This window comes from Lonchura striata, chromosome 16, assembly GCF_046129695.1.
Source record: "Lonchura striata isolate bLonStr1 chromosome 16, bLonStr1.mat, whole genome shotgun sequence".
In the NCBI taxonomy this organism is placed as follows: Eukaryota; Metazoa; Chordata; class Aves; order Passeriformes; family Estrildidae; genus Lonchura; species Lonchura striata.
The window spans coordinates 11,129,472-11,273,650 of record NC_134618.1 but is presented as its reverse complement, the minus strand read 5'-3'; the positions used below and the strand labels follow the sequence as shown (position 1 = coordinate 11,273,650).

At 41.5% G+C, this 144,179-nt stretch overlaps 5 protein-coding genes across 9 annotated transcripts; 2 read left to right on the top strand and 3 right to left on the bottom strand.

The window, feature by feature from the left end:
• Positions 1–3,844: 3,844 nt before the first annotated feature.
• NPTX2 (neuronal pentraxin 2) lies at positions 3,845–13,829 on the bottom strand. The gene is made up of 5 exons (XM_021539741.2): positions 13,377–13,829; positions 11,803–12,019; positions 8,417–8,661; positions 6,719–6,898; positions 3,845–5,494 (listed from the first exon to the last, which is right to left on the bottom strand). Exons 1-5 carry the CDS (start codon positions 13,827–13,829, stop codon positions 5,267–5,269), a joined length of 1,323 nt encoding a protein of 440 aa, XP_021395416.1. The 3' UTR covers positions 3,845–5,266.
• A 47,781-nt stretch (positions 13,830–61,610) lies between these two features.
• Positions 61,611–97,368, top strand: BAIAP2L1 (BAR/IMD domain containing adaptor protein 2 like 1). The gene is made up of 14 exons (XM_021539742.2): positions 61,611–61,787; positions 69,938–70,013; positions 72,754–72,840; positions 87,861–87,922; positions 88,018–88,089; positions 88,423–88,560; positions 89,611–89,763; positions 90,215–90,382; positions 91,095–91,245; positions 92,328–92,535; positions 92,802–92,879; positions 93,215–93,380; positions 96,213–96,253; positions 96,772–97,368. The coding sequence occupies exons 1-14, from the start codon at positions 61,737–61,739 to the stop codon at positions 96,845–96,847; spliced, it is 1,527 nt and encodes a 508-aa protein (XP_021395417.1). The 5' UTR covers positions 61,611–61,736; the 3' UTR covers positions 96,848–97,368.
• A 1,110-nt stretch (positions 97,369–98,478) lies between these two features.
• On the bottom strand, positions 98,479–109,140 carry BRI3 (brain protein I3). The gene is made up of 3 exons (XM_021539743.2): positions 108,896–109,140; positions 107,315–107,432; positions 98,479–98,867 (listed from the first exon to the last, which is right to left on the bottom strand). Exons 1-3 carry the CDS (start codon positions 109,062–109,064, stop codon positions 98,735–98,737), a joined length of 420 nt encoding a protein of 139 aa, XP_021395418.1. The 5' UTR covers positions 109,065–109,140; the 3' UTR covers positions 98,479–98,734.
• A 3,945-nt stretch (positions 109,141–113,085) lies between these two features.
• On the top strand, positions 113,086–137,703 carry TECPR1 (tectonin beta-propeller repeat containing 1). 5 transcript variants are annotated; one of them, XM_077786878.1, is made up of 27 exons: positions 113,086–113,164; positions 113,775–113,901; positions 114,481–114,632; positions 115,934–116,166; positions 117,867–118,049; positions 118,531–118,653; positions 119,350–119,475; positions 120,975–121,149; positions 121,245–121,345; positions 122,707–122,808; positions 123,230–123,375; positions 124,205–124,713; positions 125,472–125,617; positions 126,550–126,705; positions 127,170–127,319; positions 127,955–128,112; positions 128,759–128,886; positions 128,994–129,096; positions 129,762–129,858; positions 130,231–130,310; positions 130,613–130,669; positions 132,133–132,307; positions 133,178–133,313; positions 133,616–133,708; positions 134,353–134,459; positions 134,928–135,047; positions 135,719–137,703. In XM_077786878.1, the coding sequence occupies exons 3-27, from the start codon at positions 114,500–114,502 to the stop codon at positions 135,914–135,916; spliced, it is 3,735 nt and encodes a 1,244-aa protein (XP_077643004.1). In that variant the 5' UTR covers positions 113,086–113,164; positions 113,775–113,901; positions 114,481–114,499; the 3' UTR covers positions 135,917–137,703. The 5 variants fall into 5 exon arrangements, with proteins under 5 accessions (XP_077643004.1, XP_021395421.2, XP_021395420.2 ...); XM_021539745.3 differs by having other exon boundaries at positions 113,093–113,164; positions 113,708–113,901; XM_077786877.1 differs by lacking the exon at positions 113,086–113,164 and having other exon boundaries at positions 113,355–113,901.
• Positions 137,704–139,700: 1,997 nt separating this feature from the next.
• Positions 139,701–140,768, bottom strand: BHLHA15 (basic helix-loop-helix family member a15). Its single transcript, XM_021539847.3, has one exon. The coding sequence runs from the start codon at positions 140,503–140,505 to the stop codon at positions 140,005–140,007; it is 501 nt and encodes a 166-aa protein (XP_021395522.2). The 5' UTR covers positions 140,506–140,768; the 3' UTR covers positions 139,701–140,004.
• Positions 140,769–144,179: the final 3,411 nt, after the last annotated feature.

The following is a 144,179-nucleotide window of genomic DNA, read 5'->3' as shown; positions in this document are numbered from 1 at the left end:
CCTCAGTGACCCAACCAGCCAGTGGTGGCCACTCCCTTGCAAAGCCTTGTAGGTGCCAGGGCTCCACTCGACCAGAGCCCCAACAGGCCCAAGGCTCATACTGACAGCTGTTGGCCAGATACATGAAATTATCCTTGATGCACAGAGGCATTTACCTACTGCAGTTATCCCTGGAGCTCCAAGTATCTGCAAGACCTTAGAAGCCTCAAAAAAGCTAATTAGTGCACTGCCATAAATAATTTGATCTCTTAGGAGGATGTGTACTCTCTACACAGTAAGTAACAGCTTTCTTTAATGAAAAAAACAAAAAGGATGATTTGCCCATGTATATCTCTATTTTATTACAGGTGTTTATCAACCATATATAATTTACCATAAAGAAAGCAGGAAAGCAAAATAAAGAAAAAAAAAAAAAAGAAAAAAAAAGAAAAAAAAAAAAAACAGCTCATTCCTGTGAGCTACACCATCCCTGGAAAGCAAATCTAAGTCTGTCCTGTTTTGTCAGACACAAATATCTCCTGCAGGGACATCTCACATAAATTAAAAGTCAGTGCAGATCCCTTCTCCCAGGCCCTTTTGTGGCTGCTGAGGAACAATAAAGCTGCACAGGACAATCTCTTCCCAGCTCTGCTCCAGGGACGAGGCAGCTGCCTGCTCTGTGCCCTCTGAAATGGGAGGAAAACCAATTGCTGCCTGACACAAGAAAAGCAGCCATTGTGGAACCAGAGCAGGACAGCACACCAGGATTCCCACTGCAAATCAACAGCCCACTCCAAGTACAATAAAAAATTTAAACAAAAGGAAAGTTATAAATCCCCTGCTTAGCTAGTGTTGTTACCCAGAAGTTTTAACATCCTGTTTTTAATAAATGAGGTTGCCCTTTAAAGAGGTTTCCTTTCATCTGGAGAGGTCAGCAGAGCAATCTCCAGTAGTGGAGATAAGCCTGGGTGATGAACTCTGTTACAGGAACATAAGGATTTAAAGTTACTCACAAGCTGGTTTAAGTGTTTTGAAAGACAAAACATAAAAAACTGTCTAGTACCTTAAAAACCACCAAAATCCTCCTAAGAAATAGCCATGGTTACTTTTCTCAGTACTTATTCTTAAAAAGCACTCCAGAACTGCAGCTGGGAACAGCTTGGTGACAAGAAAACCAGGGCAAGCCTCTTGCAAGCTCCTTTCAGCACAGAAGGGAAGCACAGCCAGTGCCACAGGGGCCCCAGCCAGCTCTGTCCCTGAGCCTCAGGACAGGCTGAGTGGCAGCGAGGGGACAAGTGGGTACCACAAAGTGGGTACCACAAAGGCTCAGCATCCTCCCCATGGCAGGAGCTGAACTGCCTGGAGACATGAGCTGGGAGCCAGAGCAGGTGAAACACCAAAGCATCCTTAATAAACAAAACTTCCTGTTGCTGGCATCAAGCCATCAAGGAGCTTCTGTATTTGAAGCTTTGCCAAAACATCAGCCCAGCCCTCCTGTGGAGAAAGAAATGGCCCCTTGAACTCCTCGTGCAAATTTATACTTTTCTAAGCGCAGCCTTTTAGAAACAGCTATAGCCAGGGGGGCAATTAATTCAATTCTTTCCAGAAGATTTTTAGCTCTGAAAAAACTCATGTATTATTTACAACTCACAGCCAACAATGAACATTCTCAAGGTCCAACTTTCTCTTTGTGAAGGAGAAAAAAGATCCAGAGACCTTTTGGCAAAAGATGTCTGGAAAAATCCCACATCACCTTCAACCCCCACCCCAATTCCCTGGCCACCAGGAGACACTTTTCATTTCTGGAGGGGTTGGGCAGTGCCTCTCTCCATCAGCAGGGCTCTGGCTCAGATTTCTAAGCAGCACCAAGGGATCATCAGAAGCCTCAGCCAGACCAGTGTCTCTGTTTGGGGTTTCTGCACTCCTAGCAGCATTCAGGATGATGCAATAGAAGAAGGCTGATCTTCCCTCCCAACCTGGGTAACTAAAATCAACTGGTTGAAGAATCCTTACACATAGTCAGGTGCCATTAGCAAAGAAGAAATAAATCTAACCTATAGTTACAGCAGCATTTTTTAGAACAACCATTACCCTGATTGAGAAATTGCCAGCTTTAAACACCTAATACAACACAGGGGCTTCACTACTGACCTGCTTTTCACCTTCGGGAAAGGCCTGAGGGAAATCAGGTCTCTGAAGCAAAACAGAATCAGCTTCTCCCTGGCAGTCCCAGGTATTCACTCACTGGGGAAATGTGTGCAAAATGGAGGTAGAGCTTTGCTGGTCTTCCTTGCATTTTTGAGACCTAAACCAGCATTTCAGCAAGCAAGTGCAGCCCAGGCAGGAGCAGGTCTCCCATGCACAGGGGATCCTCCTTCCCTCACCTACAGACACCTGTGTGTAACTGGAGCATTCAAGCAAACTCAGAACACATGAGATGACTACATTTTCTAGTGGCCAGGCACATAGGCAAACTACTTATCTTTAAAGAAATATAACTGGATTTAAACACACCAAATGTTCAACTTGTCAGCCAAGAGCCAATGCACAGAGAGGATGCTGCAGTACAGAGGCTGAAGAGCATTCCCAGCCCAGCAGGCACCTGCAGACCTGGCCAGTCACAGCCCCCAGCACCTTGGCTTGTTGGGATCACTGATATTGCTTTTAGGAGTCCCAGCTCTGCCTGGTTTTAAATAAAAACACATTTTCTAGAAATCTGCACTACTGCACATTCCAAGTGCTGCCACTCAGCTTTCCATAAGTTATTACTTCTGTGCATTCAGAGCAGTTTGGGAACTGAAGATTGTGCTGTCAGCTCCACACTCCATAAACAATACAGATGCTAGAATGTGGTAAAATTTATTCCTATTTTGCCATCTGCTTATATATTCATATAAAACATGTGACTCCCAGGATGTGGAGCAGCAGAACAACAGATAAAGGCACAAAAATTAACACATCTTCATAATGAAAAGATACTGTTGCACAAAAGAAAGAATAAAATGTATATGTGTATATATATTAAAAACAATGAAATATTTTTCAATGAAATCCATACCTTTGACTTTTCCTGAAGAATCAGTGTCTTGAAAAACCCCCAACAAACCAAAACCTTCCTCCAAAATCCCTACCATCTGAACTACTTAATGAGTAAAAACCAAACCAACCCAAGGAAGTACAGCCCCCATCGTTAACACCTTCCCGTGGAGGTGGGGCTTCTTACTCAGGTGCATATGGCTAAAGGCTGTGAGAGTGTTTAAATAACTCTGAATAAAGATTAGCATGGCCAAGAGATGTGTAAAGACCTCCCTCAACCACGTACTGAACTCAAACACTAGTGTTGGTGTTTTAAACACTGCTGGTGTCCAAAAAAGCAGACCCCACCACTCCCACGGGCTCCAGCAAAGTGTCCAAGACAGTTTCACTGTTGCACCTTTGAAATACAGAGTGAAATCTGTGTAACTCCAGGGCTTAGCTCCTGCAGCCTCTTTTATTTATCAGATTCTTTCAAAGGTGGATTGACTGGAGGGCTGATGCCTCTTGTAGGCACCAGCCCATGGGAGATGAGAATTTTGCAATTTTCCTCACCTCACAACAGACTATTTAGATATAGAGTTTTGTTGTTTGTTTTCTCCTTGGGGCAGGGAAAGCAGTGCTGTAGGTTGAGGGTGCAGTGTGTGTGTGTATATTTTAAAGCCAATCAACACTTGAGACATTTAGGGACTAAATTTGATGCATTTAGGGACTAAAGAAAATTTCTTACAAGACTGTACTTCTACCAGTCTAGAGAGACAGCAGGTGAACTCATAGAAGCTATGAAAGGCAATATTCAGTGTCTTGTGTGACTATAAAAGAATTAAGAGACTCATTTTACAGTGCATTTTAATTAAAAGTTCATTATAAGAATTTTCTTTTAAGAACAGCATACTACATATTCATGGAAATATGTAACTTTACCCTACAAATGGGACTGTCACCATATTATTCTTACAATTTAAACATATGAAAAATAAAATATGATATTTAGCTTTATAAATTCCCCCTCCCCCACCCCTTTAAATCCTTTTTTATTTTAAATAACAAAAGTATTAACTCTTTCCCAGTACAGTGCATTTGCTATCTGCGAGCCACAAACCAAGAAGTCACATCAACGCCAAGGAAACAGTAACGTTGTTTGCAAAATATTGAGAGAAAATGATAAAAAAATATAGTAGTCAGCCCAGTGCTTACAGAAAAGACAGTCAACAAGAATTGAAAAAGCAGCACATTTTCATATTACATAGGACCATTATAATAACATATAAACCAGTGCAGAAGACTTTTATGCTGGAAAAATAGATAGCAATTCTCAGCAAGCAGAAACTGAACTTTGGCACTTGCTCATAAAAAGGCCTTTCAAAGCAAAACAAAATGGAAATTCACTTAATCACAGCTTGTATATTTAAAAAAAATAAATAAAGACATTGACTGAAGCGAGAAAAACAATAGAGAAAAGTGTACAAGCCAGGTCACTATGAATTCAGTACATTCAGCCTACAGAAAATACAAGTACAATCTTTCATCCACCCACCTCTGCTGGGATCCTGGCTAGCAAAGGACAGGCTTTGGGACAGAACCTCACCTGAAGCACCTCTGCTTCAATGGAGCTGTGCTGATTAAACAGCCCTTTCTTCAAATTGAACTGGTACAATGTGTCTCAAATACATCACCTCTTTATCATAAAATAAGGATTTCTAATCTGCAAATTAAGAAGCAAAAGCCTTGCACTCAGACAGTGGCTGTTCTGCTCTACCCATAGTTGCACCATAACCACTGCAGTGTAAGGATTAAGTGATTTTTTTTTAAAAAAAGGGCTAAAAAAGAATGGCTTCATTTTGAATAGGAGACAGACTGGAAGGAAGGGTTCACATTTAGTCTGTTATTCCTGGTGCTGTCAGCACTGCACATTCTCAGGAACATGAGAGTGAAGTGTGCACACTGTTCTCCCTCCCTGCAGAAGAGCTGATGGTCTAAGCTCAGGCCCAACCAAAAGGGTTCTGCAGGCCAAAGCACATTTTTGGATCAGGCCATAAGAAAGCAAGGGTTGCTCTAGTCAAGCAGTGCTCCTTTCATAGGCAGGCTCAATACCCCAAACTAGCAGCTATCTTTGCACTGAGGCAGTTTACTCAATTTATTTTATTCTTTCAAGGAGTTAAGACTGGGGAAGGGCAAGGAGAAAAATAAGTGCTTCAGATTGCACAGAAGATTGTCCTACTAAAGGGGGCACTTGGATGGGAAGTGATCACAGCTACAAGTCAAGCAGACGCTCCTCACACGTCTCCACAGGCCATTTAGTAGCACCTCCAAACACATCCACATTGTTATCCACCCAGGGGATGATGTTGCCAGGCATGTTGATAGAGCAGTTGGCAATATTCATGATGTCTTCAGCTCTTAAAACCCTGTCCCATATATTGAACTGGCTCATCTCCCCAACGAAGGCTTGAGTTGCATCAAATCTTCCTCCTACTGTGTCCTTTAAGCACAAGAGAGTTAGGATTAGATGAGAAGGTTATTTTGACATTTTCTTGTTCAAATTTGAAGTCCCTCCCCATCCAGCCCCACTGCTAGAGAGGGGTGCAGAGTTCAGTCACAGAAGGGAACAAATTTCGAGTTTCTACAAGGGCTACATTGAACAAGGCATTCAGTGACAAGCTCCAACCTAAATTGTGTCAAAGCAGCTGAGGGCAAACGGTGACTGCAAAGCACCACAGAAAGGCTGTACATAACCAACCTTGCCCTCAAGCAGTAGAGCAGGAAGGCAGCTTTAAACTTGGAGGCTAATTTAAGAGCCACTGTGGAAGCTTAGCACAGGACAACTCCAGTAAGAATTGCACAGATGTGTAAGGTTACCCTGAAAGCTTTATGGCTATAGATTAAACCATAACTGCAGCCCTTGCCCAATTGTCTGCAGGGACTGTGAGATGTGATCTTTGGATCTAAATACCCAGGCTTTGCTGGTTGTAACAAATGAGGGATTCAAACTGTCACTGCATAAGCCTATAAGTATTTGCTTGCTCCACTGACTACCTAAGGACAGAAATCACTTGTTTTTGAATGAATCCAGTCCTTTTACTGACTTGGAACTGATAGTACAGGACAGAACCCAGCACAGTGCAGGCAGAGATAAAGGAAACCTGCCAGACACTCAGCAGTGAGTTGGAGCATCTGCTCTGCAGAGTGTATTAGGATATTGAACTTGCCATTCTGTCATTGATGTCATGGATAAGTATCAACTAAAATCAATATTAACACAAAATAATTTTTTATTGCTTCAACTGTGAACCTAATTTTTCATTGCTTCAGCTGAAGAAAGGCTATTTCCTGCTACTTGTTACAATATTTGCTTTTTTTAGTAAATGTATAATGTACGTAGAGAAATAATGTAAAGTCAGAAGCCAAACAAATCATGACTTATGAGATGTTAACTAGAATGGCAAGTTTCAAAATCCTCTGGGTTTTTTTTCCAATATTCTAAAATAACTTATTCTTAACCCCAATATGAATATTCTGAATATTTAATAGGTGAAACAAATATACCAGTGTGTGATTTCATGAAGTATTTGTTGCCTTGTTTCAATCTTTCTGATACATGTGTACAACAAGACCAAGTGTTTAAACAGAGAAATTCTCACAGCTCTTGTTTGTTTGGGGAGTTTTCATTTTGTTTAAACCCTGGAACACCCTGTCACTCACTCACCTGTTCCTGACCCAGAATCAAGACACCTCCAGGTTTAATTGGATGCCAAGGAGCAAGATTCTCCCCAGTGCCAAGTTTCTCTCCATCCTGAAAAGCTTCCCACATTCCATCTCTGGTTGTCCATGTTATGCAGATATGATGCCATTTTCCATCACTAATGAAGAGGGGGAGCTGAGCAACCTACAAAAAACAAAATATGCACGTGACAACCCAAATCTAGCCATTCAAGCCCAACATGTAACGAAGAATAGTATTTACTCTGTCCTCAAAAGCAAAGGCTTTATAGAGGCAAGAATTAATTCACATGCTACTTTGTAGGATTCCATACAATCATAAAATTATTTTGGTTGGAAAATCCCTCCAAGATCAGGAGTGCAATCATTAACCCAGCGCTGCCAAGGCCACATCTACACCTCTCATAGCTGGTGTAAATAAATAAATACCTGCAGGGATGAGGACTCCACCTCTGCCCTCTGCAGCCTGTTCCAGTGTTTCGCAACCCTCTCAGTGAAGAAATTTCTCCTCATATCCAATTAAAACTTCCCCTAGCATAACTTATAGCCATTTCCTCTTTTTCTCTTGCCTGTTACTTGGGAGAAGAGACCAACATCCATCCTGCACATTAATATGTGGCATTTGTTGTTTAAATCTCAGTGCTTAGTGAGATTCCATCCAGGCTCACATTAAGTTCCTCTTAAAATCTGGGGTTTGCCAGCACCATTTGCAGTAACAACTTTGGCAAATGGATCTGTCTGCAGGAGAACTTGTAGGAACTGTTCCCTAGACCTCACAATAAGGAAGAATTATGTTCTTTTAGGAGTTTGATCTGAAAACCTTCTCAGGTCAACATCAAGACACAAGTGCAGTGGGTTCTGGAACAGCTGTTTTGTGGAAGAAATAAAAGCCTCACAGAATACTGATATTACAGACATAATACTGAAGAGAAAAAGTTATTGCTAAAGATAAGCAGACTCACATTTGCTTCTCTTCCACAAACCATTAAAAATAATTGGTTATTGATCTGGGAGGATGACAGGACTGTTAGAAGTCCATAACCAGCCACAAGATGAACCACCTGAGTTGTGTAGCAAACACCTGATCTCTCAGAGAGCAGTGAGTTACCAGGAAACATAACTGAAGGTGGGGAGAAAGGATACTGCTTTAATGACAAGTTTCAATGTTTTCTTTAAGCTTGTCAGAAACCATCAATTGTATGAAGTAGCTGTATCTAAAGTCTGAAAAATTGTATTTAAACTGATGTTCAGTCACTAAGTATAACAGAACCAGACCATAATGTGGAGAGCCTTTTGCTCTCTGTCTTCAGCAAAATTCATTTAACATTTGTAACTTCTACAATTAGAAAGATAGAAATACTGCAACTGGCTTAGATCTCACGGGTCTTGCAATGCTGTGGCTTCAAATTTTGATTTTGTTTCAAAAAAAAAAAACAAAAAAAAACAAGCCACCAAGACCTGCTTGTAACTTCAGACAACACAAGCATGTGCACATCTAATGTCAAGCTGCTTGGTCTCAACACACAAATACCTACAATTTAACTTCTGTTTCAAGTGCTTTTATGGACTTGCAACCAGCAAGTGGACAACAGACAAGCAGACAGCACCACCTCAAAGGCTTCTCTCAGAGGGAAGGAAGGAGTCAGTGCAAAGGCACCACAGGGAAGAGCTCATCGAGTCTCACCTTATCATTAATTAGCAGTTCAATGGGATTATTCCCCCATTCTATGAGGACAATTTCATTGGCTTGCCCAGGAACAGCATAGGAGAACGGAGTGCCAATTCCAGGAGAAGCACTTGACCTCAACCACAAGCACACAGTGAAAGCATAGAGCTCTGGCAGGGTCTTCTTGATCTTCCCATACAGGTAGTTTGTGCGAAGAGGAAGGGAGACTTTGAACTCATCAGGTGACTTAAATGCACTGTTACCTAGAATCACATGGAGCAAAAAAACCCTTAACATTAAGCAAAACAATGCATTGATCATTCAGGCTAAGACACAATTGATATTGAAAACCTCTGGCTTTAATCACTTTAAAGAGGTACAGAAAAAAAAATATATTGAAGTAGTATTTACTGAATGTTGATTTTGCTGCACACAAAAATGCAAATAGATTTTATCCACATTGTGATAATTATTTAGTTTATTTCTGCTCATTTAAAGCAAAAGAATAGATGGCAGACAATCTCCTTCATTGCCTAGTTCGTGGCTGGAGGCCTCCCTATTACAAACAATTCACACTGATTTAAGACATTTACTGTCAGTAAAATGGATTCTCTGCTATGCTCGTTATTAAAGCATCACAGTGCATCACAGCCAGGATTTCCTTTCCTACCCCTGCTACACAAGCAGTATCTCTGTGTTAAGATCTTAGGCTAACACACATTAACACATTTTGAGCAGCAAATCTGAAATAAGACTACACTGACATAGTCCAGACAGCAGCTACGTTCAGTAGAACTGATTTCTGTCCCACCAACTGAACAGGACAAGATCTGAAAAGTTCAAAGTGATCTAAATTAAAAATGCAATATCATGCTATGAACTATGGGAAGATTAGACACTGAATTTACTAAAAAGCAGAAATTATTATTTCATTTTTTCTAAAAAAGTGATAAAAAAGCAGTGATATATTTTAGACGTGCTTACAAAATTGAGAACCCTTAAAACCAAAACTTTCTGAAGTTGCAATACTCTGTATCATATAGTTGAAGTAGATGCTCATAAGTAACTTTCTAGAAGTATTAAGAAATAAATCAAATTGAACCCCACAGTTTTGTAGTAGTGTCACCCTCAGCTTTTTAGCAGCCTGTTCTTCCAAGTCTCACTGATTTCCTTTGCTCACATTCCTGAAACAAATTCAACCCCCTTGCCAAACTTCACACTTCAGTCCAAATGAAAAGCTGTTGCCACAAAAGGTTGTCACAATTCTCATATGTATTTTTTAAACCATTGGCATTCTCTCAGCTCCCCTTCTTAGAAGCAACTGAAGTGTTTTGGCTGCATTTTTCACAGAACAAGGGGGTGGGAGAAGAAAAAGCTTCTCTTTGGCTTGAATTTGTCTTGAGGAACCTTAGAGACCTGAAATGTTCTAAATGGTAAGTAAATAAACACCAGGGTCTTAGGGTTAATACTGAACAACCTCCATTAGGCTGCTACAGCCAATCCCACACAATAAAAACATACCCCATTAAAAAAGCAATTATTTTTGGGCTAGATGGGCAAGAAATACTGTTATACCCTTTCAGAAATGGAGAAAATAAGTTTAGATGTAGTAAATTATCTGTTTGCACCTCCAGCAAAGCTAGGAATCACACTGAAGTCCAGGCACTATTATTTGTAGGATTATACCTCCTGCTTTTTCTACTGCATCATCTTCTGCTGTCAATGGAGATAATCACTGAAGGAATTTATAGAAAACTTTGGGAACCACTACAGGTGTACAAGTTTTAAACTCTTTTGAACCACTGGTAGCTAAAACAGCTGTCACAACTACAGATAAAATCCAAGGCTTACAGTGTTACCTCATAAAGTTATTTTTTTTATCTCTGTTTAGTCTCAGGACAATGAGGAGCTTATGACACTCTAGTTAGTTGTTGGGAAGAAGTGCTAAACAATACTGTATTTCAAATAAAAGCACAACAGAAATATTATTTTCAAATGAGACCAGATCAAATATTGTCTGTATTTAAAATACCAAAAAGTAAGTTCTTTCATCATTACTACCCTCACTTTGATTTGGCAGAGGAACCAGAACAGCTAAGCTGTACAGTAATAGAGAGCAAATTACAAAAGTAAAAGAAAGACTGTAATCTTGGTTCCTGTCCCAAATTCTTCACTTCCCCGGAGACTCAAGACAGCCCTCACTCCCCACACAAAAAATAAAGGTGGGAACAGGTTATTTTTAGCCTAACTGAATTACACATTCTTGTTCTCCCACCACTCTCTCCTCCTGATATGAGTCACATCTTTCAGAGACAAGGACTATCTATACTTGACTCATAAGACATTAACAGGCCACTAATTCTCCATAACTTTAGTTGCAGATTAGGCTTTATCTTGGCTCTCAGGAAATACTAAAAGACAGAGCCAGTAGAAAATCATCTTCCTCCTTCCCTTCTCCCCTCCTTCACTCTTTTTGAGGAAAGACTAGATACAGTATTACACACAAGTCCATTAGGCTGCATTTCTAAATTAATGTGATATATGCATGTTTGTACCGTTTGGAAGGCATGTCCATTAAGCTGCTTTTAAGCAGAGAGTTATTCACCTTGGAAAATCATTTAAGGATTGGGCAGTGATATTTACTGCAACTCCAGCTCTATACAGTCCACTCTGTACATGTATACAGTCAATACAGAAAGAGTTTTGTGCTCACAGACATTTGTAATCCAAATAAACAGACACTACTCAAGCAGAGAGATATCAGTAATAATTAAGCCAAGAATCAGAATAAATGACTAGGATTACAAGAGTATCCCCCAGTGGACCATGTGTAATCTACTGTAAATTCTGAAGGCTTTAAGCTTAGAATAGAGCATAATTCAAGTAGCTGCAGTTACCCAAAGTCATAACCAGTAACAAAAGGAAAGACCACCATCAATACTTCCAAAGCAGCAGGAAACAAAGCTGGTAAAAAATGCCATTCATTACAACAAAGGTAATTGTGCTAAATAAATTTAGCCCATATGACTCTCAGTCCAAATAAAGGCAGCTCTACTCAGATGTATGCTTGACATTATGTAGCTATTTACACCCCTGCCATACTTATTCCTATCTCCACTTGCCTCCTTATAGATCTTTCCATCCCACAAACACTAAGAGTTTCATCCTAGCCACCCACACACGCCAAATTAAGAGACAGGAAGCCAAAGCCAGGCAACTGCCTGTCAAGCAGGAAGCCTGAGATAAAAGAAAAAGGAGAATCCAAGTATTTGCACTGTCACCTACTGTTTAGTCCAGTACCTTAACGGCTTACCCTCAAGGCCCACATTTAGTCTACTGCTCTGGAAGGAAGGAGTAAACAAAATTAATCAGGACGGGGAAGCATTTAGATTCTGAGCAACTACCTTTCTCTAACTCAGACACTCTTTCTAGCAAAGCATTCAAGGCTGTCTCCGTCTTCTGCCGGTGGGCTGAGGTCTCGTTGTGAAGCAGAGACTTCTCGTCCTCCAGCTCGGCCACCTTGCTCAGGAGCTGGCGCTCCAGGTCCCCGAGGCGCCGCTGGAGCATCTCCCGCAGGTCACCGGGCAGCGCTGCGTACGACACGTTGGCTCGGAGCTGGTGCTGCAGGGCAAACAAGGGTAAAAACATTGCCACTCCTGAAACAGAAACTGTGAAATGCAGATATGCTCCCGCCTCAAAGCAGGAAAGTAAGATCATGGAGCTCTCCAGCTCTCTCTCTTAGCATTTGGCATGGTCAGTGCTTTTATCAGCACTGTAGCTAAACAGTGGTAACAAAAGGGCACTTTTGTTAGAGATTTCCAGCACTTAATATGAAAGAGTTTTCATACATTTAAGTTCAATAACATCAATGTAGGGAGCAGGTCGGATGTACTTCTATAAGTATGTATACATGTGGCATATCAGTCCATTTTTGCTTTACTTACTGTTAGTGACATGGCCAATGTAAGTAAACAGAAAAACTATCACTTCATTTTAGATTAAAAACCAAGCCACTCTGAAAGCAGTTTTACAAAGTAAGACACTGTTTAGAGCAATCTAAGTATTAACTAGTGAAAGTATTCTTATCCAAAAAGAATAAAAAACAAGAGGCACCTCACACTCTCAAATAATACTGCTATCTTTATAGATACTATAAAGACAACATTTCCACCTACCACGTTATTCTAGAAGAGTTTCTCTTCTACAATGCTAAAAAGAATGCTTCAGAGAGACAGCAATAGTAATACAAGGATAGAATGAATACTAACAGCTCATTCAAAACTGCACTCGCAAAGCAGCACTCACAGAACAGCCTTTTGGAAGTTACTCCCATCCTCACATCAGCACTGACTGGAGGACAGCAGTAGCACACACGTGAGGCTTTCAGGGTGTGAAAAGCAGAACAACATCAGCACAAATCCTGTGAGAATCCTCTCTACAAGCCATTTGCCTGAGCAGTACTCAAACCATGGGAACTGTCCAAAGCCTCATAGAAATCACTTATCGGTGGGCTTGGACCAAAGCCCCTTTCTGTTCAGAGGTACACAGAACCGGGTTCTTTTCATTCTGTGTCAGCCCTGAGTACATCATCTTAGCTGCACCATCTGCCCAACACAATCTCCTCATTGCCACTGGTCTGTTCAGCACCATATGCCGAGGTCTTACTGCCCAAGACGTCAGCTTTGTGCCTCAAACCGCATGAAGTCACATCCCCAGAAAGAGAGATTTACACATTATTAATACAGAAACTAAGCTGGTGACAAGCAGGAAAACCATAACCTCCCCCACGCAGTGGGAGAACACATTCAAGAGCAGCCCCTTAGGGTTTTTACCACTAAAGAGAGGAAATGAATAACCAAGAGACCACGACAAGCCAAACCGAGCCGCTCGCCCCGGGCTGGGCCAGTTTGGATCCATGTCCACAAGGATTTAGGAAGTGCCCGCTAGACGTGGAGCGGCTCCGCTGCCCGGCCCCTACCTCCAGGCTCTCCAGCCGGTCCTTCAGGGTCTGCATGGTGCGGCTCAGCTGGTCGATGACCTGCGCCGGGTCCCGCGGCAGGTCGCCCATCGTGTCCTTGCCCTTGCCCACCTCGTTCTTCCACGCCCCCGCGGCGGACTTGCCGTCGGCACCCTCGCAGCGGCTCAGCTTCCCGGTGAGCTCCCGGATGGCCTCCCGCTGGCTCCCGATGGTCTCCTTCTGCTGCAGGACGGTCTCCCGCAGCTGCAGCACCGTGGCTTTGAGCTCCTCCTCGGGGGGCAGCGCGCCGCCCTGCATGGGCACGGGGGGCAGCGGGCAGCCCGCGCCGGCGGCGTCCAGCGGCAGCGAGGTGCACACGAAGCGGCTGCCCGGCGGGCTCTCCTGCTCCCCGGCCGGCGACCCCCGCCCGCCCGCAGCTACGGCGAGCAGGAGCCCGGCGGCCACGAGCAGCATCCCGGCTGGCGAGCGGAGCGCCCGCTCGGCGGGGCGGCCGGGGCCGAGCCGCGGTGCCAGGAGCGGGTCCCGCCGCCCGTCCCGTCCGCGCTCCCCTCACGCCGGTCCCGCGCCCGCCGCCGGCCGCGGCTTTTATGGGCAGCGAGGGCGCGGGGGGCGGGGCCCGACTCGCGCCGCGCGCGCTGGTTGGCTGCGAGCTGTGCTGACGTCAGCCGGGCCGGGCCGGGCGCGCTCCGGGACCGGGACCCGCGGGGCCGCCCCGCTCCCCGCGCCCGGCCCGGCGCCCCCGGTGTGTGCCGCACCCCCGGTGTGTGCCGGGGTGTGTGCCGGCACCCCCGGTGTGTGCCGCACCCCCGGTGTGTGCCGCACCCCTTGTCCCGTGTCCTCGCAGCACGTGAAGAGCCCGGCTCCATCCCCCGCGATGGTCCCCGCTCCGCACTGCCAGTGTCTTTCTGGCATTGAGCGGGTGAGAACCGGCCCCAGCGCCTCGAGGTGATCCGAGCAGTGCACGGGGAGCAACGGGACTGTCCCTTCCCCTCGACACTGCTGCTAGCGCAGCCTGGCTACGGCCGGTTTGGACCGCAGATAATGCCGCCAGAAAAACGGGAACGGTTCAAGCTGTGCATCGGTATTCACATTAATTATGGAGGGGAAAGAGACAGGCACATCTTACTCATTAGAGTACCATAATTCTATTGTTGGACCATAAGACCATTGTGGTTTCAGCTATATTGTTTGTGGCATCCAGTATTTTAAGTGCTGGTCCTCTTATTTGAGTTACTTTAAATGTATCATCCGTGAAGGCTTTTATATTTTCCAAGAGACATACAAACACCAAACAGTTCTTACAAACTTCTTGTGGATATGCCATAAAAACTCTTACCTCCACTGGAAAAACTAAGAAACAATTTCCTTATGCATCAGCAGAGGCTGCTCTTAGGATTCCCAAATCTTTGAGTAGAATTTCAGATTTTTAGAAAGTTTGCATATGGAAATGAAAAACATTTTACCATAGGGTAAATAGCTCCTACTATGAAATACATAACGTTTTAAATAATAACGAACAACAATAAAGAATATGTAATTGAAAATAATTTTAGCCTTTTTTTTCAGTCAGTATGAGAATTGCTTTGTAACATAATGAATTAATAAGTTTCCAGAAGCGTGTACCACAGGGACAGTTAAATCTGATGGTTTCATAGAATCCAGTTTATTTGTTCAAGCCTTCTAGCAATGTCCTGTTTAAAGTCATACAAGTCAAAGGCAACTGCAGGCGCTGTTCAGCCAGATGGTTGAGACGCAGCTCCTATTGCTTATTCAAGGGGAGAGAACACCAGGGGCAGGCAGAGTTCAAAATGCAACCAGAAGCTCCGATTTCTGTCTGAGCTCCCTTTGTCTGGAAACCAGGTCTCAGGGGACTGTGCTGCTTCCTGGATGAATGAAAACGTACCCACTCGAGTGCAGAGGCTCTGACTAATGCCTGGGCAGACATTGAACTCCCATCAGAATCAACAGCATATCGTGTCTTCATCACCTGGCTGATTAAAATTCTGGGTGCTGCAGTGAGCAGCACCATGCAAGCACACCAGGAACATCTCACCTGTCAACACAGGATCTTTCCAGGCCACATAAGTCAAGGAAATATTAAAGCTTACACAGAATAAAGTACCAGAATTACTGCTCTACATGTAAGATTAATCAGTCCCATCTGTATTGTATTGCAGCTCATTTCTCCCAAATTCCATGTGAAGTGATATGAGAAAAGTAATGAAATAATTGTAAAATTTGGATTTAGCCTGTAGGAAAACAGCAATCAATTGCTTTTATACAGCTTGATTCTACCCTTTATAATATGAATTATGACGGCATCCTGGGCAAATAACCACACATTACTTCAACATAAACTTCAAACTCCTGATCTTGATTTTAAAACCCCCTTTACAATTCAGAGCTGATTCTAAACAGGTTTTGACTGAATGCATGACAGTGATAAAGGCTTTGCAACCTTTTAAATTCAAGCAATGTATAGCTTGAAGCTTTTGCTTAATTATAGATAGATTTTTGTCATGATCTCTTATTCAGACAAGCCGAAGAGTAACACAAGCAGCAGCAAGCAATAAACATCTGACTTTCAGAGTTCTGTAAGGTATATGATGGTGAATTGCTCATGACAACAAAAGTATTGTCCTTTATTACTCTACTGTTTCTTCTTGACAGGAGAGGTCAGTAAAACAGGAAAGAATCCCAACAAAGACACTCAGAACTGTCAGTTACTACACAATGGAGTATAAATGTGGAGGACACAGGGAAAGACAGGTATTGTCCATTGTGCTTCTTAATACCCTTAATATTTAGCTGTGGTGCTTCAGTACTTTCAGAATAAAAAGGAGGTGACTGCCCTGCCCTGCTCTGGTGCAGCCTCAGCTCCAATCCTGAGTGCATTTTTGGGCACCACAATATAAAAAAGACATTAAGCTAATAGAGAGTGTCCAAAGGAGGTCTGGAGGATGGGGAAGGTCTGCAGGAGAGGCTGTGTGAGGAGCAGCTGAGGACACTTGGTCTGTTCAGCCTGGAGAAGAGACTCAGGGGAGACCTCAGAGCGGTCCCCAACCCCTCCGGAGGGGCAGCTCCAATCTCTGCTCCCTGTGACCAGGGACAGGACCCAAGGGAATGGCTGGAGCTGGATCAGGGCAGGGGTAGGCTGGGGATTAGGAAAAAAATTTCACACAGAGGTGAAAAAGTCTGGAACAGACTCCCCAGGGCAACAGCCACAGCACCAGCCCAACAAAGCTCAAGAACCATTTGGACCCTGAGGGACAGGGTGGGATTTAGGGGATTGTAAGGGCCAGGAGCTGGATTTCAATCATCCCTGTGGATCCTTTCCTTTCTATGATTCTATGACTCTATGAACTCAAACAATATGAATTACCCCATTTTACCTTACTTGCAGATTCTAAGACCTAAATTTAACACAGGTAATAATTTATTGAAACACTTCTTGTGACTGTAGGCAGTGTTTTTTCATGTTGAAGGCCATATAAATCTTCATTTTGAGAGACTGGCATACAGCAGTACATTATCATAAATACTAAATCATTAAAATTCCAAGAAAGTCTATCATTTTTACATCAATACATCACATGTTAAAGCATAAGCTAGTTGAATACTTGATCACTCAAGATTTTTAAAATAAGGATGTTTTTTTTTTCCTTATGACCAAGTTGATCAGCTCATAGGCACCGTGATGATATTTCACTGTAGGATAAAAGTGGATTGGGTTAGAGGGGGAAGCACAGAGAGCACAGGCAACTTACAGTTGCATTTGAGAGGTTTTTGAAACTTCTGCCTCTGTGGCTGTCAGGCAGCCTAGTGTGTCAGCAGCCACAGAATGGATTTTTAATTTTTAATTTAACTTTGACAGTTTCTATTGCCTTCAAAAGAGCTTTATTCTCTTTGGAAGCAGCACTTGTATGCTAGCTGCTCTCTGTCTTTGATGCCTAACTGGAGTGTCTAACACCAGAACTTCGGTGTCTGTGTAAAATGCATTGGGATTCTCAATAATATAAAGGGTTTATGTTTAGGATGAAGGTCTGGAGTTCAGGGGATCTGACACAAATCTTTGTTCACATCTGTCTGGCCATTATCAGTAACACAACTTTGCAAAAACTTCTAAATAAATTAGGAGACTCTGTCTCATTTTTAAGGTGTAGCTTAAGCACATGAAAGGCAGTGTACAAGTGACTTTAGATGAAAGATTGGGATTTTTTTTTTTTTGATACTTCAGGTTTGTTCCACTCATTATTATCCAGATATTCAATAAAATATTGGCCTAAAATATCTGAAAGGTCTGATTTAAGATAGACCTACAGATACAGGGCTTAAGTCCTTTTTATAGGTGACTTAGAAATTCCGTTCTTACTGTAATGGGAGTTAAGCATTTAATTGGCTAAAGAAATTTTCAAAAGTGCCAGTTGTTCGACTTTGTCAGTAAGAAGGGATATTTGAAAAAAAAAAGTCTAATTTCTCTACATCTCCTTAGCATTTCTCAGATTATAAATTATAAATAAAAACCAGGCAAAATTTGTCTATTCCTATATATCTGTGCATCACAATGAGACTCGATGCTTATTATTTGTAACAAAGAAGTGTTTATATCAGGTAGGTTATATTAATTTATTTATTCCATTTTCTTCTAAGAAAATGCTGCTTGGGCTGCCATTTATATTTTCCAAAAGGTGAAAAAAATAAATATTTCATTTGTGTAATTTCCTGTCAAAATGTATCAATCCACTTCTTCCATGACAAGTTTAGCTACTTACTCTATTACCTATACTACTATTCACCAGCAATAAAGCCTAAAATTATTAAATTTTTTCAGTATTTTCTTAATATGTTGTCTGAAGTAATCAGATATTATCTGACCCTGTATTCATTCTTTAACATCAGTTTCTGACTGCATAAAAGTCCCCTGGCTACTGATTAGAGAGGTGCCACAAAACTGAACTCCAAGATTTTTAAGTATTTCCAAGAAACTTGGTATCTGGCAAATATTACTACCAGAAAATTTAAGAGGAAGAGAGGCAATTAACCAGTTTTAGGAAAAGATATGAAACTCTGGTTTGCCAGCAGAAACTAAAAGTCACAGCACCCAGGAATATTGCAGCATGAGGGTTTTTTTCAACACACTTTAGGAGTTCTTAATATTCCCATTTTACATAGCTTTTATGGATAAAATATAATATTAGAAGAAACCATCCATAATGAGACATTCTCCCTTTTTCTTTCCATATTCTAGGCTGGTCTATGAAAATCATAAATGAAAAATGTATTTCCTTTTAAGCCAATGGGATTTTTTCCCATTGATCTGAATAAATTCAGGATTTCTCTAGATCATTTAAATGATACATCACTTTTCTGAGAATCATTAATTTGCATGATCTTCCTCCTAGCAGAAGGACAACAAAGCTCACAGGAAAAACTAGCTTTGTCAGAAAGATTCACTGCAGGAACTTTCAAAGCACATCAGGTACTTAAAAGAGAGCTCACTGCCTCCAGCATTCCCACACGCTGCTGGTGGCTAAAGGACAGGACCAGGAGACTTTGTGGGAATGCACACAAGCTGCCTGTCACCCTGACACTGCTCACCAACCAGCCACTGCAGGACCTATTCCCCTCCTGTACTCTACAGACATTTAGCCCAAAATGTCAGGCTTAGAAATACATCTGAGAAGTGAAATAGGTTAGTTAAATGGAGGAAAAAACCCTGAGAGCTTCACCTTTATTACTTGATGATTATTAATGCACATCTCCCTGAAACTGTGTGAATTTTGTCCAACTCCAAGAGCAAGACAAACCACAGAATCTGGCTAAAATCTGCATATATACAAAATATACTGCAATATATCAAATGCTTTTATATGTTTAGATCTGGATTTTTTTTTTTTTCTCACATTTCTTTTCAAAATTCTAAGTCCACTTAGATCCAGGGTTTTGGAATACCTCATATGACACTTGTTTCTGTGGCACGTGAGAGGCATTTCCTCTCTGCAGACTCCATTAGCACCACTTCCCACATGGACTATTGCTCTCAGAGCAGGAGCTGAAACTATTAACTCCATTGCAGGTGTCTCAGTGCTCGGCACAGGAGCAGGAAAAAGTGCCTCCTGTTACATCTCCAAATACTGCAGCGTGGATAATTATTACACTCTATGTGTTGGAGGGTTTCTAGAGGCAATAAGCTTATGGCAGTCCCTTGAAATCTTTCCAGATCTGCAAACTTTAAATTCCAGTAGCAGGTGAATGGTTTCCCTGTGGCTGGCTGGGAAATTGTGTCCCTTGACCAATCACTGTGGTGTTAGAAATGTCTTTTTTCTTTCCATGACACAGTTACATAAAGCAAAAATATATGTTTGTACCAGTCATTCATATCTCTACATGTGTGTGCAAGATACTCATACAGATTCACAGATATATGTTACATTAACTGTATTTTTTAATACAGAAATATACCCTTAGACTTAGAGCTGGAATCCACAGAATAGAATAAAATGTACCCACCTTGTGACAAAGGAAAAGAATACACGAGAGAACAGAAATCCAGGACAAAAGGCAGAACATCTTTCTGTGCCTTTCCATTACAGAACATTACTATAGAAGTAGCCCAGCCTTTCATGTGGGTGAGCTCGTTTCTCAGTTCTGCCAGGAGCAGAGTGACAACCCTGAGTTCTCCCACCAGGGATTTCCCTTCTCCACTCCCTATTTCTGTATCTCGCTCTCTGACTGACAATTAGAAATGCTATTATGTCATGACCCATATGACACGTGAAATGTCAAAGCACCGGGTGTTCTGAGGTGATGTTAAGTCACCTCAGTAGGTTTCATTTCAAGTTCTAATGAGTGTGACAAAGTAATGATAACACGGAGTATATAATGATCCATAAAGTTCTGGTAGGCCAAGGGGGAAAAAAAAAGTCAGTGTCTGTGGAGGTAGTTTTTGCAAGAAACTAGAGTGTGCACAGATGGAAGACTGACACAGGAAGATTACAAAATAAAGGGTTATATAACTTTAGCTAAGGATGCTGCACCACGCTTCAGACTAAATACCTGGGGCCAGATTTGATAATGAATCTGGAAATTATTTCATCTACACCAGCAGTGAGATTGTGAAGTTTTTGGGCTTCAAGAGCAGCTCCACCATTGACCCCTGCATGGGCACTTCATCCCCTGGCTCAGGCAAGATTATTTGCACTGAGAGGTACTTGACTGTGAGAAGAGTTTACCAGCCCAAAAAATTGTAGGTTTTATTGTCAACAATGCATTTACCTGTCACTGTACTAACTCTATTTGGCAAGGCTGCAATCATATTTTATGTAGTTTTAATGCTTATAACAGATTTACCTTACCCCTCCTGCCACTTGCCCAGTTCAATTTTGATTTAGCCTGTTATCTTTTCATCATTTAAGGTGACAAGACCTTTGGGGAAGTGATTGGCCATTTTCTGTGTGTTTTACAGTACTCAACTAACTCCCCACTGACATTAAATACAAGTACTGAGTATTGTAATGATGTTATTCCTATCTATATTTCTATTATCTAATATCTAAGTTCACTGGTAATTTTACATTTTGTTGCTTTTCACAGTATCTTTTATGCAAGATGCTACCACAAAATGATGTCACAAACTAAATTTCTTTCTTTGCAGGCCAATGGGTATTCATTGGGAAGCATACACTGAAATAATACTGTAATAATGCAGTGTTAAAATTTTCAGTCCTTTGCATTTAAGTGCTTAGCAACATTTCAGGTATCATTAACTAAATGGCATTAAATTTATTCATTTGTGAAACAGAGCCCACTTCAATGTTTTCAATCTCTAAGGCATGTCAAAATCTTGCAGTTGCAATTTACATAAATTAAATTTTCAAATAAAATGGAAAATATTTTGCCTATAAAATCTTAATCTTTAGCCTGTGAAAAATATTGTGGACTATGAAAGAGCAGGTTCTACATCCTTGCTGTGCCTTAGCCAGTCTGAACAAAGGTCTAATGAGTCTCTGAACAGTGTGAAAAAAATCACTGGCTGTCTGACTAGCCGACTGTAGGGCAGGAAAAATCCTATTTGTCTAGGTTTGATTGAAACTTGAGTTAACTGTCAGTGCCCACACAGACCAGAAAAATAGGATTAAAGGCCAAAGAGATATTAACAGTGGAAATGTTGTACATCTGCTTTGACAGATGATTTTTGCACTTCACAGGTTTAACTAAAGATCATTTTTGCAGCAGTTCTTATGAAGCTAAAGCCCTTCTAAATGAAATTATTAAAAAGTACTGAGGATTAATGAAATCAAAGCTCTCATAAAGCTATCCGAAATGTTGGTGGTAATGATAGGCAAAGATAAAATAGAGCACTTACATTTCAAAATAATGAGTTGTCTGTACATCAACATCCAATCAGGTTGTACAATGCTAAGGGCCTTAGTCAGCTATTTTTTCCTAACTTTGAAAATCATTAATCATACACCAAAATAATTTTTATTTGTGACTATGGGAATACAGTAATATTTTATAGACTGTGAAAATTGTAAGGATAAAAGTGAGAGAATCACCTTAGCTTGTAACATAACTTCACCCAGATACCTTCCAAAACTTATGACTCAAAGTCATTCAGCACACAGGAGCTGATGTACAGTTCTTTTTTAGTCTGGACCAATGGCAAATAATACAGTACAGAGCCATTGAGCCACCACAGCCAAATAAGCCAAGGAATTTCTTTTCCGTTTTTTGATCTGATAACAGGCTTAGTGTCAGAGCTGCTCAAGGAAATGCTACAAATCCACAAGTGTAAGTTCAAATCCTGCTGCTGGGTATTGTGCCAAAGCCCAGGCTCAGTCAGAGCACTGGTAAAAGTGTAGGTGGCTGTTTGAGCTGGGAAGTCAAAGGCACCAGGCACAGCCTTGTGCCACAAGTTACAGGTGGGTCTGGCTTCATCTCCCATCACCCTGCTGTGGAGAGATGAGTGAGATTGTTAAAACCAGGAGATTTTAGAATCTCATCCCTGATGAATGAATAAATGAAAAATATCTTTTTTTCTGTAAAATAGTGTTGTTGTGTCATGTTTACACAAAACACTGTATGTGAATGAATGCCCCTGACAGGAATATTCTAAAAATAAAGGGAAAAGTAAAGGGAATATTTTTAAAACCTTGTCTGACTCAGTTGCCATTGTGCAAGCCCCACTCAGAATTGTGCTCTATGAAACACTGCTTTGGGCTCAGTCACCAGACCTGCTCTCCATTTGCCAAGCTACAAGGTACAGTCAATGGAACAGTGATGAAACCAATTGCTGGGGAAACTAAAGATCTTCTAATGGTTAAAAAACTAACTGTTGTTAGAAGTTGTAATATTTCTGTTAAGTTCAAGTGTGGACTAAGTTATCAGTAAGTGATTTTTTATTTTTTCCCTGATACAAGCTCTGAATGCCTGGGGTCTATACACATACAGTGAAACCAAATGAGAACAAGTGGAAGCACTGCTGTGGAGAAGGCAGAGTGCTCATGTGAATGAGGTTCATTACAAATCAGATTTACTCCACAGTTTCCCTCCAGTTTCAGTAAAACTTGCATGAAAATACCATTGCTGACAGCAGCCCTGGGACTCTTCAATAAAAGGATTGATCCTTGTAGTAAGTGGAACCTGGATACAAAAGGTGTGCTGAGCAGCAACCAGAGGGCTCCAGATTATGACAAGTAGATTATCCCAGTAAGAACCACTTAAAAAGCAACCACCATCAAGACCTTATATCTACAGCATAGGTCTCTGTGGCTTAGAAGGTTGGGCAGATTTCATAAGACACTTAGCTACATAGAGGAAATATTACAGATCAAAACTCAGAGTGTGTACCCTCACATCAACACTGCTCTCCTGAGGCATAATTTTCATTTCTGCAGGTGTTTATTTTCTATTTGTTCAAAAATCATGGATAGGGCCACATAGGATACTTAAGTTCAGAGGGACTGTGTAGAAATGGGAGGTGTATTTATCTCTGAGCTGTACTCATTCAAAGCCAGTGAACACTCAGGTGAGCACAGGCCCCTGAGTTAGCCTGTCACAGTCACCAGCTCCCGGGCAGAGCTGCCCCCTGAAGCCACCAGCAATCCTTGTGCCCAAGCTAAAATCATGGCTTATGTCTCTTGGTGAGAGCTCCTAACATGGTTTATTTACCTACTGCTGTTCATTCAGAAGCACTCCAGTCTTCGAAAAATGACTCAGTATATTATAAACATTTCTCAGCAGGCGTTTAATGAACCTAAACACACAACCTAAGGAAGGCAGGGTAGCTCCAAGCTCAGCTGGGCTAGAGAAAAGGTCCCTGATTTATCTGATGCTAGCCTGGAGTATCTGAAAGCTTTTCTTGAGAGAAGTTTAAAAATTCAAGCACTACTTAAAAATGAGAAAATTATTTTGGAATACTTCGCTTTGCAGAATACAAGCTGATGTACCCAAGGTGCATCACTGAGCTGTCAGAACGTTCCACACACACAGCAGGGCTGCCTCTCATTAATCCACTGGTGCCACTAATGCAGCTGCTGAGGGGGCTGCTCCTGGCACACACACTGCACCTTGCACCAGGCACAGTGATGTCTCTGAGATACCCACCACCATTTTAATAGGCTATCTTGGTATTTGAAGGCCATCATAAAGCATATTAAGGGGACATATATTTGCACATGAGCTTTCTGGAGAACAGTTCTCCGTGTTCAGCTGATATCCCTTTATATTTCCATTAATTTGTTAACTCTTCTACACACAAGTCTTACACAGAATTTATGCTCTACATGTGATTTTCTTCCTGACCATTCAGTGGTGTCCTGCACTATCAGTTATCTGTCCACTCTCCTCATCCCCACTGACTTACTCATTTTTAGAATTTCTCCCCATGTTTTTAGCGTTGCAAGTTTGAGACATCTAACTCAGTTCTTCAAAGATATGCTTCCTGTTTCTTGTTGATGGGACAAAATTTATAATACCAAATCTTCCATGTGGATGCTGTATCTTATGGAGACCATTGCTGTGCTAATAATGGTTATGCCATTATTTTTTTGGTGGACATTCCCACTTATAAAAGTGTAGGATATTTATGGAAAGGAAATGCACTAGGCAACAATGTGGGTAAAATAAGTTCAACTCAAGATTCGCTTTTGTTTAAAATCAATTTAGTTGCACATGATATTTCTGAAGCAGTAAAGTTTTTTTAGAGTGAAGTCACTACATTTAACTGTTCAAATCACATAAATTTTTAAATTATTTTTTCTTATTTAAGGTATATTTCAATAACCCAGACAGTCCTAGTAGGTCCCTGGTAAGAATTGCATCAATAACACCTCTGAGTGCTATGTCTGAATAAGCTGCAAGCATATCAAGACACTACTTTCTGTGGTTTTTTGTAATATATTATGCACACAGATGAAAGTGGCAAAGTTTTTAGCCTCATCAGTGAAGCCTCAGGGGGGCAGTTATGGTATAACTACATGGTCTCAACTAGATGGAATTCTTTGGCTAAAAGATGAAAAAATCCACAATTTATCCCAAGCATTATGTCTCAAGTCTATTGCTGCAGGGTTCGAGTGGATCCTGGAAACCATTTTCTGAAGCAGAAGTAAAGGGGCCACAAACAAGATTTATTAAGGAGTCCTTCTTTCAGTGTAAGATTACATTTTGCCAATTTCAATTAAAACTACTCCCTTAAGAAATCCACCTAAGGAGGGAGATTCAGGACATTAGATACTTGTTGCTCTCAAATATCAGATTTGCAAGTGAAGAAATTTAGTTTTTTGAAAAAAGAAGGAATGTATGCCATTGATGGTGAACATTTTATCACCTTCACTTGTATCAGGGTGAGAAATTCTCCTTTGTCACCAGCTTCATATCAGTTCTGAAGCTCAAAGTGAAAACAAGACAAACACACAAAATTCCATTATAAAAATATATCTGTCTTTGCATAAAACACTCCTGTGATTCCACACCATTTGCAGAATTTTGTTGGTTGAATTTAACTGTACATAGTATCTCTTGACATAAGAAAGCATTTGGATTTGCTGCTTTGGACTTCAGTAAACACAGCTCTGCTGACTTTTTTCATCAGTCAGTTCACTCACTTTGCTCTCTAAAATGAAAGGGTGGATTTATTTGGGTTGGTTTGGTCTGCAGAGCTAAGTAATCAGGTTCTTATACCCCTGTGAATAAAACTGAAGTTCTCTCTTGTCAATAAGAAGGTGATTAGGGCTTTGAGCATAGAGATAAGCTTATTACTGTTCCCAGTAATGGTTGCACAGTCTGCCCATGCACTTATAACACTTGATAGGTGTTCATCTAATCTGCTGCCAGGGACTGGGTCCAAACCCAGAGCAGATATTTTCCTATTATTTAAAACTTTAAGTACATATTAGTGATCTAATTACTATCTACTCAGTGGCACTGGGACATACTATTAGTTATGCAAAAGCTGTCTGTATAGAAGAAAATCCAGCAGCTTTCTTTCAAAAATATTTCATGAAATTAAATTGTTCAATTGCCAAGCATGGCTGACCTCCAAGGGTCAGTAAGGATCCTGTTTCTGCCTCTGGCTCTGTCCTACATGAATAATGTGTGCTTCCAGCTCTATCCTTGGTCTTTGGAGGGTTCCTCAGTAGTTTTCTTCCAGCAAACTTTCTTTGATAGCTTTCAAACCCATCAAATACGTACTTAATAAAAGTATTTTTCAGAATACCTGAGTGGAGATGGACAAAAGTAAACGTGTATGAAAACTCTCCCTGATGGCTCCTTTCTGTCACAGCCTGAAGAATACATACAATTAAAATTCCACACGGAGCTTCAGAGAGGTAATGACTGAGACTCATCAGACTGTATTTTAAAGTACCCAGAGGGTGAAGCAAATCCAAAGAGGAATAGGACAAAAAAAAATTGGGAATGAACATAAAACAGTTAATTAACATCAGATTTTGAATGGTGAAATGGTAGGAATTCAAAGAGCCACAAGTAACAGTTGCCTGGAGAAGAAGTGGTAATTTAGAGAGGAGAACTGGGAGGTGACTCAACTATACTTCTCTATTATTCGTTTTTCCTTCTCTCACTGCAGAAAATATGATAAAAACTATGACATCCAAATCACTGAAAAAAAAAAAGAATATTCATATAGCAGCAGCAGCAAAAAAAAAAAAAATTGTGTTGGACAGGGGAGCATATTCCCTAATCCACACCAATTTTCTCTGTTTGGGCTGTGCAGGACAGCCTGCTACATGCCCTGTACAGTCACTGTCTGACTTAACAATTTGTCTTAACATTCTCATTTTCCGGCTAAATTCCCACAACTAGAACCCTTCAGTCACTTGTATATTGTACTGACATAAATCATGATTTCCAACTCTTACTTTCCAGTTCCAAATATGCCTCTGAGATCCTCGTAGCATTTAAAAGCTGTTTTTTTCACTGTACACATTTTAGCATATTATGAAAGGAATAATTAGCATATCAAATACTAGAGATCAATTAGCTCCCAAAGCACCAGTCTAGACACAAGCTCCTGACACTTGTAATGAAATCAAAGCCAAGCTGGCCAAATGCTGCTGCTCCCTCAGCAGGGCTCCTCAGAGCAGCAGCAGCCAGTGTTCATTCATTACCCTCTGCAGCAGAGAGCAGAAGCTGATTATCATCTGCTCCCATTTACTGCAGTGGTTGAGCCAAACCCTAAATGAGTTCACGGATTTGGTGACTGTTTCTTGTCTGTGCCTATCGACTGCATGGTTTTGTTCCACAATTACCACTTGGTTCCAGTAATTCCTGCACTTACTCTTGAGGTTTCTTCAGGGAGCTGCCTGCTCTTCAGCCCTCCCGTCCTGGAAAACAGAAAACTGCTGTGGACAGCCAGGGACACGCTCCTCGTGCACAATAGAGTTCAGCTCCAAAAGCTCTGCTGTGTCAAAACTCTTTGAGGTTTTGAAGGATTCTGAAGAGGGTTTAACTCATGATGATGAAGCAGGACCAGAACACTGCACTGAACAAAGTAGAGATCAAATACATTTGCCCTCAAAAGGAGCATAAGAAATTGTGAGCTTCAATGCCTTGGAATGAACAGCCTGAGGCAATACATGTCCAGAGAGCAGCAAATACAGCAAAACAGCAGCTAAGTACCTCATTCTGCAGTCTAAGTATGACCAGTTCCTCATGAGATTTTCCTATACCTTAAAAAGAGAGAGGGAATTTCTTGTAAAGGAAATATGATCAAATCTCTGCTCTAAATTCACCATATCAGATGCCTTCCAACAGCTAAGATTCTCCATTCATCACTGAAGCTTTGACTTCTTTGAAAAACTTCTTGCACTTTTGCCCTAATCACACTTCCCATTATGCAGATGGCTCAAATACTCATTTACTTCCATGGGATAATAATCTTTAACGTGCCATTATCAAATTTCTATCTGCAGATACTATTTAATGCAGAGTCATATTATATGCTCATGCATTCAGGAAAGGAAGGCAACTGGCTGGAATTTCATCCATGTTAAAACAGAGACAATTCAGGAAAGAAATTGTAGACAGTGGTTTAGCAATAAATTTATTCACATTAAAAAAGGAAAACCATGCAAAAGCTAAAGACTTGTATGGCTTGGTTTCTTTGTGACTTCCCACAAAATATTCTCCAACACAGCTTTTCATTTGCACACACCCTTTCACTTCATCTAAAGAATAAACACCATTTCAGCAGAGAAACCTTTCACTGGTTTTATATGCTTTGCTTTGAACTCTATCTCAACAGGATGCTGACAGACAATAAAACCTATTTTCTAGTCCTCAACTGATTGTTACTTTTGAAAAGAGGAATCATACAAATTGACTACTTTGGGAAAATAATTCTGTTGTCAACCTTTCTTACAATGTGCAGTGCCCACAGTTTTATTCTGTTACACTGCAGACCCACCATGCCATGTATCTGAATGCTCTGCAAGTTCACTGTTAACAGTAGTTATTCCTGCTCAGAGCTATGCAAAGCAAATACACAACAGCAGCTGCCAAGAAAATCCAAGGTTAGCTCAATCTCTGCTCCTAAGATTTCACTTGGTGTTTTTTTCTGATAGGCATTACCTTTTCCACTATTAGAAAAGTCAGTGTCTGTCCCCTAAGGGATTGCTGGAACCTTATATGATTTTCAAAGGCATTATGAAGGATAGCTAATTTATACCTTTATCTTGTGTCTAAGATACACTTACATGAATCTTACACATTCAGGAAGCCAAACTGGAGGGGGTAAAGGAGTTCCTTCCTCCTGAAGGAATCTAAGTCAATGCCTTCAATTTTATGGTTAGAAATGGGGAAGAGAGTGGAGGGAAATTACACATTTTGATTTCACTTACTATGATAATTTGTGTGGATTTAATGTAATAATTATAATTCAGCTAAAACAAATTCACAAACATTATCCTAATAAGGAAACACATAAATATATTCATAATTCAGATATTAAACAAAATCATCTATTACTTGTCAAGAACTGAGAAACTCCTAAACATCTGCACTGAGCTTGTACAAAATACTACAGATTGCTAAGGATTCCCTGAATATTCATTTCATTTGTTTGTGTTTAATTTGCAGCATATGATGTTTTATGCTAGTAATTACATAAAATCAACACTTATGAACACAGATAAAGGCCTTCACAGAGCCTAGCAGAGAGCACAATACTGTGTAACAATGAAATCCATTTAAAAGCAAAAGAAAAAACACTGGCATCATTTCAGACACGTAAAGCACTCAGTACAGCTGGAAGAAGCATTTATTATTTATACCCTGGAGGCTTTTCATTCACATTTACCAACATGTTTACCATTTGGAATGAAGATAAATTAGCAAGGCAACAGCCAAAGACAATTTTTTTATCACAATAAATTTGAAATCCAGTAACATTCAGGTGAACCATTCACATCCTTCCTCCCAAGTGACTGACAGAGATGTGAGAGGTTTAGTGAGATATGCTTGGATCAAAGTGGTAGATGCTATGTCACATACAGTTTCTGGATTTGGATACATATCTGAGTTAATGCTAGAAATACATTTAAGCTTGCCAAGGCAGGTTGGTGTCATGAATAATGTATTGCATCCTACAACAGAGAACCCACCATAGAGACTTTTATAGCTATCCTTTTAATGGCTGGTCCAACATACAGAGCATGAATTTTTCACACAAAAACCTGTCTGGGGTTTTTGGGCTGTGGGTACATGACAAGTGACTGTTCAGGGCATCATCCTGAGCCAACAGTATGAAAAGTTAACAAACTTGCATGAAACCACACAGTCACTAAAATCTGACTGCATAATTTGTGTTATGTTATGCTTTTATCAGTCACAGCAGTAAAATACTTGCACTGCAATTATGGATGGACTCAGATGCACAGCAAAAAACATTTCAAGTCACTGCTGAGAACCATTCAACTCTCTGCCAGTGGAGAAAGCTGCTGAAAGCACTCTTCATCTCAACTAGCCAGCCTTCACTTATTTCACACTGCAAAAATGCAAATTGTCCTGTGACCCTTAAGACAATAGTGGAATACCCACACTTTTATAAAGGAAGGTTATACTATTTGGAACAATTTCTGTATATATATTTATCAGTATATACACAGTTGCCTCCCAACCAGTGATAAGCCTCTGCTTCCCAGGCACTTCACTTTTGCCCTTAAAGCTCCCTGAATGCTGAGAACTTCTCTGTGCATGGCTCCAATTTCCCCACTCTGAGCACACTTAAAATCTAGATTGCCGAGGGGTTTATTCTCAGGGTGCATTCAAGACATCCTGTGGCCAGAGTAACACAGAGTTGCTAAGGGTGTTTTCCCAAGATGAGTGTTCTTATGTTGATATGGGTATTTGAATAACAGCCTGGAGATCAGAAAACTCTTCCCAGTAGTGGGAAACCCAGATTCCATTTCCTCATTATCCTGGAAGGCTGCAAACCTCATCTCCCACCATCCCAGGGAAGCTCCCAGCCTGTGCCTGCTCTGGAGGGCAGACAGCTGCCTCCTTTCCTACACAGCAACTGCTCTGCAGCACAGAAAACACACAGGACTCACAGATCAAAGGGGAAAAGCAAACATAACACTATTACTCATACAAATTATGAAATACAAACGTAAAACTATTTTACCATTGGCTATTTATCATGCACAAACTATATGCCAGTTGGTATCCACTGAAGGAATAAAGCAACTATTTCACAGCTAATACCATTGCCAGAGCCAAAATTTGGTCCCTAATTCAGCTTATAATAAGGGATCAAATTCCTGTCGATAGAATCTCATGGTGTTGGAGCTTCTAACTTGACAACCATCTGCCTCCACAAAACCAAACTGCATACACAAAGCATGCTCAGTGGGTATGAGACAGTATCTGTTTACTGATTACTATTGAATATATTTTTAAAGAAGTAATTGTCCTGTCATTTTCTAGCTTTGATGTACTTCAGAAAAAAATTTCAACCTTCAGGCAGGGGAAAAAAAGAACACTTAATAAGGTATGGTTTACACAAATCTGATAAACACAATCCCAAAGCATCTCTTTAAAAAGTCAGAGCCTGTACTTTACAGATAACTATGCTTTTGGAAAAATATCAAATTACACTTAGGTCAAAAGCAAATCTACACTGGGCATCAGGGACTAACTTAGGAAAAAGAAAGGAAAAAAAAAGGAAATATGCATTATAAAGAGAGAACACTCAATGTCTGGCTTAATTTGTGCTCAGAAACAGTTACCCCTTTTATCCCTCCATCACACGAACAGTAGATGAAAAATTCTGCTGCCAAATATACTGTACTTATATACCATATACCCTACCTAATATGCTCTCAGAAGTGACCTGGAGCTCGCAGTGACCCAGGGCACACAGGTTTGCTCTGCAGGAAGCAGTGAGCTAGAGCAGAGCTGTAACTGGGAGAGGCAACCTGACAGCCCCAGCCTGCTGTAGCACAGCAAACCTGTGTGTGACAGCTCCCAGCAGAGCTGGGTGGGCCAGGGGTGCCTGGAATGCTCTCACTGGGGCACCTGCTCCTGTCCCTGCACATGGATTCCTTCCTCACGCCCTGCCTGTGGATGTACAACCACAAATTTCACTGAAATTCACTGGCGTGGGCTCCCTGGTCTCCAGCCCAGGGTGTGAGGACAAAGCACTGAATGTTCTAAACATGCTCGAGTATGAGACAAAGGTGTCACCTTTCTCTCATACACCTACACCACTTCTACATCAGGTGATGTAAGAGTTGTGACAGATGCTGGATGATTAATGCACATCAGTGTATGGGGGTCCTGAGGGGGAGGGAAGGAGACAGGGTCTGCTCAGCTGATGGGGGCTATTAGGAGTCAACCTTGAACCTCAGGAATAAATTATGAGTTGAAGTTTTCTAAAATGTAATCAGGGGAAGTAAGCACCCAGGTTAGGAGAGTCTACACAAGTTAAAGTATTGCTCACAATTGGAAATAACTGCATAAAAACAGGACAAAACAAGCCATAACACTGGCTTCTGTAAATAATGTTAAAACCAAGATTGGAGCTTAACAAAGCTGAAACAGTAAACAACAAATAAGAATTTAAACTCCTCTGATTTAAGTAATACCACTGCAAGTTCTTTATTCTTCATTATGCAAACTTCTTTCCGTTGATCTGACAATTATGATTAAATGCTTCTAAGTACTCCCCAAGCTGAAATTGAGGTCATTCACAAGATTATTTCCTACTATTCAAATGACTATAGCATTAAAATAATTCAAAGCAATGTAGTGAGGCTATGAACAAGGATATGTATTCACTGATGTTAAATCAAAATGTTAATGATAGATGCTGATCATAGGTTTTCAACAATCCAATTTTATTTTATCTTTGAGGAAAACACCATGCTTCCAAACTTACTAAAAATTGCTGTGGTACAAAATCAAAAGCTGTCCCCGTGCAGAGGAAGATCTCTTCAATATTAGACATGGAGCAGAGCTGTGAAAAGTATTCCTAAAACCTGCAACCCCTCTATGATACTTCTGACACTACTGCAAGTTACAACAAATCTTCTTGTCAGGGGACAAAAGGTTCAGGACTGGAATTGCTGCAGGATCATGGGCTGTCACTGAAATTTAAAGCTGCCTGCTGTGCTCTCTCAGGAGTGAGGAGCAGAGGTCACAGCTCAGCTGCTGAGGGTCCCACTGCAGCCATGCTCAACTCTGCCACAATAATACATGCCAAGCTCTTAGATCCATGTAGAATATCTCTCACAGTGAAGGAAAGGGGTTGATTTTCCAGCTTCAGGATTTTTTTATTCATCTGTAGGAAATAATAGGTGGCTGACACGTGTTGGGAGGTCTGTGCCTCTGCTTGTTTCACACTTCAGCTTCAACCACTGTTGGCAATCCAGAAGCACAAGTTTTTCATGCCAGGTTTCTTCCCCTTCTTCTCCAGATTTTGTTCTCATTGCCCACAAAAAGGCATCCTGACTGTTAAGATTATGGCAACACAAACTTCCAGCATCAGTATTAAAACTCTGTAAATCTACTAAAACTCAAAGCTATTCCCAAGAGAAGGCAGCAGCTCTGAGAGCCCAAGTGAATGGATGTGCTTTGCTGCAGGGAAGCCACAAGGTGCTCAGGGCATCTCCGAGGGAGCAACAAGTTCTGAGCCCTAAAGCAAACCCTCACCAATAATCCTTTGTGAGTCAAACTTACTGATGTCAAACCTAATTCAATTCTTCTTATTCCTGCAGAATGCCAACAGGAGACAGACTGTATCTTAGACAGGTCTCAAGATACCATTTTTTCATGTTTATTCAATTTCAGAAAAATTATATACTTCCCCTAAAACAAATTGTTTTGTCAATATTTCAAAAGAGTAAATAGTGTGAGTCATACTACTCTGAGTCATCCACCTGGATATTGATTTCAGGGAAAATCATACAGTATAAGATTAAAGATTATTAATTACTCTTGGAGGATTCATTCTCTTTTATAGTACTCAACAGCTTTTGGGAGAACATAAGTCTTGTCAGATCAAATACTCCCACTAACAGAGTGGCAGAAATTGTTAACAACATATTTCTGAGCACGTTTTAAGCTTTGAACCCAATACCACACAATTTGCTGATTCTAAGAGACAGGAATACCCAAAAGCTAGAGGGCAACATCAAACTGGAAAATACTTTCTTCACACTACATTTCTTAGTAAGTCATTATCAATTACTTGGGGTGAAAAGCTACCTAGAGAGTGATTCCCAGGCCATGACATGATGTATTCTTTTAATACAAATATACAATTAAAGCTGATAATGTTTCCAAAAGGGTAAGGATGGATACAATGGAAAAGAGTGAACAATAACTACAAAGTTTGCTTGGTAAACTGAACTCAAAGGGCTCTTCTAAACAGCCAAATACAAGGTGTGTGATGTCAAAATTAAACATTGCTATCTTTGACTAAGGGATGTAAAGAATTGTCAAGAGTAACTATCTCAATATGAGCTACCAATTCACAAGTTCAACCAATAACTGAAATTTATTATCTGTGTTTGCAGAGAAGTGTATTGGATGGTCATTATTCTAAATGTTACTGCTTGTAAAATCTATAAGTAACAAGTGCTGCAGAAATCATTTGTGTTGAGCTTCCCCCATGTAATCTTATAATAAATTACATCAATCATAATGTTGCTGGCTGCCTATATTGACAGATCTGTAAATTGGAGTTTGTTCTTTGATGTCCCTGCAATTCTAACTTTGATACCTGAAGCATATCAGGAAAAAAAAAAATCCATATTAGACAACTATGGACTTGTCAAATTTCTCACACTTGATTTAAAACAAAGCCTCAATGGGTTTGATCAATGATGTTCTACACTGATCCTGGACACAATTATTAACAACATCACTAGCATTTATATAAATAAACTTTCACTATGTCCCAAGTAAAATTACAAACCTGTAATAATTGAAACTTAGAGAAGCCAACCCAATGTCAGCTTGCTGCAGTTTATTTTATGCCTTCACAGAGCTCATACATCACTTCTTTGTAAACACTCTGCTGGCCTTGATGCAGTGCAGCTTCTCACAGTAGAAAAACAAAAGTGTTTTTAATTATCACAATGAGAGGCATAAGTAGGGAAAAACAATGCTATTCATTAAACCTTTCCTAATTGATTTTTTACACAGTCTTTTTTAACCCAGTAAAGCGCAACCTAAAAGCTAAGTAAAACTATTATTATTCAATTTAAAGTTTACCAAAGAAGAAAATGCTGCAGAATTTGTATCAAATTAAAGAAAGTATGTACAGCTATTTTCTGGCACATTTAGGGCATAAATAGAAAGAAACATGGATTAAAAGACCATGCTCTGCAATTTGCAACCTTAAAACAGAGATGGATTGAAGAATTAGGAAAAAAAAAAGCGCTTTCAAACCTTGAAGACTGTGGTATGGAAGCATCTTTGTGGTAATGTTCCCTATTATGGTAGACATTTGGAACAAAATGAGCCTGTTCTTTTTCCTGGAAACAGCATACAATGTGCAGTAAAAATGCTTAAAAAGCAGATCAGAGTACTCTCAGATTCCATTTTAGGAAAAAGATAAAGTAATTTGTTTGCCTCTAATGGCATCTCCACTTTTTCTAATTCTATTTACTGGGCTCTGCCAGAAATTATATACTCATAAACTGACTTATGAGGTGTAAGCATTTGTCTTTGCAGCAGTTCAGAAAACACAGCACTCCAGGTATCTTCAAAGCATTTCTTTTCCCTGTAACTGGATTATAATGGCTAATTTTGTTCAGAACTGATTCCCAAAATAGTGGCATTATCACTGTCATATGACAAAGATGGCACAGGGCACAGTGAAGGGAGAGGACACTCAGTGAGGCTCAGTGCACTCTGCAGAGCTTAGAAACATGAAAAATAATTGAGAAATTCTTCCTTGGACAGACCAAAATGTGTTTCCCAACTTCTGGAATCACTGAGGTTTTGCAGCATGTTTCACACACCCACCTCTGCTGAAGGATATTTAAGAAGCACTTCTCTAAGAAGTTCTAAAAATAAATAGCATAAAGTCTGAATTAATGGGAAAAGATTTTAAGGAAAGGGTAGTACAGTACACATCACATGGTATCAACAAGAAATGTTTAAATCCCATTGAATTCCAGAGAATACTGAAAGCATTTATTTCATTTGAGTAGTTCATTTGAACATATAAAAGGCAAATTAAAAGTATATAAGGGGTATCCTTAAATGGTTTCCTGGCAAAGGTAATTATCTTCAACTCCAAAATAAAACCTAAATTCCAGATTAGGTTTAATTATAGATTGAATGTGAAAGTTTAGCATCAAAGAAAAAAAAAAAAAAAAGAAAATGGATCTAATCCAATTGCTAAGCATTAAAATGAAATTAGACAGTAAGTAATCCAAAGATTCAAAAGACAAAATGTTCACAGGAACCATTTGTCTGAGGGAAGTCTCATGCAATGAGAAGTGATGTTTGGAAGCTGATAAATGAGAAGAGGATGAGGTTTTACTGGAACAAGTATACTGAACATGAACTCCTAGCAGCAACATTAAGGAACAGCATCCCATCACACACATTTTTGCCAAATCACCTGGGATCTCACGCAGCTTTGCAGAGTGACCCTTATGTTCACTGGGTAAACTGAAACACAGAAAATGAGGTGAAATGTCAAAGCACTCAAGATGACCAGGACCAGGAAGCAATCCCTTAATTCCACTGCCTTCCAACATTTCTTACAATGCAACAACAAAAGGCTCTAAGAGGCTTCTGATGTTCAGCCTCTCTGGACAGAGTTCACTAACACAATAAATTTTATTTTTAGAAGTAGGAACATCTGGTAATAGGCTTGACAATACAAAGTATCTCACAAAATTATTGTATTTTACTACATGCTGGGAACCAGTGTTAACATTGATACAAAAAAATTTATTCCCTCTTTACATATTACCTTCCCTTCTTGTATTTCCCCTTCGTCATTATCACAAGGTACCATATTCCAAAAAAGGATCAATTCCTAAACTAAAAACACTATCACAAAATATACCTAATATAAAGTACTGGCAACTGAATAAAAACTGAGTTTTGAAAGTCTACACTGAAATTATTAAGAAATAATTTTATTAATAAAAACAGTGACCCTAAGAATTTTTTTTTAAACGAAAATCCTGTAAATATGTTATGGTCAGTTGATTATTTCGACTGATAATGAAACTGTAACTCGTGAAAATACTAATCTAATTACCTAAAAGTGGGGGGGGGAGGGGGAAAGAAGAAGAAAAAACTGTGTGGCATTAATCTTATGCAGAGATTCTAAATTATACATTTTATTATCCTACAGAGATTTATACTCCCATTATCTCTTACACCCACATAAGACAAAGCAAGTGTAAATCTGTCTTTCTCCGTGCAGAGAATTTCTTAATGCTGTATTAGAGAGATAATTATTCTACCCCCACATCTCATAACATTGTTTTTTCAACAATCAGAAGCACTCTGAGTTAATATGAAGACAGATGTTTTGACTGAGAGCAACTATGGATGTGTGCTGAAGCTAAAAATTAAAACCCCACATAAATAAATATTGAAACATACATTAATCCCTATTCTAAGGGTGATCTTCCACCACCAAGGAAGATGCTTGGCAAGGATTATCTCTAAATATTTGCAGCAGCCAAAAGAATTACATTTCTGTACAACCTTCATGGGTTAATTTATTCAAATTGCAAAACACCCAATCCCTTCTTCTGTTAATTGTACATAGATTAGAGCTATCCCAACTGTGCCAATTCACACTCATATAAACAACAGAAATACAGGCTGAGTGCATCTAAACTGAGACACAGTTTTTAACAATACAAATGGTATGAGGAAAAAAATTACAAATATGTCAAATTTGTATTTGATATATTTTCCTATATCATCCCCCAGTATTACACACATAATCCATTCAGCTGTGATGGGATTCAGCCATTTGCACATGGTATCTACGTGCCCAAACTCTTAACAAATTTCAGCTGTCATGGTGTTCCCTGGAGAGCAAGGTGGTGTCTGGGTTAGATTCAGTCAACAATTTCAGGTCATTATAAACTGAACTCATGCTGTGACTTAAAGTTTTAACAGGTAAACCAGTTTAACCATTGAAAAATACTGTGAAGAGCTCCTAAAATTCTTAATTGGTATATATAGACCCATATAACCACAGGATGGTTTGGGCTGAAGAGGCACTGGAGATGGTATAGCTCCAAGCCCCCTCCATGAGCAGGGACCTTCCACTCAAAGGACACTCTTTGTTGTGTAAGACCTGTAAAGCTTGCACATTGCACAGGAACTGAGATGTATTTCATGGAGCTGGCCTGTCACATGGCTACACTTGCCATTTTGTAAATGAATATCACTGGGTTTGGTAGGAACTAATTTTGCCATGCAAGACAGCAGAGTTTAATGAATTGCAAACCCGTGTAGCTGAAGCAGCAGGAACACGCCCTCGAGAATACTCTCATCCTGGTGCTTGGGAAGGTTTGCATACAAAACTCCTCAAATGGAAACATAAATCTGGTTCCTCGAGCAAAAATTATAACTCACAGACTGAATTTTTAACTGAAGCTGAGAGGCACCCCTACAGCTGGGAGAAGAGGGGACACATTCCTTCCTCCATCCTCTCTCCCACAGCCGTCTCAGACCTGGTGCAGTGAAGGGCAGCTTCAGGGTTGCTCTACATTCTGCCAGCCTTTCTTCAGCTCACAGTCACCTGTGCCCAGCAAAACTCAAACCAACTGCTGCTCAGTAACTCTCTGAGCAAGCAATCCCTTGCTCTGGTTCTGTGCCTCCCCAGGACAGTCTTCCTCACAGAAATTCCCAAACCATCTGGTTAGTCCAGCTTTCAATTTGCTTTGATCCAACACAGTGGCTCAAAGTAGTAAGAAAACAAAAACTAGAAATGCCTCTAAAACATAGAAATAAATGCCTCTTGGTATTTGGAATGTATTGAAGCAGATCCTGATGCCAGTCTGGTTAATGTAAATCCAGAAGAGCTTTGCTGAGGACAGGGATGCAGGTCAGAGAACTTGATTTTGCTTCTCTGCCCAATAGTAAGCACAGCTGTTTTTAAAGTAAACAAATAAAATACCACCACTGTGCAAAAACCTTCATCTCCTATAAAATGTGTGTTGCTCTTCTGAAATCAACTGAGTTATAAAAAATTACATCAACTGCAGATTCCCCCCATGTGTGATGAAGAGAGTTCTGTTTGCTCCCCCGGGTCTCAGCTCAGGCTCTGTATGAATACAAACCAAGTTTTTTTTCCCCTAAATGAGTACAAACACATTTCTCCCAAGTCACATATCCTTAGCTTCTACACATTGCACATTGCCAAATGACTAAAACACCTTTAAAAAGTATTTAAATGTTTTCTTCAATAAAAAGCATCATGGTTTTCTTGCACAGTTAGAAAACTCACCCCATTTTATTGCTGTTTATTGCACCAACGTTAAAAATGAAATTTGCTATAGAGAACAGGTCTCAGGATAATACACAGCACTGAGTAAAATGGAAAGGAAACTCTGAGACAGAGCAAACAGCAGCCCCGAAAATGATAGGGTATCACAGATTTAGCCAGGAATTATAAGGAACAGGATACCAACAAAATTATGATGAAAAAATTACTAGTCTGCACACATGAAGCTGACTGTAATCTTGGAACCTAAGTTATTCTTACATCAATTTTATGGATTTAAATTTATATGAAAATACTTGGATTTCAGAAATAAAAAAAACAGTCAGATAGCCCCAACTAACAAGCAGAACGTGCTATATCAGAGCTCTGATGTTGAAAATCTGTTTTTCAAAGACAGCAAAGGTCACACCTGGATGTCAGTAAAAATCATGTTAATATTTTTTCATAGAAAAATACAGAATTAGTATTTTCAAAGTACATGCAATACTTAATTTGCCATTTTCAGGCAAGAGTATACATTTTAACAAGTCCAGATACTCTGTGTATATTATTGCATTGTCTTATTAAAAAAAGCTCCTAAGCAGACAAAGGCACCTATTCAATTTCAGATAATGCTCACATAATCTGTCTTGAAAACTGTTATTGACTTCTAAAGTTGAGCATGCACAAGTTAGAAAGCATCAAATTAGATCTGTTTGTGTTTATTCAATTTAGCAAATTCTTGTGTATAACTGGAACCCTGGGCTCTTACCTTGCCTGCTACATAATCTCTAATTTTAGTGCACAAGAGTCATTCCTCATGTTAGATTTGCTGCAGTTATATGCAGGGTATCCTTTTAATATAGAAAATGATTTATTCTTAAAGGCTTATTTCTGCTGCACAGAAGCCAGTACCAAAATGTCAGTCAAATCCTGTGGGATGATGATTAGTCATATTAAATCCTGCTTGAAATTCTACAGATCTTTGTGGCTTACTAATACTGCTTGCAAAAGCAGAGGGGTTGGTGTAGAGGGACAAGCTTCCCTCATTCCTAGGAAAGCCATCTGCAGCCCCTGGTGTGTGGCACTGCTCAGGTCTCAGTGGCACACCTGAAGAGCCTCAGCAGGCCTCCAGACTGAAACCAGCTCCAATAAAAGAGGTTACCAGCTCCACCAGATAGGTGAAAATCTTTTGTCTAAAGATTTTCAACCAACTCTACCCCGCAATGTGTCCATCAGAAAGCTTAGATACAAACTCAGGCTTTGTTAATGCCAGGCTAAGAGCAGCTTGGTCTTGAGGAGACAGGCTTGGTAAAGCTAAGATTTGTATGATGGCATTTCTAGGAACTGGCTAAAGAGTAGGATTCACAGAAATAAACTGAGCAGTTTCATGTCTAGTCAAGAAATAAAAGAAAAATAATTCCATTTTCCTCTTTTTCTCCCTTTTTTAATAACTTCTGACTAAGGACTTCATTTAATGTAAAGCTAAAGCTATTCCTCTAATGTTGCATTTGATGTAATTTCTGTTAATATACAGAGATTGTGAGATATATTACAGCAGGAGGATCTCTCTCTTTAAAAGCAAAATATTAGGAATTGTAATGTAGAAAAATGGGGTAAACTACCTTCATTTTTGTATACAAAAATACAGAGTAACACCATTTCAAAAGGAACATTGGAATTATAGTGGAATCAACTATTAGGCTTTTGATTATGAGTGCAATGCTGCTAGAAACAAATGATAAAAGTAGAAATTTCTAGCAGAGGTTTCCCAGAATACTTACCACATTCTACTTGGAAGCTGTAGTAGAGATGTTTGTTTTCTTGGGAAACAGGAACAGTTGGAAGCAAAGGAGGCAGTAGAGCACTTGAAGAGAGAACTGGCCCAGACCTCTGAATTGATTGCTTTTCCCTCCAGCAACACCATTTGCTTTCCAGGAGACCTTGGAAAAAAATTTCTTTTCTCTCTGTTTCAATCTTCTCACCTGCAGACAGGCACAATAACCCCTTTAAAGCCTTTCTAAAACTCACACACAGAAAGCATTGTAAGAATTATCCCTTCCCACCACTCAGTGTTCACAATGCAGTGGAGCCTGCAATATCTAAGCAATCTTTTCATGTACTTAATTCACATTTAAGTTTCTTAATGCGTTCCTGGGCTATAATCATGTCCTGTTTTGAAAGATGTATGACCACAATTCACATTGCTTTAATGATTAAGGAACATTAATATGGTTCTGTGAAACCACATGCAACATAACTCAGCCTCCCCTGGTACACCTGGATCCCTATATTGGATTGCAAAAAAGGCAATAAAACCCCATAAACAGCTGAAGCAGAATGGCAGTTATCAAATAAAACATCTACACAAATATTTAGATTCTATACTACAACGGCATTTTATTTCACCTCATCCACCATGCAATGATCAAAAATTCATCTTTTTAACTAGTCAGCAATATATTTTGCTGAAATTACCAGAATATACCAATAGATTTAAAAGTCTACATTAAAATGGCAAATTGCAGGAATAAAAAAATAAATAAAAAACAACAACAACAACAAAAAACCAGAAAGTACGAAGTCCAGTAATTTTCAAATGTGGATGTTTAAATAAATAAATAAATAATGGAGATGGAGACCATAGTGCTGCCAAGTTTTACTGGAGTCTCAGGCAGATTCAGAGAGGGAATGACTGCTAAGAAGTGGCTGTAGAAGCAAATTTTCTCGTACCTGTGTGACCTGCAGCCAGAAAACCCAGCTGGGATCCCCCTGAGTTGTCCATGCCAATGGAGCTGAGCATGTGAGAGCCATCCTGTGTAATATCCACTGCCATTTCCACAGAGTTTCTGATGATAAAAATCAATTTTTTTTTCATGTATGCATAAGTATTTTTTTGTTTGAAAACTAAGTCTACAATATTATTCAAAAGATATCTATTCTTATTATTGGTACCTCTTCCCTCCTTTAATTATTCTGAGACTGAAATGGATGCAGGAAGAAATACTCTCTAAAATACCCAAGATTTTAAAACAATTACGCAAGATGTCTTACATTGCACTGAAAACAAACTGAGATGAGACATTTACCCCCCCAAAACACCCACACATGAATAAGATACAAAAATTAATTTTAATCTGCCCAAGTTTTTTAAGCATCCAGTAGGCTATAGAAACAAAATCTTTTATGCAGTTATACATCTGCTGAGATGGATAAAAATTAAAAAAAAAAAGATTATACCATTTATCAGCACAGGTAGGTAAATATATTCCAGTCCTTAATTTTTTGGCAGCTATTACAAAATAATTATCAATTTGTGAGATTAGGAGAGAACAAAAAAGCAGATAATTGCTCAACATTCAGTTTTCAATGTTCTCTTTCAAGATATGTGCAACAGCATTTTCTGTTTTAAAACTAGAACTGCACTCTCATTACTCCTGGAGTAAATGAGACCTTAGCAACAAACTCATTCTGAACCTTGGGGAAGTCTTGAGTCTGCCTTGAGCCACGGCAGGTACTTCATTTGTTCTACATTTATCCAGAACTGCAGAGTCTAGATCATAATTTCAGTTCCATGATTATAAATTTCAATCCTGCAAACAGTTTCTTCATGGCAAGGCAGACACAGAAAACTTCACACTTGCTGCAATTGCTTAACACCCAGGAAACCAGTAACTCTGAAGGTTTGCAATTCAAAACCAAAAAGAACACTAGTTTTTGTAGAAATAGGGAGGAGATAAGGTCAGAAAGATTCTGTGAGGATTTGGAAGAGATTATGGGATCATTTGCTTAGGTGAACTGACATATTAAGCATCTTATATCAGGACTATTTATGCTGTGCTCTTTTTTGCTTCAGAATCCAAATACAGATGCTGTTTTCAATTTGTAAAGTCTAGGCAGAAAGCTGCAGACTGTTTTTGACACAGAACCATCACCCTCTAACCCATATTTCTTAATTTTCTGTTCCCAGCATGAAGCCCATTTCCTCCCCAGAATTTTGCATTTGGACTGGAGGCCAAATTCATGAGAGCTGTCGGCAGTTAAGTCATCTTGTTGCACTTGTTAAAAATACCTGTTCTCACAACCAGCAGCTGTCATTTTCACATAACACTTTTCACAATGTGAAGGTGCTCACAGAATCAGGCAACACTTCATTTTTAATAAGTACAGAATCAAGAGACACCTTAATTTCTTCTTTAAAAGGATGAAAAATCTAAAAAGCAATTTTACTCCCTTTTAAAACTGCATTCAAAGACTGTTACCAGCTGATTTATTTTATTCCTCCTACATTCGTCTGTTTGTCTTCATCATTTTGCTCCGAGGAAAAGCTGTTCTGTTTTAACTTGTGGGCTGTTCTTTTTTTCAGACTGACTCGCATTGTCACATCCAGTTCCTCTGTAAATCACCCCATAAGGCTCTCTGCACCTTTCCTGAGTTTTGCTTCTCCGGCTGTTATCTGTAAAGTCTGCACCAGAACAATGATTCCACTCATTTCAACTGCTGTGCCATATGTCAGTGATATGGTTCCAAAACGCTTTTTAAGCTTTCCATCCCAGATAAATACCCTCACACATGTTTATTCACAGCAGCAGCTGCTTCAAGAATCCGTGTTGTGTTGGGCACCTGGAAGGATCCAGCCTCAGGCAGGAGTGCCAGTGACACACATGCATTTCCTACTCTCTTGATGTGGAATCTGCTGTCACTTCTCCCACCCATCAGCAGGTGAGATCAGCAGTTTTCAAACATCCATTTCCAAATGCCCTCTCACCTTCTGCTATATGGGATTGCCTCCATGAGGGAGCATTTCTGGCCTTCCACTAGGCAAAAGGAAAAGCCCAAAGCAGAATTCAGGAGAGCCATTTTGCCTGGAAATGGAAGCAATTAAGTTGGATGGCAAAGCTCACAGCAGCCATTCAGTTATGAGAATATATTTTCAGTGAAACACTGAAATCAAGTTACAGAAAAATGTCTGATTTTTGGAGTTTTTACAACTACAGTGGCATGGCTGTGAAGATCACCATACTTAAAATGCAGCTTTTAATGTGTTCTTTCATTTGATTCAAGTCTGCTTTTCAAATTAGACAATGTTGTCTACATAGCCTTTTATCCCAAATATGTTGATGACTTTATGACCTCTAAGCTTTAAAAAAAAGCTGTTTTCTAATTGGGGTATAAGACAGTGTCAAGAATTAACAATTTAGATTCACTTTCTTGCTGTAACAGAAAAAGTATGCCATATTCAAGTTGTATGACTTCTTTTTGTTTTCAGACTGTGAAAAACAAGAAGTTTCTGCACTTACTGCATGGTACTGTACTGTAAGGCTTAATTAATTCAGGCCTTGTTTTCTCATTCCTTACAGAATCATTTCTACCACTAGTTCCATTAATTCTAGTAAAAATTCTCAGTAGGATATCTATTGCTCTTTCTGCATTGCTCTTTCATTAAGAAACAACAGTTTTTCCCCTTTCCCACCTGCCTTCAATGTCTTTTTCTAATTAAAAGTACATTAGCTCCTTGAGAGCAACAGAAATAAAACTACTTTCTCTATAAGTTGTATTTTTTTACCCGCCCTTCTTAAAGAGAAAAAGACCCAACTTACAAATAAACTAGTTGGAGCCCTGGCAGCAGAAACAGGAATTCTCACTTCTGCACTGTACTTACAAACATATACAAGTTATTTTGCTTTTTGCTTTAGCCTGAGGCTTCCAGTATGTAGAAACCTGCTATCTAAAATGAAACTTATACATTTAATAAGAATTCAAGGCTGTCTGAAGAGAATAGGGTCTTTTATTAACTACATAAGTCTGAAACTCAGTTAGACACTGTTCAGAGTTCTGTAAATATAAGTCTATATTTCACCATGGACATGTTCAGTGACTTAAAAGCAATATAAACAAGATAATTCCTAAAGGAGCACGGCATCCTTTTCTCAGTGCAGTCATATCCATCCCAGTTACTGGCTACTTTACTTTACTATACTTTATTTCTTACAGTGTTCTAGAGGAGGTTTTTGTGTTGGTTTTTTGCTTTTTTACAAGGAAAAAGTTTGCTAAGAATAAGCAGCATGTTAATAGCAAAGATATTGCTCATGTTTTTATCCAATATAAAAAATTCAATAACTGTATGAACAATGTTGGTACAACAGAGTGTTTTGGTTAGGAATTGAGGTACATTTCTCTGCTACCTAAGAAAATCAAACAAAAGAGACTGCAAAGGGAAAAATCCCTTTTCTGCCTACACAGCAGTGTTATAAAATCTCCAAAGAAGGATATCACGCACATGCCATATCTTGCATAGCAGCCCTAGCTTCATTTTAAAAAAAAGAAACAACACAGAAGAGAAACTTCTTAAGCCTGATGTTTCAGACAACTGTTGCCATGTGCAAATACTTTTTGGGTACAAAAGTTGAACTATTCTTACCTCTAAAAAACAAGGTTTTCCTAAGAACCTCAGAAAGACGCACTTTTTTTTTTTTTTCTAGACAATGAACTGGCAATATTTCCCTACAAAACAGCTCTGAATCGGTCTGAATCTGAAAAAAAAAAAAAAAGAAAGAAAAAAAAATAAAAGGCAATTCTTCGACCCACAGCCAGACAGTTAGTGTGAAGGATCAGGAGTGGAAGCAGCACATTGCAGAGATGAAGGTGCAGCCCCTGGCAGCAGCTCTGCACCAGCTCTGCTCCTTCTGCAGCCTCCTTGGAGCTCCATCCTCCCTGCCCAGCCCCACTGTGGGACTGCACAGCCAGAACAGGGCTCAGGGTAGGGCTCAGCCCAGCTGGACTAAGGCTGGGTCTATGTGCACAGAGCCAGGCCTAAATGCTAGAGCTGGCAAGGACAGGAACTGAACTGGCTTGAACAGCCCCAATATTATTTTCAACAAGAGCTCTGTGCAGCAAAGATAAAGAGACCACACAGTATGGAAAACATCTGTGGCCATGAGAGTCAACATGTTGAAGGACAAGGAGTAAAAACTACAAGAACAGACTTTCCTACTCAATGTGCGCAAATAACTGCGAAGCCCAGACTGCCCTGAAGAGTGATATCAAAGGATTCAATTAAAGATAGAAAGGATTTATTGCTTCCACAGTTTTACAACAGAGCTATCGAAGACAAAGTATAAGGACTGAAATTGTAAAACATTTTAATGCTTCTGAAAACAGATAGTGAGGAAACGGGGTTTTTTTCCCCAGATAGTATTAAAGCATGTAACACTGAGCAGTCTATATTAATCCTCTGAGCTGCAAAGCAAGTTGGGCTTGGATTATTTGGGAGTGAATGACAGATTTAGTTGTACTGGTGAAACAAAGTAAAAAAAGCAAAGGATTTAATCAAAATTATGTGAAAAGGCAACCAATGTCATTCAAGATGACATCAAAACCTTGCTTTAAAAACTGTTCCAAATTTTTTTAAATCTCCAAAGCTAACCAAAAATAGAGACTGAAATTACTCACTATAAGGCTCTGGAAACATAACCAAAATTAACTGCAGTGACTAAGCATACTTCTCTCGCCAGTAATGGAAAAAAAAAAAAGATACATCCTTTATCCATGATAATTTGACAGTAGTTGTTATTATTAACATGGAAATAAAGTGATCAATGTCCTCTCCTTAAAATACAGAACTTTTCATATTAACAGGTGACAAGGTGAGTGATCTTACTGGAGCTCAATTATAAACCAATTCTGAAAGGGAATACTTCACATGGAACTCGAGCTACAAGGACAACACGAGGACTACTGCAAAGTTACAGAGCACAAGTTCTCTTCAAGACTTCTACACAGTGGGCAGGGATTGATAAAACAATGGAGAAAGTGTCAGCAAAAAGAATTCAACATGTAATCAGCTCTTCTATAGATTAGCAGAGAATTCAGGAAAGGTTTATGGTCAAATCTGCAATTATTTAGTCATAAGTGGTTTTACTGCAGATTGCAGCCACAATGAGCAGCTTTCATCAGAATTTTCATTATTCAAACACACAGGTCTGTCTTGCAGGTGATACCCTGCTCTCACCATCTCAACCAGAGTTTCTAGTGCTTCCAGGAAAACAGCAGGTTAGAAAATGCTGATTTTCATCAGATTTTCTAGATTAGGTTTCAGTTTAGGGCTGTTATTTTTAAGCATTCAGAAAGATAAATTCAGCCATCATTTCATTATGGAAAGTGGAAAATTATGCTCACAGGATTACCATTTACTTGTAAGGGTATACCCTGCTCATGGAATGTCACATTTTAGATCTTGCACACCTTTATGGAAATAACCTCCCAAGTTTGATCCAATATAACTCAAACACCTGGTCTTCAGCAGAACTTAAAAAATGTGGGGAAAAAAGAGAAATTGTGGAAAAAAAAAATTACATTACTATCTAAACCTCTAGTTTTAAATCTACAAGCCAGATACCAGAGCCATGAATGGGATTTGTGTGCTTTTACCAAGCCACTGGGATCTGGCACAACCTCATGTACCTGGAACACTTTATAGAACCATTGCAATCAATGACCAAGAATTAAGAAGTGCAATGGAAGTGCCCATACCATTTTAAAATATCTATGCCTTTATCACACATTTTACTATAATCTTTACTTATATAATCAAAGTAGTGTTTTTCAAATATTCCAATATAATATCAAGAAATTTTCTTAAGGACTGATTTAGAACTGCATGGGCTGAAGTGATTTATACTTTAATTCCCATGCACTTATCTGAATTGAATTAATCTGACATCTTATTACCAAGTTCTATTACATTGTCCTAGAGGTCTTAGTAGTCATTTCTAAAATTGCCTAATTTATATAAATTTATGTCATTACTATGTATTGACACCCTGCTTTTCACCATTACTCTAGGCAGATAATATAATAATGTATCAGTCAGTGTACAAAGCCCCAAATAACTCCAATATTTGACTTCTTTCTAGTCCTTCTCAGTCACAGGCCTTGTTCTTTAAGTTCCCTATCAATTCATGAACATGCATGACTGCCCTGACTGTCCCCTTGCCTTAGTTGCTCCAATTTTTTTTAATAACTTTGAATGAGTTATTAATCCTTTCAAAGTGCCATCTCCTAAGCCCTGCTGGTTTTCTTCCAATAAGAATTAGAAAAAACAGCTCCATACATTCTTCCAAAAATGTTGGACTTTGATAATCCTGGTGGGCCCTCTCCAACTCAGGATATTCTCTGATTCTAGAAATAATTTTCATGGGTAGGAACACATTTCTGACCACAAAAACTGCTACTGGAAGCACCCCAAAGTTGAGGCCCTGGAAAGTTTTAAGATCAGGATTCCAGACAGTAGAATCTACACTACAGCTAAATTTACTCACCCTATAATAATTTCTGTACTATTACATTATATTCCTGAATAACTGAAATGTATTGACTGTCATTTTCTAATATTATCAAAATAAATGTTATATCTGGACTTCATACCATTCAAAGACTGGGGTTCCTCAAAGTCAGTGGTAGCTGTGACATTTGGCACATTCAGAGATGACTGGCAAACAAGGGCTGAAATTAAACTTATTTGCCTCTTCTTCTCTCTTGAAAATATTCAAGGTCAATGGCAACACTGGGATTTATTGTAAAGAAGACAGCTATCTGTGGAGAAATGTTCCCCTTGGAGATCTTAAAAGTTCATATTAAAGAAAATAACAATGAACATTATTTGAATATAAATTGAAAAATATATTTCAGTTCTGTTAAGTTAATCAGACCTAAATCTCCGTGGGAAACCTGCAACACTGTTCTCAATTTAAACACTTCCCAACAATTTACAGCTTCATTTTGCCAACTTTTCCCCAAACCACATTCCCATGAATTTACACAACCTAGAATGGTATTCAACAACAGCTGAGCAAAGCCTGTGAAGAAGAGGTTTAATATGCTGATGAGAAATAGTGCAGGAAAACGCAGTAGCAGCTCCTGAAAAAAGTCCTCCTTTTTATTTAGATGAAAGATACCTTAGCAATGCATCTCTACTTTTTACACTTTAGATCAACATTGGCAGATCAATTTTCTTCTTACATTTGCACAGCTATGACCAGGAATGTTAATTAGCTTTTGGATTCTCTGGCCCTTCATTAGCATCAAAGTGAGAAAAATATCAGGGAGGGGGACAGGCAGAATGATGCAAAAGCTACTTGCAAGATGAACCAAACCATAGTTTCTCGTACTTGGTGCAGAACTGCTAAATTGAGTTGGGCTGTAAAACTGGTGTAACAGAGATCCTGTTCAAAACCTCTGTTACATGGAAAGCAGGTAAAGTGGAAGTGTGAATCAACAATAGCAGAGCTTAAACTATTTCTTATTTTGCACTCTGGGGCAAAGCATGAAATCTGAGATGTTGGAGTAAGTGCCCAGGCATTGATGGGCTATGGGTGTGTGAGCTCCCAGCTGACATTACACAGAAACAGAGCCAGCACACACTCAGTTTTCTTACCAGGACCCAAAGGAAAGTTGATTCCAAAGGATGAGATTTGCATTAGATATATTTTCAGTTCATGGAATTAGCCAGCACTGAGCTGAAATGATGCAGTGAATGAAGTGGGCACCACCCAAACACACACACACCACTCTGCTGGAACAATTCTCCCTCCTCCCCTTCATGTGCCTCTCCTACACTGTCAGCATTCAATTCCCAGTACAATACACAGACATTTATATAACAGCTGTATCAAGGGAAAGGGATATAGCAGGAATCATGAAGATGGATGAGGATTAGGATCTGGCCCCTGAAGTGGATTTTGTGTTCAGAGGATTTTAATACAACCAGAATACACAAACACACATTTATATGGTTTGCAAAAAAAAAAAAAAAAAAAAGTTAATTTCAGCTGTATTTTCACTATGAATTTGTTGGGCTAAAATGCTTATTTCCATAGAGAAACAAGACAAAAAGGCAAACATTTCAAAAAAAATAAAACATGTTTAAAATCTGGGACTGATATCTCTATTCCCAGGCAAATGAAACTGTATGTGCAAAAGAAAACATCTGATGTAAATAGTCTAAATGTTGCAAAATATTACAGGTTTTTGTTTTCTTTTAAACAATATAGACAAGCCCACACATTTTGTTTCACTATAAGTGAAATTTAAGCTATTTTAGGACTAAAAAATATTTTCTTTTCCCCAAAAATTAAACAATCTTTCATGTTCAATGTCGATGAATTAGGCTTTCTAACACAAAGAAGAAGAAGAAGAAAAAAAGGTAATCAGAAAAAGAATTAACTGTTGCATCTCTCAGCAGTTTACACACAGCTGGAAGCTATTCGATGGCATTTTGAGCAGGATACTGGGAGCTTCATGTGCATCCATTCATTGCTGAGCGCCCCACGGAGCTGCTCTGGAATTGCATTCTCACACCAGTTCCTCCAGTGAAAGGCTGAACTCCACCACCGGCTCCATCACTGCTTGTATTTGGTTACTCTCCCTTTCTTTGCAATACCTGCATGTAGGATGAAATACCTGACACCCCCACCAGCAACTTCTCTTACAAGTCAGTCAACAGATTAAGTTTCTGTCTCATTTTAAAAACTCTGTGATAGCAAAGTATTTATAACTGCAACCCCAAAGTAATGACACTATTGCTCTGACCTCTGTTGATTACTTTTAATTTATATACAGGTTAGTCCTTTTTCACCTTCTGGTCTTGTTGAAGAATACAGCAACAAAACAACCTTGACAAAATTGGAATCAACTGGTAATTAATATTCCATTTAATGGAGATTAAAGCCATGGCACTCTAAGAGGATACTACACTTATTACATTAAACTATATATAACTGCATCAAATGGAATATTTAAGCATTTTAACTTGAGCATTTTATGCGTTAGTAATTCACTTAATTATTTTCTCCAGAGAACAAGTGGTATAATATCATGCTGATGCATGGGGAGTTATAGGAATAAATCTTCAGGCATCAGGATAAGATCAGATACCCCAGAGCCTCACTTAAATCAATAAAAGCAGGAGGAAGCAGTGGGAAGAATGCTGCTCCTGGCTTATTTCACAGTGCTGTCTCTACAGCAGGTACACCAATCATGCTGAAGACCTCGTTGCCTTAACTTAATGAAAATGTAACTCATACTTTCACACTTTCATAAAAGTTAAAAGCTACCTATATTACACCCTCATTTAAAATGTCTCTGCTAGACCTCTTGCTTCATGATCCTCATGTTCTAATGAATTTGAGCTGCCTAGGTCACATTACATTTCTACACGGTCACAGCAGTCTGAGAAAACAGGTGAGAATGAATCAGTAGAAAGACTGAGAGGGCATAAACAAGAAACTTCACTAACAATTCCCTGCAGATAAATAAATGAATGTGTCACTATTCTCCAACACATAACCTCACTAACTCAACTAAACCAGCCTCTGTCTAAAATATTTTCTGCTCTGTAGCCTATTTTTATAGCTCTTGATTTGATATGGGAAATATTATATCAGTAATCAATGACTGCAGAGAGAAATTGAGACAGGAAAGAGTCATAAAATGAGCAAGAAAGGCAAGGAGAAAGGGAACATTATGTTAGAGATCTGAAAATGGGAAACAGGACTTCTGCTACTTCATGTGTATGTGCTTTATTTTATACAGTATTTTCTCTTTATTGTATTGGCAAATAGTACTCATAGGTGGGGCAGGACAAATTGGAAATTCAAGAAATAGAATAAGAGACTGACACAAAATTGGCAATGAAGAAGGTCTGAATTTGACTTGTACCCGATTCCAGCTGTAGCTGCTGCTGCAGGTGGGTGGCAGCCAGGGAGTTCCATCTTCATGCCTCAAACTCCACCTCAGCTGTGCTGAAATCCAGATCACAATGAGTCAGAGCAGCACCAACATCAAACAGAATTCAAGCTGCAGCACTGCCCTAATTCATATGCTGCTACCCACTTTCTTGGTGGACTGTTGACAGCTGGGAGTAACTCAGAAGCAAAAACCAATTTCCAACTCTTGTTTTGCTCAGAAATTTCAACTGATTTGGCACTGGAGAAAAGTTGAAATCGAGCTGCTGTGGTGGTTCTGTTACCAAGGGATTCCTCCTGTGTAAGTGGGATTCCTACCTATCCACTCTCTGCCTTTTCAACTACTTTGTGCTGTTGAAAAAAGGATGTGGCTTTGGCCCACATTGTCTAGAACTAACAGAATAGAAGACACATTTATATTAATTCATTAATATGACCCAAACAGCACAAACTGTTTGCTGCAGTTAGCAAGATGAATATTTCTGAATATTTTGGGGAAAGTATCCAGCTGCTAGCTGGTGAATCACCATAACAAAATGCTCATTTCCTCTAAAGAGTTCTCCATCAATGTAAGTAATTCATGAGTTTAAATTCCCAGTTACACAGCCCACTTGACTTGGTCACTTTGATGTCATTCCTGACTTGGTGCTATGTAATTGCCATAGTTCTCTTGAAGTCATGGAAAGTTCCCAACAATGAAAGAAAATTGTAAGAAATTTACTGCCTTTCTGCACAACCTCCCCACCCCCCTTGCCTGCAGTTATTGCAAAAACTGATTTAATTTTTACTACTCATCAAGGTGTTCAGGATCTCCTTGTCCATTTGGTGCAGCTCTGCCTATCTTTCACCTTTCTGTTTCCCATGAGTGCAGATTTTGGTCCTTGACTGTCAAGGATGTTTTCATTCTTTTTATAGGCATTATTCCACTATGAATGCAGAGTCACTCATAATAGACCCAAGATTTCAGCCTTCCCCTCAGCAGTGCTGGCAATGCTGTTATGGTGACACTGTCACAGCTCTTATCTCACCTGTGTAATTTGCAAATCCTTTTTTGCCTGAAGTGCCACTCATGGGTATAAACAGACCTAAACTGTTTACACTGCCCACAGCTCTCACAGACTGCTCAAAGACCCACAGGCTTATATAAAAAAACTTGGGGAAAAAGGTTGTAGACATTCTCCCTTTACATTTCTCCCATCCTGCTGAAGTACTACTTGTATTGATATTTTCATCAGCAGTATTAATTCTACACACCATCTCAGCCCTTAGTAATTTCTGGAAAAAATCAGCATAACAGGGTGATACTTGAAGTGTTATTTGAAGAGTTAGCCATGGAATTAAGAATTAAAATGCACCAGAGGGACAGGATTTCTTAGAGAAAGACCTATCCCCAGCCCCTTACAGTTGGACTTTGAAGGATGCAGAAATTGTAGGAGAGAGATGAACCATCTGTTCTGTCAGCTGGGGGAGGAAGGGGACTTAGGATACTGATCTAGAATAAACTCACAGTACAACATTACATCTTTTCTGGATATTCCAAAAAAGGAGACAATCATAATTGTCTTTTTATTTACTTCATTACTATGTATGGTAATACTTTTAGTTCAGCCTTGTGCCTTGGTCTGTAAATAATCAATACAGAACACCCAAAAGTAGACCCAGGTAATTCTAATGACTTTTCACATTTAAAAATATAAAACCAGTGTCAGATCCTTGATCTTCTGAAAATTTCAGAGCTAAACTAATATCTGAATTTTGCAGCTTAGACCCTCCTCTCTATTGTAAAGAGGGAAATTGAGAGGTTTTTCATTACTGATATTTTTATTTATTTTTAGCTGCTAAGTAGGGTTACAAGAGTAACAAATGTGGGTAGAGATATGAAATTTTATGTAATCTTTAGCTGCAAGTGTATTTCATGATAATAACAAAAAAAATTCTACACAGCACAACCAACTGACTGATGAAGAGCAGGTAATAAAAACGTGGCATGTACAACAACAAGCTCTCAGTATTTTAGCAGTCAAAGAAGGAGGAAGTATCATCAAATTGTTTCACAAATTCTATCAGCGTAAGAGTTTTCTGAGTAACTGCTTTCTCTCTAAAAATTCACATTACTTGAAGCTTAACAAAAAATCAAGAGCATAAAAAAGAAAGCTGGGCTTTTCTAATGTAAATCAAAAGCTCCCATCAATTCTAGTTCTACCACAACTTTGTCCTAAATTAAAGACATGAATCTCATGGTCAAAAGAATGTCCACTACATCCCTTTTCTTCTGGTTTGGACCAGCAGTAACATATAGGCTTTCTATATGAACAAGACCTTCAAACTTTAACATATTTAGAACACATTTAGAAACGCTGAAATTAATTAAATTCTTGATATCTAATTCAGTGAATTCTAGGGTGGACCAGCAGTAATACACAGCACAAAAGCAACTTATCTCCTCTATCCAGAAACTGGATTCTCTGGTTCCAGAGCAGTTAGTTTCAAGATATCCCCAGGAAGAGCTGAACCTATAGCTCTTATGTGAAAAGGGCAGAAGACACAGTAAAAAGCTTTTTTCTCAGAAGCCAAACAACTGAGCAGCTCCAATGTCTGTATTGAATCACAACCCAAACAATTCTTACCTAGTAAATTACCTGTAACTCTAGTAATTCACTGGCTCAATAACATGGAAGGATTTTGCCCTAGAAGCCTCTGGAAGTCAGTGCCCATGGCACTGTTGTCAGAAGTCAAGCGCCTCCTTCTCCTCACAGGTCAGGTAAGGGTGACAGACGAGCTCCTGAGGTCACTCCTGGATGGAGATCCCAGGGCTCTCCATCCCCTACATAACCCCTGCCACTTCCAATGCAGGATCCCCTTTGCTGCCACCTTATCTTTCACCAGAAAGTGGAGCTGCACCCGAGGAAAGCTCATTGCAAGGACCCACCTTAAAGGCCAGGAGTCCATGCACCCCGAGCCCTCCGCTGTAACCCTGCCCACCCAGGGCATGCACTGCTACCTGCACTCCCATCCCTGCAAATGCTACTCAGGCAAGCTGTTTTGAACCAAAAAACGTGAAATAAAGCAATGGTTAAGGGTTTACAGCCCACGGGTGGCTCCCAGCAGCGACCCAAACCAAGGGCTGGCAGCATAGATGCAGCCAGAAAGTCCCAGAGCAAACCCACCCAGAACCAGGTGGATTTGAGCCATCCCACACCTCTTTGCCCTGAGGCTACGGACCACTCCTTGTGATACAGCCCATATATTTGATTTTCAAAAGAGAAAGCTGAGCAGAAATGAGGAATGGCAAGCCAAACTTTCAGGAAATTGATAGGAACTGAACTGACTTCAACAAAGCCAGTTAATCAGAAGCTGAGAACCACTCTTAATCACTCTAGTTTCCCTAAACATGCTATTTTCCCAATCTCAATGGGACTGGAAGTAAGGTATTTTGATGCTAGAGCTATCAGACAACCTGTGATTAATCAATCATCCTTTTCATCCAAACCTCCAAGACTGCCTTTGGCCAATCTAATCTAATCACCATCTTCCCATCTTTGCAGAACAGTCACAGCCCCCAACCACCTCCTTCCTCAGGAGCTTCTGCAAACCATGGGGGGACCCCAAGCAGGGACAGTGACTGTGAGCAGCTGTTTTGGGTCTGCTGAGGAGACACCCCAGAACACAGCCAGGATTACAAATATCCACCACAGGCTGCTCCCAAGATCTGCACTGTTCAGCATCAACCATCAGTGCCCCTGCATTTTCTGGAAAGCATTGCTAGAGTTGTCACTGGCCAGTGGGTGTCTAGAAACAAGGAGTGGGCAGGCACAGCAGTGTTCCATTCCTGGAACAGCAAGTGAACAGAAGAGGAGAAGGCAGGCTTGTAGCATGTCCATACAGAGAAACTTCAGTATGGCTCAGTCCAAGAATATCATGTATGCATTTGGAATCATATTTTTATTACCAACAAACAGGCATGGATTGCTTTTTTGGTATCAGTAACACTTCTAAAAATGTTCACAGTTAAATGGCAATACGGGAAGAAGGTAATTGTATTTTTTTATCAGTTCATTAGTAATACAATTTATCCTGACCACCTTTCTAGTAATTCTCCATGACAGTTAGGCTGCATGAAAGAGAGGGGTTAATGAACCACAAGTTTCTTTACAATATAGAAGCACAGTTCTAGTAGTTTTGCCAATTTTAAGTACAATCAAATTACCAATATTATGTACTTGGTCTTTCTTTTCCTTCCTGTGGAAAGGAAGAGGTAAGAACAGCACCAAAATTCTCTGAAAATCCTCACAGCAGCACTGCTTTACACCTGGTGCACATTTTGTTCCCAGCCCAGCAACCTCATCGCAATTGAGGCCTTTATGTTCCACCCCATAACAAACACTGCTAATTCCTACTCTTGTTCTAATACAGAATCTCTTGACATCACTAAGAGCAGCAATGAGCAGATCTCTGTTTAGCTGCACAACTCTACGCTCAGCCCCAGGCAAAACCAATTTATCCATTTGGGACAGTGCACACCTGTTGTTAGTTAATCCTCAGCTGGCAAATTACAAAAGGGAGCATAACAAATACGTAGGTATTTAAAATAATGTGTTTTCAGCATGACTCACCTCATAAATCCCTGAAACCTAAATGGATTAAAAGTTTATAACAGGAGTTTCATCAGGATATTGGCTCAATACTAGGTTTGGCTTCCAAAAGAAAAGTTACAGATCCCAAGGCATATTTAGATTTCAATAGCATGAACATACTAACTGCACTTACACTCTTGAGAAAAAATTCCAAGGCTGGGCAATATATAGGCTGTTTCATTTGCTTACCACTAATATCTATCTTTTTTCATTACAAAGCACTTGAAAAAAGCCTTATGCCTACAGATAATGTGTATTTGCTTCCCTCCATCGTGCATAGCTCGATTGCCATCTAGTGGCTACAGCACGTGAATTAAAACACAGCTACTCTGGGCAAGAAATGAGCAGTCACAAAATGTGTGAGTATAACAGCTTTGAATTAAATATTTCTGCTAGCAGCAGAAAATTATTAGCATAGCTAGCAGGACTGTCTGTTGGAGTCCCTTGAATGCTAAATTTTGTCCAAGTCCTAGGCGACCTCACGCAAGAAACCTTTCAAAAAACACTTTCTTCCATACCATATGTTCTTTTTAGTCTCAAAAAACATAAACCACAGTCATGAAATCAGATTATAGTTCATCTTATAATACTGCCAAGATAATTTGCAACATGAGACTATTGAGACACAAAACACAAGCATCCAAAGCCTTCATCTTCAAGACAAAAACACAATCTAATTTTCAGCCTAGAGAAAGAAGAGTTAATAAAAAGCATTTTGCACTTCCTTGATTCAACCCCCCAAAGTACAGTCAATTAATTACATGTTTAAATTAAGCATTTGATTAAGTGCCTTCCTTGACCAGAGAGCTCAGTATCTTATTGACCTGTGAGTCTGAGTTACAGCTCATTTGCTTTGAAACAAGCCCAGGACAATGAACAGCAGGGAACAAAATGATTTTGTGCTTGCTTGCATCAATTTAAAAATGGAGTCATTCCTTTAAATGATCCAGAGCTGAATCAGACTGAAAGGGTCAGTAACCACTTCAAAGTTTTGTATAATTCTTTCAAATGACACTTTGTGCAAGTTTTGGTGTGGTTTTGCATTGTCAACTTTAAGGGGATTAAAATACTTTTAAAATTCCTTATAAGAGTCAACAGAGGGTAAAAAAAAATCTATCAATCAGAAAAGAGAGCTTGTAGAGTCCCTCTAATTTCCTGTTCAGAAAATTATATTCTGACTCTGAATGTAGTTTGAAATAATCAAATAACGCGCTGTATACATTTTTTTTTTCCTTAATCGAGTTAAACATCTGCTAATGACCACGGGAATGAAATAGGGCACAGCTGGCTAGATCATGCACATGTGATTACTGCTTAGCCACAATTTGTGTAATTAGTTACAGTTGTACTAAGCTACTTAAAACACATGTTAAAGATCTAATGATGAACTGATATTAATAGGTCTTTACAGCATGCTCAAATTCTTCCCAAAGATTGTTTGAATATGTCTCTGACATATTTGACATGCAAACAGGACACATGCAGAAAATGATTGTACATCAAAATATTAATGCCTTTAAAGAAACAGATGTATTTACTCAAGGGAATATTTCTGAGCGTTTTCAAAAGATGTATCAACAACACCCTTTCCTGATTACAATCTCAGTTATATAGGGCTTGCAATGCATGGGGAAATTTTTATTGTAGCTATTCATGTTCCAAAGCTTAAACCCTACAAGGGAGAGCTGGCCTTCTGGAGGGAATAAATATAAGCACTTATTTTGAGTGAGTCCCTCGACAGCAGTTTTGCTAAATCTATGTGATTCTGCCTTTGGCCAGCATGGAATGAGCTGCTGGACTGGGGCCCAGAGAGGCACTTCCCAGCAACAGCTGCAAAAACCAGGTTCAGGTGCTGGCAGCCTCAGCCCCTGCCTGCCTGCCAGGGGCAGGAGCCCTTCACCACTGCAAGGGGAACACCAGGACACCTGAAATCCAAGCCATCACTTATAAACTGCCAGTATCAAGGGTAAATGTTGGAATTATACATCATTACAGTCCTTTGAACATTTCAGTTTAACATCAGGGAAGTGTAAAGTGAGGCAGAATGAAGGTAATGAGGAAGGAGTTTTGTTTTCTCAATAGGCAACATTTAAGTCAGAGCTCTCCTTACAAGCCAGAGGATGCCTGTTGAGCACAGGCAACTCAGCTGGAAGGGTGACACAGACCAACACAAAATGTTAAACAGTCTGCTATAACACTGTAGAGGATTGTCATCTTTACTTGTCAAGTTATAAGATCCTTCAAAAAGAACTTCCAGTTCTGTTCCTCACCTTTCCCTTCAAAATTCAACTGGATGAAGACCTGAGCAACCTAATGCTGAATTTAGCCCTTCTCAGATGGGGACTGGACCAGCTAAGCTACTAACCTGGCAAGTTCCCTGAACTGTTCTTGACGTGCAGTTTTTGCTTGAGACAAAATACAAAGAATAGACATAGTTCTACCACAAGATGGGTTCACCACCAAAGAAAAAATATTTTCTTCTTCATCTCTTCTTGCACACAAATCCATATCTGTTAAAAGTAAGAATTAAAAAAAATAAACATTAATTTCAATTTCAATCAGTTCAGAGAGCAGATATGATTGATGATCAGAACTAGACTCCTGCTCTGAACTCTCCTCCACAGCAATGATAGCAAGTGCTCTTCAGAATTCCTTAGAAACAATACCAAAATGCATTACCTCAGAAGTCAAACACCCAAACTTCAGTGTAATTGATGAATATGATAAACCAGAAAAGTCTGCATAAAACAATACATCTCACAATAGTGTGTTTATTACAAATGCCTCCAGGAGTATGTAGGCAATGGAGCATGGATAGGTATTCATTAAGTTTCAGCTTTGCAAGCTATTAAACATTCTGTCCTGATCACACCAAACACTTTGGTGTGTTACTAGCAAACTACTGCACTCATGTTTTAATGTAAGAACATCCTTAAGCAACTTGCAAAAATGAAACCTCATTCAACCATTCCAAATTCCTCTTGTTTGCACAGGATTGAGTCCAGCTAAGTCAGTAACATAACACTAATCTTTACACAATGTAAGATAAAAATCCCCTATTAAGAGAACAAAGCCTTTGCATTTGAATTACAAACTCAAGTAGGATCTTTTCCTAGTGAATTTGAAAATTTATGAGGCCTGGATACTCAAAGAACTGGATTTGGCCATCAAGTTTCAAGTTTTGCAGTTGCAGAGTAAAGTTAAATATCTGAACTATTTATGGTTATTTTTATTTTAATCTGGAAATAGATGAAATAATAGATGTAATCATTACCCCAGATTAAGGATTCTGCCCTGCTAGCTTCATTTCCCACTTAGGTCTTCCTTAAAGACTGTTTTTTCTAAGTTTCTTTTTATTTTCTCCATAGCTTTACAATTGGTATAATACCATATTATTTATTTCCATCTTTATTTTCATTTTTTTAAATAACCAACAGAACTAAAAACACAAAAAAAATATTACCTAAAAACTCAAAAAAGAAAGAATACAGAAACAAATATCAAAGATCATACCAAAGACCAAAGGTCATACACAGAAGTAGGAACTTCAGTAGAACTTTAAAATATTTACATCTGCTTACAAAGTAAAAAGAAAGACCTTTACAAATGTATATTTTGAAATGCTGAGAATTCCTACCATGTGTTAAGTGTCATAACAACTTAAACACTTCTGCCTAAATAAATTATCCATATTGTTTCTGTCTGATATGCATACTCCATTTACACTCACATTGTAATCTACTGTGATGAATTTAGCAAGCCAGCTGGAAACAAACACCCCAAATCCTGGGTGAGCTCCCAGAGCTCCACAGCGTTCAGAGGAAAGAGAAATGCTATGCCCCTAACAGGAATAAAACACTCTCTGCTATACACTACACTCCCAGCTCCTTGAGCAGGAATCAGGGAAGGAAAAGTCCCTTTATGCATCTTCCTTTGGATACCTCCTCCCTCAAATTTGACCAGTCTGTTAGGGATTAACATCCTTTTCAGGCACTGGCATTTAGCGATACAAAAGTTGGTAGCACCCAGTCTGTTTTCAGAGATGTAACAAACTCTGGGGACAAAAGACTTGGGAATAAACAGTGTGACTCTCCCTGCCATGCTCAGGCAAGCAGCCTAATTCACGTTTGACAGGACTCTTTGTACAAGCAAACAGGGCTTAGACGGAACATCAGTTGTAGACTTGGGCCCAGAATAATCCATTATGGCCATAGGAAAACATTATAAATTAAACTAAAAGGCAATCATCACCATACATACCAGAAGTAAAGACCTCACCTGGCAGTATGAAGAGTCCTAAAACCCCCTTCTGCCCTGCATTTTAGCTGCATGCAAGAGAAAATTTAAGTGCCCGCTTTTCCCCCAGATGGTAAATTGTAATTTTAATTCTAAAGGCACCTTGCTATGCTCAAAAACATTTTTGCAGCTCTCGAAACCCCATAACAACTTCCTCCCTCACCAGAGTTCAATATCTAGGATTCTGATCCAAGTCCAGTTTTTTATTGCTGCTATAAATTGAGGGAAACAGAGGGAAAGACAGCGACCAAGAGGACAGGCAGCATGTGAGGAGGGTGATTGCACCTCACACACGCGATACCCAGCACCATAACCCAGTTTCAAATACCCAAGGTTATAAAATTCCCACAAAGCCCTTCAAGATAGTGCCAATTTTACTTTATCAGGAAGATATTCTAACTGGCATACTTTAATCTCACAATCTGGACAATTTACAGTCCACAAAAATTTACAGCTTCTCGCAGCCTTCTTCACCATCCCTCTCCATGAAGGACTTGTAAATCAGCTCAGAGAGGACAGATGACTGAGGGCAGTGTTTTATTGGGTGTGCATTTAAAACAAATAGAAAACTCCAGCACGTAGCAGGAAGTTCGGGCAGTGCATTAGACCAGGACTCGGGAGAAAAGAATGTGTGTCCATTCCTGAGGGGGTTTCAGGAATGGGGGTCTCCCCCCGCCGCTCTCCCTCACGCTGGGTAGCTGAGGAAGGAAGCAGGGTGACCGCACCGCACCACCATCACCAGGGCTGAGCTAAAATTCATCCTGACTAATTAATTCCTACAGAGCCCTCGCTTAATTGCTGGGTGGAAAAGTTTACCTCCGACCTCGCGGGGCACTTAGAGCGGAGCTGCCTCCGGAGAGAACTTCCTTCCACACAGCCCGGGTCGGGCTTTGGCAGCGGGGCAGGGGCGCCGGGGAGGATGGGGCATGGAGGAGAGGATGGAGGCGGCGCTCGGAGCGGGCGGTGGCTCAGGTAGGGGCGGTCCGAGCGCTCCGCCCGCCCCGCCCGGCCGAGCCGAGCCGAGCCGAGCCGTGCCCGCCGAGCCGAGCGCGGCGATGCGAGCCCGGCCCGGCCCTCCCCGCCCGCCGAGCCAGTCCTGCCGCGTCGGGAGCGGCGGCGCGCAGGGCCCGCCCCGGCGGCGCTGCCCGGCTGGTTCCGCCGGTTTGTGACAGCTCGGGCACCGAACCCGCGGCTGCCGCGGCGCTGCGGCCCGGGCGCTCCGCAGGACCGAGGGCTCCCCGCCGGCACCATGTCCCGGGACCCCGAGGAGGTGAACAAGCTGACGGAGAACACGTACAAAGTGAGTGCGGAGCGGGGAGGGGCTGCCCGCCGCCACCTTTGCCCCGGGGGCCGCGGAAACGCAGCAAACTTTTATCTTTCTTTTCTCTTTACTTTCTTTTCTCTCTCTTTTTTTTTTTTTTTTTTTCCCTCTTTTTTTTTTTTTCTTTTCTTGGGTTTTTTTGGGTTTTTTCCCTTCTCCTCTTTTCCCCGCTCGGGAGGGATCCCGCCCGCCCCGCTGTGTCCGTCCGGCCGCCCCTGCCCGCGGCCGGGGCTCCGCCGCAGCCCCGGGGGGCACGGCCGCGGCTCCCGGGACAAGGCGGCACCCGGGACAAGGCGGCACCCGGGACAAGGCGGCACCCGGGACAAGGCGGCACCCGGGACAAGGCGGCTCCCAGCCCGGGCTCTGCCTCTCCAGCAGGCTCGGTTCAACAGCCAGCCCTGATTCCCTTGGTGTGTTTTGGTGATAAGGCGGTTTGGAGATCCTGGTGGTTGTGGTCCTCTGCTTGAACCGTTTCTTCATACGGGCCAGAGCCTAAAAATGGCTTAACGCTGAATTAAGTTGCTTGCCAGCGTCCCGAGCTGATAATCAGATTTATGATGGTGCACCCTAGCACTGCCCCAAAGTACCGACTGCTGTGGGTAGTTCATGTTGGGAAGTTTTAAACTTTCCAAAAGCCTTGGAATCTCTTATTTGTAGAACTTAAAATATTTTGTTTATGAACACCAGACATTTGTTCTGAACTCTTTCTCCCTATAAACACACTCTTTCCAAAACACAGCAATTCTAATTGGGAAAAATTCCCTTGAGAATCATACTTTTGGTTGGGTAGTGAAGTAATCCATAGTTGTATCTGTAGTCCTCATTCTGTAGTGTGTTGTACCAGAGAAAGCACTCAAATTTGCATGATTGAATACATTTGCAAATTTAACTTACAGCTGCACTGTACTTGTAGCTTTGAGCCCTGAGGAAAGCTTTCTGTTGGATTGTTGTATTTCACTATTTACTAAATTTTTATGGTTTATTATAAAATGTTTTCATATTTCTGAAGATGTTGTCATCAGTATTTAAAGGTTTCCAAAAACATTTACAAGGAGTAAATTTTGCTGTTACTTTTGTTGTTCTTCAACACACATTTAAGTCAACTTTACCCCTCCCTTTAAGTAGCCCAGTTATACTGGGGTCATGTTGTATTTGGTGTTTACTGTCTTTGGACTTGGATACCAAATTCATGCAGAACTACTGAAAAAAATTTAGATTATCTGGGTATAAATTTTGTCCTCTAGAACTAGAGCAGATAATCTTAAATAGTCTGGTGCTTTTTGGTATCAGTTACGTTTGTGGCAAGGCCATAAGCAAACATAAATTCCTCTCTCAGAAGAGCACCCTGTAAATACAGGCTCAGAGAGGAGAAACCTGGGAAGTTGACTGTTCAGGGCTGTGCCAACAAAGGAATGCTCTGCTCTGTCTATTGACTTCCAGAATGCAGTCAAAACAGTTTTACAGAGGAGAGGGGAGAACATCTCCTGTGTGTTTCAATGGATATAATTTAAAATAGGCTTTAAAGGAATGAGAGACCTCTAAATAGCAAAACCTTCCCTGTTATTCACTACTTATTTCCTGGGAAAGTTTGCATTTTAGTTTTGTTTTCTCAACTAATTCAAAGGGATCTTTAAGATCGAAATAACCAGGAAAACCACAAAGGAATACAAAGTTAATGTTGACATTGTGATGAAATGTCTACTCTGTAGGTATTTTGAGAGGTCTGGCATGTTGCATCACATAGCTCGTACTCACAGGCCTGGAAACCCTCCTGCCCTGCCCTCATTAAAAATTGAAACTTTATCCAGATAAGGTATAAAGGCGGCTTCAGATAGAGAATGGATTCGGGATCCACTTTAAAGCGGTTACTTCTCCATCAAAGTTGAAATCTTGAAAGCAGTTGGGTACCCTTTAGGGGCAGCGAGCAGGAGCCTGTGTGTTCAGCACTGGCTGGGACTGAAATCACAGCTGCCCCATGTAAAACAAATGAACACCTCTTTGTGCCATGCTCCTGTGAGGAGAGTGTGCTCTCCTTTGTTCAGCAGTGCTCGTGGCGCTTTTGCCCTCGCCTGTGCCATCCCAGCAGGGCACTGCCTGAAACACCGTGCTGGGATGGGTAAAACCCAGAGCACTGCTTGTGCTTCTCCTGCCTCTAGGAAGAAAGGCTTGGTCTGGTGAAAAACCAGTGCAGTGATGGCATCTGTGCTGCAGGACCAAATACAGGCTTACGACTTCTCAAAAAAAATCAAGTTTTGGGTGACCTGGAAAAATAATAAAAAATTAAATTGAACACCTTGCTGGCCTGCTATTTTTGTGGGGGTGGGGGAGTGTTGTGTGATTTTTTTTTTTCTCACAGTGCTAATCCATTGGATTTATTAAATACATAGTAACCTGTGTTATACAAAGCTTCAAAATATATTTACAGAAGTCGTCAGGTGGCTGAGTAATGCAATTTTATTTTTATCTTGTTCTTCCTTTCTTCTGGCAACAACACCAGAAAACGAATACCTCAATGTTTTTCAGCTAACCTGACTAAATAAACAGCATAATTCACAAATGTGTGTGCACACACAAGAACCAGGGCTGACATTTACCCTTTATGTAAGATCTGAAGAATCACTTTAATGCATGATAGGAATGGCACGTGCACAATGAAGCCCAAGGGTGTGGGAGCCAATGACTAAAGAGGGCCACAGCCTCCCTTCTGCCAAGGAACTGCTGAGAGGTTCCCTGGTATGACACTGCCCTGCCCTGGCAGCTCCCTGTGGGGATGTGGAAGTGTGGGGGAACACTGTGGGACTCAGATGGTCACTTGGTCACCCCAGCAAAGTGGTTATGTGTGGTTGTGTCCCTGCAGCCTGCACAGGTTTTCTGCTGTAAGTGGGGAAAACTGCTTGGCACCCGGCTGTGACACACAGAGTGCAGGGGAAAGGGGACAGGACAGGAAAGTGCTGAGGTACAGACCTGTCCTTCTGCCTGGGTGGGCCAAGGGCTGGGCAGGCAGCTCAGAGTGTTCCTGTGGGGTGAGGGTTCCAGAGCTCTTGGTATTGGCATGATTTGTCTTGCTCATCTTGGCTTTAAGATAGATCTCTCTGTATTCAGGTGAATCTTACCCAAAAATTTTGATTATCAAACAATGCGCTATTTAAAAAACCCAAAACACAGCCCCACTAAAAAAAAAACCTTTGCACTCCCCAGAGACATTAAGAATTATTTCGGTAGGCTATACACAGAAATAGATCTGATAAATTCAAAGTCCTAAATTCTATGTTTCTGTATTTTAAAAAACCTCACAAATTATATTAAGCTAGTGGATTTATGTATCAAACTTCAAATTCACCTGTGGTCCCAGCACAAGCTGCAGTCAGGCTGTTGCTTTGCATCCCTGCATTATAAATCTAACTTGGGGGAAGAGGAGCCTTTGGGAGTTTGTATAAAATCCAGTTCTTCCTCAGTACAAATTATCTCTTCTGCCCTTATTTAGAGTTATGCCTACTTGAGGTCTATCCTTGGGCATATGTTCATACCTGAAAAGGTTTGTATTTGAAACACACTGATGGATGATGTATTAAAGTTTCTCTTAAATAAGAAATGTTCCATCAAGACGACTAATAATTAGTCATAAGAAATAGTCTTTTTGAATAAACACTGGAATCTTGATTTAGTCTTTTCCATTCTGTTAAACCAGTTTTAAAATAATATTAAGCTAACATACAAATGAGATATCTTAGCATGAGATGTGCTGAGGGCTCAACTGTGCCCTTCTGAAAATTGTATTACGGATCTCGGGAGCTAAAGGAGGAGATGAAATGCACTAATGTACAAAATGCTTCAAGTACAGTAGAGCACAGTATTATTTCCTTTTTGTACACCTTTTGAATCTTCTCAAGGCGGGGGTCTCAGACATAGTGTGGTCACACTAGAGACTTAAAACATTTGCTCATTTTCAAATTGAGAAATAACAGTTTAAAATAAATCACTAGTAGCTATGCAGAGCTTAGTTATGAAGAGATACAGCGATGGCAATAGGAGTGATGGTAGACATCAAGATCTACTTCTCTCTGGTAGTTTTCTAATTTCAGAATTCTACCCAAATACATTGTTATTCACTCTTGCAAGATTGCCTGCAGGATGTAAACTTGAAACTGCAGGGAGTCTATGCATTGTTTAGTTGTGTTCATACCTGCTGAGCTATTGTTCAGTGAGGTGTGTCTTTAAGCAAAAAGCAAAGCTGAGCATTTACAGGAAGGCACTTTTACAATGGCTGTCATTTGGTTTGAAGATTAGCCTTGTTTATGTGACTATCAGGAACTGTGGAAGATTTAATACCCATACACAACAAGTGGAAATTCAGGGCTTCTTCCTCTTCAGCCAGCTCCATGCTACCAGGCTGGGTAACTCACACTGGTTTCATGTGGTGAAAGGAACACAGCAACTCTTATAACAGATTCTCTGAGGATTTAATGACTCAAACCACCAGAATAGGTTTCTCTTGTGCTTTTTTCCCTTGGAAGGTCGCTTTTGCCAGCTCTAAAGGTCTCTGCATAAAAGATGTTTCCAGTTGCCTGTTTTGTAAATGTTTCCCTTTATTTCCATTCATCCTAAATAATAGAAAGCTGTAGGATCTGATCATGTGCCTCCTCTTCTCGTTAATTATTCTGTTCATGAGAGGTAGTGTGTCACTGGAATATAGGACACACGATTGACAATTAGGAGGCCCTGTTTGTGTGCCTCACTGTACAGGCAAATGATGTGTTCTGAACCACTTTATCCCCCCCAAGCTCTCTCTCACTTTATGATGTTTATTTGGATTAAGACAAAGGTTTTATTTGCATGTCCTTGTACACCAAGGCAGATAAAAATACTGTTATTTTCTGAGACTTTTGACAATTTTAAGTTCGTTTGTCTCCTGATCAGAATTTTTTCTTTGTTCCTCTGTCCTCCTTTTTGAGAATTTTTGAGATCTGACTTTATTGTGTGACTTGAAATTTTGCACTGGTGTTCAGTCTCACTCATTTTTGTGACCTTTTCTTTGGACTAAAAGTAAGAGAAGCTATAAAACTGTAAGACTTGGTAAGAAAAAGTAACTGTAAAAATTGATTGGAGTTGCACTTGTCCCCTGTTACTTCTGAAGCTGAATAAAATACTACAATAATTTTAATTTATCTGAAATGTCTTGGTAATATAAAATCTCTAGCTCATTCTGCCTGTGACAGTTTCCCTTTCTGATAGATACTTCTCCTGGACTTCAAGGGCAGCCAGTGGTTACCTGTGGTTAACTGTATAGAAAGACCACTAGAAGCATGGCCAGGTTTTTTGTTTGCTTTGAGAACCTTGTCTTCAGTAGAAAGGTAAAAGATCACGTATTATGCTTTCCTCCTAATGCATGAAAGGGAAATAATCTGAGAATTATTTCATCAGGTCATCTTGGAGACATGGCAGGGGCATCAGGGAGAGTTAAGTTTTTCTGTTGAGCACAAACCCTTGATTGAGATGAGCCTTGCCCAGTGCTGGGAGGATCAGCTGATACCCATAAAGCAAACTGTGAAACCAGGACTCCAAAGGGGAATTTCCATTGCTGAGGTTTTTGCCGTTTCTTGGGCGTTCACGTCCAGGGACTGGTTCTAACAATCAACCACTGTGGCCTGAAACCCTTCCAGAGACTGCCTGGGCTGCTGGAGAAAAGATCCATTAGTTGTGCTCCTTCCAGCTGCTGCAGGCACTGGCTGTAAGTTTTCTTCCCCTTTCCCAGTGGTTTTTCGTGTACCTTGAGCAGAAGTGCTGTCCTGGAGCTCTCCCTCCGAGTCCCCAGTGTGCCACTGGACCTGCTGTGTCTCTAGAGCGTGATCTGTGTCTCCTGAACACAAATACCTGCTCTGGGTCAGGAGGTCCAGTGAAAAACAAGAGCTGTGGGAGCTGGCTTCAGAGAGGGGAGCATTAAGGGTAATTTTATTGGGGTTTGTTCACTTCTTCCTGAATGAAAACAACTGACACAAGTGCAGTCACTGGTTTGAAAACTGAATTAGAAGATGTCAGGAAAACTGGAATCTTTACCCCTAAATGCTTAAGACAGTCATTCCAAAAATCAGTACTTCAAGGCCAATAATTATCATGTTCTTCTTAGAATTTTGGGGTAGGTGGCAATAAGGGCTTCACTGTTTTACTCTGTCATTTTTTGTTTTGAGGAACAGGGTTAGCATAGGCAGAATCTTCCAAGATTATTTTCAGTATAGAGTGGCAATTCAAGATGATATTGAGACTCTTATGTGCCATGGACACACCCTATCATAGTACATCTTTTTTTTTTCCCATATCCTTGAACATACAGGACTCTTTATCCTGAAACAATCCCCTAATTCATATTTGTTTTTTTTCCTTGTGATTCACTGACTCCATGTAAGTCAACAGACACCGTCTTTAGTACACAGCTGGGAAGAAATAGCAAGAAGTTGGAATAGGAAGAAACAACTTGCTCCTTGGAACAAGTGTCTCACAGTCAGAGCACCTCAGCAAGGAGGAGAGCAACAACCACAGCAGCAACACTGACAGCAGCAAATTCCAGAGCTGGGGCAGGAGGAGGGATGTTCCCAGACACCAGAGCCTGAATATCCATCCTGTTAAGTTGTTAGAATAGCCCTTGGCATTGTTGGCTCCACCTGAAACACACTTTCCCAAATGATTTCTGGATGTGGTTTGTGAGTTAACACAAATCAAGGGCCTGGGGACAATAGCTGGTTTGTTTGCAGTGATTGCATTTGGGTGGGTGAGAGTTTAATGGGACAGACCAGAAAACAATCCCAGTTGCATTTAATGTGTACACAAAGGCAGTGAAGCCAGGTATTGTTGTTCTGTGGCTGCTTGTGATATAATTTATGCTATACTAGAATTGGAATCTAATAGTTTCATATACTTTTAAAATATCTATATTTTTATTCAGTATGACTGTTAAAGTATTATTGGACTTAATCCTTCAATTTTTATGTTCAGCAGAATCCAGATATGGTGCTGTCTTTGAAAAGTAATAGAATTCTGTCTGCATGGCCTTGCCTGAAAATCAGACAAATGTGACATATTGCTGTTCTTTTTAGGTCCACCTGTGTACTAAACATAAATATTTTCCTTCTGCTAATAGTACAACAGACAAAAGCTTGATAGTATTTCACTTGTCTTGACTCTTGTGTTTCTTGTAAACAGAAAGCATCTGTTTTGAATTCCTTGAACTTGACAATTCTGCTGTGTGAACAGTAGTGAGTGGTGTCATAAAAATATTGTCATAAAAATAGTAAGAATAACGGAATGGTATCTACAGGAATCTCATTATCTTCTTTTCATGACAGTATAATTTCACAGAGTAATGTCATAGCCATAGTTTTGTTAGGGGAAAGGAGGTGCAGAATCTGCAGGTTGTAGAATTTGCTAGGAATGAGAGCAGTCCTGCCTGGAGCTGCTGGATTTCAGATTCTGGTTGTTTCAGCCAGTATTTGTATTTGACAGTGAAAGCAGCTGCAGTGGATTTTTTTTCCCCTTCTATTTAAATAAGGTCATCATTTTCATTTTCTTTCTGAAAAAAACATGGCTTTGCACAAATTTTAAACAAACAAAAAGTACAGCAAAAAATACCAAAATGGCTAATTTCCCTAAATGCATCTATAACACAGAAACCACAAAGAATATGAACTAGAGATCTGGTGAAATTTTGCTTTTCTTTTCTAGCATTTTTTTTAATTATTATTTAGAACTCAAATCTTGAACCATTGTCAGAAAGTTGTCTGAATTTATAAAACAATTAGTGGATAAAAGTTTTTCTCTCACTCCAACATCACCTACCATAAAAGATGGTCTTGCACAAACTTTGATTACACACTTGATATCCTTTTGTATTATAAACAGCCAGATGCCTTTTTACCCCCTGTTCCAATAGTTTAACTTTTTTTCCCATTTGTTGATCTTAATGGCTCAGTTTCTTCTCCCTTCCATCCTTTGTTTTCCTGTGTCTCCCAAATCCTCCAATTTTCATCCATCTATGGACTTCTCAGTCGTGAACTAGGCCTGAGTGATGCTGTGATTAATACTCACATCCACTGTGGAATTATCTTGGTTATAACACAAATTTTGTTTTCTTGCACTAGAATGTTATGGAACAGTTCAATCCCGGACTGAGGAATTTAATAAATCTGGGGAAGAATTATGAAAAAGCTGTTAATGGTAAGTTTTCCAATTGCTACATATAGAAAGAATGTTTAATTCTCATTGAAATATACATATTGGATATGAGGGTTGTGTATATAGGCTTAATTCCCAAGTTGAACTTTGGATGGGTTTAATTAAGAGGGAAAAAAACCCCAACTAACAAGCACAAATTTACAAATATATATGCTTCTTTCCAGTCTTTTGGGGTTTTTCCACTGTTCTAGAGAAGTTGCATCACAAACACTTAGACACAGAGCTCCTGCAAAATAAACTGAAAGTGGGTTTAAGTAACCCACATTAGAATAATAAGTGAAAAAAACCAAAGTTATGTAAATTAGGTGGGTTTTTTTATCTGAAAATACCTTCCAGAGATATTTCACATTCTTAGATCTGTTCCTGCTCACCTACACATGTCACTACTTAAGTAACCCTGAGTACAGAAAAATGTGAATTAGTTCAAGCTGCAGGAGTGGATTGATTTGTTGTTGTTGTTGTCCATACTAATCCTGATGCTATCTTTTTCATTGTGTCAAAATCAGAATGAATTTGAATCTAAGGATCAGTCTCTCAAAGATTTTAGAATATAATTGCCTGCTTCCATTACTGACTTCATAGAAACAATCTAAGTAGGGCTTTCCAGGACTGGGCTCCAGACTCCCAGAGCCTGCACTGTGGGTGGGACCTGTCAGAGCCTGCTCCATTTCCCCATGCAGACCTGTCAAACTGCTTGATACCATATTAAAGCCATGTAAAATCTCTCTAATTTTGCCTCACTCAAGCCTGTGGCACATCAGTCCTCTGAGAAATGGGATCCTGCAGAAGTAGTGCTTAGCCAAACAGACATTGAAATCTCTCTTCATGCAAATTTTAGACTTGGCTTGAGAAAAAGATAAAACCAAAACCTGCTGGAGATGAAAATAGGGAAATGTTGACTTAATTGTGGCAGTGCCTAACTTGATGGATTAACATGTGGTTACCTAGTACCTGATCTTAGGAATTGCAGGTAGTCCCAGAAGGAATAACAAGTGTTTTTATAATAATTTGAAATATTTCTATACCAGTTTCTGAGGGTCCTGTTTTTACACACTTTGCTGTTGATGTGTTACATTTTGGTTTTTGTTACATTTGCCTTCAAGCCTAGCTAATAAGGCATATCTAACATGAATGCTTAATTTCAAATGAATATTTACAGTGTTGCAACAACTGTTGCAAAGTCTTCTTTGGACTCTCATAAATTGGTAATCTTTTCACCATCAGTTCTGAGTGGTGTAAATAGATCTGTAACAAGAGTAAATACTCTGTTGCTAATCAAACACTTTGCAGCTTTCCAAAAAAGTTGGAGTATGCTGACAAAGAACATAAAACTTACAATAACTCCAGATATGTTTATAATGCATTTTTCTACACAAAGGACAAAAGGTCAAAAAACCTTCCCTTTCTGTAGAAATAATATATATCCATAGTACTGGTTAAGGGACTATACAAGCAGGGTTCTTGATTTAGCACAGGGAAAGTCACACATTTCCTTCCTTTTTAAGTGGTTGTATTAGGAGAAAAGAGTGACTTGGGGCTGTCTTGAGAAAACACAGATAGGAAGAGTTGGACTGGCATCAAATCCTTTTGTGCAGGTGGCACACTGCTCCACCAGTAGCACCAGTATAATTCTTCTGCTCAAAATGTTTGAATACAGAGCACCTATGAGACAGCTTAGACAGAAATCAACTTTTCTAATGCAACAAAGCCTCAAAGAGAATCTTTATTTGATTTGGAAAATTTTCAGTCTTCTCGATGAATATACTGTTATGCAACCAAAGATATCACCTTACTAGTAAAAACTATAAACTACAGACCTGTAATTGGCAATTATATTCCTCTCAGAAGAAAAAGCATTCTAAAGTCAACAGTGAGGCTCTGCTTAACTTTCACTTTAGGTCAAGAATGTACTACTACAAAAAAATAATGACAAATAACTTCAATAATCTATTTATCACATTAAAGCTTGCCTATTTGTCCTCGTTATTTCTTTTCTTTGTGGTATACAAAGATCTTGCATTGAAGATGCAAGGCAGCCACTGTGGATCTATTCCCTGTGTAAGGTGTTTCTCCCCACTGGCCTCTCTGCAGCTTCAATCCCAATGTTTCCATGTTCATTCCAGAGAAACTGGCTTTTCTGTTTAAATCAGCCCTAACCAGGAAATTATTAACTGGGAATAACTGAAACTTCGTGGCACATGTTATTGGTTCCTGTACCAGCCAGCTTTAGAGGGAAAGGATGATTTGTTTTGAGGGGCTCCACATGTGCCTGGTCCAGTTGCCATTTCCCAGGTCCCTGCTCTGGCTGGTCACCACGAGAGACCTCAGCACTTTTAGGAAGTTTGGGATTGCAGTTTGGGCTTTTTCAGCAGTTTTCTCTGTACCAAGGGACTTTGCTATGCCCTGACCAATGGCTTATGGCTGAGCCTTCCCACTAGATGCTGATTTCCTCTGGGTATGCACGGAGGTTGGAGCTAAATAAAGGCTGAAACTTCATTAATGTATTCTGGAGTTCTGCCTTTGTTTCCTGGTTTCACAGATCAGCAGGGAGCACAGGGACTTCCCTAACCTTCTCTGACAGAAGGAGTTCCTTATTGCCATATACCCCTCTTGTACTCTGTGCTCTGGATGACAAGACTTCATAGGATCATACATTAATAAAAATTGAAGATCTTCTGATTTTTTTTAACAGTTGTGTTTTTTTTTTTTCACTCACCCCCAGTTATGGTAATGGCTGGAAGAGCATATTATGATAGCCTTGCAAAGATTGGGGACATATCAGCAGATTCTCCAGTTTCTAAAGAATTAGGTAAGTGGAAATGCATTTTTTAAATTACTCCAAAGTATAACCTTTATTTTTGCTTTCCTGCTGGCAGCTCACAGAACAAATGTGAAGTAGATAAGAATCAGTTAAAGTATGTTCTACTTTTATATAACACAGATGGAAGGGATTACATGCCTTTAAGGCGTATTATGTCTCAAGACTCTTAACAATGTTTTGACAAATTTAGCTCTTTTTTTCCCTCCTTTGGTGAATATATCTTCATATGCATTCAAAATATGTATTTTTAATTCTAAAGTAAGTACCAAAAAACTATGTATCTTGATTTTTAAAGTAGAGGTGAAGGTTGGAATACTTTTGCAACAGAATATTGGTATGAGAAGTCCTCATGTACAACAGCAGTTCTAAACTAAAACAATTTTCTGGTTGAGTGTCATTGTGAAGGGCTCAGTTTTACTTCACTACTTTTGATCAAGTGTATGACTAAAAGTTCTCAGGTGCATTTATATTTATTTTCTACTCGAGCTTTTGAAAGAGAAACTGTAGACTCAAAGACAGATTAATTTTACATTAATATAATACTTCAAGTTCTGTACTCTCTGAAAATAATTTCTGAATATTTGAAAGATCAGCAGCAGCACTTGACCTTGACAACTTCAGTTCTGTAGGTTGAGCAGCATAATTGCAACACTGGGCAAGGGAGAACAAAGTATTTGCAATATTTCTGACAAAATATTCTCATGTCACTGCAAAGCAAAGAACTGGGACCTATACCTGCAAAAAATAAACATTTGTTTAATGCTTTCATTTGCTGTTTGACAAAAATAACTTGATGATGTGTCTTGCCTATGAACTTTTGATTTTGGGCAATGTAGGACCCTTCCCGTGATGTAACTTGCATCTCCTCCTGTAACTCACCACAGTTTGTTAATTCAGGTGATTCCCACGGATGGGTTTAGTAATTTTTTTTTCATAGTTCTGGAGAAGTAGAATTGAGGGGACAGGCCCCTGCTGAAAGGTGGGCACTGGTTGCTGTTTGGCTGCCTGCATTTTTATGGTTGCTCTGACAGCTCTTGTGGCTGAGCGCTGGGGGCCGGGAGTGGTGGAACAGCAAACAGGGCAGAGCAAACAGCCCCGACAGCAGCGCCTCTGTTTGCTTTGCAGGCTGTTTACAGAAAGCAGAGCTGCTGCTGTCAAACTACAGAACAGCTAAAAGAAATGGCTGTGCAGAGTCTTATGAAATAGCAGAAAATGCACAATGACAGTTTTTGCAGTCAAGCAGTTGGTCAGATGCATGGAAGCAACTGATCTATGACTTGTCGCTGTGGGACATGGTGTGCTTATTTGGAAATATTATTATTATTGGGTAATCTTCTGCTGACTTTCGAAAACAGCTGGTTTTCCCTATTATTTGGGACAATACAGAATTGTGATTGAAAATGTATTTTTGTTTAACTATGAATTCCATCCTGCAATTATAAATCTTTTTCAAGAGATACCATACTGAGAAAACACGGCCTTCCTCTCTGCTTTCTGTTCACCTTCTGCTTCAACTTTACTGCAGAAAAATCTATTCTTCTTAAGGCAAACAACAACCCTGGATTTCTTCCAGCATACTCTCTGATGGAATACTTAATTTAGAGATAAGGAAAGTCAGTGAATGCTGGAAAAGGCAGGATAATGTGGTTAGAAGTCTGTGATAGATCATTTGCATTTTCAAGAAAAAGTCTTACAAGTTCTGAAGCTGAGCTACAATATTAGACTATTTACCAAAGAAATATGATATACCCAGGTGTCTCTAAAAGTATCTGCTTGAAAAGAAAAGTATTTACTGTACACTTTGGTGTTTTAATAATATTGCAGTGCATGCTGAGCAGTATGGGGTGCATAGGGACAGATCAAACTTTGCCCTTTCTAACTCCAGGGGAGCTGCTGCAGCCCCCTGTGCAAATCTCACCCGGGAGTTCCTTTAGACTTGCCCAAACACAAGTGGTTGACCACTAGCAGCTCTGTCATGCATAATACTTGTGTTATCTCTGCCAAATTAGAGGTGGTTTCACAGTTCAAACCCAAACCTGCTGGGTGACCTAGAGCCTATTCACTGCCAATGTGATGTAAAGATTGGTATCAAACCACAGCCAATCCTTCCTCCCCAGGAGGAAACACAGAAAGAACCTGGGTTTCTGAGATGAGACAGCAAAAGGGACACCAGCCCCACAGCAGGAGACAAACAGAAACAGAACAGAAAAAAGGAGATTTTTTTGAAGCAGAGGGTGGAAAGCAGAGAGGCTGGAGAAGTCATGGGGAAAAAAATCAAGGAAAAATGCCAGAAATCCTTTCTTCTGTTGAATGAGATTGGAGCAGAAGAGGGAAATGAGAATGAAAAGGAAATCTGGATATTCCAGCTGATTCAGAACTTTTGTACTAAGTATCTCTATCTTTCAAGTCTGGTTGAAGCTCTCTGCATTATTTTAATACAGAATAATTTAAGCAAATTGAGGAAGTGGAAGAATGTACAACAGTCATAACACAATCCTTATGAATAAGGGATGAGTTGATTGAGTCAACATTCTTTCTAATTTTGTATTTCCCTAAATTTCAGAGCTTGTAGTCCCTCAGACTTGGCTATGAGCATTAAAATAACAGAATCTGAATTTATGTGCTTCAAGCTATTCTGCAATATGGAATTTGCATATCTTTTTTCCTAGTACTTTTTGGAAATCCCTCTAGGAAGATAGAAAACAAGACATTGCATGTTTAAAAATGTTAAGATTTCATACTACTCAAATTTAAGCATATACCACACCAGCACAAAATTCTGCGTTTCAATAATGCAGTAAACCCAACTTCACATAGACATTTCACTGCAGTGTTAAAATAGCAACTTTCACGTGTTGCTAATGGTTTTTGTCTTGCCCAAAACACAAAGGTTTGTCAGGCTGTGTCATGTCAATTTTTAGTGTTTATCATTTAAATAAAATCTCCTCTAGTAACACAGGCTGTCTCTGTAGGCTTCACTTGCACATGGAATTGGGAAGTTATTTCCTGCTTGCTTATGGAATTCTGCTTCTCATATCTTCCCAACTATCTTTTCCAGCACCTGCCAGTTATTGTAGCTACATCTCATTTTATATTATGGGTGTAAAGTCCCACTCAGTTTGTTGTGTAGCAACGGTATCTACAGCAGTCACCCACAATTACATTATGGATCTGCACCCAGAGCTTGTTGCTCAAGAATTAAGGAGTGTAAACTATTAATTGCATGTCCAAATAGAAGAAGAAAGTAAAATATTACATTGCATGGTTTTGATCAATGGAACTAAATTGCAGAAGATCAGTATGTTGATAGAACAATCAGAGGACACAAAAGTGTCTCCTAATCTAACCAAGAATGATAATTTATTTAAAGATTACTCTGGTTTAAAGGTTTGTTTTTAATAGTTGCATTGTGTTAAAACTTAATTGGAAACAGGTACGCAAGAGTTTATGTTCATCTGCAGTCTAAAATGTACGAATTTGGGAAAATTTGGGTTCCTTTCAGAAGAATTCTTCTGGTTAAAAAACACTACAAATGATCTAAAGAAGCTAGTATTGAAGTAAAAAATTGCTCTTTGTTGTAGCAGCCACAAGATGGAGAGAGGAGGGGCAAAAACCCCAAAACTTCTTATGGTGCACAGAGGAAGTGGAATTCCTTCCTGACAGAGAGTGAGCCCTGAACTTGATGTTCCTCTCAGGCACAAAAGAACAGATTCTTTTTCAGGGTAAAAGACAGGATTTGAACACAAAAGACTTTTGCCGGTCAAGTGGTGTAATTGTAAAGGTCTCCACAACTTTATCCACAAGTGTCAACTTGTGTCACTCTCACTAGTGAGAAAACCAAGCAGAAAAAGAGAAAATTCCTTGGTTTAGGATGAATGTAGCTAGCTCAGCTTCCATTAAAATAAAAAGGGGAGGGAGAAGAGTTGTTGGCTTACTTTAACACATATACATTGACCCTGTCAGCTGGAATCCTATTTCACTTAGAAAGATGACACCCTGCACTCTTCCCTTCCTCGGCTCATTTCAGCTGGAGAGGAGAGATCTGACATCTTGTCCACCTCACTGCATCCATGCCATCCCTATATCCCAGTGTGCTGCCTTTGGAATGGATTGTGTTGGACAGAAAGGAGAGTGAAGCGTGCCAGCAATTGCAGAACCTTTAGCACCTCATCTGGTGGAAACTTCTGGGAAACCAGCTTAGAGGCTGCAGTTTGAGTAGTTAGAAGCAGGCCAGCTTTTCCTATGGAGCATTAATAAAAGAGTATTCTGCTATATTTATAATGGAATTTCAGATGAAAAAGTCACTCGATTCCTATGCTATAAAAGGAAACTACACAGAGAGCTGTCTTGAAAGGGAAATATAAAGTATTTGTGGGGATTTACAGGAATAAGGTTTTGTATCTTCCAGTTATACAGTAACATTCCAGGCTTGTGCTATACAAACCTCCAGTCTGCTAAAAGAAAGGTGGAAGGAGATGAGCCAGTCTTGAGTGTAAGTTCTGTAATATTTCCCTGCTAGAATATAAACCAGAAATGATGCATTCAAGAAGCACAGTGAACAAGAGGTGAGTTTGTTACTGAACATAAAAGAATGTGTGTAGAAACAGATACTGCAGTTTGTTCTTACAGAACTACCCAAAAAAAGTTTCCTGTATACAATTATTGCTGTAAATTTTGTTATGAAGGCTTCCAGAAAAATAACACATTTTCAAGTTCTAGAAATGGCTGATGGGAGGAAGCAGAATATGAAAATACAAAAGGCCTTTGGTAACAACTGTAGTAGCACGAGAGAAAAGAAAGAAGACATATATTCATAGGATTTCAGTTATATTTTCCCAGCTATTTTTTCATGTTAAGTGAGATAATAGGTTACATTTTTTCAGTCAATTTTAATTTTTTATTCCCCACCTGTCCCAGTCTTACTGCACCCTACAAACTGCAGCTCATTCTCCTGTTGTTAGTCAGTGATAAGATGGGGTGTAGCACTCCTGCAGCCTGTAGCCCTGGTCTGCTCAGGGTGGTTGTGTGATGCAGTGTGGTGGTGCTGGTACCAGAACTGGTGTCTGGGCTCTAAGAGCATCCCCCTGAGTGCCCTGACTCTGGGCTTCAGCTCAGAAACCCCTAATGATGCTCATGAGCACACACCCTCCAGGGAAAAATACATATTCAAAACACCTGCAATGAGTGAGACTTGATATCTTCGTGCTGTGCCTCAAAGGCCTGAGGAAATAGTGACAGGATTGCTTGAAGCATTTCTCACCATGCTGGAACAGTAAATTCCACGGGAGCCTCGCATCATCCTTCATCCTGCAGTGGGAGCCCTGGGCAGGGTGCCCTGGCCCTCACCTGTGTGTCCATGCCACGTTTCCTGGGCTGTGGCCAGGTCTGGCCAGGCCAGGCTGACTCCAGGTGTGTGCTCCCCCAGCCTGAACCCCCCCAAACACAGCCCAGCCTGAACCCCCAAACACAGCTCCTCCAGCCTGAACCCCCAAACACAGCCCAACCTGTACCCCCAAACACAGCTCCCCCAGCCTGAACCCCCCCAAACACAGCCCAGCCTGAACCTCCAAACACGGCCCAGCCTGAACCCCCAAACACGGCTCCATCACCAGGGGCTCATCCAGGCCAGGAGGTTGTTCTCTCTCCCATCTCTGAGCTAAGGATGCTGAGCAATCACAGCCTTTCCTCACCCAGGTAAAATCAGCCTGTGTCAAAAAAATGCACTTCTTGTGCTCTCAGAGACAAAATGGAAAGTAAATTTTGTGAGGAAAATAACGTCATATTTGTAGCTGGCTTGTAAATCCTTTAGTGAAAGGATATATTTAGTCTGTACAGTCAGCTCTTCCTGCTGAATTATTTCTCAACAGAAAAATAATCCAGTATCCATTGTAGATGTCACTAACAGTCCCACGGGGCAGGGCAGGGAACCTAAACCAATTGTCTTGGACTTCTGAGTAAGAGAATGTTATCAAAACTTTTGACACAATTTAGATATGGGTTTTTTTGGTTTGGGTTTTTTTTTGACACTGCTAAGACTGTGAAATTCAGTGGCAGTTCAATGCTGTAATGAAAGTTGCAGTGGTTCCTTGTGGTTTATTGAATTTCATGTAGCATTTATAATGATGACTTAAATATTTACTCTCTCTGGTACTGGAAACCCATAAAAACTTCAGTTGCTACTGGTTCGCATGATTTGTTTGTTCCATCCCTGCTGTAAAACAGGGATTAGCTCTCCTATATGATCTTCCTTAACTAATCTGCCTCAAACCAGCAGGGTTTCATCCAGGCAAGTTCAGGCTTGTGGCTGTATTGTAACTTATTCTTTTTTTCACCTGACTTGTGTGGAGATTACCAGTCACTGTACCCCACTGCAGCTCAGATATGAAAAGCTGTTTTATACAGGGCTTCCAAGGCCCTATGAAAGATGAGTTCCTGACATACAAACCCTAATGTATTATGGGTTTATATATTTGGGAAAAAAAAAAAAAATACCTGCAGCAGACTTCATATATATTAGTAATGGAGTAACAGGTGGAAAAACAAGTTTGTCATTTTTCATGCATTATTTACATGGCATATACTTTTCCTTTCCTTTTTTTTTTAATTAAAATTTAGTTTCTGTTCTTACCAATCATCTGAGACAAGCTGAATATTTCATGTTGATTATCATCTGTTCAATGATACAGTATGTTTTTAAAAATTCTAATCTCTGAATTTTTTTTGACTAAGAGATCACAACATCTTGTAAGAAATGGGGGAACTAGACTGCAGACTGAACTTTGCTGAATCTGCAGTAAAGTCACATTCCTCTTTAGAATACAATGTGAGCTAATGTTTTTGTTCCATTTCAAACAGGAAAATAGGAGCATCACCCCAAGAACAAACTCTGAGTAACTGGAAATCAAAATGGTCTTGTTAATGTCATAAGTATTCACTCTTGTCTAGCCTTATGTGGGAATAAGTCATGGATTAGCAGTTCATTGCCCACTTTATAGCATGGTATGAACTGTGTAGTTCTTTCTAAAGTCACTTTCACCTGTGTCCAGCTGAAAGAATTTGGCATTAATTTTAGTCTTAGTAGAGTATAATTAAAAAACAAGTTGATCCTTGGGTTTAACTGAATGTGGCTTATAAACAGGCATTGACTTTCTAAATTATAAAGAGCTGAGCAGTATTCTGTCTCTTTAAATATTTAAATATCCCAGAGTTTTAAAGAAAAATAATAATTTTAATTTGAGTAATTAAAATTCTGTCTTCTCTACTGGGAAAGTCCTTTTTTATGTGGTCCTAAACTATTTCAAATTATCATCAATGAAGTTTTAGAAAGGGGTGACTATATATAGGACAAGAAAGGGGTGACTATATATAGTTCTGATCCTGGGCTACAAAAGGAAATGATATCATATGAGGTGCTAGGCTACTAGAATAGAAGTGAACTGTGCTCTATTCCTTCATTGTTTGCCTAATTATGAAATGGGAAAAGGCTCTTTGAATAAGAGGATTCTTTGATTCTATTTCCCATGCTGAGAGCAATGTGTAACCTAATGACAGGGAAGTGCTCAAGAGAGTATTGCCAAGTATGTGTCAGTGAGAAACAGACAGGCACTTGTATGGCTAAGTTATATATGTGCAGGCAAACGTGTACATTGCAAAATAAAGCCAATATTTGGGAAGGACAGAACTTAGTGTACAGCATTTGCTGTAAAAGTAAAATGCTAAAAGTTCCCTTTGGTCCTACAGATGCATCTTGTGCCTAGAAAGTTCTGTGTGCTGGGAAAAGCAGCTGTGGACTCCTGGCCAAGTGTGTTGGCTGTGATATAACTGGAAAGAATTAATTTCACTGGATAAAAACAGAGGCTGAAGTTTTAGGCTGTTTAGGGTTGGGTTGTTTGGGGTTTTTTCACTTGAATCAGATGAAAATTTGATTGTGGTCAAAGATACTTAAGAAGTAGGCATGGGCTAGAATACATTTTTCAGGAGCACAGCAGTGAAGTCCTGTGGGCAGGAGCAAGTGGAGCACTGGGAGTTCATCAGCTCAAATCCCACCAGTGCCCAGTTCACAAAATTAGCAACAATCCTGAATAATCCTATTATTGCTTACTGCTTTTGTCTGGACGTGGAGGCAAGATACTCAGACTACTTAGACTTAGGCATCTTGCAGGACTGTTTATCTCTTCTGTGTCAATGAGACTGGAAAGTAATTATTCATTTCACTTAACCCTTAATCTGTTTTAAATTAACTGACTTATTTGCTTGTTATATCACAGAAACATTTCTCACTGTACTAAGGTTGTTCATAGCCTTAATGAGAAGTCTGCATATTTTAAAATGAATCTCAGAATCCCATTTAGAATATGAAGTTCTCCTTACTTCTATTTTTATTTTATTTATGTATGGTTCTGGCTGCCTCAGGGTATTATATCTAGCATGTAGAGTGGACTTAAGATACTTACTATACTTTAAAATCTCTTCCCCTTTTCTCGATGTTTTTTTTTTTTCTCCTCCCTTTCACCTTCTGCAGTCACCTTCACAAAATGGCACTGAATGGTCATGTGTCAATGCCATTTTGTAAAGTGAATTACAGGGAGATTTACTCCTGAATTCCTATTCCATGTTCGCTCATGCAGTAAGGAAAGGCAGACTTGACCTAGTCCTATTGATTTATGTGCATATTACAATTAATTCTACAGATGGGGGGAGTGTGTTAAAGCATTCTGGACAAATTTTATCAGAAGTGCAGTTAGAGCCAGGCAAGTTTTGCATTGTTATGATTCTTTATGATTTTCTTCCTTCATATGTTAAATTCTATTAAACCTTTTGGTTTCATTAACACATCTCTTGCACAGTTAAATCCTTCCTATTACATAATGATAAATTTAACACGTTTGAAGTTTGGCAGATGTGTTGTTCAACCATATTTGTTACACTGTATTCCTTTGAAATTTCCTATTTTATTGCCTCCTGGGGACTGCTGTTTTGAAAGGACTTTGTTTCTAATTTTCCCATGTCAGAAATGCCTTTTTTCTGGGCAGAGGGTGACCTGGAGAAAAGAGCATCTTGCCAGCAATACATCTAATAGCACACTTGGACTGTGCTGTCTCCATGTGCAGCTTTGACTCAGCCTTTCATTCTCTTGTTTAATAGAAATAATTATGTGTCTTCATCTCTAAGTCATAAAGTTAATCAACCTGCTCTGAATACAAAACAAGGCAACAGAGGGTAAATGAGTGATATAATTAAGCATTTTGCCTATTCCCAGACATCTAAAAAAGTCACTATTAAGAGACTTGAATTTTTTCAAAAGCAACCTCCTCTAAATAAAACAAAATTGAATTATATTTCAAGTAAGCTGATGCAATTAATACTTTTATTGATGCTAATGTAGCTATTAGGTATTTAAAAGTTTAAGTGATTTTGTAGGTAGCTGTTGATACTTGCTTCTATGACAGAACTCTATTGATTGAGTTCCATTTTTGTTTCTAACTTGAACAAATCCTTTTAGACTTCACAAGAACAGTCAACACAAGGTGAAAAGGTAAATAACCTGAACAATCAGCCAGTGCAAACAGTGAGGTTGAAGTGTAACTTCTGCAGAAGTTCTGGCCTTACAATGAGGATTTCTGAGAGAAATTGCTTTCCTTGGTTTTCATCTCCTGGGCAAGACAGCCTTTCAAGGATTTTTTTCTTGCTCAGGGGATGCTGTATATGGAGAAATGACTGCTGCACCTTTTGGACTCATGGTTGTTTTGGGTTTTTTTGTAGCAGACCCAACATAATTAATGAAATTCTAGTCTGTATTACTTTCTCAATAGAAAATATAGATGCAACCAACATCTTTGGTTAAGCCTAAAAATATTCCACAAATTCCTGAAGTTTCAGCTTAAAAGATCTTTCTATGGGAGCACTGAATTTAATTGAAACTGAAATAAATGTACCATGGAACCAATACTGCTTATGGTCTTATATCAAATTATAGCTGTATTATGACACATGGTTTCATGAACTGTATATGAGGAATGTTTGTTTAATTTTTAAGTAATTTAAGATATTTGAGATGTTCCCCCAAAATCCTTTTCTGAAAGAGATTGTTTCTCTTCCCTACAGTGCACCTCTAAGGTAATAGCAAAGTATCAGAGCAAGTATCTGTGAACATCTACAACTACTTTTTTGTTTTCTAAAACAAAGTGAGAAAATTTCATGTACACCTACTTCATTCAGTCACAAAGATTTCATGTTCAGGGTGTGGGAAGATGGAAAGCAGAGAAGTATTGTTGAAAGACAAGTATTTGAATAGTTATATTTATCATCAAGACGAGTGTTTTGGGTTTATTAATTAATTGCATCATGTGATGACTAAAACTGGTTCAAGTTTACAGGATGGCTGCCACAAATTGGAGTTTAGTGGCCTGGTGTCATGTGCTCTGCTCTGTTGTTTTGTTTGATAGGTTTGGGGGGTTTCCAGTAAATGATGACGAGGTTAATATTTCATTATCAGGTATCATATACCTAATCATGATTAGAACCTAATCATGAGCAGCTTTAATATAGAGCAGAATATTTTAACTGATGTGAGAAATGCATGTTTGTCTTCACGTTAAGTAGTTTTCTGTGCCTTTTTGCAAGAGCCTGGCCTTAGGTTATGCTGCCATTAATCCAGAGTAATCCACTGTCTTTCTTACAACTGTTCTATAATTCACCATGGTGATTACAATCCAAATATCATACTGAAGTTGTTCCATTTCCATTCTACTTGGACACTGTTCTCTGTAGGCTAGGGGTGATTTTGTCTCTCCTGAATTAGTATTCTACAAAAACTTGTCTCCTTGTATAAATTAATTCAGGAGAACACCATCTAAATGTGACTAACCCATTATCTTAAACAGGCAATAAAGAAATATGATACTGTTCACTGCATAATGTTCATAATAATGTTCACTGCAAAAATGCACTCTATTTATTCAAAGTGCAGAATCTGATCTATAATTTAAATCTTAATAGATCAGAGTGTGGTTATTGTGGATGGGTTCTTTTCATGTTTAGAATCAACATTTTGTAAAGGGGAAATGAAATGGTGAGCCAGTACATGCAGTGCCCGTGGATTCCTGGTGGCAGGGAGGAGATCCCAGAATAAAGTATATATATGTATACATTAAATATAAGTATGACTTTTGATTGATGCACAGTACAGGAAATCTCTGGTTGAGAGCAAAAGGAAATGCAATTAATGACAGAGGCACTGACAACTAAACACACAGTTTAAAAGTTTTCTGGAACACTAAAATGAACCAGTCAAATAACCCAGCACAAACCATTTAGAAGGAAGTGCAGCTTCCGAAGTTCTCTCAGGACATGTCTTGGCAGTATTTTTCTGTAACAGAGATGAAAAAGTGAGCACTCAGAGCAGAAGGGCTGCAGACAGAAGTGAGCCCAGGTTTTCCATGGAAGGCGTTGGGCAGGGAGGGTGGCAGGGAGGGTGGCAGCCCCGAGCTGAGTCAGTGCCCCACCTTGCTGGATGTCTGTCCGTGCTGGAATGCTGACACTGCCAAGGATTAGCTCAGTGCTCTGCCCTGGCAGCTGCTGCACGGAGTGGGGTTTTTACACAGAGCGGGAATAAGTTTGTTTTAAAAGCACAGAAATCTGTGAAGGGTAATTATTTTGAGGGCCATTCCAGTTCTTGCCCTGAATTTCTGTAAGTTCCAAAACAGCTCTCTAGTCTGTGATGTAAAACCAAATAAACTTTGTAATGTTGTTTGTATTTCCTATAATTTTTCCTTCTTTCTTTTATCAACATTTTCCTTTTTAAGTTGTAGATAAGTATTCATAAAACTCTTCTAACTTTAAAAGCCCATTATAGTCTAAAATATATCCTTTGAGTGTAGTTGGTGAAACAGAAACAGTAGAAACCAAAGTGCATTCATTCTGGAGCCTTAAAGTAACACTGCTCACCTCCGTTACTTCAAGTGTTTGTGTAACTAATTGTATTTATTTTTCTATTGCATGTGAGCAACTAATTACTGTAGTACCTCTCACTTCTCATAGTATTTATATTGCTGTAGTCACCAGCAGCTTTAAATATGAACAAAAAAACCCCACAGCCCTCTGTGGGCTGCACAGAACTCAGAAAAACTATATATATATTTCTTTAAAAAAAGCATTCCTCTGTGACTGTGAATTCCTTTTCTTGCTAGTCAAGGGGTTGTCTGTTCCCGTTGCATTCCAATTCTTTCCTCTAAGTGTCCTGCAGTCTGTTGTGCAAAGAGAGGTAGGGGTGGGCACTGGAGCAGGAAGAGGGATTCCTGAAAAGCCAGGAGAGACACGTGTGTTTCCTCCTGCACCACCTCATGTTTCCCCACAAACAACAATGCAGACCCACATTTTATAAGATTTAGTTGTAAATCTGCTGTGTTATACTGCTTCACAAGATATGTGGTTCTCATTTCAAAGAAACAAAGATTTTTGAGATGATGTACCTGGAGAATGACAAGTTAGAAGGGAGAAAGGTGGTAACATCCATGGACATGGGGATGCTTCTGCCTGATGTGAGAAGGTTACCAAGTCACCAGCCTGCTCGCTGGGGAGGCAGGCTTGGATGTCTGTCAGATGAGAAGGTTCTCATGAAGAGTTCTGTCATTCATTTATTAAGCCTTTTTTTTTTAATTATTGGCATCTTTTAAGAGCTTTTCTGAACAGCTGAACGATCTGAAGCATTATGGAATGATAAGGTTTTGCTCAGGGGTTCTCAAAGAATATGGATGGTAGATGACAAAATTCATAAGTGTTGAGCACTTAATGCATCCTTTCTATTTTGACTCAAAAAAAGGAAACTAGAATTGCATAAGATGGCAGATAGGAGGGACACACAGTCCCATGCAGTGACTGCCAGTGATGTGCAGGAATTACAGAACTGTGGTCACTCTGCAGCCCTGCCTGTGCACGAGAATAGCACAACTGCAGGTACCTGTGGCAAATCCAGGTGGGACGGCTGCAAGGGTGATTGAGGGATCCAAGGATCAGGATCATTGGAGGAGGTGTGCCAGGAAACCAGCTGTCAAACTGAACCTGCCAGTCCTGCCATGCAAATGGAATGCCAGGAAAACACATCTCTAGTCAAGGCTTCCACACGCAACCCAGTTTGTGGCTCTGTTCATGGTCCCAGCACTGGTAGCTGGTGTGATTTGGGTGCAGCCAAACTGGGCCCTTCCAGCTGCTCTCCTCAGCAGTGCTGCCATCTCCCAGCCAGGGCTGGCACTCTCTGTGTGCCGTGCCAGGGCACGGAAGGGAAGGGCGTGGGGCTGACGTGGCCATGAGCAGCAGGCTCAGGGTGATGTGGGTGCTGCAGGCACAGGGTGATGTGGGTGCAGCAGGCTCAGGGTGATGTGGCTGCAGCAGGCACAGGATGATGTGGCTGCAGCAGGCACAGGGTGATGTGGGTGCTGCAGGCACAGGGTGATGTGGGTGCTGCAGGCACAGGGTGATGTGGGTGCAGCAGGCACAGGGTGATGTGGCTGCAGCAGGCACAGGGTGATGTGGGTGCTGCAGGCACAGGGCGATGTGGGTGCTGCAGGCTCAGGGTGATGTGGGTGCAGCAGGCTCAGGGTGATGTGGGTGCAGCAGGCAGGGTGATGTGGGTGCAGCAGGCACAGGGTGATGTGGCTGCAGCAGGCTCAGGGTGATGTGGGTGCAGCAGGCAGGGTGATGTGGGTGCTGCAGGCACAGGGTGATGTGGGTGCAGCAGGCACAGGGTGATGTGGGTGCAGCAGGCACAGGGTGATGTGGGTGCAGCAGGCAGGGTGATGTGGCTGCAGCAGGCTCAGGGTGATGTGGGTGCTGCAGGCACAGGGTGATGTGGGTGCAGCAGGCACAGGGTGATGTGGGTGCAGCAGGCAGGGTGATGTGGCTGCAGCAGGCTCAGGGTGATGTGGGTGCTGCAGGCACAGGGTGATGTGGGTGCAGCAGGCACAGGGTGATGTGGGTGCAGCAGGCACAGGGCGATGTGGGTGCAGCAGGCAGGGTGATGTGGCTGCAGCAGGCTCAGGGTGATGTGGGTGCTGCAGGCACAGGGTGATGTGGGTGCAGCAGGCACAGGGTGATGTGGGTGCAGCAGGCACAGGGTGATGTGGGTGCTGCAGGCAGGGTGATGTGGCTGCAGCAGGCACAGGGTGATGTGGGTGCTGCAGGCAGGGTGATGTGGGTGCTGCAGGCACAGGGTGATGTGGCTGCAGCAGGCTCAGGGTGATGTGGGTGCTGCAGGCACAGGGTGATGTGGGTGCAGCAGGCACAGGGTGATGTGGGTGCTGCAGGCAGGGCAGCACCAGCCCACAGGTCGCTCTGCTCTGCACATACAGCCACACCCAAGGATGGGGGGATGTTTCCTCTGTATCCTCCTGGAGCAAAATGGAACAGTTCAGCTTTCCGCTGCTCACGGTCCTGCCTGGGCTGTGTAAGTTTGTGCTGGAGAGCAGAGCAGAATGGGATATTCAGGGTCTGTTGTGAGGATGCTGAGGAATCTGCTCTGCCTTGGCTGTTGGTTAATGCAGCACAGGTGGGAATTCCTGTGTGGATCAGGTCTGTTTTAGCAGGTGTGCAGTGAGGGAACTGAAAGGTTGCTTTGTTGACTCTGAAGGTGCAGTAACTTAATAAACACTGAAGTTTAGTTTTCAGACTCTGAAATGGATAGCAGCTATTTGGGTAGTAACAACTTGTGTGCTATTCTCTCACTTGGTGTGAAAAGAGGCTGTGAACTAAACCAAGAGGAACCGTTCTGGAGAGAAGGAAGTCTTTCCAGGCACTCCAGGTCCCTTTTTCATAACAATGCATGATTAGTTTGTCTGTGGCCAGAGTGAATTATTCATTTCAGCTGCTGTGATAAGCAACGGCAAGAAATTTCCTACCGCTCTTAAATATAACCATTAATGAGTATTTAGTTAAATGTATTTTATTACTGCTCTTTGTTAACTAACTTCAGAAGTCTAAGAAAGAAACCAATAGAGTTGTATGTTTATCAACAGGCCAAGTTCTGGTAGAAATCTCAAGAACACACAAGAAACTTAATGACAGTCTAGAGGAAAGTGTAAGTTAAATAATTTTTTCTAATTCATTTTCCTTGTGCAATTATAATCTATTTTTGCCAATTTTTAATAATGCTTATTTCATTTGTTTTTAAAGTTCAAAAAATTTCATAAAGAAATTATATCTGAACTGGAGAAGAAAACAGACCTGGATGTAAAATATATGACTGTAAGTACATTCAATTCTAAAACTCGTATTTTATTTGTCTATTGCTAGTCAATTATTTTAGACATTGTTTCCCAAGATTTAATTAATCAATACAAACAAACTTTAATAGAAATGCACTTTAGATATACAAAGATGGCCAAGATTTTCATGCTTAATTTAAGTTAAAAAGGGAACCCCTGTATGACTTCATAGCTCCTTATAAAACTACTACAATTGCTGAATTCATTTGGGGTGTGTGAGCAATATCTCAGAGATCACAGTAATGCTTTTCAGTCCCTTACCCAGATACAAGGCTGAGTGCATTATGAGAGGATGTAAATGCTTTGTTTGCAGGCAACTTTAAAAAGGTACCAAACTGAACACAGAAGCAAACTGGATTCCTTAGAGAAGTCTCAGGCTGAGCTGAAAAAAATCAGAAGGAAAAGCCAAGGAGCACGAAATGTAATGAAGTATGAGCACAAAGAAATGGAGGTCAGTGCATTGTCTCTTATTTGTTCCATTATCTGTATGAGAACTGGTCAACAGAAAACATTAATGGTTTCTCAAAGCTGGTGTGTGCTAAAGGCACTCTTAGAGTTTGTGCTGCAGCTGCAATGGAGCTCTCACTGCTCCAGTGTACATATTCAGAGGCTTCTGGTTCCTAGATTTCATCCCTTGGCCAATAATTGATCCCTAACTACACCTTTATTCAGGGCTCTACACAGGGAGCCAGCTGAACTATGCAAATTCAGTAGTAATTCGCTATAGAGTAATTTCCCTAAGTAGGCAATGCCAGCTTGTGTGATTGCCTTTCCTACTGCTCTTAATCCAGCATTGCCATCTTGAGGTGAAATCTGAAATGGCAACACACTGAGGAGAAACTGTTTTAAAATTAGTAAATCAGATTCTCATTGTCATGTGTCTCTCTGAAAATACTTGCCATTGATATTTTTATTTTCATGACACTTGTGTTTCCTGCTAGCCTATATATTTTTTTCTCCATAGCTATTTTAATTTCCAAAGAAATCTCTGTGTATAACACAATACAGTAAGTGGAGGTAACAGCAGCTCCTATTTCTTACTGCCTGTCTTTTAACCTGCTTTCATAAGAGTTGAGGGTTTTTTGAAAGTTCTGAGTCTGAGTTCAAGGATTAGCATTTAATGAATCCTCATAATCTCAGATAAATATAGTTCAGTCTTTTTAGTAACTCATATCCCCCCCTCCAAATGAAGCAGAGATTCATCACAGCTTTGTGTGAATAAATGGAGCTGTGGTGGCGCAGACAAAGGTCATTAGTCTAATTTGAACACACACCCCCCTCACAACCCCTAAATAGGCTTCTAATTGTCTTTGGGGACAGTATACATTCACCTGATGAGATCAGTGAAGTCAGATCTGTGCAGGAAAAGAGAGGACTTAGAAGTAGAGCCTATCCCACCCTGCCTTTCCAAAAGCTTTTTCTAAGGCTTTTAGAGTTTTCTTAATTAATTGGATATAGCATCAAATAAAACTCAATCTATGTGATTCTTTTTTTCCCTCAGTATTTGGAAACTGTGAGCTCTCGACAAAGTGATATTCAGAGATTTATTGCAGAAGGATGCAGAGAAGCTCTCCTTGAAGAGAAAAGAAGGTTCTGTTTTCTGGTTGACAAGCACTGCAGCTTTACCCAGCACATGCACTTCTACCATGTTCAGGTCAGTGCTGTGAGAGTAAACAGAAATGAAACTCCTGAAATCCAGGCACACAGGAGTATTGAGTATTTCCTGCAGCATGTAGGCCAGACTGTCAGAAATCGCTAAGACTGAAGTGCCAGACGAGTGTTGTGCCCAGTTCACAAAAAGTGTTTATAATACACTATTCTATGAAATGTATTGTAGCAAAAATCAAGGGTTACTGTGATTTTTTTTTAATCATGTATCAAGAAAAAAATACATGGACTGATCAGGTACTTCCAATATCTGACCCTGCAAAAGAGTTGTTTTTACAATATCTTATTTGTTTTAAAGAGGTATTCCTTAGAAGAATCCTACAAAATACTTCCATTTTGCTGGTGTAGACATTTTGGTACAATGAAAACTAACCAGTAGATTTGTGCAATTTTATGAAGAAGCCTGCTTTGACAAGTATCTTTTAATTTGGATGCAGTGTGCGGACTTCCTAAAATCCAAGCTGCCTGGGTGGGAGGAAATCTGCAGTGATGCCACCAAAGTGCCTGAAAAAGTCAGGATGATGATAGATGAAATCAGGACCCCTGGTTCCACGCCGGTCTCGGGAACGCCGCAGCCGTCGCCAATGGTGAAGAGAAACGCCCTGGTACGTTCTTCCTCACGGCTGGGGCTGCCAGAGGTTCTGCTGGACCTCAGCATTTGGGATGGATCCCACGGTGTATCTCAGCTGGAATATGCTGGGCTTGGGCATGGAACCAAGATCATCAAGCTGAAGCTCTGCTATGGGGAAAACACAGCAGAGAAGGGAGCAGCTGTGTCCAAGCAAGGCTTGGTTCTCAGCTGGGTGCCCAGTCCTGCAGAACTCGGCCTCAGGGCTGCTTTTGTTCCAGCCATTCCATTTCCTACATTCTTGTCTCTAAGAGCATTTCATACTCAGTAGTTCAATGTAAACTTAAGAAAAATATTATTTTCTATTTGCTTTCTTTCTTCCTTTCATGATTATTAGCTTACTGGACTACAGGTGAAATTCTCATTTCTGCTGGTTCAAATGTTGTGTCATCATTAGTTGTTGAATTTCTAAAAGATCAGAGTAAACTTCTAAGCAAGAAAAATCTGGAGAGCATCGTGCTATTTGCAGAAAAAAGGCTGTTGTAGCCTTCCCACTAGTAAGTGTTTATCAAGCCACTTAGAAACTTTCAATCAGCAATTCCATAGGAACATGTGGGCTATATGTCATGTTTAAATGTGTATCCTTCAGGAATATTTGAGCATTGTTCTCTCAAATTCAATCTTGCAAAAAAGTTATTGCTGTTCCCCCAGTATTGTCATACTTGTCATTGTTGTTTCTGTGGCTCCAGATTGGAAATGATTTTTATCCTCACCAAGAAAATGCATCCAAAGTGCCCCCGGCTCCCACAGGCAGGGCATACACGAGCCCACTCGTGGATATGTTCAACAATCCTGCAACAGCTCCCAAAGCACCTTCTGAAAAGCTGAATCACTCAGCAGGTGAGTGTCCCTTCCCTGCAAACTGGGTAAGTGTGAATGACATCCTGCAGAGTTCAAAATTATCTCAGGGCTGCTCTGCTACTACGAAGATGTGAATTTCAGGATCTTTGGAGGAGTAGGAAATGGTCTTTACAAAGGATTTGCATCATTTACCTAACGGGAGAGAGCTGTGTTAAACGCAGGTCAGGGTAAATCGTTTCTATTTTAATTACTCTCTGTGTGTCACTGATTAACCCAACTTAACTGCTCTCATGGCTTGAAATGTTATCAGCAGAAGGCATTCCATGATTTTGAACAGTATACATGTGAGTGTTTCAGTGCACACAAACAAACACTGACAGTATCACTCTGGCATACTTCAAGGGCATGTAGTAGTAAGGGAGAAATGCACATGGGACAAAATGCACATAGTCTTGTAGTTCTTTTCCTGAAATTTAAAATCCTTGTAAGATTTGCTTCCCAAGTGTCTAATATATTGATTTTTATACTTTCTGTGATATGGGAAACAACTAGGCCTAGACCATAGCATAAGAAATGCAGAACTCTTCAATGTGTAATAGAAATTCCAGCATTTCTTCCATAAAAATACATTTACAATATATTGTACTAGTTAAATAACATACAGACTTAAGCCCTCCTTTATATTTTTTTCTGATAAACATCTGGTGTCCAAAAAGTGCTGAGTATCTGCAAGTCTTCTCAATGCTGAAGCTGAGTGCTGAGGCACATTTGAAAGTTAGATTTTATACACAATTCCATTTTTCAGAAGGGAAAATTTTCAAAGGCCTTCTACACATGTGATTGTTTAGTACTTTTCATGCCAAAAGAGGAAAGAAGTAGCCAGTTAAAACTCACAGAACTTTTTCTGCCTGTTGGTTCCACTTTATTATGCTGGGTATGTGCATATAAAGGCATATGGAGTTAATAACTTCATGGTGATAAGAAACATTGGCAGTGAGAGGTGTCTAAGTACAAAGTCTCAGAACTCCACTTTCACTTGAGTTTTCCTTTATTTTTTTCCTCTCAGATTACTAATTGCATTTATTTCTGTGTGTCAAATTTTTTTTTCCTCTTTTTGACAGAGAATTCAGATGATGCCAGTTTATCACGTTCAACTTCTGTTGCCACGGGACTGAACATAATGAAAAGGCAAAAAGTGAAGACAATCTTCCCTCACACTGCTGGAAGCAACAAGACATTGCTCAGCTTTGCCCAGGGGGATATCATCACCCTGCTGGTGGCTGAGGAAAAGGATGGCTGGCTTTATGGGGAGCATGACACAACCAGACTGTAAGATAATCATTACCCACCCTGACAATGAAGTAAAAGTGTCTCACCAGATTATAGTTAGTAGATATTAGTAAATGGTTTTCCACCTTTTTTACTGGCTGTCACTGACTAGGACTTGGGGTTTCCCTCTAAGGAAAATTTATGCACATACATGGCATCATCAGAAATTGGTTTCTTCAAAAGTTAAATCTGTTTGCTGACTTTAATGTTGTATTTTGAAAGATCTTTCCAACTTTGTATAATATAAAAGACCTTTCCCTTTACAGAAAAGGATGGTTTCCATCATCATACACCAGACCACTGGATGAATCAGCAGAAGAAAAAGCCTTTGCCCCAGTGCCAAGGTAATATTTTGGGTGGCACTTGCAGAAATGCCCAGATTTATTTAAAATGTTATTTTTGTGCTCATGTTCTTTGAGGTTCAGTAACATGTATAGCGAATACTCTCTAATAGTCTGTAGTACAATGCCTTAATTATGCTAATAATGTGTTTTAATGGTTACACACAGACCCAAGGAGTAGCTTTAGAACAGCCTTAACTCAGAGTCCCCCTGGCTCCAGGACATGGCACCCATTATTCACTTCCAGCTCGTGCACTTCTGAGCTTTCCGGTGCTGAAGAGAAGTGCAAGGTGGGTTCTGGCATCTGAGACTGGTATTTGTTGGGTTCTGTCTTGCAGCCCTGCACCAATCCGAAGTGTTAGCTCTGTGAACCTTGTGGAGAAAGGGGAAGTTGTCCTCCCACCACCAGACTACCTGGGGGCTGCCCAGACAGACAGACGGATGGAGCCTGCCAAAGGTGCTGCTGTGAAAACTCCGACCGACCGAGCGGAGCAGGCAGGCCCGGTGAGTGCCCGGGGCAGGGAACCCAAATATTCCCCCCTGCTTGGATGGGCTCTTAAATGAGGCCCTGAGATCTCCTACCTCACCCACCTGTGCTTGACCTCAGCCCTTTGACCCATCTGTCTCCAGCAGTATCGGGGATTTTGGCATTTCGGTCCATCCATCCTAACAGGAAGGGAGAGAATTGTTCAGATATGTAACTGACAACAGCGGGAGACTTACCCTGCAGAGCAAAACTTCTCAGCCATGGAATCTGTTAAACATGAAAAGAAATTCTCACAGAAAGCAGTACAAATCCATCACCTCCAGTGATGTTAGAGCTGTGGGGCACAGGGGACTTACAGCAGCATAAAATTTGAGTTTGCAGCTATTGCCAGGGGAGGGCTGTACTAACTTCTGCCTGTGTTCAGCAAAGCTGAAGCTAAGTGAAAATACATTTTTTATTAACAGATAATGTATTACAATGCTGTTATTTCTGATATTTAAGCAGCATTCAAACTGATTGAAAATTAAGACTAATCAAATTAGGCAATTATGACCTTTTTTTCTTGCTGCTTGTTTAAGTAAGTATTTTGCTGACATGTATGGAAGGGTGATGTTTTTGAGACTTTCTCCAAAGAGCCTCTTAAAGCAGAAATCACATTTTGAAGGCAAAAAAAAAAAAAAAATTAAATAAAATAAGGTTAGAATTGCTAAAATATGAGACACTGTACCAAAGTAAGATGCAAAGTTCTCTTAGTTGGTGCCATGGGAAACTTCAAGAATCAAAGAATAATACAATTGGCTGATTGACTGCCAGTAGCTAAAAATGGTATTATTTATTGGTATGACTAAATATTTTCTCTTAATATAGCATCCAAACAAATTTTAGGTTGACCTGCTGACAGGTGTTTTTGCTTTCTAAGTAAGGTTGTGAATCCTGCAGTAGAAATTGAAATTGAAGTGGCCTTTACAATCACGTTCGTAATTGAATCACATACTTGTGTCTAGTTCTTAAAAGAACAGGTTACCTCACTTTACAAATATAAATAGTGTGAAAGTATGGAAGTTGTTGCTGGAGATTTGTGAAGATCCTCTCAGAGATCTTACTCCATTTCACTATGAGTCATGTTTTGGGATACCCCTTTTTATTTTTTTCCATCTAAATATTCCTACAGAAAAGATTTGCACTTTTTTAGGAGCCAGAAGAGTTTAATATTAGCATATATATTTGAATCCACATTCAAGTAAGTGAGTTTATTTCTCAGTAATGAACATTGTGGTGTAGGAAGTGTGTAGTTTGTGTAGTGATGTTTCTGGGACAGTGTGTTCTGTGAGGAATGAAGCTTTTCTGCTGCATAAAATGATTATCAAGAAATACGACCTAAATCTCAGTGTTCAGTTACTTTTAAAACAAATATCAAAATTATTCTGAAGACCAGCATCTGTATTTTGACATATTTGTGGCTTTCATTTTTGAATGAAGAAGCCTTAGTAGTGCTGAAATGTCAGAATTTATGGAGGCTCCCTTAGCCTGTGTCTTGCTGTTGAAGCCTGCAGGATCAGCGTGGCTTTTAAGTGTGATTATGTCCAAAGCTCTTGGGAGGTGCCAGTCCAGCAGGGAGAGTTCTGTGCCCTGGGACCAGGTGACTGACTAAAGAGCTTAAAAGAATTATGGAAATGTGTGAAATGGTCTCAGGATCCCTGCAGTGTTCTGCTGGGGGCACTCCATTCTCAGGAACAGTCACCTTTAAGGGCTGTTTTGGTTTGTGGCATTAGGTCAGGGGGTTTAGAAATAAATGTAGGGCTTGTGGACTAACATTCCTGTTGAAACAGAAACTCAAGAGGAAGGGCAGATCAGTCATTTGGCAGAGCTCTAATTAGAGCTATACAATCTCTTTGGAAGCCAGAATGGAAACTAATAGCTCATAGGAGTGGAAAACAAATACATCTTTTTTGATAATCTAAATTTCGACAGGGAAAGAAAGGCTAAAATAAATTAGAACTTCTGGAGTATAGAACAATGACCACTTTTGTTGAGGCACCTCCTAACTCACAGCAGCTGCTGTGACCCCATCTTAGGACAACTGTAGAGGAGAGCTGCTGCACTTGCAACCAAGTGTTTTGTTCCAAAGTCACTCTTTATTTTCATTCTTGCAGAACTTCCTTGTCTTTCCTGCTTCCGTGCAAGTCCCCAAACCCCACATCTCCATAGGCTTTGGAAATAAGCCCAACATTATACTGGGGTGGCTTGTACATTCACACAGGATTTACAGATGTGTAAAACAGGCTGTTCATGGGGCCTCCTGTGCAGAAGCAGGAAATTATTCAAGGCATCTTATTTTCGTTTCAGAATACAGAGAAAAAATAGCTCAGGATTTCAAGGAGAGACGAGGAATAGTTATTGACAGTTAAACTGTTCCTGCTGTGCTACACAAGACAGTAACATGCACAACAGTATCAAGTATAAAAAAAAAAAGACTTTAGTAGTTGACATAGCTTTGAGGAGGGATGGTGCTCAGTATGATTTAATTCAGGCATTTGTTAATTTTTCTTAATTTTAAGGGTTAACTAGACCATTCTAAGGTCTAAGTCTATTGACAGCTGATGTACTTGAGCAATTTCATTGGAATCACAAGCCAAACATGAGTTAAGAACCTGCTGAATGAGGTCCTGAAATACAGTATGCCTGAAATGGAAAGCCTGACAGGCTTTGGTTCAGCACTGAAATTTGAAGTATTACAACCAAACTGGCCATACAGATTAATTACAGGGTCTCTTTCCCTTAGCAGGACAGCAAGAACACCTGTAGCAAATTTCTACAAATTCATGTGAATATATGTATTTTTTTTACAGAAACCTGACATGAATGGCATTATAAAACCACCTTTTCTAAGGTAAAATAGTTTTACACTTTTTTTTATATATATTGGATTATTTTATTGATTATAAGGGGAAACAAGGACATTTATCATTAATTTCTCTGTGACCTTTCCCAGGCACTGCTAGAACAATATGGTTAAAATTAGTTGTACTTTCCTCAAGAGTGGTATCAAATGCAGCACAATACACAGGCCCTTCTCAGAAAAACATGTTCCTTCAGTAGCTTAACAGGGACCAGGACTTAAAACCTTTCTTTAACTGACTTTGAGGGTTAAAAGCAAAAACCTTTGAAGACTGGGAGCTATTAAAAAAAGTCCAGATGGAACTGGGCATTAACTTCCCATATTTTTGGCTCACTGAAAAGTGATTCTTTGTATGTACCTCATTTTAAAAATTCAAGTTAATCTAAGAGTTGCACAGAATCCCTGAGTCTCAGAACCAAAACTTACTGTTTGACAGTGAAAGACCTGATGAATAAATTTGGGGTTGGATTGCAGAAAGCCTTCAAGTAACTTCATGCATTTATTTTCAGTGGAGAAAATCCCTTTGCAACGGTGAAACTCAGACCCACAGTAACAAATGACAGATCAGCACCGATTATCCGATGAACGCATGGGTCAGACACATCTGCTTCCTCCTTATCAACACCCACTTTCAGCAATGACAATTATTATCTCAACTTGTCCTAAAAATTTATTTAAATGTAATTACTGTACAATAGACACATACTGGAATGGAGCTCTGATGTTTTTTAAACCTATAGTTTCTAATGAGGTAATTGCTTTGGGCTAGTGTTTGAGCACTTGGGCTTGATTTTACAGTATGCCTTTTTTGTAGTAGGAATTGTGAAAATACTGGAGATAGTTTGGATACTCTAGTGAATCAGAGTAAGTAACAGCTCAGAATCTTTGGCATTCATTACTTGGAAGCTTCAATGGTAAGTCCTAGAATATAAGCCTGCATATGCCACCTAAAGAAGATAACAGTGATTTTTTTTTTCAAACTGAAGAATGTAACAACTGCCTTATTCCAGAATAGAGAATTGCCTGTATAAACGATTATATGTTATTTTGTGTAAGAAAGATATCTTAGGTTAAAAATAAATATTTATCCCCTTAAGAATAGACAACTTGTAATGCCTTGCTTAATGTTCACACACAAATTTCAAGTCAACAGAAACTCATTTGCAGTCTAATGTTACACTGTCAACACATTCTTCAATGATAATTTCGTCTTTAAAAACTGTTGTCAAACTTTAGTCTGATAAAGCAGTGCCATGTTTTTTCTCAAATGCCAATATAAAAAGCTGCCTTGGAAGTTCCTCCATTACTGTAGCCTACCCAAAAGAAAAACAGATTAAAGTTGAATATTTTTGGTTAAGGAGCTGAGCAAAGGCCTGAGTGCTGGCACAGTGCAGTAGCTGAGTTAAGTGAAACAGAGTTTTTAACTTCAGCCAGAGCAGAGCTGTGCTTGTGATTAATCCTTAACTCTAAATCATTCTGTTTTACACATGCACATGTTTCCTGCAGCATCCCCTGGCTCATTCGCTTAGTGGTGCCTACTTCTACTACTATAAACAGTGAATTCAAGTCATGTGAAATGCCTTTCAGTTACTTAATATCAAAAAATAGTATATGAGCATGTGCTGGCTCCTCTCACCCTGCCTTTCAAGTTCAAGGCCGAGGACAGTTTGCCAGAGCACCCTGCATAAACATCAACCATCCCCACCTGCAACACCAGCTTTTCAGAGGGGTAACTCACACCTGAGCCCATCTTCTAAAGCACGGCAGAGGCAACTCAGCCTAGCCTGTCTGAGCTCTCAGTAATTCACTATCAGAATTCAACAATCTAAGATGCAAAAGCCTTTACTCAGGGCAGCTCATGGTTGGCAGTGCCCCAACCTCTTCCTGCTGCAGGCAGAAGGTTCTGCTGTCTGTGAACCAACACCAGCCCCTGCATGAAGCAAAACCCTCACTAATTAAAACAGAGCTCTGATTCCATGTTAATACTTACACCTGCAGTGAGGGAGAGGGAGATACTGCACAGAGGTAGCACACACAGCACTTAAAACACTTCCCTCAAATACCTGGTGCCCTAAACATGTACAGTCTTAAACATCATTTATCATCATCATAAGGATTCTGGCAAATACCTTTCGTTGTAGCTAGGATTACTACTCTGCTTTCAGACTACACAGCATCAGATATGTCAGTAACATACTTAATAATCCAGCCACAAGTTGAGGATTGCAAAAGGAAAAGCAGTTTTATTTAGTTTTCAACAGGTGCCACTAAACATGGAAAACAAGTCAGGTTTTCATGTTTTGCAATGCACATGCTCATAAAAGATTAAGTTTAAATTACATGCAAGAGACTAAATTCCTTCACACTTTACAAAACAGGTCTGAAGCAAATAAAATGATTGTACATGACATTTACATTAGAAAGAGTATGCTAACAGTTGTAGCTTCAGTAAGCACGTCCACATTCAGCCCCTCAGCCAAAAGCTGCCCCACAGTTGGGGCATCTTCTCTGCCTCAGTGCAAGGCAGAACAGAATCCCAATTGGAAAGAATACAATGGCACACAAAACACCAAGACAGGTGAAGGTGTCCTCCAACACGCCAACCCTGCAAAAAGGGAAAACAGACTCAGTCAAAGGACACTCAACAAGTTTGCCCCCAAGTCACCACTCAGTGCTCTGGCAATCACGAGAAACCACACCATTTTATAGAGCAAGATAAAGTAGAAGGTTTGGGGTTTGTTCCTGGTTTCTACTTCACAAAAACAATTTCCCTTTACAACTGCAGAGGAACTAATTATTGATGTCACATGGCTCCCAACTCTATGACCACCCAGACATTTTCTTTCAGCACAGTCCTATGACAGCAGAAATTTACCTCTGTTTCAATCCCCAGCTCCTTTCTGAAGTGCTGTATCTGAGCATCCTCCAAAATGTAGACAGACAGTAAAACAGAGAATTCCAAGTTTATAAATTTGTGAAGTTACATTAAATAGTCAAGATGTGGAGTTCAGCAAAACAAACAAGATGTATCCTCCTGGTACAGTGAAAGTCAATGCAAACAGAGCTGAGTGACCCTGAAGTGCAGGCTGTGAGCAGGATGCCAAGGCCAACAAGCTGCTGTTCCCCTGGGAGCAGTCCGGGACAAGCTCTTGGACATGTAAACAGAGCGAAGGAAGGAAGGCACAGGCTCAAGAGACCATTTCCTTACAGCAAGTGCCTGAAACATTGCAACTTGATTTAACTTGGGAACCATTCCCCTTCCCCTCAACCATCATCAGAAGCCAAAGGCTTTTCCAAGTGTCCTTGATATTCTGCTGCTTACGCAAGTTCATGTTCCCCTTAAGCTTTCCCTCACTTTAATGCACTTTATTTCTGTTTGCAGAGGTAGAAGTTAACTCTGTATCTGGTATAAAAGGAACTGTCAGGTTACCATTGATCCCAGCAGCAGCTTTATCATTTCATATCCTCAGATAACATTCTTTTAAGGCAACTAAAAAATGTAGACAAAGTTTGTATCACCACATAGGTTCAAGTCTCAGCACACAAGTCCCACAGCTCAGACTTTTGCAGCCCGTGCTGGACATTGTGGCTATTCCCACAAACTCAGCATAACATGAGCCCTGGGGAGAGAACAGGAGGCTCTCCCAAAGAGCTGTGGAGCCTTGGGGAGAGAACAGCAGTACCTGCACTACTGAAACTCACTCTAAAAAACGTCCAGCTCTGACAAAAAGGTTTGGAGCTGATGTCCTGAGGAGTGCATCTTGAAACAGAACACTGCTGCAGAGCTCATCTCTCACTGTTCTAATCTCTCTAGGCAGATATTCAATTCAATATCCAAGTAATCTTGCATTGTTGTGGCAAAACAAAGTGCCTGCCCTGAGAGCTGGAGCCTGGGAAAGTGCCACTCCTGGAACACTCTGCTACTAGAGGTGGAATGCAAAGAAATTCAGGACTGTTGGGACCAGACCAGTTACAGATAAAGGGGTAAAATGACACTGCAGTGTTCAGCCAGAACCGTCAGGTCTGGGTGAAGCAGCTGAATTTGGCAATTTGCACTTGGGCAATACACGAAATGCTGACCACCCTCAGACCAAACAGAAACCAGCAGCATGAGCTCAGGAGGTGAGGCCTCTCCTCCTCCCCTATCCACAGGTTAACCCAGTAACACACTGGATGTATGGAGAGGCTCAGACACACTCTCGAGGTTTCTGAGTAATTCAAGATTCAGTTTTCACACTGCAGATCCACCCAAGACAGGTAAAGCCCCTTTTCTAGGCATTTCAATGACATCACAAATGACATTATTTAGGAAATGCACACAGCACATTACAGCTGTGGTATTTCCAGCCCTGCTGTTACACTAATGCCTTCTTTTCCTGTCACACGCACTGAGCAGCTCCCTCCTGCAGGCACCAAACTCCTGCTTCATTACTGTTTTGAAATCCTCTCCTTATCTCTTAATAACTCCATATCCAGTTCCTGCCCTGAAACCTCCATTTGTGACAAGTAAGCCAGTGTGATTAGTTAAGAGTATAAGCAGTCTGTTAATGTGACCTTTAAAGAATAAACACACTCATCAAACACAGAGGGATCAATCGGGGCACTGCTGGTCAGCCCCAACAGTGATGAGCAAAGCCCAACCCATTCCAACCAACTCCCCTAACCAGCTTGCAGGGCCCAAGTACATTGGTCAGCACAAGTCCTTGACACTTTAAATAGAATTTCTTTTAAACTCCCCCCTGAACAGTTACTTGGAAGTGTTTAGCGGTAGTGCAAAATGCACTATGCAAGTTAAACTAAAACTAAAAATTAAAAAACTGCCATCTATATTCAACACCAGATCCAGGGAAAAGGCCCAGAGAGAGACAGGGCAAGGCAAGGGAGCACTGCTGGGTCAGCACTGGAGAAGAACAGGGACAGCCCAGGCCAGCAGCACAGCAAGGCATTTCCAGGGGACACTCACCAGAGCTGTGCCTGCATGACCCCCACACCATACCTGGTGTTTCAGAGCTCCTCTCGTGTCTAACAGTGTGATTACAGCATTAGCCACACAAACACTTCTTGGCTTCTGCTGATTTATGTCAGCACCTAATTTTAGATGAACACTTACCCAACCACTGCTTAGCCAGTTACTAAATATAAAAAGAAAAAAAAAATACTTTTTATAAGGGAAACTGGATATTTTTTGCTTGTATATCTTGCCTGAGATGTGGAGTAATTAGAGACTCCATATTCACACTGTGGATTCACTAACATAACCAAACATAAATTTTCTTCTACAGCATAAGCCACATAAAAGCTGATTATAACTGCACCACTCCCACTCTAAAAATAAAGTGGAAAGGTTTATTTATACTGCAAGCAGCATCTTGCATTTAAGCTATAACTGCAGCTGCCAACTCCATACAGTAAGGTCAATTATGCCCACTGACAAGTACTTGAAACCAAATTGTTTTTCAGATAACCCCCTTTTTCAAAGTAACTCTCACATTAAGATCTTAAGTCAAATGCTCAGGATGAGAGGGCTGATAATGAGAACTGTGAACACAGCATTGGTAAGATTTAACACGTGCATTTTTAGACTTATCACTACATCACAGTACTTAAATGTGGGCTTATCAGCATTTTTTAGACCTTACAAATACATTCAAAGAGTCACCCCAGGTAATCGGAGAGGCTGATTGTATCACAAGCTCTGCAAGACACGAAAAGAAACTGCACTTGAGAAAACTGTTATCCTCCACAAAGATCATTGTCCAACCACCTGGAATTTCCAAATCATGTCCCATCTTCTGCCACAGAGGTTGGCTGAGTTTCAAAGTTTAGATTTGAATGAGAACAGCAGACCAGGGAGCAGCATGGACTATAGCAGCTACATGCCAAATCTTTAATTTTGAACATACAAACAAAACCAGCCAAAGATTCTTCATCATCTCTGGCTAATGCAACAGCATTAGCAGCAGCTATGTTCAGACTGTTTAAATCTCACCTGCAGAAGAAAAATATTTGACAATTATATATGGAACTACTGAGTAAGCACTGAATGTTTACAGTTTTAATTTCTGTGAAGAGGGGTATCAGCTTCTCCAGTCTCAGCTTGATGGCATCTTGAATGCTTGTTGATCCATATTCACAAGAAGCCCAAATCTCTATGTAGCCACTGGCTTGCCCTCATCAGCACAAGATATACATATATGTAAATGCAATTATATTTAAAAATCACTTCCAAGTTAAGAGGCACAACAATATTTACAGATTTATCTGAATTTCCTTGTGCTTTAGGCCTCATTTCCTATACAGAGCCCTGGCTGCAGAAGCAGAGGAATCCTGGCAATGGGAGCAGACTGTATCTAGCTGTTTTTCTTTATTGAAATGCCTCCAAATCACCAGCCTTCCCTGCTGCAGGAGCACCACAGCTTTGATTAGAATTCCAGTTCTAATCAGGAGACCAGCCTCAAGGCTTCCCACCTTTGCCCAGGCTGGCAAAGGAGGCTGAGCACAGCAGCCAGAGCTCTCTGTGGGGTGCACACCCAGCAGGGTGAACCCCACTGAGCCCTGCTGGGGCTGTTCCTCCTTGTCTGCACACACAGCCCAATCAGAACTGCTGTGCTGAGCAACAAACAGGGGCAGCTCCCTCCTCTCTCCCAGAACAACTCATTGCTGCAATGAAATCCTAACTATCACACAAGTATTCTTCGAGACAAATGGTGACTCTAAGAAAAAAAATTGCTGTAATCTGGGGTCAGTGACAGACTAGGCATTAGAGACCAGATTATTATTTTTATACAGTCCCACTAGGGAACACATTCCTGCTGTGCCTTATTTTTCTAAGAAATTAGACTTCATGAGATTAATATATTTTGATTATTGCCTGCAAATCATGTCAGACCAGTGGAACAAAACCCCTCAGAAGCAGCCAGAGCTGAGCTGTTCTCATCTGGGACCCTGCTACAGGCTTATCCCTCCTCTCTGCGGGGCTCAGCGAGCAGCTTCCTGCTCAGCAGCTGCTGCTGAGCTGGGAAAGGTCCCAGCTCTCCCAGTCAGGAATTCCAAATTGCCCTCGTGGCATCTGCCCCAGTCTGCTGGATCAAAGCTTTCTTCTTCCCTGTCCTCTTCACTGCACTCTCAAAAAGGTATTGCAGAGTTTGCTTCACTCACAAGGTTCAAAAGGATCTCCAGCCTGCTGCTGGAAAACAAAAATCCTCAGGTTTGCTCACACTCTCAGACCTGCTCTCTAAACAGGTGTTGTGCTGTTGCCTTTTTTTAGATTCCTTGCATATTTAATCAGTTACTATAATTGAATTATACTAAGAATATATATATGAAGTTTAAATAGTGAACAACTATAGAAAGACTGTATCCTGAGTTGCCTTTTATCAAAGCCCAGACATCATTTGTGACTGAAAAGAATGGAAGAGCAGGAGGCTGAAATTTGGAAGGACTTGATCACCTAAGTGCAATTTTTCTAGAGGCTATTTCCTCAGGAGATGTGTGTAAATTGAAAAAAACAAAATTTCAGCTGAAATCTGAGAAGTTACAACTTTGTCAAGTAAAAAAAAACCCAATAAATAAAAAAAACCCCACCATAACAACGAACCAAAAACACACCTGTGGAAGGAAGAATGCTGTAAGACATCTCAGAATAAATACAGTTTTAATTAAACTTGTCTCATCTTCCAGTTCAGGAAGAAGCTTCAGTGTTTGCATCATTTGAGACCTACTACAATGCTGGTCCAGCAGATGCACTGTAGCTGTCAGAATTGAAGCTGCAGCAGTGGCTCTTTCAAGCAACTAAATACAGCTGAACAGGAAAATAAAAACCCAACAGGGCCCATCACAGGCTCTCCCCCACATTCTGAAGGAACTGGCTTTTGCAATCATCAGATCAAGAGAGTATTTTTACAGTTTTTAAAAGGAACTTTCTTCTGGTAAATAACAGGAAAGCAAACATTCCTGAGCAGTAAGTTATCACCAACAGCAGAAGACAGAGAAAAAGAAAATGAAAGTGACCACAAGTAAAGCAGCCAGGCTCCATTCTCCAAGTTAAAAAGATAATTCCACTGCAGGATATCTAAAGTCAGTGCCTGCAATAACTCAACATGTACTCAGAAACATAAAATAGTTTAAAAGCAGGACTTGGCCGAACCTTAAATGTCAACTAGAAGCCATAAAGCTGACAAGGTTGTGCAACTCAGTTTAATTCTCTGTACATCAGGGCTGGGAGAAGAACCCATGCTGAGAAAACAGGACTACAACTACCAAAGACATTCTGCGAGTGCAAGGAAGGATGGAACACATTAAAACTGAAGTCTGTAACTAGAAAGCAACACTGCCCAGTGATGAATGAGCTCAGTGTGAGGAATAGCCCTAAGCAAGAGACAGGAGAGACATCCCTCAGATGGCAGCAGTGCTTCAGAGGGAGAAGGGCAGGAATGCAATTACCAGGCACCACGGGCACATTACCAACTTCAGAGAGGCTACTGCTGGAGATACTTTGTAGTTTTTATTACAAAAAACCATTAAAAGAAACCTAAAGACGGACTGTACTCGAGCCAGCTTATTAACTCCAAGATCACTCATGACTGCAAGTAAAATAGACACCAATTCATATAACAGACCAATACTGTATATTTCTCCTCAAGACCATATATTTTAGTCTGGAAATGGTTGTGATTTCAATCAGCAAAATGAATGCATGCCATAGGGCAACAGACTGCTTTGTATTTCTGATGGCAGAAATCTTCTTGATGGCCTTTAGGTTCCTGCATCAGTTACATCATCCCACAGCCACACACAAGGCTTTTCCCTGGTGATCTAAAGCAAATGGACTTCTCTAACAATCATGCACCATCAAATTAGGAAAGTAACAGGACAACTGACCTGGTAGTTTAATAACAAAGTTTTTTTATGTACCATTAATAGCTTTTAATATTTTTCTATGCCCCTTCAACATCTTTTCTGTTCAGGGCAGTATTCAGAGTGTAGCTGCACAATACATTCATCATAAAATAGGTTTCCAGGACATGAAAGTAAACTAGAGCTGTGTTTAAGGTCTTGAGAAGTCAAAGAGGATTGAGTTTTTCTCACAATTAGGACAATTAGGAACTAACATTGTAATAGGGCAAAGGAGACTGACACACCATTACTAGATACAGTTACTCTTCCTTGGGATTCCCTGATCCAGAATATTTTAGAGTTCTCCTCTGTTAAAACAGAAACTGAGGATCCAAAAGTAAACTAGGATTTTGTGGAGTATTTTGCTTTAGGAAAGAGTCCACAATGGGTACTTCCAGCTGAGCATAGGTGATGACTTAAGAAAGTGAGATCACTTAACTAACAACTGACTGCTCATTTTCAAAAATTTGGCCAAAGTTATATATTATATGTGCAAATGATTGTTTCAAAAAACTTTCCTTGACCATTCCAGAAGCCTCAAGCCTGTCTGAGCTCAGCAAGTGTTTGGACAATGCTCTCAGGCACACAGTGGGATTCTTGGAGTGTCCTGTACAGGGCCAGAAGTTGGACTAGATGATCCTGATTTGGGTCCCTCCCAACTCAGCATATTCTATGAACTTCCAGAAAAAGTAATAGCAACAAGAGCCTACCCATTTTAAGCTATTTCCAAGAGCACTTCCCCAGTGAAACGCTCTGAGCTGTCCTGGGGTCAAGGTCAGAAAACCTGTGTGTATAAATACACTGCCTGTCTCTCTCCAAGCCATGCTCTGCCCTGTCTTCTGGCTGAGCATCAGCATGTAGCATCAGCATGTTGATGTAATCACTTAGGTGGCAGGATCTACCACATCCTCTGAACAGCTCAGCACTTGCTTTCCCCCACTGTTTAAAACACACACCTTCTAGATCAATAGCTCTAGCTGGTACAGGTTTTTCAGCCTTAACTAGTGCCATTTCAACAGGCACCTGTTTTTACATAACACCACAGAATACTTCTTATTTGAATCCACCTCTGAAGGCAGGTATTGACTCAGACAAACACCAACTTTTCCACTTGGGCTACAGCCTCTGCCATATGACATCCCCTGTCTCATTCATCACACACCCCACTGGATCACTTCAGCTACTCGGGCAGGTTTCCTACATGTGCTGAAAGGCAAGGAAGGGCTCACAGTGCAGAGTATCAAATGCTTCCTTGCAAGACACCCCCAGGGTATCTCCTGTACACTTTAACAGAGGGGAATGTGCCTGCATTTGAGTCACAGCTGGCCAGGCAGAGCAGTGCCTGAACTGCAGCAGCAGCAATCCCTCTGCTCCCAGCCATGGCCAAAATCCCAGGAAGAGGACTGAGAAGTGAAAGGGACTGCAGCTGACTTACAGCACTAGTGCAAAAACTGAGTGCCTCCTTCCTTGTTTATGGCTGTGATCTCCAAGGGGGAAGTTGTCCTCTTGTTGCAACTCCATGTAACAGCTGACCACTTTTTCTGGTTTTAACCACTGCAGCAGACTGACATTTTTGGTCTGGTTATCAATTTCTCTGTTCTACTGCAGTTAAAGGATTTATAGAGATATTTTAAAGCTTTAAGCCACCAATGTTTTCACCGGTTTTGCACAGATTGAACTGGGAATGGGAACACACACCACAACAGCAGAAGTTCTTCCACAGTACTGCCAGAAAACCAGAAGTGACTATGGGCAAAGATTACAGAGTTTCACAATAATATCAAGCTACTCACCATCACCAGGCAGAAACACATCAGAAAGGACTTCCTGTCATGCTTTTCCCCAAGAACTGATCTGTTACATCTGTTACTGAAGTGCCATTTCATTAAAAGTATCACTTACAGATCTTACTCCATCTTGAAGAACAAATTCATGTTTGAAGTGTCCTCATTATTTATAGCTCATGTCACGAGCCCACCAGGACAAGCTCACACTACACAAACCAAAGCATTCCTCTTCTAGATCTTAGTGCCTTTTCAGTTAATTGTAACACACACACACAAATAAAAGCTACTGAAAACCGAGGAACTGTATGGATGCCTCTATCTTAAATAACAAAACCCAAAACTGAGTTTAATTCCTCAAGTGCCATTTTACCTGCAGGCAGGACAGCCACCAACTACTACTACAGAAGTGGTGGTGGTGGCAGGCTGTTGAATGATGGTGTACGTGCTCGAATAGTTTGGCTGTGATGTCGGTGGAGGAACAGCATACCCTAAAATAAGAAAAAAAACCTCAATCACCACACATACGGCACACAGAACAATGATAATTTGCAAGTATGACAACAAAACGTGGAAAATAATAAACAGGAATGTAGTCTTTATTATGCACTTTAAACTCCATCAAAATCAGAACTGGAACACCTGGCACATAAAATAGCAAAGCCTCTTCTTAAACCCAAGTATCAATTTAACCATCCCAAAAGGACACTGAGCTAATAATTAACTTCAAGATTTTGTTTCAATGCCGCTGAGCACTCGGGAAAAACTGTTTGAACAATGACCACAGCTTTCACTTCTGGATGCTATATATCAAGAATGTTCCACTCCAGCAGACAAACAACTTAAAACAGAATAAATCTTCCTTTAGTCTCAAGCTTTAATTCCATACACTAATTTTCCAACTGGAAAGCAAGGTAGGAGTGATAGGATGCAAGCAGAAAGAGAACATAGGAAAAAATCCCAACTTTCAGAAAGTTCATGTTGTTAGCAAAAGAATGAGTTATTTTAAGGGTGTAGATAGAAGACAGAACATCAAAAATTTTAAATTGTATTTTAAAAAAAGCTTTTGAAACAGATGGTTAGATGCATGCAGTGTAATAAAGGCACAATTATCCCAGTTATAATCCATTTTGAGCTTATTTCCCAAGTTCTCAGACTTTCTTCAATCAAGTTATCTATCTGTGAAGTCTGGCAACCTCACTATTCAAACTGAAAATAGCCACTAATACCTGTACTGCAGGAAAACAAGCTTCAAGTTATCAACAGGAAAATCAATCTATAGCCTCAAGGTTCAACTGAAAGACAGGGGTCTGTGTTTGCTATGTAACTTCTGTAATATTTGAAGCATTCCTCTCTCCTGAGAGGCTACTTCTTTCTTCGGCAGATGTTAGTGTTAATTGTTAATGAAAGTATTGCTTCTCCTCACCTGCCTAAGTCTCTCTCAGACTACTGAAGTGCATCAGAAAAAACAAACATTAACCAGAGTACAGCGAAGTGCAGGCAAAGAACAAGTTTCGGGTGTGTTTCAGTGCCAAGCACAGCTGCGGCTCTGCCATTATTCCGAGGCAGAAACCCCCGCACGTGCGAGGAACGGCGGCAACGCCAGCGGGATTTGGGGAGAGCGGAACACGAACCCGCAGGGGCCCGAGGGAAGGAGGGCAAAGCGGACGGCGTCAACACCTGGGTCGCCCCGCCGCCGTCCTGCGGGGGAGCCGCGACAGCCGCGGCGCCTCCGAGCGCCGGGGGAGCCGCAGGCGGAGCGGCCCGGGAGTTCCGCGCTCCTGCCGCCGGCCCCGGCCCGGCTCCCGCGGCCCCGGGGCACCCCGCCGGTCCCGGGAGCGGGCCGGGCTCTCCGCAGCCGCCGCCCGCCCCAGCGAAGGGGCGGCGGGGCGCCCCGCACACCGGGGACCCCCCACCCGCAGCCCCCCCAGAGCCGGCGCCGCCCGTGACCCACCTGGGGCGGCGGCGGCGCCCGGGTAGGAGTACGGCGGGGGCGGCTGGAAGCCGGGCTGCGGGGCGGGGATGGCGCCGTAGTTGCCGTGCCCGTAGTCGTAGCCCGGCGCGCCGGGCGCGGCGGGGCTGTAGGCGGGGGGCCGCTCCTGCAGCAGCGGCTTGCTGTCCATGCTGGGCCGGCGCTGCCTCGTCCCGCGGGGCCGACCAGGAAGCGGCGCCGGGCCCGGCGCGCGCCGGCCGCCCCGCCCCGCCCGGGGGCGCCGGAGCTCGGGGGCGGCGGCGGCGCGAGCGGCCGCGGGGAGGGACGGCGGCGGCCCCGCCCACGGCGCGCGCGGAGCGGCGGCCCCGGTGCTGCGCTCGCGGCCGGTCACGAGGCCGCCGCGCCCCACGTGACGCCGCTCCCCGAGCGCCGCGCGCGGCGACTCCGCCGGGCGGCGCAGGGAACCCGCGGCCTTAAAGGGGCCGCGCCCCGCACCGGCACCGACTGCCCCGCACCGGCGCCGGCACGGCCCCGCACCGGCACGGCCCCGCACCGGCACGGCCCCGCACCGGCACCGACTGCCCCGCACCGGCACGGCCCCGCACCGGCACCGACTGCCCCGCACCGGCACCGGCACGGCCCCGCACCGGCACCGCCCCGCACCGGCACCGACTGCCCCGCACCGGCACGGCCCCGCACCGGCACCGCCCCGCACCGGCACCGACTGCCCCGCACCGGCACCGGCACGGCCCCGCACCGGCACCGCCCCGCACCGGCACCGACTGCCCCGCACCGACTGCCCCGCACCGGCACCGACTGCCCCGCGCCCTTGCGCCGCGGTCGGCGGGGCAGCGAACACGCTGCCCTAACCGGGAATACCGGGTTGTGCCCCTCGGACACCGGGAGCAGCCGGCGGTGCCCGGCATGCCCGGCGCTCCGTGCCCCGCCGCCCTGGCCCGGAGCCGGTCGGGGTTTGTGTCGCGCTCGCTCAGCCCCGTTCAGCGCCGCTCCTGTGCCGAGCGCTCCCGGGGACCGGAGCCGTTCTGTGAAAGGCAATCCCTGCTGGAAGCCGGCGGCCGGACGGGGTGAGGATGAGCTCGGTCACTCGCAGTGACTTCTGCAAACTTTGGCATCCCCGCTGCGAAGAGCCGCACGTGTCAACGGGAGAAAAGCTCTGGGATGGTGGCACAGGGAAAGTATTAAAGAGAGGGAACGGTTTGGAAAAGAAACTGAGGAGAAAACTCTCATGGTTAAAAGAAGCACTGAAGTTAAGAAACAAACACTACGGGAAGGAAGAGGAAAGCAAAAGGGATGCTGCCTCCTGTATTGCAAACTACAGGAACAAATTCAACACTTTCACCAGATTCAGCTGCTTCTGAAATCCCTGTTCTTCATGACTACCCAGGCCAGATGCTGTGAAGATTTTAAATGTCTTTTACTCCAGCTAAAACTCTTGCCTCTTCTTTCCACACCTTTATTCCTCGAGCTCTCTGACTCACCAAATCCTTTGGTTTGGAAATCCCTTGTTTGTCCTTCACTACAGGTCCCAGCACAGCCTTATCACCATGGCAAACACTGTGACTCTGTCCCATCACAGGTCCTGTGCAGTAGGGAAGGGTAAGCCCCATTTCATAGGAAGGGAGGGAAAAAACATAAAAAACAGAAGTCATTAAACAATTTATCTCAAAAGAGAACAAATTCTTGAAACAGGGACACGGATCACAAGCCAGAGCCAGCATCACACAGTGGTGAGGGGATCCCTGCCCTTCTTCTGGTTTGCAGGTGACCCATCTGGAAGGGGCTCCTCTTCTGAGGGCTCTCTTGCTTACTTTAACTGTAGCAGTATAAATATTGCATGAGGCTTTTGAATGAAAAATCTTAATGCACAAATGCAATCCAGCACCTCCTCATTAGGGGAAAGATACTTCCTTAAAATGAATGTTAAGTAACAAGAAAAAAAAAAATCTCTCTTTTAAAGAAGTGAGGTTTGGGAAAGCATGGAAGAGCCAAGAGTAGGATACAAACCCCCTCTGACTGCACTAAGATAAAGGCTGCAAAGCAGTGAAATAGGATTAAAGATATCTTGACTAAGCTTTGGTTCACAGGAGAAAATTCCTTCTTCCTGAGTCATGCAGTAACCACAGGACTGAAGGACAGAAGTGAGGAAGGGTATCTGTGTTTTCTTCCTCTCAGCCATTCAGAGAAGACCCAAGATGCATCTTTCACAGGCCACAGACTGGAAGGGAGGTTCCCATTAAACCAGTGCAAATCCATTTACGTTCATCTGTCTTCGCAAAAGCTTCCTCATTAGCTCCTTAGAGAATGGGAGCTCTATTGCCACACCAGCAACTGAACAAAGCAGGGCTCAGCATTGGACAGCCAGGAAACAGAGAGTTCTTGTAAGGCATCAGTTCAATCCCAACTTCTACATCAAAGTAGAGGTGTAGCAGAGCCACTGACCACACAGAAGGCACGTGCTGCCAGTGTTATGGAGAGCACTTGTTTGGTTTCACATGTAATGTCTTAAAATAACAAGGGGGAAACTGTACTGGTTGTAAATGACTTATTGTGCAAACACCTCACATATCCAGTCATTTATGCTGCCATCCTGTAAGATTATAGACTGAAGTTCAAAATCCAAACTGTTAAAAAACCCCAGGAAATTCCCCAAAAATTCTTCTGCAATCTAGTTCCCATGGAAAACAACTAAAATCCTGTTACTGCCTGCTAACAGTGGCTATGGGATGAGTACACATCAATTGTATCAGAGTCACAACCACTGAAAATCTTGCAAAGTGAGTTTTCTAAGATATAAACTGTACTTGGTCTGATAAATGTGTTTTGCTACAATGATCAAATCATCAAAGTGCTACTAGAGAGCAAAAATTCTGTGTTGAGGAAGGCCCCAGTTTGTGCAAGGGACCAAACCACTGCAGTGAGTCAAGTGTCCTGGGGGCTCAGCAGGAAACAACCCAGACTGGATGGCTTTGCCTCACACAGGAATCATTCCAGAGAATTTCATGTGTGCATCAACCCTCCAAACCACAACCCTCTGCACACCAAAACCATCTGAACCTGCAGCACACAGGACTAGAGCCAGGCAGATGTATTCTCCTTAACCAACAACTAGGAACTCCTTAGGAAAGCCTCACAACAGATCAGCCAGTTCCCTCTGAAAGAGATCCGCAATGCTTTTTCAACTCCTGTACTGGCCTGCAAGACATATGAAGGTCTGGGATACTTTTGGTTCAGATATTTGAATGGACAGGCCTGTAAAGTCCTTGCCCATCTTGACAGATTTTCTGTCTCACTTCAAGATGAACTGGAATGTGACAGCAAAAGCTGAGATGTACAAGCAAGCCGTTTCAAAGGTTATCATTTGTAGCAGGGCAGGTGTGTGATAATCCTGCAATAAATGTTAAGCGGCACCTTTGGTGTCACCCAGGGAAGGAGGATTGTTACTGCAGTGCCACAGATTGTGACATGACAGGCCACCTCCATCCTTACACCTCCAGCACGGCATTTACTGACGGCAAAGGGCAACCCCAGGCCAAGGCTGGTTTCCCTCACTCCTGCAGCCACTGCTCACTCAGTGCAGCCGGACAGACGGATGGGCTCTGCCTGGACAATCCCCTTGCACAGAGTCACAGCAACTCCTGGCAGTCACAGGGTGGGTCAGGCTGGAAGGGACCACAGGGCGCATCTGTCCAACCTTCCTGCTCAAGCAGGGTCGTTCTAGAGCGCGTGGCACACGATGGCGTCCACACAGTCCTCGAGCATCTTCAGCGCAGGAACCTCCACGGCTCCCTGGGCAATCTTCCAGTGCTCGGCCACTGCACGGGAAAGCTGCTCTTCCTCCTGGTCAGGTGGAACGTCCTGTACAAGCTTCTGCCCGCTGTCTGTTCTATTGCCCGGCACCACCGAGCGGTACTGACACCTCCCTTTCGATATTCCGACACATGGATGAGGTCCCCGTGTCTCTTCGAGGCCGAGCAGGCCCAGCGCCCTCACGAGCTCCGCCGCCGCCCTCCCGGGGCTCCTCAGGAGCGGTCCCGGCCCCGCCGCCCCGGCCCCGCCGCCCGGCCCCGCCGCCCCGGCCCCGCCGCCCCGGCCCCGCCGCCCGGCCCCGCCGCCCGGCCGTGACGCGCCCGGCCGCGCCAATGGCGGCGGCGCTCGGGGCCGCGGTGGGCGCGGCGCTCCCCGCCGGCCGCGGCTCCGCGGGGCCGCCCTGCCGGGGCCGGGCCGCGGCGGCTCCTTCCGCCGGGAGCGGCGCCGGCCGGCGGGAGGCAGGTGAGGGGCGAGCCCGGGCCGGGCCGGGCCGGGCAGGGCGGGTGGAGGTCGGGGCCTGCCGCCCTTCCCAGCGGCGCCAGCGCCGCCGGGAGCAGCGGCGGAGCCGTGGGGAGCTGCCGGCAGCCCCGCGGGGAGCGGGGCCGGGGCCGCCCCGGGGAGCGGGGCCGGGGCCGCCCAAGGCCGGGGATCGGCTCCGCGCGGCTCCTAAGCCGATCCCGGGCCGGGCCGGGCGCGGTGCGCGCTCTGCCGCGTCCCTGCGGCGCTCCCGGGTCCCCGCGGCTGGACCGGGGCACCGGAGGAGTCCCCGCTCGGCCGGTGACACCGGCGAGAAACGGGTGCGCGGTGTGCCCTGGAATACGTCGAGTCCTGGGGTGGTTCACATCCTGAGCTCGGGGACAGGGCCCTGTTCTCCCGAGGAACATCGTGGCTTTTAATATGTGCAAAGAGTTGGGATATTTTTCTTGAATTCTGTAGCAATCAGTGATATGCCAGACCGCTGGAAATTTTAATTACCAATATGTTTTCTTCATTTAATAATTTTAGTTTTATCCGAAATTACCTGGCTGAGCTGCAGGGTGAGGAATAATTCAGCAGACCAGGTTTTTTCTAGGCTCCTGAGAATACTTGACAACTTCTGCCTTCACTGAAAAGCATAAGCCACCAGCACTGAGTATCCTTCAAAACGGGAATATCTGTCTTCATCTTCTGCAGCACAGCCCATGCAAAGGGGCCTAAAGTTAAGTCTTTAAGTTTATAATTCCAAATTAATTTGGGATTTTCCCATGATGCCCCAATCACTGTCTCAAAAATTCAGATGCAAGAATGTGTAGAAACTCTCTCTTGTCTTGGCTTCCTTGAGTATTTTAAACCAGTTGCATTATCCTGCATTATTTTAATTGTCCCATCTATGTTTTTCTTAACTTCATAATCTTTGGAATTTTCTTCCCCTTTCCCAAACTGTTCCCAGTACTTTTCTGCTTACCTGAACTGTCGTTCCAGTTACAGGGCTTCATTTATATCTTTGCCCATCTTTAAGAGACCCAAGCATCACTTTTGTTTTGTTATCTGGCTAGGTAGCTGTCATTGTTGCATTATCTATAATGCTTCCTTCAATCCAGACTCTCTGATATTCTGGTTACTTAAGAAGTGCATAATATTTTCTTCTGTTATAAATACTGCTTTGGGGAATTTTAAGTGCCAATATTGAAGGGTTATTTTCACAGCCTTTATTTTCCCAGTAATACACACACTATTTTTCACCTCCTCTTCACTTTGTTCTATTATTCCATGTTATGTCCTTCTGTACTCCATTATAGGAGGATATAAAGAAGATAAATGGCTAATCCAATAGGAGACAAAGATTCATGCCTTCAAAGTCCCAGCAACACAGAGGGAAAAGTGGTGAAAATCAGAAGATTCATCTTAATTATGCTACAACTAATAGAATTATGCTCACAACCTTCCCCTGGTATCACTCATTCTCTGCTGCTATGTGTTTTCTTATCACTGTTATCTGTTCTTCACCTGTTGGATCCAGGTTTTTAGGTACTTAACAGCAGCAATTCTATGAAGTAAAGATATATTCTGATATATTCTCCCTGGGTTCCCAGGGGAATTTTCCGTGCTGTTGTTTGACACTGACCCAGCTGTGTGAGATTCTCCACAGTTTCACCACTGCCATTCACATACAGAGTGCAAGTCAATCCCTCTTTTATCAGAAAGCAGGCAGGCAGCTCTCCTTAAGCCCTTGTATTAAAAGCAGAGTTGCCATTTGACAGCAAAGAAGCAGTGTTCCACACTGACTACAATCTGAGTCCACTTTTCTACCTTTCCTCTCTCAGTTCCCTACTGCATAGTTAAAGGAGCTGAAGCCAAAGTTCAAACCATTCATTAGCAATTCTGACTGTCAAACATACAGAACTACGAAAATTTGTCTGTTTTGATGGCAGAGAGAAGTCAAGTGACAGAAATACACTGGCCTTTCTTGACTTCTGAAAGGACAGATGTGCACCTGCCTCACCCCTCTGAGAAGGGCAGGGCTGCAGTGCTCAGAAAATGACAGGTTATTATGTGAGAGACCAGAATGGAGCTCAACCAGCTGCCAAACTGCTGCCAAACCATGCTCTGTGTGTACTTAAATTCATCACACCTGCATATAAAGATCCTGAAGTTGGATCTGATCCAGAGTGCTCTGAAAGAGGTTTCCTCACAGAAGCAGGCAGTATGTCCATGGTTTTAAACCAGATGTGTGCTTTTGGAGAAGCTCCCTTTCACAGCCTTGCCTTTGTACCTGTGCAGGTGTTGATACACGGAGAGGAGGCTGAGATTGAGGGATCAGGGATGTCAGGGCTTGGTGGAGCTGAGATGAGCAGGGTGTGTAGCACCACCAGCAGTAGCAGATCCTGAGAGTGGAGCTGCCTGCTATGAAATGGTCTGTGCTGCTTCATCCCAGTTCAGAACTGATGTCTGCACCCAGCCTGCCAGAGCTGTCCTGTTTATTTCTGAGCTCTTGTAGGATGCACAGTAGAAAGGTCTGGTAGAAAGGTCTTTCTTACGGCTTTTCAGGGACATCTGAGAGGTGTTGGCTGCACAGTTCTGACAAAGAGATCTGGCTGCCAGCTTTCCACAGGCTCTTTTAAAAAAAAGCATCCCTTACATCTTTAATTTAATTTGACTGATCATGGCTCAGAGCATGACTGATCTGCAGTAGATTCAAGATCCATTTTTGTACCCATCATTTCCAGTAATAACCTTGGTTTTGCCTTTCAGATATGGCCATGCCCAGTTCCCTTTTGTGGGCTGTTGACATTTTTGGGAGGGTTTACACTCTTTCTACTGTTGGCCAGTACTGGGAGCTCTGTAAGGACACACAGCTGGAATTCAAGCGGGTCTCTGCTGTCAAACAGTGCTGCTGGGGAATAGCCTGTGACCATCAAGTGTACACCTACGTGTTCTCAGGAGATGTTCCCATCAGATACCAGGAGGAAACCTATGAGAACCAGGTATGACAGGTACAGTACCTCTCACACAGCCACTGCTTGGACTGACAGCACATCCTACATCAGCTGTCTCACCGTGTTTTTCTCACAGGAGGATTGATCAGTTTTATTTGTTTTCATTTTTTATCAGAAGTTTCTGAAGACTACATATATGTGCCAAATACCAGGTTATTCTTGTAGCATTTAAATTCCCAAAGGAGTTACAGTTCCCTGCTCCTGGCAAAATCGATGCCAGTGTGAATTCCAGTCTGTTATGTGTGAGCCATTTCAGACTGGAGCATTCACCCTTTTCACTGAGTGGTTTGCATTTCTCCTTTCCTTAGTGACAAATACACAATCCTCTTAAGAAAATGTCCCATGTGACTTCCAGGCAACAAAGATCAGAAATATATTATATATTATAATATATTCTTATAATATATTATCAGAAATACATTATTCTTTAGACAATGATACTTCTTAGTGTTCCAAAGACTCCTCTGATAAAGGCATAACATTCCATTGAAGTACAATGTCTCCAACTTTTTTTGCATAGAAGTGTTAAGGTGATCCTTTCTATCTGATGCACTTCAAAATAATGTCTTTAAAACAGTAATTTTAAAGGAAATTTATCAAATTTTGTTATAAGTTAACCAAAAGTAAATTGGGAGAGAAAATTGATGGATTTCCTTGAGCACATTTCTCTGATTTCTAATGGGCAATAATATAAATTGGGAAGAGACATTAACTTACTTGCATGGACAAAAGTACAACAAATTAATTTCATACATTATTTCATATTGATACAACTTTTCAACCATTTAAGTATGTTCCTTTTATTGTGTAAACATGTTCTTTAAAAATGAAAAATTCAAAATTTTATTTGCTACTTAAAACTTTTATTTTGTTTGTTCTAGGTAATGAAAAGTGAAAAACAGAGTACTAGAAAGCACAAAAAGAAATACTCTACAAGAGCTAGCAACTATGAAATTAAACTGAAGTAGTTTGCAGATAATGAGCAAGGCAATTTAGCCAGATTTCTAGTAACAGCAAATAATACTTTTTGTAAAAATAATAGACTGAGTGGTGAAAGATCCACATGCCCTAAAATGTAAGACAGTATGACAGGACAGATTTTGACAGTATTTCCTATAATACATAGGAGTGTGGGGGGAAAAAAATGACAGTATTGGTGAAAATCCTTGTGTTATCAGTTCTGTAACTGATTCAACACAGATTAGGGAAAAATGTAATGTAAGATCCAGGGGAGATTTGCTGATACAGTTCTCCTGACACGGTTCCAGGCAGAGGCAGTGCTGCTTTTCTAGTGCAGACAAGGTATGAATCATCTTTCTCTGGGAGTAGATTAGAGATACCAAGGCCATCCATTCAGCATTACCCTAATGCTGCAGTGTCATGGTGCCATACATCATCAAAGAAAAAAGCCCAGTGCCTGGTAAAATAGAGCATCAGATGATCCTATTTCTGTAGCTGAAGATGACTTGGTTGGGACAAGCTCTGCAGTCAGCCCTTCTTTGATGCTTAAAAAAGCTTCCTCCACTCCAAGGCTGTGTCAGGGAGGGGCTCATGGAGTGAACACTTTCTCATTCACCCCAGGAATTTATTCCTCTTCTACTGCAGAAAATAAGAAAAGTGTCATGATTCCCTGTAGATGTGCAATGAAATAATGTGGTCTAAACCAGAATATTTATTATTTCTGGCAGCGCTGGAATCCAGTTGGTGGCTTTTGTGAGAAATTACTGCCCAGTGACCGCTGGCAGTGGAGCGATGTGAGCGGGCTAAAACACCAGCAGCTTGATAGTTTCACACTGCCTTCACCACACTGGGAGTGGGAGTCTGACTGGTATGTGGATGAAAATATTGGAGGGGAACCAACAGAGAAAGGGGTAGGTGAACAATACCAAAAAGAGATCTATTCTGGGAATCCTTACTCTGTTATAGAAGTGTAAAAAAGTCTGTAAAAATACAACTTGCCATAGATACTTCTTTCTGTGAAATAGTTCAACTCTAATACAAAAGAAAGAAGGATCTTGTTTGAAGGCTTTTGAAGTCTATAGGAGCTTCTATAGAAGCTTTTTTCTTTTGATCAGGCCACAAAATCCTGGCAACTGAATGCCATTGTTATTTAAGGTCTTTACTATGAAGAAAGTAAAATGTTTTACTGTGTCTTGTTTGTTCTGTGTATATCACCCAGAGGAATTTGGGCATGATTCATAAATCATTCATGGAATTAGCTGATCTGTTAATCAGGGCTCTAGAGACACACAGAGTGACTTGTGCTGTGACTCTTGTGCAGAATTGTTCTGAGTTACAACTTCAAGCTTTCCCTTTATCCTGTTTTTCATACAAGAAAACCTCTGTTTGCAGGGCTGGACTTACGCCATAGACTTCCCCAGCACCTACACAAAGGATAAGAGGTGGAATTCCTGTGTCAGACGAAGGAGATGGATCAGATACAGGAGATACAAATCACGGGACGTTTGGGCCAAGGTTCTGGATCTCTTTTAAATATTAAATAAACTGATTGTCTGAAATAATCAATTAGAAGTGCAGGGAAGTTAATTTTTTATGACTTCTCTGTAGGCTGGACTTGGATTCCTTCACTTCCAACTTGCTATTCTTGTAAGCATAAATGAAAAGCTGGGATTTTTCATAGAAACCTGTGGTAATAAGGTGCCAAATCTTATGGTGATGGAATTAGAGATGGATGCTCAGGTCCTTTGCAAATGTCAGATCAGCTTTTTAACTTGCTTTGGTTTTATGACAAAGCACTCTCATTCAAGGTGATACCTGCATTGCATAATTCACAAGCTATTTCCTTTATCTGTGTGAATAACTGTTCTTTAATAATTGTTTCATTCTAAGAACATTCAAAATTTGTAATTTGTGATCTTTCAGCTTTCCAATTTTGTTTTTACTCACTGTTCTGTGAGTAAAAACTTGCTTTAGTTAAGGTGCAAAACACAGACTTCCCCATGCTGCCTTGGCAGCATTTCCCCTCTCTGCATAGAGAGAGGGAATGAATCCCTCTCTATGCAGAGAATATGAGAATGAGAGGGAGAATCTCCATGTTCAGCCACTCTAGGAAGTGATACATAACCAATCTGCAAGACACAGGTTATGCCACCAGCCAGTTCACCTGTTTGCAGTGTCTCCTCTCCTCAACCTTCCTTCCCTTTGCTCCAGATTGTGTCCCAGGATGAACCAGACCAGCTGCCAGACCCTTTCAATGACATCTCCATTGGAGGATGGGAGATCACGGACGAGCCTCTCGGCCGCCTGTCAGTGTGGGCAGTCTCTTTGCAAGGAAGGGTATGTGTGTGTTCCCTAAGTTTCCTAATAAAAATTACTAGTTGAAAGGAGCTAAATACTTGTATAGCAAGGCAGGGTTGTTATTGTCTTATACTGGTAAGGAAATACACTGCTTGTGCATCTGGCAGAGATGAAAAGCTGCTTTGGGACTCCATTATGTAACAACTTGAGTTCTAAATGGAAAGGCTTAGTACTTCTAGCGTTGTTGTTTTATGGAAGCCTTTAACCTCTATGAACAGGTGAATCTTAAAACTGGGGCTGAGTGGCAGTATATTATATCTTGAAAAATGCTCAGAATGCTGACTGTGGTGCTGGGAACCAGGAGAAGGAGCCTTAAAACTTGACAAAGGTTCTGGTGAAGCATTTTGCTGTGCCTTTGGGGTGGAGAGACAGGGATGATTCAAGTTTTACAAAATGGTTTTCAATGACTTACTGATTGGAAAGTGATCACCTCCTGACCTGGCAATGTGGCATCCAGCTCTGAAATGTTTTCATTTTATTTTCTGTTGAAAACTATACATCTTTCTCTGTTGTTGTTGGTTTTTGGCCTCCCATGGGGTCTCCTCTTTTGCTCAGTCCTTTTGATTTGATTTTTGCTTTTCTTCCTTCATCCTTACAGCATGTATCTAATATTCCTTTGTGTCTAGACAGTTTGTATCTTGTGGTCTCAGAATGTAATACTTTTAACAGGTAACCTGAGCTTTCAGTCACATTTGGCACTGCCTGGAGAGGCAAGCAATCTTAGTTACATGTTTAAAATAAAACTGCCTATTCCTTATGCTTTCTAGTAATATATGACAAGCATCCCAGTCTACAGGCTTACTTGACTGCCATTGTAAAATGCTTTTATTTCCCAAGTGAAAGTCCCTGGAGAAATAAAGTATTCCTAAAAATGAAGAGTTAGCACTCAGCAGGCATGCTGTGGAGCATTTGTATGACTGCCACAGGATGCTTTCTATGTTTGACCTTCCTGTTTTGACTGTGATCTACAGAAAATTGCAGTCCAAGACTAAAGAATGGCTGAATGTCATCAAAGGCTGCACAGAGAATGGAATTTTTCCCCACTATTGTGACAAGCTCTGTTCAGTGAAAGTGAGGCCAGGCTCTCAGCTAACAGTAACATTTTTGTGTTTTGTATTTGTTCACTCTTGGGTTTATATAACATGCCCTGAAATACAGTGAAGTGCTTTAAATGTTGAAATATACACAGAACTTGTAGCAATAGGTTACTGTACCCAATCCAGATGTAGTTCCATGATAAAAGCTGCTCTGTAGAACAGCCTCCTCCCTTAGTACATAAGGAAATAGTTTCAACTGCATAATCAACATTAAAAAAAATAGCTTTAAAGGTCAGAGTGCCATACACTACATAAAACAATCTTCTTGTTAAAGGAGAGCTGTTCTTTCCAGTTTGTCTTTACTCCTGTCTCAATGGTTTCATTGTTGTAGTGATATTTCTTCCTTATTTCATTTGTTTTTGTTTTTTTAAACTTGCCTAGGTATGGTACAGAGAAAATGTCTGCCATCACAATCCAGAAGGTTCCACGTGGTCCTTAGTCACCACTCCTGGTGAAGTTGTACAGATCAGCTGTGGACCCTATGATCTTCTTTGGGCAACCCTCTGGGAAGGGCAAGCTATTGTGAGAGAAGGAATTGATAGGAATAACCCTCAAGGTAAAGTTTGTTAAATCTGGTTGGAAATCCCTTTGATTTGTATAGTGTTGAGTAAGAAACAAATCTACAGTACCTTCTGGGTTCTGTCTTTGCAGGAATTTCCTGGAGTATTGTGGAGTCTCCAAGCTCTGAAAATGGGATCATGCACGTCTCCGTGGGTGTTGATGTGGTGTGGTGTGTTACAAAGGATAGAAAAGTAAGAGGGCTCACATTCTGATTTTGCTTTTTTTTTCCTTTTCCCTGTGTGCTGCTCTCAAACAGGGGTGTATCTTGCATAGGAAGCATTGGTGATTTGAACTCTGTATCCCCATGGATTGGGGAATTCTAGTTCCCCTTGCTGTTACAGGAATGCTTTGTGGTTTCTGATAGTTGATTTGATTTAAAGAAGGCTTTTTGCTTTTCTTTTGGAAGGAATTTTCTAAACCCAAGTCAGACAGATTTGGCAGGTGGATGGGGATGTTGGTGGGGATTGGATGAGGAGCCTCTGCTAAGGGATATTAAGCATCAAAATTGAAGTAACTCCTGTTTCCACAAGGACTGAATTTTACATCAAAAGCAGCAGGGGGAGTATTCTCATCTACACTGTCCTGCGTGATGCTATTTTTTTTTTTTTTTCCCTAATGCAACTGCCCTCTTTGTCAGTCTTAAGTGGGGGCTTTGGTATTTAATTAGGTGGGATATCTCTTATATAGATATGTGATTACTTTCTTACTGGAGTTTTAACTTAGAATGATGAAATGTTTTAAATTGGAAGGGACCCATAAAGATCATGGAGTCCCACTCCCTGCTCCTTCACACTGAATTCAAAGCCAGGCCTGAACACTCTGCTTGTGCAGCAGTTCTCTTGAGTTCCTCTGCTGTAGTGAGTCACTGCTTGTCAGCTGAGCCCTGGTAACAGGCTGTGCCCAGCCTGCTCCATCTGCCACATAAATCCACTGTAATAAATGGAGATAAGCTGGTGCATTTTCCTTCAGATCTGCCACAGGGCAGTCAAGCATCCTGATGTTATGGGATTCAACCAACAGCTTCTAAGGGAGCTGCTTGCTACTATGACTGTATGGATATATGCTACATACAGAGAGAACTTCTTCCAGGTGCCCAGCCCACAGACACTTTCAGATTGGTAAAGTCAAATCTAAGGAGAGACAATTTAAAGAGCTGTGATGCAAAAGACATCCCCCTGACAGTCCCTTCTGGCAGCCCTGCTTCTAGGGTTTGAATGTAAGAAAACTATTTAGAAGCCCATTCAGAGTGATCAAAAATAGCCTATGTGGTGATAGTAATAGAAAGTATTTTTCCAGGAGCATAAAAACTAACTCTGTCACAGAAAATCTTACAAAAAAGTCTCCTTTTTTGGCTTTTCTGGCTGCAGGTGGACACACAATGTGGGTACTATTGAGTGAATTGTTTTATCTTTATCTGATAAAGAATCAAGGAAGTAATTGACTTATTAAGACAATGTGGCAAGTCAGTGTTAGAGATTAAGACTAATCCACTAAAGAAATTAAATTCCTGCTAGAGCAGAAGGAGAAAAATTTGGACTTTTTGTTGTTGTAGGTGTGGTTTAGAAGAGGAGTGAACTCACATAATCCTTGTGGGACAAGTTGGATTGAAATGGTTGGAGAAATGATGATGGTAACTGTGGGCTTAAACAACCAGGTAAGAGAGCTGGGGAGCAGCTGAGAGGGTATTTACATTCCTCTCTAAAGGGGAATGTTACCTCTAAGGAGTGTGTTCCTTCTAGTGCAGGAGCTGTTCACACATGGTGAGGGCTCTCAGCAGGGCTGGCTGGACAAAGGGGCCCTGGCCTTAAACTCTGGGAGGGAAAGTGGCTGAATTCTGCAATTCTGCACCTGAAGGTGACAGCCAGCACCTGTCTTGTATGGCACAGGGAGTTGCAGACTGGTTCTGGTACAGAATTTTGTTCTGCATCTACAATGTCAGCATTAAGGAAGAACACAAAAGGAAAATGCTGTGTCCAGCAGTTTTCTGTGCTCAATTCTGCACCACTGCACCTTTTTAGTATCTGAAACCTACTGCATTCCAAGCCACTTCCTTCACCAAGCCCTTTCCTCTCCAGGTCTGGGGAATTGGCTGCGATGACAGAGCGATTTATTTTCGTCAAGGTGTCACACCAAGTGAGCTCAGTGGGAAGACATGGAAGGCAATTGTGTCTGGCAGAGAGAGTGACAGATCTCAGACTGGGAGCTCAACAAGTCTGCTCAGGTACTTCATGAAATACCTGCTCAAGACTTTGTCCTAACAAGGGTTTCAATGCTAGGAGATATTTCTTTACATTCAAGGGGTACAGACAAGGAGGAGTGGGGAAGACATCTCTAATCATTATGTATGCCAAAAGGCAATTGCATTTTTACTGTTAAAATTACAATAAGCAATAGTTGTTGGACTCAGAGAAGAATCTGAAGCTCCCATATTGGAATTCACTGCATGCCTGCAGTAAAGCATGTTCCTCTGGGCTTTGCTATTACTATCTGGAACTAGTCTCTAATAAGAGATGTTGTTGTTTATGAAATACCATGAAGGAGTGTCAACTCCACTTAGGAATTACTCTTCCTGAGTGTCACTGTACGTTTCTTTTCCTAGGGAGGTTAAATCAGTTGCTTCCCCTGCCTGCTGGCCTCTGGGCTGTACCACACATGCCAATGGATCTGACTTGTTTGAGCCAGAGTGTGTGCTGAGAAGTTCCCTTTGGCAAAGACAAATCATAAAGCTAAAAATGGGCTTTAAAAAATCCTATTTGTTATTTCGTATTCAGAGAATGGGATGTGTTTTCCTGAGAGTTGTAGGCAGCCAACACCATGAATTGTTTGAAAAGATCAATAAAATTCCTTCCTATGTTTCAGATTTACTAGACCAGTTTGCCAGGTTTGTGTTGGACCCATTCCTCTGATGATAGAATTTGACATTTAAAAGGGAAGTCTGCTGTTTCTCTCCTGCGGTGCAACACTAAGTCAGTTTCTGTGTGTCTGCGATCTAAGGCCTGTGCTGATTTACAATGCTTTGGATGATAATTAATTATCTATTTGTCCTTCAGTGCTGGCTGTTTCTTTACTGATGATATTCAGAACCAAACAAGCGCGGTCATTCAGGGTGATGCAGATCCTTCCTCTGATACAGAGCTGCCCACGAGCCCTGCCAGCACTGCCCTGCTGGGAGCTGCAGCCGCTGGGGATGGCCCAGCCTGCCAGGCTGAAGCATCTGCACGGCTGCCTGTGGATCCTCTGCACTCTGAGCAAGGAGAAGCCACTGCTGCTTCAGCTAGTAATGACAAAGATAACCTTGAAATGAATAAACCTCCTGGAAACCCAAATCCTTCTGCAGAACTGCAGTGGATAAACATTGACTTGAAGGAGGCTCAGAAGCACCCAGTGCTGTCTGTCAGCAGCTTTGCAGACACATCCAGCCTCTCTTCCCTGGGCGCGTTCTCGGTGGGAGCTGAAGACCAGTACGGAGCCGACGAGCACCCACTGTGGGCCTGGGTGTCTGGGGGAGGCTGTCTGGTAGATCTGCACAGCCCACTGAAGTGGTTCACTCCTCCATCAGGTACTGGCCAGTCACCACAGCACACCCCAGTTCCAGTCACAGCTTAATGTGCTCTTTGAGAAAAATGTTGGTTTGTTTTTTTGAGCAAAGCCATGGTGCAAAACTTGTGCTAACCAACTTTCTCTTACTGCAGTTTGTTAATAGGTTCATGTCTGAGCATAGGGCTGCAGTATTTTGCTGTACAGCACTTTGGGCTTGAGATAAATAAATGTAGAAGTGATATTTTCTCTTAAGTTCCTGTAACAATTTTTTATTAAAGTAATCTGTGCTGGATCTACATCTCATTTTTAATTGTACTGAAACTGCAGCTTCAGGCAAAACACATAATATCACTGAGCAGTAACAGGAAGGAGTGAAAAGGGCTCTCTTGGGAGGTGCAGATGCTGGCAGTAACTGCCTCACTCTGCCATTCCTACTGAAATAGGTAAAATAAACTATGATCTGTGGCATTCCAGTATTTAACAGTCTAACTTGGGATGCAATATATTATCTAATTATCTTGCAGTTCAGTGACAAACTTCTCATTTTTACAAGGTTATGGCTTTAAAAGCTTCTATATAATCATCTAGTGATTCTATTTCTATGCATCATTTACAATTTTGGCTGTAATACATTGTTTGCAAACTATAATCATTATAAAAATGGTGTTAGACTGGGTTGATCCAGTCAGGTGTTTGTTCAAAGGAGCGCCGTGTTTTACCTTTCACAGAATGGTGCTCAGAGCTCACTGGAGTTTATTTGGTTTGGTTGTGTCCCAGGTTTGTCATCGTCTGTGCAGTCCCTGTCCCTGTCCATCACTCCTGCACAGACAGCAGCATGGAGGAAGCAGATTTTTCAGCAGCTCAGTGAAAGGACAAAGCGGGAACTGGAGAATTTCAGGCACTATGAGCAGGCTATTGAGCAGGTAAGCAGTGAGGACATTTATCTCTTATCTTCTAAACACATCTGGGAATCAATAATACATTTCTGACATACTGATTTGAGCTTACTGTCAGCTTCATATTCTTGCCCCTATTTCTGCCTATGACAACTTCCCTGGATTATTAATGTTTGAGCTCCCTGTGGGACATTAAGGACTTGTTAAACATAGAGCAGCACTATTCATCTAAAAGCATTATCAGAGAGTTTTATTTAGGAAGAAACAAAGCATTGGTCAGCATTATTTGGGTACTGTGAGACTTCAAATCCTCAGAGAAATCGTTGCAACAGCAGGATATTGTGTGAATTATTGCACCACAAGATGAGACATCTGAATTGAAACAGTGACTCAAGGAGGGGAGCTTCCCTCTCTGTGGTCATCAGGACTAATTTAACTTGCGTAAATAAATGATGCAAACGTCAATGGCAGCACGTAAATAGCAGCAGTTTTGTTTGATGTTCCCTTTGTTATGACTCTGGCTCTTTTCAGATTCATTCATATTGTTGGTCCCCTCATTGCTCATTGCCAAATGACATCTAGAATTATTTGATTAAAAACACTTTGAGTCCAGGGGTTTAATCCAGTTTTAAAAAATTATGTCAAAAACCTTTTAATTCCAAAGAGAGGTTGTGTTATAACAAAAGCCAGTTACTAACTGTGTGCTACTGCATTCTTGCAGGGTAAAAATATTACTACTCTTGTACACGTGCTACTTCAGTATCTTTTTATCCACTTCTATGAGTTTTCATACTCTGGTACGCTCTGTGTGGGAATGTGTGATACACGTGTATAAATGTATGATGAGGTGTGATACAGACTAACCTGCAACAGACACAACCTGTGGGCACAAAAACAGCATTTGGGAGAAAGAAAAAGAGTAATGCAGTTTCGTTATTCCTTTTGTGTTTGCCTTGCAGTCAGTTTGGGTTAAAACTGGAGCCTTGCAGTGGTGGAGGAACTGGAAGCCTCATAAGTGGATGGATGTTCGAGTTGCACTGGAGCAGTTCACTGGGAGTGATGGGATGCGTGACAGCATCCTGTTCATCTATTATATGTACCACGAGGAGAAGAAGGTGTGTTTAGCTGCAGACCCCTGGGAGAGCTGTTTTTGGCAAAGGGAAGCCTCTGAATGGGAAACAGATTCTTTAAAGGAGGCAAATTATGGCACCTACTGTTCTGAGGTTTGGCTTTTCTGAGCTATGTTAATGCCATGTCAGAAATACCCAATCACAAACCACTCACATTGCTTAAACCATCAGTTCTGCACTAATTAGGAATTTTTTTGTTAATTCAAAGTGTTCTTGATTGTGAAGAGCCCAGCTTGGCTGGACAGGGTCTTGCCAAGTAGGGTTAATGCCTGCAGGCAACAGGAATCAGAGATAGGGTGAGACTGGAAGTGGAGTCCCATTCCCTCTGTGCCAAGAATTGATTCTTTGCTGTCCTTGGCAGGAATGCCTTGTTTGTAGACCTGAAGTGCAAAAATGCTGGCTCTGTGGAAGGTCTGCCTTAGTCATAGGCTTTTTTTCTTTTGTCTTAGTACATCCACGTGTTCCTGAATGAAGTGACCATTATAGTTGAAGTGCTGAATGAAGCCAAGCATTCCTTTGCACTGTACACACCTGAGAGGACAAAGCAGCGATGGCCAATCCGCCTGGCAGCCGCAACAGAGCAAGAAATGCATGACTGGGTAATTCTGGGCATCTCTCACTTCAAGCTGGCAGTTTCTGCAATTGAACATAGAAGCCAGTCTCTGAAATGTCAGCATTACATTTAAACTCTTGAAGCTACTCATCTGCTTTTTAAGTTTAGGTATTTAAACCATCTGGCAAAACTTACTTAGAGGCACCTGAGGCTTGTTATCTCCTCTGAAGTCTGCTTGCTTTCTAGTGCTGCAGTTATCCACAGCAACACCAATGTTGCTTTACATTCTCTTCCTATCTCTGGATATAGATCAGGGTAGGAATGAGTTAGGAGTTGAATTAAGTTACTGTGTTCTTCTGCATTAGTAGAAGCACTATTCTGTATTTTTATTGCTGCAGAGAGTCTTTTGTACAGGCAGACAGGCATAGATACACAGGAGCAGGGGCAGACCTGAGAGATGCTTCATCCTCATCAGCTCCTGAAAACCACAGCAGTTCCAGTGGTTGTATAATAATTTCAGAACCACTGAATTCTAGTGCCTTTTGAGAAAAAGCTACAAATTAATTTTGCTGACTTGCAAGAACATGCAGAGGTAAAATTTTGTTTTACAGTACTGATCATCTCTATGGGAATTTTTGTTCTCACTGTAAAAGGAAGCTTTTTTTGCTTCTTGTTTTGTAGCTGTCTTTGCTGAACATGTCTTGCTGTGAAAGCAGACGGATTCAAGGCCCTCCCTCTCACCATGCCATTTGGTCAGTTACTTGTAAAGGAGACATCTTTGTTAGTGAGCCAAGTCCTGAGCTGGAGGCCGGACCCCAGCAGATGCCATGTGATCAAATGTAAGAAGCTTCTGAAGCTGCTCTTTCTGCATGGGATGCCATCCAGCAAAGAATATCCTGTCAGTTCAGTGGCTTTGATGGGCTCTTGGAGTGTGTAGTACACTGCAGATGTGTCTCACTGACAGGGTTAATGGCTGCCTTCCTACTCATGATTGCACACGAAGGAATTCACCAAATCATATTTTAATTCTTAGATGCTGGACATATCCCAGTGATTTCAAAAGCCTTTCTCACTGAGATCCCATTTTTTAAATTGCATCTCTAATGACATAAGAGATAGCCTAAACTGAAAGTAAATCTAATTGCTGTAATTGGAATATAATTTGAGCTTTCCGTTTTATCTGAGTCATGAAATTGAAACTCTCGGTCTTCCATAGACACTGCAGTCCAGGAGTAGTTTCCCGACAGTTTTTATGACAACTGTGGCAATATGGTACTGCAAACTCCTCAAGCAGAACAAAACCATCTGCTTTTTGGGAGCTGTTCAGAGGGAAATGCTTTCAACTGGCAGCTGCTTTCACTTAGAGATTGCACAGTGGTTGGACAAGTGAGCAGAGAAGGTTGCCTGTGCTGAAGACTATCGGGTTGTTGGTGGGGAAAGCACACATCCCTGAAGGATGTTGAGTACAATGTCCTTTCCTGGCAGGTTCTGGCGGCAGGTGGGCGGCCACCTGCGGCTGATAGAGAGCAACAGCCGGGGCGTGGTGTGGGGCATCGGCCACGACCACACAGCCTGGCTTTACACCGGGGCATATGGAGGTGGCTTCATCCAAGGTACAGCTGGGCAGGGAGAAATGCAATCATCAGTGGCTGATGGAATTTTAAATGTAATGTCTTTGAGCTTTAGCTTTACTCTAATGCACATTGTTTATTCCTCACAGGACTGGCCAGTAGTGCTGATAACATTTACACACAGTCAGATGTGAAATGTGTTTACATCTATGAGAACCAACGGTGGAACCCTGTCACTGGATACAGCAGCAGGTTATTTACTCTATTTATTGCATTTATTTACTTTAACACTACTACTGTCAAATGAAACAAGGGCTTTGTTCTAGCTTGGAGGAGTTATTACACTTACTCTACCTTAGTCTCTTCCAACATTCATAGTTTACCTGTGATGGAAGGAGCAGTGTTTCTCAATTTTCTAATTTGTAATTATCAAAAATGTCAAAATGTCATTATGGCAAAATGTTACAGATTTGTGCTTTGTGATTGCACAAAGTGTGCCTCCTTGCAATATCTTTCACTATTAAGGCCAGACAGAAAAGTTATTAGGATCTGTATATTCCTATACATACTGTGCTAAATACACTGGGCCTTTGAATAGTATGTTTGATCAAAAATATAGAAAAATACATATCCATTTATATGGCATTCACATACCAATTTTAAATGGTAGTGAGGAATATCACTCTACAGAGAAACATTTACATGGTCCTCCAGTTTGCTATAACTGGAAGCAATTGTACAGATTCTTTCCCACTGTGCTCATCACTCACATGATATTTCTAAATACAGAGATTAATGATGGCAGTGTTTTGTGTGTGAAAGCAGGAAGTGCTACAAAAAGGCTTTTCTTCCCTCGCCTTTTGAACTCCTTGTTGTAAATGACCTTGCATTCCTTGTGTACTGTTCCACCACCACAGAGGTCTGCCCACAGACAGATACATGTGGAGTGATGCCTCTGGCCTGCAGGAATGTACAAAGACCAACACCAAGCCTCCTTCACCACAGTGGTCTTGGGTAAGTTTTGTCTTACAAATTTTTTTACAAAGAAGTCCAGGCTTAGCAAGTAGGATACAAGACTTGAGTTCAAGGGGCCCATATTTTCTTCTGGGATTTGTTGTAACATTTAACCTTATTTTTCCCATTAATAGCTAGCAATAATCTTCCATAGTCAAAAGAATGTTAAGCACTGAGTGGGGTGTTTTGTGTAATGTGACTTAGATCATTTTCCACTGAATTAAAAAGATTTGGGAACCTCTGTATGTATTTCAAGTATTAGAAGGTTTCTAGCAAGTTACTGCTTTCCAAAAGGTGGAGGTAAATAGAGGAAGAGATGTCCATGATACATTTGGTGTTGATTGTTACTCCCAGTGTCCCCTTTGCCCACAGGTCTCGGATTGGTACATCGACTTCAGCCCGGCGGGCGGCACGGACCGGGAGGGCTGGCAGTATGCAGCTGACTTCCCAGCGTAAGGAAACTCCTCTTCCACCAAATCCCAGACTCCAGTCCTCACTCCTTCTCATTTCTGGTTTGCACATTAACTGCCCTTTGGCAGGGACACAACACTGCCTCATTTCCCCCCTTTTTGTGGGCATGCTGATGTTTGCAGGGAGGGAGGGCAGCAAGGTGAACTTGGCAAACTGTCACTTGAAAAACTTTAAAACCAGCAGTTGTGCCTGGTGGGCAGATGGAGGCAGTGCTCTCAGGCTGGCACTGACACTGGAGATGCTCTGACATCCTCATGCACATTGTTTAACTCTCTTTTGGCAGGTCCTACCATGGGCACAAGACAATGAAAGACTTTGTCCGACGGAGGCGCTGGGCAAGGTGAGGAACCTCAATATAAATAAATTTTGAACTTGAATACAAATTGCCCACTAAATCTACTTTAGTTATGAAGTAAAGAGTCTTGTCAACAAAAGAAAAAGTAAAGAAACCTGAAATAAATAACCTAGCAGAGAAACTGATGACCTTCAGCATTATGTCTCTAATTTTAAGTCTCTGTGGGTAGTTACCGTTTGGATTTTGTGAAATCTGTAGATATAGTCAGGCAGTTCTTCTCTATATCTGATTTTCCTTGTGGTTAACCATTAAGGAATAGTAGACACTGGGTATAGGTCACTTGTAACTGCTGGTAATAGGCCTTTTATATTAACAGTTTAAACTTATGAATTCCACATACTGAGTGTTGGGCCACAGATAGTCCAACCCCATTTCAGTCAGAGGAAATGTCCAGGTGGAGCTCAGAGAACAGCAGACTGCCACTATGTTCTGTAAGCTGGGGAAATCTGTGCACTCCCTGTTTTTCCAGCTTTTCTGTGCTTTCTGTACTAGAGCATCTAATAGCTGTGCTAATTAATTGCTGTGAACTTGCACACTGCTGGGTTTAGTATTGATGCTACAAAGTATTTTGTCCCTTGTACAAAAAACTTTGAAGTAACCTTCCGAAGCATCAAAAGTGTTATTTTATGATATGCAGCAAAACAAACACAGTAAATCAAAATGGTGACTTGAAATAAAAGAAGCAACTTGAGAAATACCCTCTAGCCTAAATACTTCCTCTAGTTTTAACTACCAATTGAACATTGAAAAAACTGAAAACAAATAGGGAACCACTCAGGGTTGGATCTAATTTTTCAGAACTGGTAAACAAAGAAATGTCCTTATGGTTTTTAGGACATTCTTCATACACAAAATTATTGTGGTAATGATAGAGTCTTAACATAATTTCCCTAATCAACAGCACTACTTTGGTGCAATTTCCATATAAAAAGTACACAAAGTCCCAGCATGATTTATCAAATCTGTCATTTAGAGCTGCTTTACCTCTGCCTACCTCAAGATGCTACATAACCTTTTTAACAGACCAACCAAAAAATAATTGTAAAGTTATTCCTTTAACCAAGAGTTAAAGGAATAACTCTATCTGCAATTGTGGAGTTCTCTCTGCAATTTATTATCCTGCTGCTGCCCAGTGAGTCTGAGAGAGCAATGGAGCAGTGTAGCACCAGTTGCAGACTTCTTGGGTGGTCTTGATTTTATAAAGAAACTTAAAAAAAAAGCAAACAAACAACAGAAGCTTTGGGCAATCAGTATTAGTTCAAATTTCAAAACTGATGCAAAACATGATTGATTGTTAAAAACCTCTTTCAAATTAAAAATACTAATACTTAATGAAAAGCACTACCTAATGAAAAGACTTTGGGACTAGAAGTCAACAATAGACTGGGAAACCAATTCAGTTATACAGAGTATATACTTCTGACAGGTTTGGGTCTTTTCTGCTTCAGAAAATGTAAGATAGTCACCAACGGGCCATGGCTGGAAGTGCCTCCTGTTACCTTGTGGGACATCTCCATAATTCCCAGTTCAGATGCAGATGATGAAGAAGCAGTAGCACTGTGGGCAATCAGTGACAAAGGAGACGTGCTCTGCAGGCTTGGAGTGACACAGCAAAATCCAGCTGTAAGGCTCCCTGTTCACTTTTACTGCTTATTGATGTATTTAATGTAATATGCAAGTACGTGCAATCACACAGGGCCCTCTCTCAAAGCACCTTGTTATTTTTCATCCCTTTGTGTCCCAGATTTGCAAGTCCCCGTCCATCAGCTGTAGCACAGTTTGCTGCCCACGTTCCTTATAATAGTGCTTCTCTTGCATAATCTACCTGAGCTTGTGCCACATCACCTGCAGGAGCCTCTCCCAGCTGCTGGCCATCTTCTCATGAAGTGTTTTGCTTCCACTTTCTGCACTGGCAGCTTGGTTCTTCTTTTACTGTTTGTTTTTTGAAATGGTTGGTAACAGGTGTATCCCACTTAAAGGAATTGCTGAGGAATGGACTCATTGAAGCATGGTCCCAATCTAGTGCCTTGATACCAGCAGGATAAAAAACCAGGAAAAAAACCTAAGAAAATACTTCAGTAGAATTTGGAGAAAAACTACCAGAAATTGAAAAATATTTAAGAACTTTTTTTCCTTCCTGATCTGTAAAGCAGTGCAGCAGTGAGAACTGGAATACTGTGTCTGGAATCTGAACTCCCATATCAGTTGATTTTTGTGAAGAATTAAAATTAAGGCTCTAGTCCAGCTGTTCAGAGACACGTATATGCTTAAAAGGTCCTTCATTGTCCAGCTTAATTATTTACAAAGAGTTGTATATCCAAATATCTCTAAGGATCAGCCACCTTGTTTCTGTTCAGTTGTAAAGTTATGTAAGATTTATTCTCCAGAATCTTTTTCACTATGTTGTTTTTTTCTCATTTGGTAGTAATCAAAAATATTTTGTCCTGGAGGTTTTAAGCACTGCTTCACAATTCATCTCCCATGATTTGTTAGGGAACATCCTGGCTGCATGTGGGAACAGATCAGCCCTTCATTTCCATCTCCATTGGAGCATTTTACCAAGTGTGGGCTATTGCTAGAGATGGTTCTGCCTTCTACCGGGGTTCAGTGTCTCCAAACAAACCTGCAGGTAAGAACTTGTACTTTATCCTTTGCTCTAATCCACTGCCATGTCTGAAAAAGTCCAATCTGTTTTTCAAAGCTTTTCCCATGGCTGTGCAAAACAGTGCACACAAATAATACAATAATTATAGCAGTTATTTTGCTATTCACTTGTGTAATTTAAAGTGTTCATTTGTAAAAAAAAAATCTCTTAAAAATATATGAAGGCTGCCTTCACAGCCTTCCTGCACAGCAATGTATTTGATCTGCAGACATTTCCATGCCTAATTCTATTTTTTCAATGCTTAACTCAAGATTTATGTCCTTTAGGTGACTGTTGGTACCATATCCCTTCACCTCAAAAACAGAAGTTAAAGCAAGTCTCAGTAGGACGAACATCTGTATTTGTCTTGGATAAAAACGGTAAGGATTTAAAAAACTATTAGTCAGTGCTACAAAAAGTACAGAAGTCTATACCAGACTGATTTAACAAGGAGATGTTAAATTAGAACTGGACAGATGAACACTGGTTCTCCAAAGGGAGTAGTATTTTATTCTGAAGGATCTGGAGTAGCAGTGCACTTAAGTACTGCTTCTGAAGTCTTGGTTGTTATATCTGATAGTGCCCTGGGTAACAACAATCCAGCATCTGTGCTCTGTGGGGGGAAGACACAGATGAATGTCAGAGAATTGCATGGCTGGGTTTTGTCTGGAATCCTGCTCCAAAACAGATAAATCATGAAGCACCTTTTGTACAAGAAACAAGCCTTTAACACCAGATTCAGAGACCTTAATCTCATTTGCTTTTGTTTTCTAGTGCATAGTTCCTTATATGAACATTTTTCCCCAAGAAGTTTTACAAAACAGAGCATTTGCTATCTTTTATAAGCAATAACTACAGAAATATAAATTCCAAAGTGGGAACTTCATTTTGTCCATCTATGTAACACATCAGCCAAAACTGCATTTCCCTGGAACACAGAAAGAATGAATTCCTGATTTATGTTGTTTACAGCACTTCAGACAAACAGCCATGCTGGGCTGTAACCCCACTCTTTGTTTCACAGGCAATCTCTGGTACCGGCAGGGAATCACACCCAGCTACCCTCAAGGATCTGCCTGGGATCATGTTTCAAATAATATCCGTAAAATGTCTGTAGGGCCCCTGGACCAGGTGTGTATTAAGCTTTCTTGTATCTCATGAGTTTATTAAAAATTATGTAGAACATACTTTAGTAATTAAATGTTCTTCAGGCTTAGTTTTGTTTAACTTTGTTGCACAAAATGTTGGTCTAAATGCTGGAATCTGATAGCAAGAGAAAAAAATCATACCAATGGAATAGTGATACAGCCAAGCCCTCTGCTGCAAAAAGCCTCATTATTTTATTTTCCTTTTTTTAAACAAGGCTATATATCTTAACAAGGCTTTTTATATATTTAATCTCATTCCTGCCAAGTCTTATCTGGCAATGTTTTAATTATAACACTGTTCTGTAGTTTGTTTGGGTGTCTCTCTGCCTAAATTAGATCACTTTCAGCCTATTGAAGAACAAGACTGATTTTTGAAAGGGGTCAGACAGAGATGTCTGACCCACATCTGGGAAGAGCAGCACATTTTACTGCCTCTCTGTGTTTCCTTGAGGTGTGGGTGATAGCTGACAAAGTGCAGGGCAGCCACAGCCTGAGCTGTGGGACCGTCTGCCACCGGACTGGTGTCCAGCCCCTGGAACCTAAAGGCCTCTCCTGGGATTATGGCATTGGGGTAAGTGCCTGAAGTTGTACATCCCAATGTCTGTGGGCTCACACAGAAAGGGAAGTGCCATCCTGCCCAGCTGGCCAGCATTGGAAAGCTTGGATATACCTGCAGGAAACAGGAGACATTTTCCTTCAGGTTTAGGTGCCTTTTTGAGGTTATTACAATGGGCTGCAGTCATAGCCAGGAAGTTATTTGCATTTGATAATAATTCATTTTAAATAGGTAATTTAAAAGTTACAGTGGAAAAAGTAGTGGAGTAAGAGCCATTTAAAATAAAGTAGATTCATTCCTGGTCTGCACATGATTATTCCTCATTGTTGTACTCTGTAATATTCTCAACATTTTTGAGAAAGGCTATTTCAAATTTTGCCACCTTTTAAGTTGGTGGAACATCTGCAGTGGCTCTGTTATGAATGCCTGACCCTACTAACCTCAGCTCCCTGTGATAAAGAACAATCCTCAAGTTTACCACCTCTATAACTCCCTGTCAGGGAGGTCTGCTGTGTTTTGTTTCACTTTACAAGTAGACTTTTTCTGATTCATCCCAGAGCAGGATTACTTTCCTCATGAACAGGAAATAAATTAATAAACTAGCAGTGCACACAAAGCATCACGTCACATACAGCACTGACAGGGTGATGTTTCTCCTTTTGAGTTTCTGTATCCCTTTTTCACAGGGTGGGTGGGAGCACATTACAGTCAGAGGAAATGCAACAGAAGCATCTCGGGGTGCTGTGCCTGACACCACTGAGGAAAACCCGGCAGCATCGAAGGAGGGAGAAGATGAGGAGAGTAAAAGGAAAACAGAACACTCTAAGACCCCTCTGATGGTCAGTGAAAGTCAAGAGTTGGACAGAAATTCTGTTAACTGTTAAATTGTTGCCATCTACGTGTTGCTGACAAGCAGTAGGCAGTAGTTTAAAAAATAGTGTCTACTTCTTGGAGAGAAAAACATGACATTTTTGTGCTAATATGTTTGACTGAACTGGACCTTGCAATGGGGTATTTTAAGTACTGAATCCTTCTAATGCATCTTGTGTAAAATGTGACTTGATAGAGTTCATAGTTTTGTCAAAGCAGGCAAGGTTTTTAACCACAGTGTATTTCTGAACCTTTTCCATAGCTGCTACACACCATGCAAATGTGAATATCTGCACCCATGATCTCTGCATTTACTTCTTTTTTTTATGCTCCCTACATTTCTCTCATATTCACACATCTTGCACGCTGTCCTTGAGATTAATTTTTGAGCACAGATGATGTAGTTTCAGTTTGAATGAATGCAGGCAAACACAGCTGGTCCTGTTTGTAGAGGCCCTTACACATGCACAGAGCTCTGCTGGTGGGAGGGCTCCATGTCTAAGGATGGACTTGGGTCAGGCTGTTCCTGCTCCCATCAGCAAAATCCTATTCTGCACAACTCTGCTTAGGCTGCAGTTACCAGGAAGGGCCAATTTTTGCTGTCTTTGCTCACAGTGTGTTAATCAGGCAGCAGAACCCCTGGTTTCAGGGAGCCACTGGAGAGCCCAGTCCTGGTCAGTGGGGCTCAGCTCTGAACTGTCACTGCAAGCGCTGGGAAATCGTGTTCTGTCTGCAGCTGAACTGAAACTGGGACAACTGAGCTACACAGATGCCTGCCTAAGGAGGCTGGAAGGCACCAGACTCTGGAGGCTGTGTTCCAGATCATTGCAAATTATGCTTTCCTACTGTAGAAATTAAGGGAAGGTCTTTAGAGTGGTAGGAATGCAAAACAGCGTTACTGACAGTAGTGGAGTTTGCCTGTGTACACTGATGGCAATTCAGAATGAAGCTCTGCTCTTCATTTTGAGTAAGTGATTTATTCATCCCTTTTTCCAACATGAAACCACTTTCTATTAAAAAAAAAAAAAGCTTTTTTCCCTGACTTATTTATCATAATTGGACAGTTTACATATATTTCTCCTCTCTGTGTGTGACTGTAAATGAAGCTATTTTTATATGATGAGTTTGGTGTGGTCTCAGTCCTGTATTTGTAGAAGTAAAACTTATGTTTGCACGTATATAACGAATATATTTGGTATTTTATGCCAAGGAAAGCACCGTTTCCAAGTCCAAATGTGAATGAAGATTGAAGATGCTTTACTGTTAAAAAAAGAAACTATTGATCTTTCCAGTATGTGATTAGAGATTTCTGGTTTATACATACATTGTGGGAGAACCATAAATAATGTGTTGCATTAATTACCGTAATAGGTTTTGCATAACTTGCACAGTATCTTGTCCAAATAAATAACTTTATTACATGTATTTTTAGAGAATTATTAGGATTGTATTTTTATCTGCATTGTATCAAGATTTTTCCTTTTAATAGTCAGTGTTTACATCTCCAACAATCAACCTGATTGCATACAATAAGCTTTATAATGTACCTTTGCATTTTTCCCTACATTGCCAAGTTTCACTTACTTTACTGTAAAGAGCTGGGTTTAAGTGAAAAAAAGAGTGAAAAAAAGATAAGTTATAAATTGTTTATGTTTGAGTACTAAGTATTTGCCTTCTAAAATATTATTTAGAAAATTATTTAATTTAAAAATACAATGTCATTGTTGTGGCTAGTTAAAACATGGAAAAGTGACTTTAAACTGAAGCAATTTTGAAAAATAAAAGTAATTTATCAGAAAAACATGCTTCTTTAAAAATCCCTTTTTACATGTCCAAGAACATAGCACTTTGTACTTTGCTACACTGTGGAACTAGCAGGTGTAAGTCCATGAAAATGCCTGTGTCCAGAGTCTGACTGTCCTCAGGGATGGCAGTGTTCACCTGCCTCCTTGGCTGCTGTATTTATAGCTAGATATGATGTGCCATCTTGGGCTTTATATTTAAAATGCCTCTAGTTGCAGAAAGTCAAAAATACACTGCCCAAGCATTAAACTCTGTATGTTTTGGAGCAATACCAGCATAATTGATTCTTAAAGTGCAATTCTTCAATAGCACTGTTAAAATACTGGATTTTAAACTTGCTGGCTGGTTCCCTCTTTCCACCAATGCAGCCAAACAGCAGTTCAAACATAACTATCCCACAAAAGCATTCCAGGGATGTTTACTAGCTGGGAACTCAGATAATGACCTATAAAGAATCCTACAAAAAAACTGCCATAATCTACAAGTGCTTGGTCATCACTTACTGTGTGACACAGAGCCACAGTTTGCACTGACCTAGAGAGTGAGAAGTAACCAAGAAACATCAACATCTCTTACCTGAGAAGGTGCTGAGTGGAATAACTGGAAGGAAAGGCCTTGGTGTTACTGACTGACCCATTGTGATCACTGCATAAACACAGTGAGGATTGATTTACCCACACAGGGCTGCTGGTGAATGGAGTAAGATCCAGCACTGTAATGACAAGTTAAATCTCTAACTCTGCAATCCTTTCATTAGCCCTTGACTATGAGAAGGGCTTAATCACATTTATTTTCATGTGAAAACAGTTCAACAACTGGTTGAGACAGGATCCAAATGTTTTCTCCAGTAAGGCAACCATATGTATAAACTGTTTTGTTCTATATCACAGCTATGGATTGCTGTGGTGGAGAAAGATAATTTACATTCCTTACCAGTCTGTGTGGGAAACCTCACCTTTCACTCTGAATTACATTGTCATCCCCTCAGCTGTCTGCAGCAAACTACAAACACATTCCAAACTGCACAATCCTTTTGTGATAGACCTGGTAAATCCTTCCTCAGCCCCCATTCCTACTTGGACAGCCCTCCTCTGCAGGAAAAGGACCAGGCCACAAACCAGTATCAATCCTAGTGATGCATGAGGTGCCAAATGTTTGCTGTGCCATCAGAGCACCGAGCAGCAGCCTCCTGTCCCTTGGGGCATGTGGGGAGGGGAGCTGTGACACACAGGCTCCATGGGCACTTCCAACTGAGGCCACTCCAGCTTCAGGTGCCCCAGGTATGAGAATACAAGAGGAAATTTAGAGTTCCTCAGTGACATAAAACGTTTTACCACAGAAGGGGATAGGAGGAGGGGAATAAAAGAGCCTATTTTCCTTTTTCAAGAGTTTCTGCTTCATTTATTGTTTACAGTATCAGAATCTAACACTAACCCAGAAAGAACCTGATCACATCACAGGCTTCACTAGCTAGTAATTTAAACTGGCCAGAGCATTGTCTAACTTAAGACTATACTAAAGCATTTTTATCATTGTCTTGGAAAAAGTAAGTAATTTGTTCCTTATTTATTATTTGTATTACAATGGCACCCAGACATCCACTAAAGAAAATCTCCGTGAGGCAAGATGCTCTGGAAGCACAGATCAGAACTGTCCTTACTCTAGAGAGCTTACAATCTAAGAAAGCTTTGCAGATGTTTGCATCAACAGATGTTTTTTTGCCTTGCAATGTTCAAGATTACAAGGGCAGATCCACAGAAGTTAAATATCAAGATAAATAATAAGATTTGGTGACCAGTTTCCCATATATGCCACTTCAGTCACCAAGTCAGTCAAATGCTGTCATCAATTTTAATCTTCTCTTTAGCACAGCAGATGAGTCATTGAAAGGGTGGTAAAAGAGCTATAGCCAAGATTCTCAACAAACTCCAAGGAACTCAGGTGACACAGACCTTAAAGGCTCAAGTCACTCTACTGCAGGTAGGATAATTTTCAGAAGTTACTAAATCACTATTTTCAAGTCAACTCCAGTGTTACAGGATAGGTATCCAGACCCTAACACACTGCATAAACACATTCACTATGCTCTGAAAAATTCTGAAGGTTTAAGGTAATTATTTAATGTGCCATGTAACTATAGTCAGGAGTGTTACCTGTTTGTCTTATGAAAAAAAAATTGAGAGACTGGAGGTAAAAATAATCTCTTTAAACCTTTAGGTAATGGCATGAATTATGATGTAAGAAGGAAAAACAATGACGGTAGTAGCTGGCAGTTGGTGTTTTGGCTGAAGTTATAAATCTATGTGGAATATTTCTGTAGATTTTCCTCATGCTCATCCTCCCCATGCTGCTGTTGATAATGTTGGTACAGTTTGGATCCCCAGGCTCCCCCCATCCCTTCTACCGCTGGAAAGTGTCCATTGGACATGTTGAGTATAATGGAGGTCAAGGATTTAATGTAGTTTTTGGCCAGTGTGAGAGTCTCTATTTTGGACAGCTTGTTCTCGGCTCTCACGTGCGGGATCACCTCGCGCAAGGCCTGGAAGGCGTTGTTGAGCTTGTGCATCCTCTGCCTCTCGCGCTCGTTGCTCTCCAGCCTCCTCAGCAGCCTGTCCTTACTGCTCCAAGCACGCTTGGCTCTGCCTGTGGGGATCTTGCTGCTCTCCTTGTTTCCCCCACTCTTCCTTTCTTTGCGTTGCAAACATTTCACCAGTTCCTTTTTTCTCATTGCTGGCTCCTCAGAAAATGCTTCTTTGTCAACAGTTTTCCTTTGTTTCTTTCCTTTGGTTTTAGTCTTCATGTTTTGTTGGATGGACTGGTATTAATTATCAATGTGCTGTAAAAACATAACACCGATATTCAGCTGGGAGGAGAGCTTGCAGAGGGAACAGAGCACAAGTGAATGGAACCAGTGAAACAAAGATGCAGTGAATCACCTGCTGGTGAAAAACAGACGCCTCTACTTTCTTAGAAACAGGCCTCAAAGCAGAGAGGTTTTTCCTTTATCATTGTACATAAGATAAATTGGTCTCCAAGTCTATTCAGTCTTTCTGTAGAAAAGTGAACCACAGCTCAAAAATATGCAGAATACAACAGTCAGTGAGGTTTGGTAACACATTGCCTCTTTTTCATCTCTCATGCTGCTGTTGTCTCCCAGCTCCTCACTCCCCCACATTATAATAAAGCCATGCACCATCTCCATGTACATGTGCTGACTTAGGGGGGTATTAGACAGACCCCCAGGCTCTTAAAGTAATTTCTCCTTGAACTCCTGATAATTGGTTTTTGTAGGCACAGGTTTCCACTGTGTGAGAGGAGTCCACTAGAGGGAAACATGGCACATTCTCAGGGAGAAGCTCCGACCCAGCCACGTGTTTTCAGCTGCAGCATTTCTGTGTTCTGGGCTAGTCCCCACCATACACACACACAAAAAAAGCCCTTCCCTCTTCCAACAACAATCTGATAATGGCAGGGCTTAACTGCAGTTACTGCCCCAGATCAACAGCAGCAGAGCAGGCTATATTCCAAGTTACCCAAAAAGACACAGCAATGTTCCTTCCTCTGCGTTAGGTGACGTCATTGATACTCTAACCCCCTCAGCCCATATTCTGTGCCCACACTACATCTGAAGACAACAGCATCACAGCAACCCTGCCTAACGCCAACAATCAGTGTCACTAAGAAACATTCTCAAAATATGTTCTTTCCAAAGTCTTCCAGTTCATGTAGTCAGAAAAAGGTCTGGTGCAAAGAAAATACATTTTTATGCCAATATTATTGTGTAGGAGCAGTTTGAGAGTTGGTGAGCCAATAAAAAATGAAGGAAAAGTAAGAACAAAAACCTCGCCCCAGATGTGAGACTGTCCCAGTACAACCTCAGCCTTAGCTGGAGCAGGTGGTGGCTGTGTCTGGCAGGTCCCAGCTGTGCTGTGGTAAACACCCCTTCCTGTCTTGTTTCTCATTTCTTTAAAGCCATCTTCAGCTGCTGGTCTTGCACAGTGACTCGGTTCTCTGCCTGTGAGGAAACCCTAGCCATCCCCAGGTCCTTACTACCAAAGAGGCAACTTTACCAAAAAGGACAGGAATTCACAAAGCAGCTGGGTTAAGGTAGCACCTAGGTGATGCCAGCTGAAAGACAGCACCAAGCAGCTTGCGTTGTGGGAGCCTAAAAAATGCTGGAGACACACAGGTATCTTCAGAGAGAAAACAGGTCCAAAGGCAAGAACCACATTTGTTCTGGACCCTTTGTGTAACTCACTTGGCAGAAAAGACACAGTTACAGTAGAGCACAAGAGGAGTAGGAGTTTTTCTGCCCAAGCCCAAGAAGCACTTCTGGGAAGCACTGCTGTTTGGAAGAAAACAGCCCACAGGATTTGGTGAAGAGGGGCCTCATGGAGACAGCCAGGAGAGAAAGCTGGAAGAAGATCCAAGAGAAAGGAAGCTTCAGCAAACTGTGAGAGCAAAGCAGTCTTTAAAACTGCAGGCTGGGCAAAAGCAAATGGGGTACAATGGGATAACAAGGTGCCTCGCTGGCAGGTTTGTTCTTAGACTGCCACTGCTGTAACCTAGAGAAGTAACCTTAGAGAGCCCCAGCTCAGCTGCTGGGAGTCCCAGGAAGGTGTTACCAGAGTGTGCAAGGAGCAAACAGATTGTGGAGGGATCAGGAGCAACAGACTGGAGTGGTCAAGAGAAACCAAAGAGAGCAGCCAAATACCAACACATTATCACCTTGTGCAGCCATCTACCAAGGCTGGCATCCCTCTTCTGTGACTTACCACTCCACCCGCTGCTGAGAAGGTGCCTGGGGCCCAAGGGGCAACGCGGCAGGGACCCAGGGGAAGCCAGGAACAGCAGCAAGGGCTGTGGGGCTAACAGGGAGGGAGCGCTGCGTGTCCTCTGAGCGAGGCAGGGTCTGTCAGCAGGAGCGTGCGAGGGGCCCTGCCCTGGCCCGAGGAGCCACGGGCAGGCGCGGCCCGAGCCCGCCGGCGGAGGCAGCCGCAGGCACGGCCGGCGCGGCCCGGACACGTCGCTTTAGCGGCGGGGGCGGGCCCGGCGGGCGGGAGCTCCGGTCCCTCTGGGGACGGCTCCGGGGACGGCACCGGGGACAGGCACCCCGGGCAGGACAGGCACCGCGGGCAGGACAGGCACCCCGGCAGGACAGGAGCCCCGGCAGGACAGGCACCCCGGCAGGACAGGCACCCGGGCAGGACAGGCACCGCGGGCAGGACAGGCACCCGGGCAGGACAGGCACCCGGGCAGGACAGGCACCCGGGCAGGACAGGCACCCCGGGCAGGACAGGCACCCCGGGCAGGACAGGCACCCCGGGCAGGACAGCCGCCCCCGGGCAGGACAGCCGCCCCCGGGCAGGACAGGAGCCCCCGGGCAGGACAGGAGCCCCCGGGCAGGACAGGAGCCCCCGGGCAGGACAGGCACCCCGGGCAGGACAGGCACCGCGGCAGGACAGGAGCCCCCGGGCAGGACAGGCACCGCGGGCAGGACAGGCACCCCCGGGCAGGACAGGCACCCCCGGGCAGGACAGGCACCCCGGCAGGACAGGCACCCCGGGCAGGACAGGAGCCCCGGGCAGGACAGGCACCGCGGGCAGGGTAGCCGCCCCCGGGCAGGACAGGGCACGCTCCCGCACGGCCGCAGCGCCCCGCCTTGGCCCCCGCCGAGCTCGGGGGTCCCAGCGCTCGCGGTGACACAGGGGACACCGCACGGGACGGGGGGACTCTGCAGCGGCGGGGCTGTCACTGACACGGAGCCAGGCACAGCTCTGTCACCACAGCGGGGGTCGGCACAGTGCCTCCTGCAGCAGGTGGAGTGTCCCCGGCCGCACGGCAGTCTCTCCCAGCTCTGTGCTGCAAGTTGTCACAGCAGCCGTGTGACACAGGCTCACAGACACAGCATTGCCATCTCTTTGAGAATTTGCTGCTCATAGAGGTTGCAAGTTCTCAAATTCTTTGATAATAAGTTCTATATAAGGTGACCAATTTAGTGCCATGGGATCTTTTGCATCTGTTCTCATTAATGACCACTGCCTTGGTCAAATTTCAGCCCCGTAGTTACATTTTACCTAATGAAGTGAAGTCATCTTGCTATCAGTTTCTCATTCCCAGGTCACAACAGGTGCCAGCACTCAACAGCTGCCATGAGAGGTGGGGTTCCACAGGAGCCTCCCTCCATCATCACTGCAGGGCTGCCCTGGGCCACCCCACCCTCCGGCAGAGCAGGGAGCTCCTCCTGCCTCCCTGCCCGGCCTGCAGCAGCCGCAGACCTCACCAAGGCAGCTCCCGCTACACACCAGTGCTGCATTTATTTACCTGCTGATTTTTGGTCCGTTCAGCACAAGCACTTACAATAGAAAAGCCAAGCAACTCTTCTAGGAAGAAATTCAGTGAACACTGAGAAAGCATCATTAACCTGTTTTCTGAATTTATAAATTTCAAAATCCCCATTCTTCTGACAGATCT

Coding starts and splice junctions, on each gene's coding strand:
- TECPR1 (XM_077786878.1), top strand. CDS start 114,500: ATGGCTAATCCAATAGGAGACAAAGATTCATGCCTTCAAAGTCCCAGC. Junction 118,050..118,530: donor GGGAACCAACAGAGAAAGGG/GTAGGTGAACAA, acceptor CTCTGTTTGCAG/GGCTGGACTTACGCCATAGA. Junction 127,320..127,954: donor AGCAAGAAATGCATGACTGG/GTAATTCTGGGC, acceptor CTTGTTTTGTAG/CTGTCTTTGCTGAACATGTC.
- NPTX2 (XM_021539741.2), bottom strand. CDS start 13,829: ATGCTGCTCGTGGCCGCCGGGCTCCTGCTCGCCGTAGCTGCGGGCGGG. Junction 6,899..8,416: donor AACTGCTAATTAATGATAAG/GTGAGACTCGAT, acceptor TGTTTTTTGTAG/GTTGCTCAGCTCCCCCTCTT. Junction 5,495..6,718: donor TGATTCTGGGTCAGGAACAG/GTGAGTGAGTGA, acceptor TTGTGCTTAAAG/GACACAGTAGGAGGAAGATT.
- BAIAP2L1 (XM_021539742.2), top strand. CDS start 61,737: ATGTCCCGGGACCCCGAGGAGGTGAACAAGCTGACGGAGAACACGTAC. Junction 72,841..87,860: donor TCCAGTTTCTAAAGAATTAG/GTAAGTGGAAAT, acceptor GTTTATCAACAG/GCCAAGTTCTGGTAGAAATC. Junction 96,254..96,771: donor ATAAAACCACCTTTTCTAAG/GTAAAATAGTTT, acceptor ATTTATTTTCAG/TGGAGAAAATCCCTTTGCAA.
- BRI3 (XM_021539743.2), bottom strand. CDS start 109,064: ATGGACAGCAAGCCGCTGCTGCAGGAGCGGCCCCCCGCCTACAGCCCC. Junction 107,433..108,895: donor GGGCGCCGCCGCCGCCCCAG/GTGGGTCACGGG, acceptor TTCTTATTTTAG/GGTATGCTGTTCCTCCACCG. Junction 98,868..107,314: donor GGTGGCTGTCCTGCCTGCAG/GTAAAATGGCAC, acceptor CCCTTTTTGCAG/GGTTGGCGTGTTGGAGGACA.
- BHLHA15 (XM_021539847.3), bottom strand. CDS start 140,505: ATGAAGACTAAAACCAAAGGAAAGAAACAAAGGAAAACTGTTGACAAA.